A 126,349-nucleotide genomic window follows, 5' to 3' on the forward strand; every position below is an offset into this window, starting at 1 on the left:
AAATCGATAGGTACTTAAGTAAAAATGTCATAAAATAAGTACTTACCTAATAACTAAAGTGTTCTTTTCAATAAATTGAATTCATTTTAAAATAAGCTCATAGTTGTTGTTTACGTAAGCAGTTCATAGGAAATTAGTAATTTTTTTCAATCATTTTATTTATTATTTTAATAAGACAATAGTAGGTAGGCACTCTATATGAAATATTTTATTATTTTATTTTCTATGGATATTTTTAACTGCACCTTTGTACAAAGCTAAATATTATAATTATTTTTTCATTCGTTTTTAGATGGATTTGAAAGAAATTCTGAAAGCACTAAGACCCCCAAGCTTTCCCCCATTGATTTTCACCAATGTGCCTGGATTAAATAAGTTTCAAAATCTATTATTTTCGACAGTATTTTTAATCTCCTTGGACTTTAGTACATGATAGTGCTTTTAGTTAAAGTGTTGTTCAGTTGTGCATTTAAAACTGCGGTAATTATTTATATATATTACAGTTATACTTAATGTACAATGTACTTAACTCGCAACTTGTAAGAGTTATAGAATAGTTAGATACATTTAAATAACAAAGTATAGCATTGGCCACTAGGCGATTCGGTATTATAGTAGGTATATCACATATTATCATCTTAATATCTAAGACTAACATTGAATACACGTTCGATAATGTCGGATCCTCCCATTTTTCCTAAGCCCGTAGGGAGCATTGAAATATAATATATATAGGTTCCATGTATTTTAAATTAAACATATTGATGCGTTTTGATGTTTATAAATATATTATAATATAATATCATAATCATTCAACTTACTATATCTTGTAAATAATAAAAATATGTAATTAAATTATTTTTTGTATACGAAAAGATACATTAAATTCACTTTATGTCTTACATTATCATTTTTATATAAGTATCCATTTTATACTTCGATATAATATTTTATTTTCCTAAAAAGTCATACTATAAATGAGAAAAACGCACATGAAAGACAGATATTTTTAGATTACTTGCAATAAAATAATTCTAAGGATTTAGTATATTTATACAGACTTGGATGACATAAATTAGTTTTGAATGGATTCGAAAATAATATTCCTATTTAAAACTAGCTAAAAATTTCTAGTATAAATTTTAATCACACAATTAATTTTTCTCATATTTCATTATTTAATACAGCATAGATAATCTATAATCGATTTAAATGGTTAAATTTTCAATTTTGAAATTAAATTAAATTTTACATTTTGATCGCTGTATAATTTTAAATTAAATCATTTTTTTACAAGACGTTATATGTTTATTATTAAACTTCATATTCATTAGATGATAATGGATATAGCATTAAAAAATACCTAAAATAGTTGCACCTGAAAACTTTTTATTCATTAATTTATAAACGGAAAACTTTTATTTTATTTTATTTATTTTTACTAATCTTAATCCTACAATGATGACTTGGTCATTAGCACTGCATAAATTTACATTATTGTAATTATGTATTTATATTGTTAAGATTTTGTACGAACAATAAATTTAATTAAAAAAAAACAAACTTAATATTATGTACAAAATTAAATGTATTTAGTTAGAATAGTTAGTTAATGTTGTTATGGTCGTATTTCGATATAAGTGCATCACGATGATTTACAAAGCATGCTTTTTTCAAATTTTTCCTTAAATAATAAATATATTAAAATTCTGATTATTAATTTTTAAGTATACTAGTATACTAAAAAAGGATCATATTTTCAAACACTTTGATTTTTTTACTAATTTAAATTATGTTATAAGTAGGTAATTATACTTCCTAATACAATAATATTTATTATATCATTATAACAAATTTTACGTCCGAAATAATCTTTGTTATACACTGGTACTTTAATATGAAAGTGAATTATAGCCTATTATACAAATCGTTTTTTTTTTTTTTTTTTTAATTATTATAAAAACAACAACAATTTACAGTCTGTATTTATTTAACATGATGATTTAATAAGATGACAATACAATAAGCAATGTACCTACATAAAAAATAACATACGAACATAATAATATTATGATGATGAAAGTTATTCAGTGATGAAATCTTCAGATTATAAAATGTTAAGGCTAAATATTGTCCAGGTCCCCACGTAGACTTCTAATGATGTTTTAATTTTGAAGCATTCTGTAAACATATCAACATTTTTATATTTATTAATTGTTAGCAGTTTATTATCTTTTAAAATTAAAAATAAAATCATTTTTACTTTTTATGTTTATTTTAATTTATAATTTTTACACTATAGATAATTGATTAAACATTTTGACTTTTTTAGTACATATTTACTTCGTAAGTCTAAACTAAATGCATCACAATTCATAAAATGAGTAAAAATTATAAACTAGTAGGTCCTATCTAAACAGCTAATTATAGTTTTATGTTGTACCCCACCAAACCGAATAACCGTGTTAGACGTTAGTGCTGGTAGGTTTTACACGTTTAGTAAAAAGTAATGAATATTTTCTTTGAATAACATCTGTTTGCGTTTCTCTCAATGTTGATTGGGCGTAAAACATTGTGTACCTGGTACTTAACGTTAACGAGCTTTTCCATTAGAGGGAAAAATTTAATTATTTCACAATTATTTGCACAACGCTAACTGTCATTAACTTTGATTTATGAATTCTCTTTTGTGTCCACACTCTCGAAGGCGTAAGCACCGTTTACAAAACAACCTATCGACACTGTCATTGTATCGTGCATTATAATAAATATGAGTGATATGACCTGCTCAAACGTTTCATACTTACGATTATTATGATTATTTTTCATTTCGTTTTATTCGTAAATATCGATTATTGAAAATACTCTGTAACTGATTAGCATAATATTATATCATTAGTCATTACATTATAATGTACATTAATATTGCATTAAATATCACTAAAATTGCAATATCCAAACTTCATGTCTAGTTGATTCTATATAGTACATACATCATTGTACTCGTATGTAGTCCATTATATTTTGTTCTAAAATCCTTTGGTGTTATATTATACATATATGCTAATAGACTGAGTGTTTCATATCATTTACTATGATATTATTCTTTGTCTAAAACAACCTCGGGCAGCGATCGATGTTTGTCCAGTTCGGTAACACCACACCCCCTCGATAAATCGGTTTTTGTTGTCAGCTTTCGTTTCCGATGAACGGTCTCGGCCGAAAAATCAATTCGCCATGTTAATTTTAGCAAAATATAAGCTAGACCAGTGATGGCCAAACTACGGCCCGCGGGCCAACTCCGGCCCGCCATCATTTAATATCTGGCCCGAGAAAGAACTATAATATTTTATATTTATGTAAAAAAAAAATTTTTAATTTACGTAAAAAAAGGCCCGCGGTAAAAAAACTTTTTTTTTTATGGCCCGAGGTAAAAAAAGTTTGGCCCCCACTGAGCTAGACGGTTGTTGGGATAATGCCTATATGTATTACGTGTCAATTATAATGATTTTAGAAATATTATCGTTTTATAAATGTTGGAATGTAGTTAAGCAGCCAACAGGGCAAAACTATATAATAGTATTTGCACTCTTTTATCATAATTTATATAACTTAGATAGGTTACAAATTCATTTCGTGAACTTAATAATATTTTACCATGATTAATGACATTAATATTTCTCATAATTATATTTATTTAAAAACAGTACTTCCATGCCCATATTATCATATCTACATTCTATAGTCTATATTATACATACCACTAAAAATATTTTTATTGATTTGATATACTCATTGCCTAACTATGATGGGTTTTTATTTTTAAATTTTTATTGATGTAAAATAATATTACAATATTATATTTTGTATATATTTTTGAGCTATTCATATTTCAATATCATAATCAAAATGAGAAAAAAATGTCAAATTTTGATTTGGAATACTTACGAAATCAGGGTTTAGATTGTCGTTTGAAATATGAACATCTTATGACAATGAAAAAAAAAACCATGAAAGTTTATTGAATGTACAATAAGTGTCGATTATACCTCGACATAGGGTACATCACTGTAATAAATATGTTGAGTTCGAATTCATTGATTAATCAATGTATACGTAACGTGATTCCGAACAAAGATGGTCAGCCAATATTTTTAAGAATATATTATAATATATATTTATTGCTATTAGTAATACCGTAAGTTGAATTATTTTCACTTGAAACATTCCGTTTATTTTATTATAATCATATATATAGTATTTCAAAAATATATAATATAATTATTATTAAAAATTAAGTTATTATAATATAATCAGATAATATTATTTCAAGTCATATAATTTATCATTATTACCAATTATTAATATAATATGATCTAAATTACTATAATAATACCATATATATATATAATTATATTAGTGTGATATATGTTATTTCTATATAAATAAATTTCAGCACTTTTAAAAGTTTTAATTTAAGAAATTATGTAAATACATAGTAAATAATAATAGTCGAGATCAGAATATTTGTATTAGTATAATCAAATCTCTTTAATCCTTATTTAGCTATATAATACTAATATTATTGTACTTACACAAATAATAGGTGTATTACAGTTACTCTACTAATGCGTATATGATCGGATAAATAATATTTTTCGGGTTTAAGTTCCCGCAATTCAAATAATAATGATAATATCCCATGACAGTTTATTTGGGTGGGATACAATATTTTTGAAATATAATTCAGCTTAAAAAAATGTATTTTCCGAACACGATAAATAGAGTTTTAGAATGTTTAGCCATTGTATATGAACTAGTGTGCCCCGGGGACGTAGTTTACTAAAATGAATATAGATATGCGTTTCTTGCTTTCTTAAAACAACGTGAATACGTGATACACGACTATGGTCTGAAGGACGCGTGTTTTAAGCGAAAAACTATAAAATCCTATTTTTATGTTTTGTACGAAAACACAATCAAAAAAATCATAGGTATACCCATACGTACTATTCATGTAATCTATGTAACCTGTATGGTTTATAGGGCTATTATAGTTTATGTTACTCCTATTGATTCAATTTCCATTTATTAATTACATTAGGTTTTCAGAAGTATGTTATAACCTTATTACCGTAAATAAAAATATCATAAAATAGTATTAAAATGTATAATACTATTGCACGTAAGTACTATTTATAAATTTCATAATTGCATAATCACAGTAGAAAAAAATACCATGTTCTACTTAAGAATACAAATTAGAAAGAATTATGAACTGTCATTTTAAAAAGTAAAAATAAGCAACTCAATGATGAAAATGAAATTTTTTACAGAAATTTGTACTAGTTCTTTAAAATGTATTTAAATGTATTAAAAACATTAATTTGACTTTTATAATAAATAATCTGTTTTAAAAAAATCTCACCGCATATTATAATTGATATAAGAAAAAAACATTTTACATATCCCATTTAAAATTAAAAAGTTAACACATTTGTTTGATAATTAGAGTACTTAATTTAAATAAATGTTGAAAACTTTTATTAAAAAATTGTTTACAATAATTTATTGTTAGTGGTTATTATTATTATTATAATTATTTTTATTTTGGTGTCTGCTTCATCCATAATGGTTCACGTTATATTCAAGATTCACTGACAACATAATATAGTGATATTGTTTGTTATTTTTAACTGCATACTGTACATAATAATATATAATATATTATCTATGTACATGAGAATTGTACTATTTTTGGTGGATAAAATTGAAAAATATTATTTTTTAATATAATGCCAATATTTTTACTACTACGAAAATAATCTTCAACATAAAATAGTTTATTTATTAATATTTCAATATTTCACAAAATATAAGTATAACGAAAAAATAGCCCATCAATTCAAATAAAATTTGAAAAAAACCAGACATAATAGTGCCGTATAGTCAGTATAGAGGCGTGGTTATAATAATAAAAAATTATACTTAAAATAACTATCATGATGTTCAAAAATCATTATGAGCGGAACTCGGTAAAACTGTTTTAACTAATATATTTTCAAATGTAATGTTTACGATGGTCAGCAGCTCCCTTATGTCTAGCCGCCTAAGATAATAACTGACACATTTAAAAAATGTCTCTTCGATTTAATAATATCAATACTATTTATAATAAGGATGTGCGTAAATCCCCCTCTATCATTCGTAATGTCGATTTGTTTATTTTATGATAATTTTAAATAACTACCACAAATGGCACAAATAAATTATAATATTTAATTTAGCTATTTGTGGATATTGGAAAATAATAATTCATTGTACTTAATTATGTCAAGATATTATCTTACAGTTACACACGAAATTAACTTAAATAATATGCTTATATTTATGAGTATTATTGAGTAATTGTAATTTTCAATCTACCTTTAGAAAATCGAATGGGAGAACTCGATTTTTTTAAATACACCATTATTTATGAGTTTCATGATATACATTTTTAATATACATTATTATAGTTTCTTATATAACTATAATTTATAATACATTTATCTATATAAAACTCTTAAGTTTCCAATCGAGATTTCGTTAGATATTCGAATCAAATGTTTTCATATTATCGACGATAAAAAATAGTGTATTGTATTAAATATAATTAATTTTTTGATAATAATCCATTGAAAATAACATATACACATAGACATATAGATGTGTAACACCACTCCAGAGCACATTATTGTCGTTGATTTAATAAAATAAAAAATAACAATACTCTAGAAATACTTAGCATACAATGAAATACTGAAACTCGAAAGACAAAAGATTAAACAAGTGCAAATAGCTTTGTAAACTTTCCTTGTCATATAGTCTTGAAAAAATATTTTTTCAGACATTTATTAATTCTAGTAATTACGAGTATTTTAGTTTATAAAACCTTTTAATTATATTGTAAATCAAAACGTAGGTATACATATTATTCTGACCGCACAACTATGTATAGTCAATGAATTCGGGTTAGACATCTTCAAATTATAACTATTACTTATTAACAGTTAATACCTCTTAAAGTGTTTTGATTCTTGACTTTTCAATTATGAACATATTTAATATTTTTAACATTATCATACGTCATAATTCATAAACTAACAAAAATGGATAGATTGCTAGTTGTTTCTTTTAGTATACTTTTGAACGTACTATTCTTGATTATTTTTCACCTTAAAAAACTGTGATAATTTAGAAAAAAACCTTATAATGATAAAACAACGTCGGATAACGTCAAGCCGATTACTCAACTACATCATTAGCGAATATATTTTGTAAAAGTTTGTCATTTGAGATTTTTAAATTATTTGAACAATAAATTTCAATTTGGAATATATTACATTACAGCAGTTTACTATATTTCACATTACTAAATATGATATTAACAAACTTATTCTAAAATATACATAAAATCATATTATCATAAGATAAAGGAAATGTTTTTTTATTGATATATTGATGACCATGTATAAAGCTTTAATTAAGCGTGGTATGACTTTAACTAAGTTTTATTTATAAACTTTAAATCAATAATGTTTATATGTTTGTTGTTTTATTTTTTAACGAAAATATAATATTATAATTAATCAGTAGGTAGACACATATTTCTGCTAGAATTCCTCAAAGATCAACATATTTTAATATTTAGCATACTGTATGCTTTGTGGAGATATATAATAAGTTAATATAAATCTTGTGATATTATTTATTTTTCAATCGTAAATATTTGAAGTTATATACATTACATGTGAATATGATAATAACTAAAAATATTGTAGTTCATAGGAATATATATTTTTTAAAAGATTACAAAACTACGTATAATAGATACTTGTTGATTTTCTACAGAGCAATAATTAAAATTTAACAATACATCTCTCTTTTGGTTGTGATTAGTTAAATATTTCAGATGAGTATATTGGATAAATCTTGAAATTTTAGCATACTGATAAAATATGTAGTAAATTACAATTTATTACTAGCTTATTAAACCAGTTATTTATATTTCATCTATTTATTGAGCGATAAATTACATATTTATTTAAAATAACTCTTAAGAATAAAATCTTAAATTTAAAGTTCTGTTAATATGTAACTAGTTACAATTTAAATTATGTACCGACAATTATTGCGTACACTTAAATTTAATATCATGATCCAAGGAATCCCAGGATTTGGAAAGGAGTTCCCAACGGCCAATATATTTTGATATTCAAATTATATTATACAATATATACATTTAACCATTGCTATGATTGATAATCGACTATATTAAAATAACTGAATACAAAAATATTATGCTTATTCTGCCTAAAAATTAAAAATATGCTTTTCATTTAAAAGATTAAAAAATTGTTTCAAAATAAAAATTTGATGAATAAACTTTAAAACGTAATACATTTTAAATATTTCCAAATAAAATTGTTAAACAATAAATTATAAAATTGATTTGTATATAATGTACTCACGAAGTTTGTATCAAATAAATAAATTATAATAACTATTAACTATTTTGGGTTCTCAAAAATATTATATTAAAAAAAATTGAATATAAAGTATAATATGATAATTTTTAGACCATTGCAAAGTTATACTAAGTAAAAAGTTTTTTTTATAAATATAAAGGAATTATTCATTGAAAATTAATTTTATTTCAATACTGATTAAATAAAAGTTTAAAAAAAAGCGATTACGTAATTCATATAATTTAGTAATTACTATTAACATTGGTTCATTGGTTCATGGATAATAATTAATAAAAGTGCATCATAATTATATAATGATTAATAAATTATATTAATAATAATAGTATTATAAATTAATTAATTTAACATACCTAATTTAAAAAGTATTTCAAAGAGCTCTTGTATTGTGAAATAAATTTAAATAATTCAATGTGTAAAACAAATGATTTTCAAAATATGAATGAGCTTTTATTTTAATAATATGTACTTTAAAATGGGACATCCCATTTAGTTCTAAAGTCAGTTTATATTATACGAAAAGTTATCTATTAGATAGTTTCATTTTTATCATTTTAATTATTTTAAACATATTAAAAATAAATTTAAAAACGACCAGATAAATTAACAATCTAATAATATATATTGTCTAAGATTTGTTTTATCGCATTGTGTAATCTATAAAAACAATGAACAAATAAGTGATGGCTATTAATAAGCATAATTCATGATATTAAAGCAATAAATATTTAGATTATTTTAAATTTTCAACTTTGATTCACTTTACCAGCGTATTTACCAGATACCTATATATTATATGGCAAGTAATAAATAACAGTGGGTTACATTTCAATTTACTGATGTCCAGAATAATTTGAACAGATTTTGGTTTTTGTATTAGTTTCGACCGAGTGGCCTTTGAGAGATTGCCTGAAGTGAATTTAACCGGAACAAACTGTGCCAGACCAACAAGGTTTTCATTTTAAAGTTTTAAACCTTTTACAATGTCAAGTAGTATTGGTCAAAAAACAATTCGTGGACAAACATTTTCAAAGTAAAAACATTCCAAAGTATGAAAACGTTTATATAAAAAAATAATAATAATACGTGAGTAAATTCACATATTCATGTTTTTGGTTATGAACAGGCAATTTTCAGCAGTTTATTACACATATAATAAATTGCTGTATAACCTAGCAAGGTAAAACAGTATATTATAATATGTACGTCATAGACCCTTTTATTAGTTCTTTGTTTTATTCAGATATTTATCAAAAATAATGAGAGAACGACTATATCCACACAATCGTTTATTTCAAGTTGAAAAAGTAAATATAACTATAACTAATCGATGTGATATAAAAATAGAGCTATTATTTCAGATATAATTTATATTTTTGAAGTTTCATCAGTGTGAAAATATATTTACAAAAGTACAATGATGTAATTAAGTTTAAAAGCTATCTATGTAGTATATTGCGTAAGAACGAATTTTTTAAAACGTTTTAAATTAGATTGGAAAAAATATGTTTTTTGAAATAGGGAAGCAGGTTTATTAAAACTAAAAATGTTCTTCAAAAAGTCGTAAGCACAATATTATGAAAAGTATCTATCTATTTTTTTCCTCTGAACGTGGGAACATTCACCGATGCAATAGTAAAAAAAAAGTTCTAAATTGTTTAATGATTATCCATATAAATTCGTTAAAAAATAATTTAAATAATCCCTGTTTGTAAATGCATTTCTACAATCAGACTTTTAAATCTATTCGTGTTATATCATTGGTAGAGCTTCACGAATGTTTTAACATTATAGTATAATATATGATTAAGTATTTCGTAGTACTTAATACCTATTGTATGTATTATACAAATTAAGTAAATACATTATTTAATATCATGTTATTGGTAAATAACTTGCTAGAATTATTTAAGAAGTAGATACCGAATTCAATTATAAAAACGTTATTAACTATTAATTGTGTAATATGATTGTGTAAATAGTCTAATATTCAACAATTACTACGCGTGTAAGCTATATTTTGTATATTATGTAAATTTATACTTTATAAACTTTGCCCAAATTTATTCGCTGTATTAATCATATAATATTTTTGTTACAAAATATAATACGTTTTTTATCCGTTTTTTTTTTTTTTTGAAGAAATAATTTTATTTACAATCGCCTGAAGTCATAAAATGTTGGTAAATATTTTCACAAAACTGTTAAGATGATAACTTTTGTGTACTGCATTCATAATATTGCATAACGCACTATGGGCTAACAAATTTCAGTACTATATTGTTATTGTTCCAAAAATGTTTTCCTTATCGTTTTAGTTTTTACGAACATATATTTTATACTGTCAATTTGTTTAGATGTACGTAATAAAATTGCATATTATATGTTTTTGACGGAATGAAATAAACAATAAATTAATAAGCAATAAAACTATTAAATATATATATATACATCTGGACAAGATATGGTGATAGATTGTTATCATATACATTTAATGTAATGATATTTTTTTACATTCAAAAAAAAAATAATGCACTTGGTTAAGAACACGTGGTATTTATTAGAATAATTAGATAATTTAAATTCTTAATAAAAATAACTAATATAATTGTATATATCAAATCGATTAAAGTAATGAATATATAAATAAAATTGTAATATATCCACAATACGTGTATTGAGGAAAACTAATTGTAAAATCAAGAAATATTCTGCTTACAATATCACCTAAATACCTAAATAGAAAAATGCACATGCAATATAAGTAATCCCCTTTTTAACTTAAACTAAGTATATACATAATAATATATTCAAACAAGCATGATATTAATCATGACACCGCCTATATTCATGTTTATCGTACTAATTAGGGTTTTGAAAATATACATGTTTTACATTATACATCTTCTTTAAAACATTGTGATCTTATTGAATAAAAAAAAATATATTTAAATTTATAAATTAATATTCGTTTTTCGACATATATTATTTCCCGTTCACACGTGTAAATCCAATAACTACATTCAAAATTTTTTATACCTCATCATTATAGTTTAATATACTGAATGTATCGGCAGTATGTACGACAAAGTCTCTTCATCTACCCTTGTATAAAATATAGTATATAATAATATACAACAGCATACATTATGTGTTCTGAATAAAATTGTCGCATTCTAGTTTATAAACTTTAAAAAAAAAAAAAAAACAAACATACTTATTTTTTTTAATAATTTTATATTCCTGTCAATAACCGCAATACGTATACTATATATATCACACACAATATATAAATATGTATAGCTGGCGTATGTATTCATGTATTTTTCTTATATTATTTTTTTTCTTTATATTTTATATAATATCATTATTCTTTGAAGCGTAAACGATTCGCGCCTCTGCAGCGTTTTGAAGATATTGATATTATGATAATGTCATTCCGGCTTTTCTCCGATGTATTGGTTTCAATCCACGCGCAGCTCTCCCGGTTTACGTAAAGCATATATATTATATATATATATGTATATAAAAATAATATATATATATATAGTATATACCTACCTTAATTCGGTTTCGTGTTTCCAGACGTGTGGATTTGTTCCATAGTGGCAATATTCATTTATCTCGTTCAAGTACATTTACGTGATATGATTCAAAATATTCCCAACACATAAACAAAGCACACGCATGCTTATTGCTTATATATTCATACATACCGTTTACAATAAAATACTTGTTATCTCCGTCCGACGACTTGATGATGAGTTGTTATCTTAAACAACACGACGGGAACCTTGAAGTGTCCATCCGAATTGAATTCAAGCCAAACAGACATTAATTCGCTGTTCTTACATATTCCTTTGTTTTGCTTTTCTCCGCTCATTTAATTTTTGATGACGTGTCTGCAAGACTTTAACTTGACCGTAAGATAACTGAATAATGAATTCACTTTTATTTCGCATGCAAATAAACTCCTATAATAGATTTTTGAAAATAAAGTGAGTAAGTTTACGCACCTACTACAAGTACTACCTACTATTTTTGTTAATAAGTGTTATTGATAGTTGTGTAAATTGGAGATTGAATTATACCTATTTTACTTAAAAAACATTTGTTTATTTGACAATTCTTTGGAAGTACCTGTCTATTTATTTATTTATTTTTATTTTTTTTAATCAGTTAATTTTGAACTATATTTTTAAATAAAATAACTCAATATTTTTTTTATTATAAACTTCTTACGATCATTATGTATAAAATTATTTTACAAAGTTTTACATTCAATAAAAAATTTGATAGTTATATAGAAACTATTGCCACTTTGTGTAATGAATAAATCATTTTTTAATACTCATAGGGTATTGATCATTTCAGATTTGTTGTTGTTCTTTATCATATTTTTCATCAGGTTTTGTGGAACAACAACATTTTAAGCTATCTATTTTTGCATAAAAATAATAGTATTTTAGTCATCTGTAAAAATATTGATACATAAAAATGTATAATTATTAATACGCTGTCTATGGTTTTAAACCGTCAATAGATAGAAATGATTTAGTAAATTCGATTAAACGGTATGAATGTTTGAAAATATATTTTATTGAAAAATAATTGTAGCTCATAATAAGCGAATAGTAAGCAAACGCGACCTATAGCGAGTTGACACATTAATAACACATTTTTTGGAAATTTGTATTATTTATATAATATTTTCAACATAGTTGTGGTTCACTGCAATATTCCTTAAAAATTAATGGTAATATAGTACGTATTATTTATTAATTCCGCGAATTATATTGTTATAATAAAAAAATGTTTGAATTTCATTGCATATCAAAGTCAAAAGCTAATAACAATACACAATATGCTTAGTCTATATAGTGTGTACAATGTGCTCACATATTATTTATGTATATTTTGAGATTCAAACGAAATGTAAAATAACGAAATAATGATATGAATCAGATAATAAAAAGTCACCGTTGAGAATAGAAATATATAATATTATGTTATATGTATATGTATTCTTTACTTTGTGAAAAACTTATTACAGTAAAGTAACTATTACTATGTTTTAGTATTCATTCCGAAGAGTAAAAACTAATTTAAATGTACGTGTATAACATGCTTTGATCAATATAATATATGTTTATATATCATATATTTAAATAAACACGAAATGTTAATATTAAAGTGGTTTTATCATATTATTATACAAATACTATTACAGTAATGATAATTTTGCTGAGCCCAATGAAGTTAGTATCACAGTTCTGAAAGACCAAAGATGTAACAACGAGTGTCCAGTTTAACGAATATAAATACGATTAGTTTTTGATCTTTTGATGAAATTATAAAATTATAGATGTTTTTCAGATAAATCTTTCCAAAACAATAAATAATTAAATCAAAAAAAGTCTAATATATTATTTTATAGTGATATACTGCGTCTATTGACTATTTATGGTACTTTGTTATGTCATTAATAATTGTTGTTAAGACGATATACATGTAGTTATGTAGTACAATATCATGGAGATAATGATAATCACTGTGTAGTTCCTGCTCTGTAATTGACAGACTGTCGAGAAAATTATGTCCATTTATAACCGAGAAAAATCTGTTAAGGAAAAAGTTCCGGCAAACACACTAAAAGAAAAAAAAGAATAGCAAAAATGAAAAATAAATATGCGAAATTGAGGAAACGGCACCGGAACGTCACAAAAGTTACAACACTTGACGTTGTAGTTATCGAATGAGATTACCGATCTCATGCGTTGACATTGAAACTCGCGTGGCCGATTTCGGGTTGAAAGCGCAGTCGGTTTATCCAGAAGATCGGACGTTGACGCTGGCGCCTTCCACGGAGCATACGACAAAGGTACCCGAGCCCAAAATTGAGGACGATAATTAGGAAATGTCCGTTATTTTCCAACGCGGCGATGCCATATTTTGTCGCAGCATAACAAACGATGTCGATCCTCCGAAGTGGTCTCCGGGCGGTCTTCATCGGGATCACAATAATAATATGTTGCGGTTATGCGACGTCGTGCTACTGAAATCGAGATTAAATAAATAGCCGAATAGTAGTCAAGATTGACGGACGTTCAGATTGGCGGACAAAAAAAAAATGTAAAAAATGGGAAGGAGAGACCGAGAGTGCGCAATCGTTTAAGGTGGTTATGTTATCCATTTCACGTTGTCTACGGCAATAATTATATGGAGACTGTCCGACCGGGTGGTCGACTTATTCGGTCGCCGGCGCGACGGACGCGGAGATCGGACAGCTCCCCCTCTCCTCCCAACCGTGGAATACCTCATCTATACCCCGCGGATGACAGCAGTGGCGCAGATTCGAGTAAACGACGTCGGAACGGATGTCTGTGGCGGCATCGTATAGCGCAACGTTTCCGGGCGCATGGGCGGCCTAACCTGGCGGAGCGTATATGACGTTTCGGACATGAACCAATGCGGTGGTTCATCGAATTTTCGCGGAACATCCTGTCGGTGGAGCACGAGCGGTCGACCAGCGTCTGTTCCAGCCGTTTCACTCTACTGCACGTGCACTTCTACTCGCCCGAGCCTCCGCAGTCGTCACCCGCCACCGCCACTGCTGCTGCTGCTGCTGCTGCATAAGTTCACGACATCGCACTCGCTGGTCGCTCTCGCAGTCCGTCGCAGTGACGTGGACACGCTGTCAACACCAGTCGATCATGATCGTCGCATGCTCGCAACTCTATGGCCGACATTGCACTCGACCATCCCAGACCGGCTGCGGTAACATGACTATTATAGGTAACCAGTGGCCCGAATTGTTCAATTCTCGCGAACGCCACCGGTTTTCCTTTTAGTTTTTTGTCTTTTTTTTTTATTCATCTATCACAGTAGTTTTTAAATATTTTTATCATTGTGTTTTTGATTAATTTGTAACGTTTTTGGTTATTGATATGAAAATTATGAAAATTACTTTTGTTATATAATATTGTACCGTCTACAGTTGTCTCTTGTTAATCGCAACAATTTTCGTTTATTTTATGAACAAATTGTGAAAAATGCTCTAAAAACTAAGAAAATGCACTAAAATCGTCAGAAAATGCAAAAAAAAAAATTACTTTAAAATAATCAATATCACCCAAAACACATTTTATACTTACAGCCCAACATTTCAAAAGAGCAGAAAAAAAGATGCCTTTGCATTAAAGTCCCAGCTCTAGTTATATTAAAATACAATAAAAATTACATTTTTTGTGTACACAACTATACACTACTCTTGTTTTTCATGCAATAATTTATTATTCATACTGCATGTGCGTACATGTTGATACCTATGATTAAAAAAAACCTAATAAAAACACTTGGAGATCTTTAGTTCTACTGTACAGTAAGTTTTGATTGTAGTACATGACGGCTAGATGTCAAAATAGAAGTCACTGTAACGGAGGTGTTAAACTTGAATTCAAGTTATATTTTTCTATTGAGCTAGATCAGTATTCTTTATAATATATTATACTTTTATTATAAGTATTTAATTATTATAATAATATATTATTGTTAATTATTTTCCCCTATTATCAAGTTAATTGTAATTTTTCACTTTAAGTATTTTTACTACCCTAATAGGGTATGACAGACTGGAAAAACACATACATCATTATAAAATCAATACATTCATCCCTCCACTCAGAATCTAAAATTACATTATCTAAATTCAACATAATATTACTATTAAAGTTTTACCATGTTTGCATTCGCATACTTATATTATTACAGAATTTTATCATACAGAAATGACATGAATTATACGAAGAGTTCTGCTTCACATGCTTTGATGCAAGATGTAAGTACTAGGTGAGGCATTAGATTAATATTTGATATTTAAAATCAACTGAAAAAATATTATTTTATACAAAAAAAAATGATTAACAGCATTTAGTGTATATCGATTTACTATATTATACCTTTTTAAAAAGAAAGTAGTGCCAAAAAAAAAAATGGACAGGACATAGTAACTCGACGTGGGCATCGGTTTCGCTCTACTCACCCTAACAATACCTGTATGGCAGTATTACGTTATTATTTTAAAGTTGAAAGCAATGACAAATCATTTTGTTGAAAAAATAAAAATAAAACGATAGTGAGTGGGAGCTTGGTTTATGATTATAGTGTTTGTGCGACGTTTTTATAAGTTTAAGTGCCCATAAAACAATTTACGAGTAAAGATTTTCAAAATGTATTAAGCAAAGTGATGAATATTATATGAGAAACCTTGTGACGCAAAATAACGTTGTATATTATCATTTTATCAACAATATTTTGAATAATATAATAAAAAAAAATTTTCACTTTTCTAAAATGAAATATAGTACAAGTTCCTAAATCATACTGAGAAAAGTTAAAATCCAAACACTTTAATCATTAATACATTTCAAAAGACTACGAGTAATTACGTGTGGTAATTTGAACACTTTATTTTTATTTTATTCTAGAATACTATAAATATATTATACATTTCTTTTATATGCAATTTAATATATACCTATATATATAAATTGTCAAATACATGGAGTTGGGTAATTTTTTCGTAGTTATTATAATTGTTAGACAAATTAACCAGTTACTCATAACTTCAATTTCATTCAAATGTAGAAATTGATAAAAATATACTGTGACCAGTAATAAATAAGATTAAAATTTAAATAAAATGTATTCTGCTATCGTAAGTAAAAACGCCGTAGGTCGCCGTAGAATGATTTTGAGAAAAACGTGTTTTTGTATTCTGCATTTTCTTAAAATCAAATTAAATTTGATTTTTAATACTTGGATAACTTACTAATTAAATCATAGAGTTATTAAAAAATAAAAGCCGTTTACTACTGTTTTGTTACATTATTTATTTATTATCAGTAAGACGCTGTTTTAATTTTAATAATTTCTCATTTGAATATATATTGCATGGTTTTAAAATGTATTTTAAGCTATTATATATTTTAATGTAAATTATAACAATTCCGTAAATATTCTTTAATACCATTGAGTAACCGTTTGAAAAAAAAATAGTTTTGATACATGATATTGTCTTTACCTACTTAATTAAGTATTTTTTTTATGTAGTTGTAACTTAGAATAACAATATATAGGTAACTACTAACTAGAATATTAATATAATTGTATTTTATATTACTTCAGTATTAGCGCGATCTGATATCGAAAATTTTTTTCGTGAAATGAATTATTTTGTAAGAGCAACACATAAAACTTATTAAAGGATATATTAGAGTAAAAAACAAAAAAAATTATATAGAGTAGGTAGTCATAAATAAGTTTTTATTTAGTAAATAGTAAATGATATTAAAATAGTGATCAGACAAATTCTGTATACACTATACATAAATACATTTATTTGTATTTTTACATTAATAGTATTTTTATTGTTTTTTTTTATTTATAAAACATCATAATATTATAATCAATATCTTATTTATTATTATATCTTAAATTAATTTAGGAACCTATAACAATGTATAACAACTAAAAAATAAAAAAAAAACGAATATTTATGAATAGTATTAACAGTAAATTGTGTTGATTTGCATTATGTTTATTTTGTTTAGTAAAAATTCATAATCACACGGCTTTTTTATAATGTAAGAACGGCTATTCTGTTACACACCACAGTCGAGACACGATCTCGGTACCTTTAAGCTATCTCATTAATGTCATGTTATAATATCTATCCTCAATGTGAAACATATAACACAATTATTATAGTTATAAATATCAAGTTCAAATCATTTCAAAATTATTCAATTTTTAAATCTAAAATGTGCAGTGTCTTACGTCGTTATTGATATTTGTTATAACATAGTGGGTATGCTTTATATCAATAATATACTATATTATTAATTAGTGCTCATTATTTCACGTTTACACGCGTTCACGTGCGCTTAAGGTTCGATTTATAAGACCCGTCGCTAAACATTTTCTGTGAATTTATAATATTATTCACGTATTTATGCTTTAAACTACTTATAGTTCTCTAATTTTATTCATAAGAGAACGATAATCTTACTCATATCATAAATATAGATTGGATTATTTTTATAATAACAATAATACAAAGCCTAATAACTTTTAACTAGATTCAGTATTATTAAATATACCATTTCTCGTTAGAAGATATGTATATTTAATAATTAATAATAAAAAAAGTAAAAATTTTATAATTAAATACTTAAAATTACAAAGTATACACATTCAATTTGATTTTGATTAAACATATTGGCTATTCCAAATAATACAAATTTTTGAATTAAAATTGTACTTAATTTAATTTAATTTAATCTATTTAGATTAAACATTTCTACAGTATTATTATAATATATATCCTATAATATATACCATAACAAATATATAGAAATAAAATATACTTATAAAAAAAATATAAATATACTACAAACTTTCAAAGTATTGTATAGAAATCTTTTAACATGAAGTGTCCTAAATAAAACCTACATGAAAATCTAAACATACATTTTAAAACGAAGTAATGGTCTAGAAAATTCTCAATAACTAAGTAATTTAAATTTAAATGAAAAAGTTTAATAATTCTTTAGCAGACGTGTTATAAGTTTTTAAATGTATAGACTATAAATTATATTTGTTTATTATATACAGTTATATTAAAAATATTCAGGTTTTTATATTTCTCTATGCAATATTGTGTTTCGTACACTAAACGCTTATAATATATTATATCCTAGAACTTAATTAAAACAATTAAAATGTATACTTGTAGAATGTAGATTACCCGAGTTATTTTATATATTTTTCTTCCATTATCTATTTTGGTATTTTAATTTTATTATTATTAAAATGTATAAAGAAGTCGTTTGCCGTTACAAAGTTTACAGCTTTAGGTCGTAAAAACTGTCAAAGTCGAAGGTGGTTTATTCCATCTAAACATGCAGCCAGGGTTATACGTCATTACACCGTTCCATATAGTTGCATTTTTTCTTTTTATATTTTAAAATGACAACGGTAGTTTGTTGAAGTATAAAAGGAATTTAGAAGAATTATGTTATTATAATATTCTGTTGTTACTGAAGTTTAAAGGTTAAATTCCTGGCTGAGATTAATTTATAACTTTTTTTTATCCTTTCTTTACTCTGTATAATACTATAATGTATGTTATAAATCAACACTACGAGAAATTTTAAATTTGTATTGGTAAACAAATAAAATAAAAATAAGGTTTATTTATAATTTGTAACAGCTTTTCATTTATCAGTAATATTATATAATAAATTAAAATAATACAAAAAATTAATATACAAATTTTCCAGTTGTAAAATAATTTAGAAACCGTCCTGTATAATCTAATATATTTAAATGATTGAATATAAACCAACAAATATACTGAAAAAATTAGTTATACAAAACTGTACTTGTATATCTCTTACAAGTTCAACAACCTTTTGAATACAATTTACAATAAAAAATATTATATTAACTGAATTTTGTCAATATGAAGTACAAATAAGTCATACAATTAAGAAAAAAATTAAACTTCGAACAAGGTTACATATTATGAAGTCCCTAGCCCTAATCATAACTTATGATATACCATTTAGTATTTACGTAATAAGTATCGTTGCACAAGATTGTTGATACACTATCTGTCTGTGTATATATACATATATTGTATCATTGTGATTATTATTTGTTATTATTATCAACAACGAAAACCACATCATATAGTCATATTCATACGCCGCAGAGATCTCATTTCGTCCAAACTACTTCCAATGTAGATACACAATTTGACTGCAGAACAATCGCGAGTAATCTATAAAATATCTAGTTAAATTATGAACGACACGGTGTATTGTTTGTATTTGATTAGTGTACAATATAATAAAGCACAACCAGATATTTCGTGAAATAACACCATTTCATACTTAAACGCTAACACATATTATAGGTATTATGCACGTGTGCGGTTTGACTCGTCGACTTTCCATCACCGCTGAGAATACAAAACGGCGTCGCGTACGATGATATTAAATATACATATCATCGTCATGTCGTGTATAAGTACTATTAACACGACGGATATAATGTGTATCGCAATAATATTTTAAAGGCAACATAATATAGATAGCACCGCACATAGGGGCTTTTGTGCGAAATATTCCTTCGGGAGTTCACGGGCGGATTAGTGTACTCTAATAATATTATATATAATATACCTACAATATGTACATTGTATATATTATTATATTATATCATAACACGTATATACATATATTTTATTATGATATTATATATTATATATACATATAAATGCGGTCTGTGACCTAAATATTCTACACTACGGTTTGCCGTCGAGTGTTGACACGGCTTGCTTTGCACTATTTCGAGTTCGGTGAAAAAATATCGGCCACCGTGTGTGTGTGTGTGTGTGTGTGTGTGTGTATTATATAATAATATAATATTATATTATATGGGTACCGTATAGTATATGGTCGCCTGTTGAAAACGACGGGAAAATTCACGTTTGCCGCTGAAGTGGAGGGGAAAACCCAATGGGTCGCCGGGGGTTATTAATGACGTTCGTACTCGCATCGACCTTCATTTGTCAGGTCCGGTGCTGTGGACCCAAACGTTTTACTATTTTGGCGTTCCGGACCGTTCGTTTGGAAAACGTTTTGGCGCGCGTCAAACGCGCCACTGCTGTAGCAGCAGAATAACTATACGGCCATCGGCCGCCATGATAAACCTTTAAGAAACGGTTACTTCGATCATCATCGGGTATTTTCGGGACATCGGCTTGTGCTTTTGTCGGAATTAATGTCGTCCCTTCCTTAAAAAATAAAAATTGAATCCTCAAAAATATTTTAGAAAGGAATGAAAATATGAACAAATAAAAATATATTAAAAAAACAATTATGAAATACATATTTTACGCAATGAATTGTATCTTTCAAATACTACTTCTAAGACACCGATCAGTATCCCGAGAACTCACATCATACGCTTCAATGAGACGGGTGGATTTAATAATTTTTCATCCCCATGCTAAGTTAAATTTGCCCATCATTACTCTTAAAGAATTTCTGAAAAATATTCGTGTATAAAAATATTTCTTCGATATTTTGTATTTACTTTTTTTTATATTAACTAAATTTAAAAATAAACGGTCTGATTCAAATATGATTCAAATTTTAATCAAATAAAAATGAAAATTAACTTATATATAATATCACAAATGAAAAACATCTTAAGTAATTTTATTGTTACTCTTCATAGTATAATTTTTTTTTTTTTAATAATGATAATAAATTATTTTTTAATTTTCCTACCTATTTCTATATGTTATTTATTTTGTAAATTAAGAGTTTAAAGTGTTAAAAAATATATAAAATACATATTTTATATTAAAATATATATAATAATCTCCGGAGTTTGATAAAATTATTCTAACATAGGTTTTTATAATTCGGAAACTTGAGTCATAAGTACAATATGTATATACTATATAGGCTTACAACAAATTATTATGTGTTTTTAAACATTTCCTAATAATAATAGTACCTATGTGTTTTAATTTTCTACAAAAATCGTTAACATGTAATATTAAAACAATAATTAGTACAAAAAAAAATTCCTAGGTCCCTGTGATGTAGTGGTAAACCACTAAAGCCATTATGTTTTATATTTTTACCACTGATTTCTCACATAGGTTAGCTAATAATAATAATAATAATTTAGACGGATGACATTTTTAACACGTGCATCAATATTATATTGCGATATTATTATAATATTATAATAGTAGACTAATATGATGGTAAATAGTAATCCGACTATGTACCAGAGTAGTCAAATTCATAACACGATTAACACAACTGCAACGTTTATTATTTTAACATATTATAATATTCACAGGAGCTAAACTAATTTTATGTCTCGTCAATATGTCTTCAAAAAACGAACGTTAAATGTTTACACCTAACCTGACCTCACCATGCGATGTACGCACGCGTTTGTACACCTACATATTAATGGCGGAATAAAGATAAAAATAATTAAAACTTCTTGAAGCGATTTTCATTTCTTTTATTCACATCGTTTAATAATATGAAAAGAAACACTTTTTACGTTCATTATAACCGTAATTAAAACTAAATTAGTCCATCATTTTGACACTTGAATAATAATCCTTTAATTCCCTGTATACGTATTCCTCATCTTAAATGTTGTTCAACTATATCTATAAATATTTTTTTTCAAATAAAATTAAAAACAAAAGTTTCATCCGTCTTCTTTCTTGTGAGTTGTGGTGATCGTAAATTTCCATCATAAATTAATTATAAATAAACAATTAGTGTCTCGTTTCCGTCCAACCATTGCGAAAGCCATGTATAATGTATTATTATATAGACTCATAAAAAATATAACAGATTTATTAATGATTAGCGAGTAATCAACGTTTATATGATAATATAAGTATAACAATAAAACCGTTGGCAAATTAGCAAATCGTATAAACCAGTAAACACTGTACCAAGACCAACTACGTACTTATATTATAATTTTTAGGTTTATCGTTTAAATATGCGCATCAAAACAGTGTGATACGGTATCTGATACTAATACCTAATAAATATTAATAGTGAAAATACGCTTCAGTAAATTGCAATAATTTTCGATTTATAATTCAAATTAATGATACACCAACTGTCCGTTTAGGAATACGCGAAGCAAACTAATATTGGAAATATAAAAATCTTATTATAACAATTATTCATTTATTTGAAAATAATAAAACGGGAGAATTGAAACCGTTTAATAAAGTGTTCAAGTATTATGAATACTAAATAGTATATAATTATTATAACGTTTGTTCATTTTTTTATTGTTTAAATATATAGTGTTTACTTTTTCGATGTTAGCCTAATAATGGCAAAAGAAAAAAAACACTGTGGGCTAGTCTGTATACATTTTTTTTTATATAGTAAACTTAAAGTATATAGGTAAAAACCCTAATAAACTTGTATATTATACAATATACTATCTCACCATATTACCAGAAATATTTTCTAGTTGAGTAAATATTATTAAAATAAAATATGCATAACCATCGAAAAGACTTGTCATTTTAAGATCAATTTGAACAAAACATTCTCAACAGCCAAGATTTAGAAAAATACAGTTAATGGTCAATTAATAATTTTCCTCTATACTTAATTCGTTATATTACTATAGATCACGGTATATTGTATGCAATTTTTGTAGATATTGATTTCATTTACAAATCAATAAACATTTTGTTACAAGATGTATTCTGATTTCTACATTTCTGAATGTGGCTCATTATTATAATTTATAATGTCAACTATTCGAATTTTGAGTATTTTTCGAAATTGAATTGTGTTTTTATTTAGGTTTGGTTAGATATTTTGTGAATATATATATATTAAAGTCATATAATAATTTTGTTATACAACTAATGATATCTAATGTTGCATTAATATTTTTTAGAACATTTTGTGAAATTCAAAAGTTTACCTTGCTCGTTCAAAATACCAAAACAGAGATTTTATTTTTTGTATTATCAAGAAATTCAAAAACGTCAAAAGAACGTGACGAATTTTTAATTTACACAAATAAAATATACGTTTAAGATATTTACACTGAAATATTTTATAGATAATGTTATGAATTTATGATACGCACTATATATACATTGTATTTCAGGTGTTTTTCATAGTTGTGACAACGGCGTCAGAAATTTAAAAAAAAATCGATTGAAAAATATCATAATAGGAGTTTTTAGGTATGACAATTATTATTCTCGTGAAGTACTAACCTAACTATTTGCTACTGCAATAAGTTTGTAATGAAAAATCGGTTTCGGACTCCACTCACTGGCGTGTGATCATTAAACGGAACAACTTGAAACACCGTGTATAAAATATTCACTATGAAGTGTTATATTGTTATGTCTGTGCACAGTACGAAAACATCTCAAAATAATTACGAAAAACAGCAGTCCTCAAAAGTACAAATACTATGATAATATTTGTATGCTAGTAGGATATTATTACTTTTAGTTGTTGGGTTAATATAAAACACAGTATATGCGAACCCAAGATAAATCATAACGTAAACGCTTTATGTCCTCTCCCGTTTATTATGCATGAAATAGTTTTAATAAACGTTAATTCAGTGGTTTTCGCAAAGTTTTATCTGCTTACGGTTACAAAATTATCATTTTAAAAGAAGGGAAAAAAAAACTTGAGATTTCACGTGCTTCCGATTTTCCACAACGTTTTACGACTAATGAATGCGAATATAATTTTCGTTTTCCTAATTGAATCATTGTTATGGTTGCTGTCGGTATTAATAAATAAATTAGTGCAGTTTCAAAGTGATGTCTCTAACAACCCGCGATATGTATTAATATTAATAATATTATTATATTGTCACTACAGCGGTGGACCTGGTAACAGCTGTAGTCTCTTTTTAAACTATTTTGATGTCAACGTCGTTTTAGGATTTACTGGTCTTTTTGTTCGAATTGAATTTTCCAATTCACCTTGGATGAACGCGTATTTCTCGGGACAAATTATATAATATTAGGATTATACCTCATGAATATTTTATCACGTTGGAGTGCTGCAAATTTAAATCGGTCAAGACCGGTGCTAATGAAAATTATATGCAAATTGTACACTATTGTTAGAATAAACAAATTAGCAGTCCAGGCATAATATTCCATAATCACTGACACTTGATGCCGATACGTTTTGCAAACGTGTATTCAAAGGAACTCACGTATTGGTCGTGCATTACAAAAGCTGTATACACTCGCCAATACAATCGTAGGATTATATTATATTATTATTATTATTATTATTATTATTATTATTATAAAACTCAAGTAACAACTTTTAAATACCCAAAACTTTTCGGACAAACATTATTTACAGCTTTAAAATTAATCTGTAACCCATTGGAAACACATGGCATCACTATTTTTGAAGTTTGTTATTTATTTATATTCTTTTTGAAGTGTTATACATCAAATATGCTATTCCCACAAATTCTAAGCACTTTGTACCAAGCTATATAAATATTTTATTTTTGATTATAACAATAAATATGGTATAATTTCAAAAAAAAAAATAATTATAAAATAAAACGTTTGTAGATTACATTATTGAAGACTGAATTTATGCAAATTAAAATAAATTTATCAAGAAAAGTAAATTATTTCAAAGGAAAATATTACATTATACAAACAAGCGGTAGATAACAAAAATTATATTTAAATATTTGAATAAAACGCTATCTTGAATTATCTAAAGTCTTTTGGTCTATTCACAAGAAACATTCCCATACAAAAATATCAAAGACCTTACACACTCAAAAAAAAAAAAAGAAAAAAAGTAATGAATTTATAAGATATGTATAAATAATATATTACATTACAGTATTACAGTATTTCAAAAATGTTTGAATTAATATTTTACTTGTTTTTAATTATTTCTCTAAAAACAATATGCTTTATACAAATATATATAATATATATTGCAAATATAAGTATATATCGTAATTTTCAGAAGGCACTTTTTTAATACTGGTTTTGTTATCTTAAAAAGTGATTAACGCTGCCTCTTTAAATTTACTTAAGTCGTGTATAAATGTAGAATATACACGTCAACTTATTTTATATTTGAATGTGTTATTACTTATTAATTTATTCATGTCGGCTTTACTATAAATACCCAATTGGTATTTTTTTTAAACTCATCCATTAGTATATTATCTAAATAATATGTAATGGAAATTATAAGATTATTCATTGGGCTGGCATTACAAGGTTATTGCATTAAGATAAATACACCCCAGCTGTTTTTGATTTTTTTTTTAATGATACTTCTACTTAAATCTATGGAGGCGTATTAATTCAAAAATTATATAATAATAATAAATTACACTTTGTACTGTTTATTTATTATTAGCTATCAATTTATCATTTTAGTCACAGCCAACGAGAAGATAGGTACGCGGTGATATCGAGAGATCCGGTCAGTTATGTTAAACTCCTTTAATAATATTGTGACATGTAAGTTGTAACTGTGGGACGATACCTTTTCTAATTTCTTCCCTACCTTATACGTACTTAGAATAAACTACAATATATGTCCGTCCGTCGCGACTTTCGCCGACACGTAAGTTTTACGTAAAAGACATTATTTTAGACTCCTATAGGTATATAGAGGTGTCAATGTGTCATTCGATATCTTTTGTTTCCGTTCCATTTGATTAAATTATCTGATTAAACCTTGGCTGTTATATCGAACGACCATCTTTTGTTTTTTGTCTCACGATAGTAGTCCGATGGTTCGCATGATATTTATACGCTTGTACCGTTTCAGTACTTATATACTATAATATATAATGTCTGTTTCAATACACTTTGGATTTAATCAGGTAGTATTTCCGAAATTGTTGATTACATAAACTTAATTATATTAAAACATTTTAATTAAATCATTAATGCAAAACACACAATAATTTAATAAAATATTTCACAATTTTACTATTGATGCATTTACATACAATACGAGTATACTATGGTGCTTATAAATATTAAAACTTAAGAGAGGGATCGATAACTAAGAGTTCTAATTCTATACCAAAACGTATTGAATTGTTGTTAGTGTAAGCATTTTATTATATAAAAAAAAATAGTATATTATGTTTTTACTCTTACAATATTTTATTGACTTTGATTTGATGTCAACTATTACAGAACTATAATTAATTACATATAGTGTTAGATTTGATATTAGAAAATTTCATTGCAAAATATTTTAGATTTTGTTAGTTGTATATAAATACATTTTTAAGTAACGAACTTTTTAAAAAAAAATGTGATCTACATAATATCAACATAGCAATACTTTTATAATATCAATAAAATATTGAAAATTTATATTATCTTGAAAATAGACATTTAAAAAATATAATATTAAATTTTGCGTATTTACATAGTATAAAATGGTTACTAAAATAATATATTCTAAAATAACACTCAAGAAATAAATACCATTAAGAGTTTGAATTTTTACATACCTATGGTCATAAAAATACTACCATGTTTTAAAAAATAAATTCTCAGACATTTTTATTCATCAATTTGTTATTAGAAATAATAAAACGTCAAGTTTCTTGTCTGTATGTCAACATATTTGTGGTTTATTATTCTATTGCAACACAGACAGTCATAATTATTCCAAGTAGTACCTACCTTGCATCCTTACAGTATCCACAACCAAAAATGGTCTTTTACCTTTTAGAAATTGGAGAAGCACCGAGGAATAAGAAATAGTATAGTTTATTTTTTTGCTCTATTCCATTCCGAATGTTGTTTTTGGGGCATTTTGAAGGCGGTAACCATTTGGGAAATTAGAGGGAACTACGAAAATGTATACTCAGCATTATTTATGGTCACTGATGAACCGCAACAATGATTAACGCTTCCAGTTGGTTAGCCCGCAAGGAGAGAAATGGAAATTTATAAATTCTCTTGGTGTCGTTTTTTAAATTATTATTATTATGATTGTTATTATTTTAATGATGTTTTCTCGATAAAACTACGGTAAGCACATTTACTATTAAATTACGTAATAAGTGTATATCCATATATATATATTTATTTATTATTCAAGTTTAAAGGTATTTCCGTGCCACTAATATCATCAAATTTTATATTTATTATATTATTTCTGTGAAAAGTATATGTTCAGAGTGAAAAGTTTGATTGTTTAAATTAGTAATTTTATCTAGCTGCTTGATCAATATAGTAAAGAAAAAGGTTGTGGTTTTTATATTTTCAGAGGTAAGTACTTAAATAAATAATAATAAAAAAAAAAAAACATTAATTTTTGTTAAAAATATACAATTTTTACAAAACTGATAAAATACAATTATCAAAATATGAATCTTGTTTTTTTAATATTATTATAAAGACTGAACGTAAAATAACTGTTTATCAGAAATTATAATCTATAGAGTGTAAACTATACTTTGTAGATCAAAAAATGTTCTAATGTTTAAAAATTATTCAAATTATATTATATAATATGTAATATTAATATCATGTTGCAATTTCTGAACATGCTATAGGTACCTATTTGTTTTTATAACATTATAAATAATTTTGTAGCAATTCGAAAGTAGTATTATGTAAAATTCACTGTTTGTTACAGTTGATTACATTATTTGAAGCTTTGATTTTTAACAAATTATTTCCATTCTTAGTGTCCTACCAACCCTTTGTTACTTTACTAAAATGGTTACACGATGATAGCGTTATTTAGGCACAATGCGATTATATAACTACCAGCCGAGTTAAAAATGCATAGTTATTTATACTTATTATACTGTTATTTTCGCAATAATAAGAGATAAGCGGGAAAAGTTTTGAATAAAAGTTGATCGAAATCTTAAAATTAAGGACTCGAGTAGTACTAGTGAAACTCCGGTAGAAAGTAAGTTTTTTTTCTTTCCGTTAAATTATTTAACGAAGTTCTCCTGATTGTAAAACTAAAAAGCATGTTATATACTGATATCAATATTTAACGGAAAATGTATTTTTACTATTACGAAGACTATTCTCATTGCAACAATATCACGTCAATACCTTTAACTGTCTAACGCAAGAGTGGGTTTTGGGTGTTTGAGAGTGTTCAGATAAAAATACGTAGTTCGTATGAACACGATTTCAATAACCAATTTAAACGGGCTGTGTCGAGTAGTTGTCTTATTCAGGTACTTAGATAAATTCTACATCCCAAATGTCCGTGATTATTAAATGTTCGAATTAGTTTATATTCATAGCCTTTTATTTCCAGTACATTGTGTAAATATGCGAATGCATAAGGCGTAAAATTCGTTTATTACGTGTGGTTTAAACAAATCAATCGCCTTTACAAATTCTTTTATTCTTTTATCACATTATAAAAGTACAAAAATGAAGTATTTGGTAGTAATGCGAAAAATCATTTGATTAATGATGAATACGAGTTTTCATTAATTGGAACTTTTAAATAAATAATACTTTTTATTTACAAAAGTTTTATTTAGAAAATTAAAAATGCTTTTATAAATTAAACAGAAATTAATGAAGAAAATTATTCAATTATTATTTTTCAAAATCTTCATATTACCGCATTAGTTTTTACATTCACGTTCGAGTAGACAAAAAAATCAAATTCAGATAACTTATGGAAAGGTAAAAATGGCAATTCTGCTCAAATGGGCTACAAAAGTGTTCTCAAATGATCTATGGAAGTTTTAGTATAAAATGGTATCTGTTCTCAAACAAGCGACGCCATTACGAATATTATATCTAATATCATTGACTGAAATTACTGTCAATATTAATTAGTATAGTGTTTTGATATAACATATATTATTAACATCTGTTCTGTATGTTATGTACTAAAATATAGTAGAACGAAATATAACTTCAAACACGGTTTGGTGCTACTAAACATGATTTCTAAGTTATTTATAAATAAATTATAAAATGACAAAAGCGCATTGAAACATGAAATTAATACTGCAAACACAGGCGCTTCAACTAAGGGTTCAATTTCAATTATTAGAATAGTTTGTCGTGTTCACAGGACCGTAAATAATAATACGAGTTTAGCTATTATTACTAATATTGGTTTTAATGGATTAATTGTAATTCCTCTCTAAAATTTTATTATCTCAACAAATGTTACAATACGGTTTCGTGTAATAAAAATGTAACACAATTAACGGAAATAAGATATGCATGTTTTTAAGAAAAAATCTTTTGTATAAATTCATATTGAAACAAAGCAAAACACTTATATTATTATGATAATTGTAAAGAAAATTAAAAAAAAAAAAAAACATAAATAATGTTAAGTGAACAATCATGAACACCCGGAGGGAAGATAGAACATTTGCCACCCCCCCCTCTTGTACTAAAAAAATAAAATGTTGAAAATTTTAACTTTTATTATTGATTACATAAACGTTTCATTGCTATTTTGATTTAAGTGTAGATTTTTTTCAATGTGTGTTTTGCATTTGTTTTGTAGTTTACAAATTTTCTTTTTTTCTTTTAACGTACATTTGTATTTGATATAATCATGTCCCTCTCTGATAAATTTCCAATGAGTGCCAATGTGGACAATCACATTTGTGAATAATAAAAAAATTATATCAATTTAAAAGTATGATTTTAAAACGATTATTATCTCGTGGCGTTACTAATTTTTAACGAATTCTAAATTGAAATAGTTTTGAAAACTGAACTGTTTGAAACAAAATAAATAAAATTTGCTTCTATCTCACAATTAGTTTAACAGCGCATTTTAGAACACGGACGAATAAATCAAAATATCATTACCATAATGTGCCCACTATAGCGTTAATCCTCATCTGCATTTGGAGAATAACTTGACAACGATTTTCGTTTCCAAGTGTATGCTTTCCGTCATGTTCAAAGTAACATGTTCATTGGCTCAAGACAGACCTGCGCTATCCGCACTTTTGTGTCAATCATAATTTCACCATAGATGCGCAAAACCATTCAAATTATAATATCTCTCGTAGTTGAATTCATTACATTTTTAACATGAGATACAATACTATTGAATGCGACACTGTAGCTAAAATAACGATTTACGGTCAAAGTTATATCTTGGTCAAGTTGAATGTTCCAATTAAAATGTAAGTCATTACAATAAACAAACAATTTAATATGGCATAACGGACCAAATTGATCGATATTAATAATTAATAACATAAAAGCTAATATTACATAATATTATAGGTATTGTAAATATAATGTAATTATTAAGAGAACGTTGTGTTCACGGTTGGTTATAATCAATTTTAATAATATTTTTAGAAGATTTAAAATCGTAAACCTTATACATATATTTTAATAATATTCATTAAGAGCATTTTAAAAGTGGTGCCATGTCATTATAAACAATGGTTGTTGCGTGATTATGAGATTATAATATATATAAAAACGGTTTAGTATGGAAAAAACTTACGAGTACAATATTGACAGAATATTTACCATATTTTCACACTACATAAAAGAGGCCTTTATCCGTGTTGTAGCATTTTAATATTTAACAAACAAAATATGAAAGAGTAAAAAAAAATGTATGTTTAAAAATAGATGAACTGTATTGTGGTAAAGTTATAAAAAATAAAAAAATTTACGATTCAGGTAAAGGTTTTATCTGTGTATCATTGTGGACATTTGGTAAATTGACTGAAAACGACTTTTGTGGATAAATTATTATGAGTGGAGTCGCGTCTTTTTAATTGTGGAATGTTATAACATAGACATAGGTATATATATATATATTGGGTGTCAACCAGTAAATATAGGTAACGCAGCTACCAGGAAATCCTAATAATATTTTACGAGACACAGCTATATAATATACTATATACACTGCTTGCGAATTGTATTGAAATATGACTGGTTTACTAAAATATCTACACAATATACGTACCAAAAATGAAACGACTTTGCGGTTTAAATGCTTTACGTGTCTAATACAAATACTTGCTTAAGTCTTCCCAGTTCCTTTAACCCAATAACTTCCGGTACGGACGGTACGGTATATGTTTAAAATATATTACATATAAATTTATATTATGTATATTACCTATATTGGGTTGGTAAAATAATAAACATTAATGTGTAATAACGCGATTTCGCTTACCCGCAATCCACCGACAAACATCGCGACAGAGAGTATTTTGTCGTTGGCATAGATAACTATGGTATAATAAATGGCACGAATAACCAACTCGGCCGAATACGATTTCAAATTTAGAACATATTTTAACTATTAAAAAAATTAATATCGTTTCAAGTCTTACAAAACGTTATTATTATTCGTGTGCACTACTGTATTGGGTACAGAGTAGGTATTATATAGGTAAGCATATAAATATAATGTAAACAATTGTACACATTTATTTTTACCATACATTGTCTGTCCGTACGTTTGACAGTTTTGATTGGGCATTGGACCTATCGACACGCTTATACGACAGATATCGCTTGTACTCGCTTATACCGTATGTTACATCAATAATTACGCTTTATACTTAACAACACCGAACACGCTCGCTCTATAATAACGTCTACAACGCGAGATCACTATATTGTATTATACGACCTAGGTAATTTTGTAGATAGGTTTTAATGTACATCATGATTTTTAAGTAAAAGTACGCTAAGTTATTAACGATAAGTGTGTTTATATCGATTTGTCGTAAACTTTCGAATAATCGATGTAAGAGCTTTTAACCATTAAAATGACAAAAATGAAATAAGGCTAGTCTAATACCGACCGAGAACTCGACATAATCTCAAATAATTCTATTGATAGCTCGTGATTTTATTAATTTTTTTGATCTTCTTAAACATGCGCTCAAGTTTTATTAAATATTGAGATTCCGATTCAGCGAGTAGAACAAAATAATACGTCGTATGTCATATATTTTTACTGCATTTATTATGCACTGACGATGTTGACAGATCGACTGATATTATACAGGTATATATAGTAAAATAAATGCGATTCTATACTATAATTAATTGATGTTAATAACATACTAATTTAATATAATAAGAACAAATAATTGATTGGTGTGTTGGTTACTACATAAAATCGATTACTGTCAATCCGACTACCCGTTTGTTTTAGATTACCTAAAATAGTAACAATAGTTAACAATATATACGACAATAATTGTTTTAAAATTAATTATTATGTATATAATAATCGTTGGGTATAGTATATAAAATTTCATATACTTTTTTGTATATTATATTATGCACAACGGTCATATCATAAATTAATATAAATTCTCGATACAATAATTAATACAGCACGCGTTAATTTCAGCATATTTTTGATTTTTAGCTCGAATAAAAATCCAATTTTTTAATAAAAATTATTATTTATTTTTCACGTGTTATAATTAAAATAAATATATCCATTATATGTACTTGAATAAATTATAATAATTTATAGATTTAGTTGGTTGGGTATTTTCAATGTAAAAACATTTCTATTGAAAGTAAATCCAACATACAACTATAGAACGATATCGGTGTCGAAAATGTGTTAAAATATCGATATCATATCGAATTATCGATATCATTGCCCATCACTAGTATAGTAGTATAATTTAGAAAAAATTACCTGCCCTAAATCTAAACTACAAATTTTCAGACACGTTTCATTTAAAACAAATTGTTACTTGTATGTATATATTTTCCAGGATACGTTTGTATGTCTAGATGGTTATTAACGAAGTTTTTGAATCTCCAAAGTTCAAATTATGTTGACAACTTTTTAAATGAAATACACACTAAAAATTAATGTAGTAAAAAGCAATTCATTATAATTCTACAAATCTACAATATCATAAATTCCAATCAATTCCGACAGCTAACGTAACTCATGAACCACTATAGTTGTCAAGCAAATACATGAATATTGTATGGAGACATTGGAAACACAATATGCTGTTTTTTCTTTAAATATATATAATTTCAAATCTTGAAACTAATTTTAATCTTCTTGATGCAACATTATAATAATAATATTTATTTTGTGTCTCAGTGGTATATAATATACTACATAACGCGCACCATTCTTGCATACTAATGTATGTGTACAAATTATTTGATCTGTTTGAAAAGACAATAAATATTGAATTATTACCACATATATTATACATACATTATGGTCTGAACATTATTATATTTTACTAATGCGTGTTCAATCGCATAAGACACATCCAATTTCAAATTATAATACTTGAATATTGAGAATGATACTTATCAAAGTTATCGAATAAACAAAAATATATAGCACAGAAGTAATTTGTAGTTCGCTTAGAAATAAGTTTGATATTTTTTATTAGATGTATACAGTAATATTTTAAAACTTTTTACATCAAACCAATAATTTATGATTAGAAAACTAATTTTTAATTTCTTATATTTTCTTGCAGTAGAACTGAGTTTTTATAAAACTATTCATTACAACTTATTTTATGCAGTTACTTTTTGATTCTCGATTTTAAAATTAAAAGTTAAAAATTATTGTAAAAATACATTTATAATCAAATACCTATAGATTTTCATGGCAATAAACTGAATTTTAGTGTAATCTATTAAACTAACAACAATTTAAATTCTATGTCAACCGTCTAAAATGTCTACGAAAGTTATGAGTTTCTATACAGTTTGTGATCATTGCATATTTCCAAAAGAAATATGTTTTAAGAATGCATAATAATTAATATTATCTGAATAACCGGAAGATTCAAAAATAAACTTACTTCATTAAAATGTGATCCAAAATATATATTATATTTAAACCAAAATTGAAAACTAAGCAGTTACGAAATTGTTCTAGAATAATACAATGATCATAAGAATTGTTTTTCGTTATACATATTTTAAATATCAATCTACAATTTTTCTAAACATTACCACTTTTTAATTGCAAACTTACATTGAAACACTTAAAAAATATTTTTATAAGATATAAAATATAAATGATATGATAAAGCAAAATGCAATTTATGACTTAGAAAAGAAAAATGGTAATAAATATTGCTGACAAAATGATGATGCGCCATCAACATTTTACTCTTAATTAAAACTGTCTTAGTGTCCTTAATGTATAAGATAAGAAAAAGTCAACAATTTCTTTGTATCAAGTTTAATGAAACCTAATTTATACGATGTGTAATGTAGTGTACAATGTACCTACACTATATTATATTAAAAGGAATGCGACAGATTAATTAATTTAGCTTATTTAAATTAATACATTGTAATATTATAATTATGATAGTATTATAAATACAACCGTAAAAAATGTACAAAAATAAAAAATAAATGTCTTGTTTAATTATTTAGACATTAAAATAAATAAATGGCTTAAGTATTCGGTTAGGTACAAGCTCTAATATTTTTTCATTTCGTTGTTACGATTCAAGTATCGTTTTAAAGTTTTCTTGATTTTTTTATCGAAAAGCTCTCGCCGCCGCACGCCGTACAAGAACATGCCGACGGTACTGAGACAGGCTTGTTATACTGATAGCCATCCTTGCACTGCAATACCACGGACAATTTATCGTAACGGATTGGCTGACAACATTGACATTTCGAATCGTGTCTTATTGTTTCTGAAAATATAAAATACGATCGTTTCCGTGTTAATATTTCACCACGCTTATGACACTGAACAGTCATGGAATCAAATTCGGTTGACCATCGAGACCCTCACTTTTATTGAAGTACGTGTACGAATCGCAAAGACCCCGACACTCCGTGAATCCAACTATGCCTTCGGTATTCATGCACGTGTCATGGAATGGATTGTCTTCTGTTACCAGACCGACTGTTTGATTGATGGGTAAGCTCTCTGGAGCACAAAGGCTATGGCTCTCTTTTTCAATAGTCCCTGTGGTGTTGCACTGTTCGCAACATCCGTCGTAATAGATTCTGTTTTCCGGACAGTCGCCGATATTCGGGCACGCGTGGTACGCCGGTATGATATTAAACTGAAAATTGTATTTAATTTACGATATTATAATAAGTTTCGAATTCTTTTTTATATGATAAACTGAACGCTTACCTCGTTGAATTCAGACTTTGAACAAAAGAACGACGTACAATTGTCATACGACCATGTGTCATTATCTGAATAGGTCTTATTTTGCATCACACAAAACTGCTGTATGCACGTTCCACAACAACTGTTTGTTGAAGGTGTATACGTCCAACCCTAGACAATTCGCACATTAATCAGTTACATTAATTAATAAAATAATTCAATTATAATACGCATTATTTATCATTTATTTTTCTAACAGTCATAGAAGTTAATTTACCAGTGGACACTCGGTGTTGCAACTTTTTACGGATTCGGTGATAAACGCTTCGCCATTGTTATCTAGTTTACAGCTCATAGATACGCAGGGATCAAATGAAGACCATTCGCTTCCGACATTATAAACCGTCCCATTAAAAATACACGACTCTTTCTTGTAACTTGGGCAACACTGACCATATTTCGTGTGTGATACTATCACGTAGTCGGAGCTTATTAACGGAGCAGCGCATTCAATTTTGTTACAAGTTCCTCGCGTAGACGTCATATCGCAGTAACACGATCGGCAGGGACCGTCTTCCCAAGTATCGTCCAACTTGAAAACAAATTATTATAAATGTAATGTCTTTTACATTATTTTATATTAACAGAAAAATGTACCTGTTTTAAAACTACGGTTCTCTCGTTTTCAGAGCGTTTACGTTCTCCGCCATCCGTCGAGGCGATCCACTCGTATTCGTAAATACATGTATTATTCGGCAATTCTAATTACAAAAAAAGCATTTAATAGAGTTTAGAAAATTATTTATTATTATATTCCTAATTAATATTAATATAATATCAAGAATACAATAAATTCGCTTACCACACTTAAATTGTGGACAACAACTGTGATTATCAATAATAGATTGCTCGTAATACATAGGACATGGTTTTGGTGTAGGACAAGTTTCTGGCGCACAGATAGCTTGGAATGAAGGACAACACCCTTGATTATTCATAACATTAACCATACCGGGTAAAAGTTCCACATCTTTGTCAGGTAAACCCGAATAACATTCATCCTTAGGTTTGCATTCTAATAACGATTTGCATAATATACATTAATATAAATTAATGGCGATAAAAATAATACAATTATTACAGTCTATACTCGTACATAGTACATACCACAAATAAATCTCTTACAACCATTTGGAGTCAATTCCATTTTGACTACTTGATCTACTGCGCATACAGGCATCGCAATATCCGTACAGTTCTGAACGACATTTTCTTCTTGTACTAAACATAAACTCGTCTCGTTAAAAATAAAACTAAACGTTTATATAAGATTATCGATTTTACTTACCACATTTATATTGTACACAACATTCGTCTGAGTTATCTTCATCCTTTACTGATTTAAAACCAGTTTGACAAATTGTAAACGATGATTGAGTGCATTGTTTTTTTTCACAGTGTACAGTTTTGGAACTTTTTGAACACGTGCACGTAGTGCATTTGTCAGCTAACCACGTATCTCCAACAAAATGATTTTCATTGTCACAAGGTTCACAGCGATTTTCGTTTATACATATGCTATTATTAAAGACTTGACCAGTTGGACATGTACACATTTCTGTAGGCAGATTCTTACACAATGTTTCCCCGGACCTTAAAGCTTTATAGTTATCACAGGTTTCTTCACATCCAGACGAACAAGCCTTATAGAATAATCCTAATAAAATTCTCAATTAGACACCATAAATACATTAACTCTAATACCTAGGCCTTTTAAGTTACCTTTTGGACAAGAATAAGGGCATAGATTTGGAGATCTCCAGTCTAAACAAACGCCAAACGATTGGCATTCGCGAACGTAAGCTTCTAACGAATGACAAAATGATCCTTCGTGACCTTGACATAAAATGGAATGACATTTTTTCAAGTATATTTTAACATCGACAATAGCATGGCATTGGCCAAATAACTTAGAATCCATTAACTTAAGACATGGATCTACATCTGGATTAGGAATAGTACACGTTTCTTCTTTTTCTTTTACTTCAGTTATGATGGCTTCACACTGTTCAAATTCTAAATAAAAAATTAAAAAATCGCAATTTATTAGTTTAATTTTATATGATTAATTAATGAACTTAATTACTCGTTCCATTTTCCTTCCAGCTCGTTACGAACTCATCAGCGTTTATCGGAATATTTCCATCTGGAGCTGCCATATCATCTGTAGAATCTCCATTACAGCTACCACACAGACCTTCAGTTTTATCGTAGTATAAATGTGAAGGCATTTTTATTGAAAAACCTTGATTCATAGTCATAAATATAACTTCTAATTCAAGAATTGGAATACTAGCTGTCACAGATTTTCCAGGAGATTCTGTTATTGATAGCCATTTATTTGTAAATGGTATTTTACTGGCTTCATTCCCATCAACAATTGCTAATATCTATACTTGTTAAAAATATTTTTTTTAATTGTATACATTGACGTAATTAATTACAAAAATACCTTGGAAGCGTCCGCATTATAATATAGGTGCAATTCGTGAGCGGCATGGATGATAGTTAGATTTTGAACACAAACTCCATTTGAAAACAATGGATTAGAGCATTTTCCAGTAGTCTCTACAATCTAAAATATAAAATGTATATAAATCAAATAAAATTAATAAATTATTAAGTTTAAAAAAAAACATACTGTAAACCCAGGTTTTAATGAATCATTTTCTTTTGTAGTTTTTACTAAAACATGGGAACAATTTTGTTCGTGAGTAAAGTCAACCTTATCAAATGTTGTATAATGACTGGTACCCGATCCTTCACATACACCTAAAAAAATATTAAAAATTAATATATATAATTTATCAAATTGTATTCAATTTAGATATTTGTATAGTTACAATTTCTGCACTTAGATGGTTTTATACAAGACCCTAATTCTTTAATAAAACCTTCTGGACAATAACATCCCGGGAAACAAAAGCCAGGTAATTTTGGACATGGATCACTTTGAAGTAATGAATCACAAGTAGGCTCACACACTCTGTTGAAACATTCTTTGTACACCAGAGGAGCAGGACAATTTACAGCTAGAAACAATAATATAATAAGCTTAGTATAATATTTCTATAATTTAATAATTATGTATTTATAATTACGGCAATCGTGTAGTATACGCCAGTCAGAAAGTTCAACAGATGAATTTGTTACATAGCATTGAGTAACTAATCCTGAAATTGCTTTGCATCTACATTCGGAAAATTCATTTACCGTGTTTTCAGAACATGTGCAAATGCTTTCTACACATTTCATCACAAAATCTTCAATATGCTCATTTTCACCACACTGATTCAATGGTTCCGATCTAAAATAAATGATTGTGTTAATATATATTTTTTCTTTTATTTAATAATTTATTATACTATATTCATTGCATTTATATTATTCATTAACTAAGGATATACCAAACATATTTTGGCCAACTTATATCTTCTTATTAATATATTATAATTCGAATTAAATTATAATTTACCTAAATACATTACAAGCCTCGAGAGCCGCTTTTTGTATATGCAGTGGACATATTTTAGCTTCACATTGTACATTAGAATCAGCCCAAGAGTTTCCAAATTCTGGTGTAGTTGTAGCAATAACTCCATCACGCTTAAGCTTATCGTTTGCAGGGTTATTATCGAAAAATCCACAAAGACCGTCAACTCTTCCAGTATAATATGCATTCGCCTATAGAAAATATTTAATTATAAAAAATTCAAAATCAATATAATTAATAATGAATTGATATTGTGAAAAATATAAAATTATAATAAATATAAATAAAAGTAAGTGTAACATATAAAATATATTTGAATTAAAAAACACACCACAAGTTTAAACCTTCTGTATAGAAAAAAAATAGAATTTTTAATTAATTAAGTAGGTATACTCTAATATATTTAAATGTTATTTATTTTCTTTAACTCTGTAATATGAAAAATGTCAAAAAGCATCTGGTTCACTTCTTCACTTCATATTGATTATTAATCTACTGTACATATTTTAATACCTTTATTTTAACTTGTCCATTAACTTGCCAAATAATGTTAAAACCTAATGTACTGGCAAATATAATATAATCAGTTTGAACTTGTTTGACGGCGAATTGCGTAGCTTGACTTCCTATAACTTGAAGCTAAAATTATAAAAAAAAATAGTTTAGCTTATATTTTACAATACCTATACACTTTATCTACATATGAAATTAGATTTTACCTGATTAACAGTATAAGAATATCCATCATAAGTAGTTGTCATATTTGGGAAAAATTCAATAGTGTGATTCAAATGATCTATCCACAAAGATATTTGACAAGCACCAATGTATGGACAACGGCGGATTTCTACAACATAATTTAAATTATTACGATGAAAATTAATAATGCATAATAAACACATTATAAAAATATTTATAATTACGTTTTATCATCCATTTTTTATGCACTCGATCTCTGACAACAATATGATCACAAATTTCATATTTGTATGTAACTCCGTCGAAGGTTTTAAATACTCTGCCATCGATTTCACATTCACTTTCATCCAATGTATTCGAAACACATGTATAAACTGGGCAAATGTCGTTGTCATTTGGCGTTATTTGTAAGAAATATCCCTCTTGGCATGTAATTGAAGGTGTATTACACTTGAATTGTTCTACTTGTGCTTCACAAATCCATTGTTTACATATTGGTTGTTGATTATCGTTTTTCACACCTCCACTCTTAACACCAAAACTAATACCTCCTTTACGCCGAATAGTTGTTCCTTTAGTACTAAATAGTGGGTCTTGATGGTTTCTTTTCACTGATGCTGCTAAATTAGTCATAGGATTAAACGGTGATGGCCATGGATCGTCTTCAATAATTTCTGGACTTCTTGTTTTTCGAGCAAATTTGATTGAATTGGTTTTCACTGGTAATGAGTTTAAAATTTTTGCTATTTGTCCTTCTGGACATTTTATTTCAGGACATGGACCTTGCCCTCTTTTTTTTGGTGGAACAATTATTGGAATAGTTGTTTTAATTTCTTCTGTAACGGTTGGAGCTATAGTTGTTGTTGTTGTTGTTATTATTTCAGCTGGCGTGGTAGATTTTGTTGTTATTATTTTAGTTGGGGTGGTAGTAGTTGTTGTTGTAGTAGTTGTTAAGCAGTTAATTTCATCGTCAGGGCAATCTTGAATCCCGTTGCACCAAAGAGATTCTTCGAGACATACATTAGACGTCGGACATAATTTTGTGCCATTTGTACATGGTTTACATTCGCATTTGCAACTGGATGTTGCAGTATTGGAAACCTCACCCTAAACATACAATAAGTTAAGCCAGTCAAGGTACGAGATTAACTAAATTTAAATAATTGATGTAAGAGAACTTACTGGAGGACAAGGACCACACACTTTTGGTGCACAGTCAGGCAATCCACCAAGAGTACATGTGCACTGTTGACAGTTTTCTAAATCGTACACTGTACCGACTTGGTATGTCATAATTCCTAGAACACATGGACATTCGGAACGTAGTCCACAATTCTCGCCATTCCACCACGTTTCCGATTGACAAGTGCAGTCATTATTTGTTAAGCCGGGACAAATATTACAGTTCGTGAGATGAATAGCAGGTTTTATTGTTGTCTGAATAATTGTTTCTTCGGTGGCGTACGCTTCGAAGCATCCAAGAATTTCCAATCTCAATGCCGGCATATTGTACCATTTTTCCGGGTGAAGTCTGATATAACGAGTTCTTATTGGAGTTTTGAAAAATACCGTATTTGGACTGTTCCCGTCAAAATTAGCTGAATAAATCTAAAAACAAAAATAAAAAGTTCATCGTAATATTAAATAAAGTTAACGCTAAATTTCATTAAGACCTGTTCAACTGAGTTAGAATCCAATATTTTATTCCAATTTATTAAATCATTGCTATACACGATTTTGTATGCTTCAATCCACGCTTCACCTGTTTCGCTTTTTGATGAAATACCTTTAGTTATAATACCAGTTATAATTCTAGGTTCCGTAAAATCTACCTGTATAATTATATAGTTAACATTTAATTAATTTATGTTTTAATTAATTAGCCAAATTTATATCGAATTTACTTGAATCCATTGATTGGTTGAAGCTGTAAATGGTACCCATGCTGATTCACTCTTGAGTGACACATTGATAGCATTGAAATTTTCAAAAGTAGACGATGAAACCGATATCATATTGTTTAATAAGCCAGATTCGATTCCCATTGGATCGGAACAAATAGCTTTAAAAATTAATTATAAATAAATCAACTCAACATATTAGTCAGTGATGGCTGATAGTTTAAATAAATTTAAAATGTAATTACATTTGTTGGATGGCTTTATAGTTGATTGAATTTCATAACCAAGTGTAGTAGACGTAACTGGACATCCTAATAATGCAACTCGCATTGAAATATTATTGCGCCAAGTCATAGGTATAATTCGAACGTATTTTGCCTCAATAGGAGTAAAAAATATTTGTTTTTCTACTATATTATGCGAATAAGGACCTCGGAACACCTAAATTACGCAATATATATTATAAATATGATTAATATTTTATGAATAAAATTAAAAATTACTTCGGGTTGTCCATGATATGAAACGTGACTATAACTTATACCATCCAAGCTGTATGCTACATTGTAACTTGTTACGTATTCATCGGTTAGAGGACTACCAGATATCTCTACCCCATAAATCGTTTCCGGGTACCCTAAATAAATTTGTAAATATTCGTTTTCGGTTGGCTTAGACGGTTTCCAATAACCATTTGCTTGCGAATATAACTGGGCGTACTGAGGTGCAGTAGTTTCGTCAAACCATGAACTAGCATCGAATGACAGTGGCTCTAAAGTGGCAGTTATCGGTTTGATTCTATAAAATCATATTGCGTTATATTGAATTAATTCTTTATATAAATTAGTAGTATTATAATACAGTTTAAAATTAAATAAATATTTACCCATGTGAATCACAAATAACTATTGGAGGAGACACTGTAGAAGGTATAAAAATAATTTCTGTGGTTGTTGTTTTGTTATTTTTTACAGTGGATGATTCTTTTATCGGTAATGTAGTGGACTCAATCAAATAAGGACTAGTAGTACTAGTTTCAGGCCATTTAATTGTGCTTGTATACTCTGTTGTCGTTGTAGGCTTTTCAGTGGTATACTCATGCGAAACCGAAGTAGAATCATTATTAGTTGTTTTCGTGTATGACTTGGTGATTTCTTCAAGTACAGTAGTTTCATAATATTCTTGAGTTGTGAGCTCAATAGGTTCAGTAGATGGTTTATTTTGACAAGAAGAATCGTCACAGATATAAGCGTTGTTTATACATTGGCATACAGTGCACCGATCTTCTTTGAAAACGCCACCGGGCTTGAAATAAAATGTATCATTTTATTTACTGATTTTTACAATCATATTTTATTTTTAAATAAGAGATTATCTAACCTTCACTTGAGTACCATTTCTAGAAAAGCAAGTGCAGTCACCTTTAGACACGCACGTGTTATTGTCCCTCCACATGGACCCAACGGGACATGCTGTGTACTGTTCACTTTCTTTAACACAACCTCCAATACATGTTTGTGGATATACACACATATTTGTGTGTTTGAGTTGATTTTCAAATGAGTGGCACACTTGGTTACACATTACCTTGCAACCTTGCCATCTAAATCCGTCCAAACAAACTAAAAAGTGATAATAATTTTTAAAATAAACATTGGCCAATATTTTAAAAAAAGTTTAAAATAAATTTAACTATCTAACCTGTTTGAGTTTTATTGATTGTTCGATCCTCGTCAACAATAAGACCAAGATTTTCTTCTTCAGTGCCTTTAAATATAAAATAATTAAATACCTAACCATGTTTTAGATTTTACTAAAGTGAATATTTATATTTACTTGATTCCTTATTACATTTACAATGTACACGAATCTCATAGTCATTACATTTACCATCACACACAAGTCCTTTTTTTATGCCACAGTCGACATTATTATTGGTATTTTTAATGCCTTTTATCACCTTCGACGGTCTGCATTGGATATTATCCATTTTATCATGCACACACATTCCCAGTGTCTATAATATAATATTGTAATTTATAAATTATTAACGAAACTAGTACATTTAGCAATCTCATATTTTCATTATTTATTATTATGTTCTTACATTATTTTTTAAGCCCACTTTGCCATCGTGTTCTATAGAAATCAGATCTTCAAATGTGGGCATATATTCAAATTTAGTTAAACTTTTGCTTTTTAATTGATTCACTTTTATCCAAGCGCTCCAACCTTCAGTACATAATACTTCGATTGTTTTATTAATATTTTGGTCTGATATTGGTTTACTGGTTGTAGTAGTTGTAGTAGTTGAAGTGGTAGTAGTGGTAGTTATATCGGGGAATTTAGTGGTTGTTGTGATTATTGTGGCTGGGGTAGAACAGGGTTGACCTTTACATATTTTCTTATTTCTTGAACAAAAGCTAAAATTAAAACAAAGAATGATTTATTTTCCATTAACAGAAATATATTTTTATAAACATACCATGAGTGACAGTCATCTTCAAAAACAATGTCACCTTCGTTAAATAAACGGTCAGAGCCTTCAATTTTACAAGGAATTTTGCATTTGTTTTTAGAAACACATACATCAGATGTAGAATTAAGATAAACTTGACCAAATGGACAATGATCTTTAGCACAACCTAAATATTGAGATTTTAGAATTATATAATTTATTATATTTATTATAATTTATTATATAAAATATATAATCAAATTAATAAAATATTCATAGGTAAACTGATCAAAATATTTACCTTCAATGCAAAATTTGTCATCACATAATTCTGATGTTTGAGAAACATAGTCGTCACACGATTTTTTAGAACATCGTGGTATGCAAGAATCATAAGATGTACCATTTTCACATTGAATTGCTATACACAATATTATAATTTAGTATTTCTCTTAGAACTATTATATACCTATATATCGTATAAAGTATAAAGTATATCAATTATATTATTATATTTACGGCATAAGTCTTGAGATCTCCATTTTATATAAACACCACGAATACTACATTCTTGAGCGTATGCTTCTATTGCTGTACACAAACACTCACAATCGCCTCCCTGGTCACAAGCACAAGTGTCAAAAATACACCTTTCTATATAATTGTCTATAGAAACGTGTGAGTGACAAGGCTTGAATATAGAAGATTTAAGAACACTGCATTGATGAATTGCCCATTGTCTACGATGTGGATGTAACACACAAGCATCCTAAAAAGTTAAATAAATATTACAGTTAGAAATGTATTAATTACATACATTACAAGTAAATAAAAATATTATTAATTATAAATGAAAACTACAAAATCCATATTATAGTCTAAAACTGTGCGTATGTATTATCTTATGGAAAAGTTTGTTAAGTTGCGATTAAAACGTTTTGAAAAACACTCACTCGTATTTCAGACGGTTGAGTACAGTGAGGCTGTAGCTTCCATGAATCCCCAAACAATAATGCTGATACTTCAGGTATACCCCCATAAGGTGTTTGGAAATCATCCATTTGATTGTCATTATAATTTCCACATAACCCTTTAACCTAAAAAAAAAATATTCTTATTTCAATATTATAGTGAATAAACTTCTTTTATTGTGTTTATCTTACGTTAGTTTTCCATTTTTGGTCGAGTTGCAAATTAATTTTTGTACCTTTGTCCCAATATATTTGTATTCCCAAATCAGGAACTTCGACAACCACAAAATGTCCAACTTCTTTGACAATTATTCTAAAATATAAGATATATATTATAGATTAGATGAAATATTATTATTTATAATTATTTCAATTTACTTGTTACCTTTTAGTATTGGAAAGAGTTTGTTTATTTTTCAATTGTATAGATTCAACCTCATCGCCACTTCCAACCGTTAAAGTTATGGATTTTATACATGTTGCTCCTGTTGAACCACAAGGTACAACCTAAAAATATATTTTATTATAAACTACTAAAAAAAAAAAAAATGGTACTCATATAATGAAATAAAAACAAAACTAATAATAATAAGTTATATTTTATACACCATTATATTAAGTGTATTTTTAATTCTAAGTAAAACATGTAGATTTAAGAAAATAATAATATACAAATTTAATATTATAATTGTGTGTACAGTATATTTTTGATGTCAGAGGAACAACGGGGTCAATAGTGTTGGCAATTCCATCAAATATGTACCGTTCCCTTTTCCGATATAACAATGTATATACACATAAATATAATACATTTATTATATTTTATTTTTTTTAATTTTACAACAATATTTATTTTAGATTCAAAAAATACTTTATTTTTTTATTAACAATATTATACTGTATTAAGTTAACTTTTGATTTCGGAACGCGTAAAAAGTTCTTAATAATAATTATAATTATTCTGGCAGTATAAAAATAAAATTTTATTTATTGTAATAAATTATTATATTAATATTTTATGGTATACTGTGTTTATACCAATATACAAAATTCTATTTTTAATATTTTATTGAATTTTAAATCAATTTATTATATAATGGCTTTTAAACAAACATTATTGTAAAATTATAAAATATAATACATATTGTATTAATGTTATCGAAATGCTTTTGATGAAATCGATCAATATCTCATTTAGTGGAAACGGAAACAAACTATACTTTTGTTGGACTTAGAAAGGTACCTACACTTTTTGTGAAAATATGACATTGTATTGCCCAAGTTTTTAGTCGTTATATGAATATTCATGAGAAAGAGATAAATTCCCATCACGACAGTAGTGTAGTTAAAAATAGTTATTTTTTAAATTAATATAACAAAACATTTTATCATAAAACTGATTCTATACTATTAGTTTCTAAAAACAAATCATATTTATTATATTTTTATTTTAATTTCACAAATATTTAGATCATAATATTATTTCGTCAAAAATAAAGTAAATTATGAATATATAAATAAATAATATGTATATTATATCATAATACATTATACCAATTGGTATAAGCACCTAAAGCTATTGAAGATATTAGAAAGTTTGACCTAGAGATCACCGTACTGGTGAAGAATAAGATAATATTTTATTTTTTCAATTATAATAATCAACCAAATACATTAAAGTTACTAGGATATAATATCATGTATTATTATTTTATGTATGTCTAAAAATAAAAGCGGTTTACAAATAATAAATAAAAAATATTTTGAACTACTGATTTTAAACAGAGACCTATATTCATATTTTTTTAAACTTAGTACTGGAATCAAAATCTTTAAATGAAATAATTTATTATAACTGACTTAATTGAAACTTAAAAAATGTACTTATAATACTACAAGTAAAAATGTAATGTAACTGTAGGTATAATAGGTACTAGAAAAAAAAAAACAAAAATACAACTCACTTCTATGGATGTCACAAAAGATTCATAACTAGTAAATGTTCCTTTAGATAAAATATATTCACATGCACCTTGAAAGTCAAAATATCGAGAATCGAATGTTTGAAAATGTGAATCTCCCCAGACCGAACAAATTCCTGGACATTCGTTATTCGTACACTCCCATTTTCCCAAATTGCATTCGCTGTCAAATATTAATTATATTAATTAATAATATTTAACATTAAAAAATACATTTCTAATTTTATTTTTTAATTTGCCAATGAACATACCATGTATTGCAACCTTGATAAAATGTATCATTGTTATTATAACTTTTACCACCGTGATGACATGGACATTCGTTTGGTAATACACATTCTTTTGTAAACGAATCAAGAACATACGGTTTTTTACAAACGCATCCTGAATAACATATGGCTGGTGTTGATTGTGGAGGATCATGCATATTCTGTTACAGTCAAATATAAACAAGTTATTTAACTAGTTACGTCTTTTTTTATCCTTTTTTGTTAAGCAACTTTCAATTATTCAATATTTACCTAACGTTAATTTATTTAATAATAAATTAGTTATAATACTCGTATAAGTTAAATAAACAAGTTTTGTATAATAAGAAAGTTTCATTTAAATAAATCTATATACCATTTAACTTAATTTACTTTGAAGATTCATTAAATAAAACGACTCATAAATAACCTTGGGAAAGTGACTTATAATTAAATTATTGTAAAATCTTACACGGCAAGTTATTGGTTCTGAAGGTTCGCATTCAGTAAATATCAAATGTTTTCGTCGACTGCACGAACTTTCCGATGTATCTTTCCACTGTGCTATTTCATTTTTTTCAGCAGAACGACATTCCCATGCTGCACTTATGCACGTACAAAACTGTGGCCCTTTGCCAGTAGTTTCGATTCTTTTTTGACCAGATTTAAATGTTTGACCATTGTAATAACACGGGCATTTTGCAACGGGTATGCATTCACCGTAATCTGATAAGGTCAACCCCTTAGGACAATAACAGCCTTCAACGCAGTTGGACTTGCAAGTATTGATAGTGGAAATATCTTTACACGTTCGCTGGCAAGAATTACCACATGTATCATAATTTTGACCGGCTGGACATTGTACACCTTAAAATTTAGAATGATTAATTATTATTATTATTATATGATTATTAAAAACAATGTATTTGAGAGTACTCTATACGATGTGTGAAGTGATTGCGAATAATTTAGGCCATAATTCATATTATGTTCTGTACATAATACACATGTATAGAAAATTATTTTATATTATTTTTGAAAAAAGTTTATTACATTTAACAATGACTAAACAAACATTCTCCACAGGTAACTTTCACCTAAAATTATGCAATATTTATCATTTTTTAATATTATTCTCCAATGTTTAAATCATTAGAATTATTTATAAATTATTTTTAACTTTTTAAGTATACTTTAATAAATATACTCTCCACACACACCTTCAATTTCATTGATTAGTATAAAAATGCATTCGGTTTCAAAAATAAATGCATTTTATCCATTGTATAATTAATTAACATATTATTATGAAAAATGTTTCAAAATAATACCTACATAAAAATTGAAAACAAGATGAAAATTCACGTAAATCGAAAAAAATACACTAAAAACTTTTTTTATTTAAACTGTACTTTTCATGAAGTACGTTTATAGAATACATACTTAGCTATAAGACACAATGCTAAAAAGTTTCTAATACAAGTTCAAGCTCTATCAATTGGATTTCGTAATACTTCCTTTTAAAATTAACTATCGATGTAATAATTATGTATTTGCCTAGTGTTTTTATTTTGACATTTTATAAATTATACCTATATTATTCATATTATCGTTAATATATTTCATTTATTCATTAAATAATAAATATATAAATTTATGTATACTATTAATAACTTTTATCAACGCAATGAGATTAAAAAAAAAAAGGCTTATTAAATAATTTTCATTTTTGATACTAATTTACATGTATTTAAAAATTACATACTTAATTTTGTATTTTAATTTTTTTTTTTTTTTATTTCAAACAAGTTTAAACGCATCAATCAATTATTAGACTAGAATTATTACTATACCTACAAAATATACATTAAAAATTGATCTTCCCTATGAACAATTTTCTTCAGATAAATTCGCCGCAATATTAATATAATATGATGGATATAAAATATAAATTAATAGATACATACCACATTCTCTCACACCTCTTCTCCAATCTATGATCGTATTTTGGTGTGAACATTCAAGAGCATAAGAAGCTAATATTTGACAATAGCAACGTGAAAATTGACCAGGATGACAAGAACAAACATCGTAAAGACAATCATCGTAATAAGGAATTGGATCTACTTGAGTGTGACAATCTGAGAATAACTTTCCTGTGATATTGCTACAATAGCTTTCAGCTAAATGTTTATACTGTATATTTTCATCGCATGGATGAGCAGTTTTTATTACAGTTTCTAATTTGTTATTTGCACAACTCTCTTTTGTCTTCCACTTATTTGCAAAAGAAACAACATTTGTCTCGATGTCCCCTTCGGGAGTAAACATATCATCTTTCTGGTTACCGTTATATGTACCACATAAGCCCTGTGATTAAAAAAAAAAAAACCATAGTTGGTTAATATATAGAGTCATTGTTTAGAACTTTTTATTATACATGTATGGTCTATAAATTAAATATTTACAATAAAAATGTATGAAGTGGTATTTAATATTTTGATGAGTTTATATAGATATTTTTTAATATAGAACCTTATCAAAATTTAGCATCGTTTCATATTATTTATCTGCAAAATGTGTACCTTAGTTTTTCCTTCGAGTTCTGGATCAGCATAAATATATGCACGAGTATCTCCATCCCACCATACTTCAATGCCATTTGTAATTATAATTTGAAGGAAAAATGTTGACTGTTCTCTAATGTAAGCTCTACCTTGTACATTTATCGGTAATTTTTCTACAATCTCACCGTTAACGAAAACTATTTTTTCTTGGCCCAATTTAATAGTTGTGCTATTTCCGATTCGTATAGTAAGTGTTTTAGTGCAAGTTGCTTTTCCCGAAAAATTTGGTACTTCAAAACCATGTTCCAACGACATTGTACCGTCACACGGGATATTTTCTGCTTCAATCGAAAACTCGGGCAAAACGACGAGATAATATGAACAGGATCCCATGAAATTGAATTTCAGGCCGTCAAATGTTTTATAATGTGGATCTCCAATCGCATAACATTCTCCTCGGCATTTGGCACTGGTGCAACTCCACTCTCCGCCAATGCAAGTACTTAAAAATTAATTTAGTTAAGTAATACGACAATTGAAACTAAACGTACCAACTCACCATTTGTTGCAATCTTTAGTAATTTCTTCCCCGGGTAGGTATATTTTATTTCTTAACTTACATGGACACTTTTCTTTTACTATGCATATACCATCGTTTAGAACAGTTCCAAATGGACAAACGCATCCTTCCTCACAGTATGAGTTGACATTTTTTGTCTTTACTTCAGCTGCAATAGTGCATGTTTCTTGTACAACTGGCAAACACTGTGAATATACTTTTCCACTAGAACATCGGTAAGCTAAAGAAATTATAAACAGTATCGTAGTATTAATAAATAATAACTAAAATGTATTATTAGTTCGACTATTAGTAATTACTAACGACATATGTTATCATCTCTCCATGAAATCGTCGTTTCTTTTCCAAAACATTCCTCTGCAAAGATGACAATACTACTACATCCGCAATCAGTTCCATTTATCAGATGACATTGAATATAGTCCATTTTACATGCTTCGATATATGCTTTAACATTAATATTTTTACTAGCACAAACGTTAAACCTATCATTTTTAATAGTAAAACAAAATTGTGTAGCTTTTTGCATAATTTCATAAGAAACATTTATGGTTTCTGTAATAGGTGATTCACATATTTCGTTCAGCCCATTCACTAGCCACTTGTTCGCAAAACTTGTCACACTATTATATGACAAATCGTTTGCCGATGTACCGTCCATTTTTCCACAAAGACCATCAGTCGAATTCCATAACTCAACACCGGCGTCTATGATTAAAGCACCCTGAAATAAATGAAAACAAGTTATATTATAATATTATATAAATTATAGTTCACAAAATTAAATTGGTTAAACTTACATTAGATTTCCAGGTTATTTTTAAATTAGCAGTGCGTAAATTAATGAATACTGTTTGACCACTAATAATTTCAACACTTATATCTGATAACTCATTAGGTACGGCAAGTAGTTTACCATTATTTATCAACGAAACGACGTTATTGTCAGCTAAAATAAAAATGAATTGTTTATCGATACTATTATATTAAATATATTATCTTACCATTTTTTTTTATTTGATACAGATTATCAACAATATAAACATTGATATAACTAATGATTCCCTGATCAAAACGTGCTTGAATATGAAATAAGTTGGTTTTAATATCGCTAATTAGTGTATAGGTGCAATCACTTTGGAAACTATATATCTTTCCATCAAACGTCTTATAGTTTCCAAAACCCCAACGACTACAACTCCCCGGTCGACTTTTATGCGTATTAATTACTTCAACTTCGGTTTTAATAACATTTATTAATTTAGAAGGTTTCCCATCTGTATTAAAAATAAACACACACAACATAAATTATTATTAAATATGTTTTGAAATATAATAACGTTAACTTTCCAATTTCTATCGTACAGAAATTAACTTACCAAATAAACACTGAGGTATATGTTTTGGTTCATATTCTCCAGTTTTATACAGACAAGTATATTCGACTTCAGTTGTTTTAAATGGTTGAAGAACAGATCCTTGAGGGCATGAGAGTGTGCATACGTTTTTCTCCATATCATCAGAACATTTATAATTTCCATTGAAATTTAATTTTGTTACATCACACGAACTTTCCGCTATAAATAAATACACGTAGGTACAAATATACGAACACTGAACAGTAATTATTTATTATGCTGAATTTTAAATAAATCCAGCATATTATATGCAAAGTAATAACAATATATTATTTTGCTAAAGTAAGGTAACATATTATTTTTACAAATTGCTACCGTAAGTGCCATTGCAGTTATTTCACTTTTTGGAACATAGTAAAGAGCCATTAAGAAAGGGGCTGCAACATTCTTAGACGTGGTGAATCGTAATTATATAATAAATATTATTTAAGTTATATTAAATATCATATAATATTAAAAATATCTTACTCACGTAAAATATTTAAAAAAAAATGTATTTTAAACTTTCGTTTAAAAAAAATGTATGGGTACTGTGATATACATAAAAATATTTTATACATTTTATTATATTACAAAAATGTATTTATTATTTTTGTATTATTATTATATTCACTAAAAATACGAAAAAACTTACGGTATTGACATGTAGGGCCTCTAAAGTCAGTCGGACATTGACACTTCTGATATCCAATACAATTACCACCGTTTAAACAAGGTGGATCGCACACTGGTTTACAGTCTGGAACTGTCGACCATTCGACTTTCCCGGGTATCCAAGAGCCATTTTTACAAAATACGTTTGTCACACTAGATGAATCTGGGAACTGGTATCCATCAATACAGTTAATTGTACACGCACTGTATTGACGAACATTTTTAAAATTAGTTTCTAACTATACTCGTAAGCAGCTAAAATTTCTTAGCATTATCCTTACTCTGAATTGCATTTCTTTCTTGAATTCATTGGTGTGTTGGGATAACCGTGGCAGTACTTATGAACGATTAAATTTTGACACGTTGGGCCATCGTAATTTTTCGGACAACTGCACTTGTTGGGTTTCTCACAAGTACCTCCATTTTCACAATATGGATTACAAACAGCTAAGCAAGTACACAACCCATTTAATTTTATTTTCTTATAAGCAATATTCCAATCATATGAAAAGCAATAGTTAACTTACGGAGACATATTGGCATAGCGAAAGAATTTGATCCTTTGACTTTGTATCTGTTACCATCGCACACAAACGAAATTTTTGAAACGCCATTGAGAAATTTATAACCTTCTACACAAGTAGCCTGGCAAATTCTTATTAAATATATTACAATTAGTTGGTACGGTTATGCAATTAAATTACTATCTAAAACTTACTTAGTTGTTGTAGAACATACGGAAATAGAGTTTTCAGGTGATTTAAAAGTTGCAATGCATGCTTCTTGATTTTCTATAATTCAGATATAAAATAACAATTATTCCAAAACTTAAGCTTAGATATATACTTTGATTATAGTCATAAATAGTATTTAATAATAAAATCAATAAACACTGTTACCAATAAACTCGATAAACCGATCTCGGTATTAAAAAAACAAAGTACACAATATGATAAAATAATGTAAGATAAACATTAAACATACAGACAAAAAAAATACTATCAGCTAACACTATATGTTAAATTATTTTTAAAAACCACGTTTGTTTAAGCAAAGAACCCTAATATCTAAAATATTTTTTTTTGATTTAGTTTCAACTAAATCAAAAGTCATACCGTTCCACAGGTAACTTAATATTATGTTATTATTACAACGGTTGTATGTAAAATAACTGTAATGTATATATTATAGTTTATATCATTGATTTTTTTCCAAATTAAATAGCATAATTATTATAATTATGATACACTATGATTAATTATTAATGTTTAAATTTAAAATGAAAAATCATGATAACATAATAAAAAATTATATAAAAATAAAAAAGAATAAGTAAATTGTCTTGAGAATGGCCGTTTGTCTCATTCTACTTTTTTGATTCACGATTTATAGGTTGTTTTTTAATCAAATTTAAAAACCTTAAAATAAACATTGAAAATTTAAACTAAAATTCACTACGTCCCATTATATTTTAAAAATCTTAACTGAAACCCGCATTGTATTATTTTTTTCTTGGTATGATTAATGTGTATACATAATCATACTAAGCAAAAATACGTACACAATTATATTGTTTAAATATTTATATAACTATGGTGTTATCTCTCTCATTTCTTAATGGAAAAATAAAATAAACATAGGTACTATTAAGATTCGCATTACGCGTAGGTCGCTACTTATTTATGAACTCGGAAATGTGTATCGCTACACATTCGCATTTTATTAAACCATCTTAAGCCTACAATTGTTGTTTTGAATTTGTGAACTAATTACCATTACTTACTAGTCCTCGCGACCCATCTTACCGTATGGCCCTATTACAATATTACATTATATACTTAAATGTTTAGAGATACGATTTTTAATTAAATTTTATCATATATCATATATTATATTTGAATTTTTAAATAAAAACAAAATCTATACGAAAAGGCAAAAAGCCATGAAACATCGTGTTTCAGTATTTTATTTGATTAAAACCTTTATCCTTGAATTAGTTATGTACCTATATTGCCTATATATAACGCCGTACTACAAAAAATATTTACAAAACAATAGGAAAATAAGACTCATCTTCCTTTGTTCATCACCACAGCACAACGTAGGAATAATAGTGCATAAAGTTACTAAACATAAAAAAAATAATAAGTCGTTAAGATGAGCTAAGCTCCCTGTAGTATTTAGAACATTTTTAAAATATTATAACTCCGCATAAATGAAATAGACAAAGACCATTTAACACAAATTATTAAGTGCATAATGAATAGAATAAAAAAAACATTAATCTCTTATAAAATAAATATTTTTAAATTTGATAATCAAAAAGTAGATGTTTTTATATCAGTCTTTAAATAATTTGTCTCAAATATTTTACAAAACCTTAAAAATAAAAATATCTGTAAAAACGTTTTATACAAAATAATAAAATAACCATATTACTCGTATTATATTCATATACATAATAAAAATAACCTGATTTCTATTCGTTTTACGTCAAATTCATTACTAGTAAAACTATCACAAGACTCGTTATTATAACTAAAATTGTATTTTTATAACTGTATATTATATCATTTATTTTCAATTAAAAACTATAATTTATAAGTACTGACCCTGTGTTTTGAGATTCGTGTTTTTCGTTGATTTAGTTCCGTAACTTGAAAATCTGAAATAAAAAATATTCTGTTTGAAATTCATATTTACTAAAAATAACCTAACCAGAACTTACCTCGACTGAAACTCAGAAGGGTTATTGGGGTCATCGTTGACAAACGAGCTAGTTAACATAAAAATAGATAAAAGAATAAAATAAATATGTGTGTGTTTTTAATAATCTATGAGTATTTTTCGTGTAATGATAATTAAGTAACCAGAAAATTAAAAATTAAATAAAATATGACAACATTTTATAAATTCATATACATATTTTAAAACAACTTTTCATGGATATACATATAATTAACCATAAATTATTTAGTTTTTGTTTTAAGTTGGATCAAGTCTTATTACTCAACGAATAACTCCTCGTTTTTACACTAGGCTGAATCTTACACATTTCAAATGTGTAATGTGTATCATAGATTGTTTTTAGTAATACGTTCAAATATAACTCTTCATCTAAAAATGAAAGAATATTTTATACAACACTAAACAATCTTATCAAAAATCATAAACTAAAATTTGAATGAAAACTTTCTGGCGTTAACGGTATTGTATCGACCGTGTATACATATTTAAATATATAATATGTGCATCTATGTATATATATTACATTTATGGTGTACCATATTATAATATTACTAAATACGTTTTATCGATTAACGAATTACTAATTAATAACATATTATGGATAATTTCATGCTATGCATTTTCCAAACCCCTTCATTACTATGATTTTAATAGCATTATATACATGTAGTTACAAGCACTGTCCGACATAATATCATTGCATCGTGTTTAGTAAACAATACAATATGTCAACAATGAATTTATAACTGTCTGTTATAGTCTATAATAGACTTTACGACCTGTTGTCCAAGTATTATAAATGTTTTATAAAATACCTCTTAGTAATGTATATGCATTTTATCATGATTATCAAAACCCAGAATGTTTATGGTTTAATCATGTTTAGCCTATTTTATTTTATGTCTTCTATAAATATCAAACAATTTTATTAAATAAAGCTATGTATGTTAGTAGACTAATTGAAAATAATCATATAAGTGTTTAATTTTGAATTATTAATTATTCACACATTTATAACTTTCATGAATAAAAAAATAATTTAAATGTAAAAGATTTTAAAATAAAAATAGCTAAACGCAATTTTATTATCGAAACAACAAATTATGATCATATATGTATTTATAATTAGGCACTTGTAGTATTTGTGTTGAAAAAATCACTGTATAATATGTAATATAGATGTCACAGAGTCTTATTTTGTATCGAATTAACCTTTTTCTGTATATACCAGAAATGTTTCAAAGCAGACTATAACAGCTTTAATTATCGACATAATTTATATCATTCGTTTATTGTCTATGACTCTTCTAAATAGAAGGAAAAGTGAATACATTCTATACTTAAAGAATATATCATTTGACTTGTATATTTTTCTATAAAAATATTTTGCAACCTATGAATTATTATTAGATTAATGGTCAGGAACTAATGCTAAAATTCTAACAACTCCATAAAAGTGCACGTTTACAATTGTTTTACGGCATGCCTACGATCAATCGTGAATAAACACGTTTTGAATGAGAAAAATATATTTTTTTTGAAAACAATAAAATATGGCATCCCTGATATACTCACGTCGAGTCGGCGGTGTCATCGATCGAGTCGTCCAACAAATCGGTAGTGTACTTAACGCGACTGCTGCTGCTATCATCACCTTGGGGCGATGACGCTCGGACGACCGTGGTTAGCAACAGGTAGCCGACGACCAGCTGCTGCAAGAGCTGTCCGAAGTTGACAGCCATCACACGTGATGTTAACTGCAGATACTTTGGGCAACGATCGTCTTGATGTCGATTTGCGTTATAATGATAGTGATTGATACTATAGTAATTGAATTAAATGTCGATGTCTGTTATAGAAAACAACGATACGTCTACATGGAGGCGAGAACGAAACGACAATGATCCGTAACTACGTTATCGGGGTGTAATATATACGTCATAAGACCATCAATTGTATGATATTGTAATATTATAATCGTGTCAATAGTATGCATATTATCATTTATATTTGTCCGTATCGACGGACGCATTTGTGGGGGAAAAAACCCGATGACACGCGGGAGTGGCGACCGTTTACATTGCGATGTTTCACATAATATTGTTATTGCATTCATTGATTGGTCAGTACATCCATTTTTTTTTTCGCTAAAAGATATTATCCGATACGCCGAACGTAGGAAAGTCCGTTTGCGTGGGTTTTTCGCGAACCAAAAGCGATAAAACTACTGCCAGTGCGTCGGCCGTGAACTAGTTAATAATTTTAAATAATACATATCATGTAAAATTATTGCGCCGTTTTTAGGAGCATCTCGACGGATATTCGACATCCGGAGACATGACGGCCACGATTAACGCGCAAAAACGTTAATAACTATAAACGATTACGTGGTACAAAGTACGGTGGCGATAACCGCATCCAACGAATACTACCTATGTAATGCGCACCTATATACGTATATTATCATGTTGTTTTAATACGAGATCACTTGTATTCAAATTAATGTCACACGTAATATTATTATTATTTTTGAAAAAACCTCACATGCAAATATTATAATTGAAAACGGTTTTGTTAAAGCTCCCAACCTTTTATATTCTATACGCCTCTCTTGTAAATTTTCAAAAACCTCTCGCCTCCCTTAAATTAGTGTTTAGAAGATCTTTATTTTTGTTTTGTTGATACAAAATAAGTACCTATATAATTTTATACAACTAATGCCATTTCATTTTAAAAATAAAATATAAATCAACTTAAAAATTAATAATATTATTTTTATATAAAATATTATAAGTATGATATATTATAAATTATACTTGGAGTCCATTATCCGTTATCAGAGGCCAACAGATATAGCCATAGAATGAGGTCAGTTCGACCCGGTGATAAGAGTTCGTAATTCGTACAAATTAAACGTTATGTCTATCAATATTAGATTACCTGCAAAGAGGTCAATCAATATAAATTAATACTCCTACAATTCTTATCGGTGGGATTAATTTATAATTTTCAATCTTACTAATTTATAGTAAAATGACAACAAATTTTTTAGCAATAAAATGTTCATTATTTCATCATCATGACCTATATTTCTCCCATGCAGTATAAACTCCAACTGTTTTTCCGTTGAAAATTATTATTATTATTATAGTTGTATTGTACACAACCAAATCGCTAAAAATATGTCTATACCATCGCTAAGTCAGTCTGAGAAAAGCGCTGTCGTTGCTCGTGTACGCAGTGTTCTTCGGTTCTCAATTAAACGGCATTTTTTTGTCACAGCTCTTGAATTCGTAAAGATAAGATGTAATGTTGGTCAGTGTGACTACATATTTGCAAAACGTGTTTTTAAAATCGAATGTGTTTAATTTCTATCTCTATCACTATACCGATCCACCTAGTTCTAAATAAACTTACGAGGGTGTCACTACAATAACCTTAAGGCTTATTACTTGTTTGCCACCAACTGCATGTCGTATCTTGTATAATAAACGTGAGTAACCTTGTATTGCGTGATGTATTTAAAATAATAGTAACTACGGCATATGACCTTAGTATGGCCACCCACCTGTATTTTTAGGGGAAAGCGGGAAGGTTCTGGTTCAGAAAAAATTTAATTTACCATTACCCTGGGAACCAGTAATTATCTACCTATAAAAAATACAATTTTTATCATTTAGCATCGCCTTAACACTTATAAAGTTATATGTCCACTATGTTTAAACTTGATTATTTATACCTATATTATTACAATAGTACTTAATGTTATATTATTTCAATTTATAAACACATAAATTTGTCATTTTTCACATGCGGAGTCCTGAAGAATGATTTCATAATTATTGTTATTGATAACAAATTACAAAATGAACATATAGTTTGACGTTGAATGTAATAACATTACAATATGTAACATAATATTATAACTAATTCTTATTATTATTGGTTTTCATATTTTTCGAATAGTCTTGTATAATTTGTTTCATAGAGTTAAATTGTCTTAAGGTCATAATAATTAATATCAAATAGATGAGAGCAGTATATAAGTGGTATTAACCATTATAGGTAGGTATATTAGTATTTATGAGTACACGAATTCTTAAATAGGTATTTAGTTATTTTCGCTAACATCGACCTCACATAAATATAATTCTCAAGACATAATATAAAGATTAATAAGTTAATGAGAATTTTGTAATCCGATATTCAATCAAACGCAGTATTCAATATAATAGAGTTAATGATCCTTTGAAAGTTTGAAATCAGGCCATATAAACTATTTAAATTCCAACTCGACATAATTTTATTGTAAGTATTATTGATGAGATTGAAATGTATAATTAATACGAATTTTAAATTTTGCTAAATGCGAAGAATGGATTATTGGTTTTATAATAATGCAAAAAGAATTGCATTAATATTCTTTTATATATTTTTTTTTATATTTACTCAATAATTTGAAATTTCCTTAAAATTGAGTAAAAAATCACACAAAAATGTGTAGAAAGCAATAAATACAATATATTTTACCAATTATTGGTATATAACTTCTGTTTTTATTAATATTTTTAAAATATAGTTGTATACAATTATTTCTCTTTTATTATACTACCTAATACCTTTATGACACTTACTCAAAATAAAAAATTTAAGTAGTGGTTTCGTATTTTACAAAAAAATCTGAGTGTGCCATTTGATAGTCCTACGTATTCATGAAAACAGATACGGCAGGAAACCTCACGATTTATATACAGTCTTATATAAGTAATATACATATATTTTGTTATTATTATAGCTGGTAGTTTATTATATTGTGTACTTAATCGATCATTTGTGTAATCTTGAAATGTATAATTATATTTTATTTTCTGTAAGATACTAATTAATTATACTGGACAATTTATTAAACACATTAAAATATGAGTTTTCAGTTAAAAATAATAATATACCTATTTTGTACCTAAATATATTTTAAACAAAATTACACAGTATAATTTAATTACTATTTACTATATTATAAATAGGTTAAACACTAAAATATTTTTACGATATTAATAAATTATTGCATATTTTTTTAAATTTGTTTTTTCCTTTTTTTATCGATAAATTTAATTAGATTTTTAAATATATATAGTATAATAATATGTGATATGTGATATTGTATAATATTTGATATTTTTAAATAGTCACAGAATTTTTTTTTTTTATCGAATTCCACAGAAAATAAAAGAAGATAACGTTATTTTAATAACATTTGTAATCGGCAATTTTATGAATTGCTAAACCGGCGTTAAAATATTTATTAATTAATAATAATATAATATATTGTTTTTATGCAATAGGAAATCCATATCAGTAAAACATAATGTTAAATTACATACACATACATAATACATATATAATAGCGATCGACCCACATGACACAAATCTCTCGACAACCGTATTCGTAGTAGTGTATGTTATTATATACCGTTATCAATATTTGCAATAATAAAAAATCCCCGTACCAAATACTTTTCAGGCGAATAACGATTTTTATATATTTATCAAAATATTAAGGTTATAAAAACAATAATGTAACGCTTGTGTCCGTTCACGATAAATGATCAATAATACTTACAGATATTACCGAAAACGAACATTGTACATTTTAATACTAACAGACCACTAATACGTTTTATCGTTGATAAGTTTATTAGGACGGGAAAATAAAATTTTTCTGGGGGAGGCAATTGACAAAAGCTATAGCCAACTTCTAACTTTCTAATTTTTTGAATTTGTTAAAATATTGAATATAATCTTTTAATCCCATATCATACACATTACACACTTAAAATGCATGTATTTTCTAAAATAAATAAAAAGTGACCTGCTTAAATTCAGAAAAAACTCAAACTAATATTTTTACATGCCTTCCACAGTTCCACACATAATTGAAATGTATGTAACAAAAATATTCGCAGATGACATAATGTATAAGTTTAACCTCATCAATTCGTAAAAAAATATATGTAAAAATGTATAAAATATTATCGTTGGACAAAATATTGCGACACTCAAACTGCGACACATTTAAATATTTAAAAAAAATCTTAACTATGATGTATTTTTAAGCATTTTAACAGCAATTAAAAAAAATATCTGATTGAATTTTAACGATTTTACGTCGAATTATTGCAATTAGTTATTTCCGTTTAAAAAACACACATGCATGTTATATTGCTATATATTATACGAATGCACTATACGTCTACACCTATATTATATTATAATTTATATATATTATTATGTATGGGTCTCAAATTTTGAAGCAAAATAAATACTTTAAAAATTATATTTTAATTGTTTGAAAAAAATAATATCTCAATACAACAAATCTTAGACAAAAATGCAACTATATTAAAAATATTATATAATTTATATCTTATTAATTATTATTGTTATTATATAATAATTATTTATCCTTTATACATTTAAAAACGATCACTTTTATGAAAAAATGTACATTTAAATTGTGCTATAACACGCACTAATACTATTATAATATTAAAACAAAATTACATTTAATTTAAAAAAAGGAAAAAGTATAGATAACTACTTTGCTGTACAATAGATGCATTCGCACCTCATCATTGAAAATAAGTTACTCCAGTAAATGTATCTTTTGATACACGTGTTAAATTATTTAGAATATTAATACTTAATTATTTAGGTAATTAAAATTTATTTATTAATTTTTTATTTATTTAATAATTAAAAAAATATTGTACATTTTTTTACTTTCGGCCGTTAAAAGTACCAATAAAATTCACTTTTCTACCAGAAAAAATATTGAAATTTAAAATCCCGCTATTATTTTTAATGTTCCGAAAAGGTATGAGGAACATAATCACAGAAATAAAAAGCATTTACATATTCAAAAGCCAAGTAATATTGGTTTAATAAATCGCAATTAATACATATTAATTTATTATTATCTATAATTTTTATAACGGGTGATTTTACCCCAAGATTACCTACTCAAAAATATTAAAAAAAAAGATTTTGCGTAATTGTATTTTGTGTATGTGGTGAGTGAGCCAAAGAGAAAAACGAATAATGCAGTGACATCCTCTTAAACAAGACTCGGAAGGACAGGAACGCACCGTGGAACACAGTTCCGGTTCGTCACTCGTTTAAATAAAGCGTTCCACATCATTGAAAGTTTGATATTTCAAAAATTATACTTGGAAATATTATACACTTGAAAAACGGCAAATCGCACTTAATACTTATCAGTGATTGCCTATTGGCTATTATCAATATAGGTGATAAAATATTATTAATCGTTAATTCGCTCATGTCTCCGTATATAATATATTAATATAGGTATACCTAGTCGTAGTAGTTGGTTTAATCAAGGGCCTTAAATCATAACTCTTCTGAAAAATAAAATTATTGACAAAAATCAATTTTTAATACCGTAATATCGATCTTTTAAAATAACAAAACTCTATAATTTATATTATATTTTTAATACACCAGTTGAATTTTTGTTTGTTAATGTTACATTATAATATTATTTAATAACAATTTAAACTTTGTAACTTTTTTAGTATATTTGACTTAAATCATTTTTACGAACAATAATAAAAATCAGTGTACAATGTACATTATCGATTAAACAAAAATCAATGTTATGAAACAGTAAACACTGTACGAGTACTAAAAATGAAAAGGAAAAAAGTAAAAAAATCAAGTTTGTCAGGTGTGGGGTTCGAACCCACGCTCCCGTTTGGGAACCAGAGCTTAAATCTGGCGCCTTAGACCGCTCGGCCAACCTGACTGATGGAATATTGGTGGTTTTCATAATTACTTAAAAATGTTTATGCGATTTTTTTTAAATTAAAGGAAAAACAAATATAAAATAACTTTATTGATACAAAAAAAATAATACAGTGAGTACTATGCTTTAAAATTGAAATAAATAACATTTAAAACACAAATTTGAACACCGAACATCTTAGTTTACTTTATTATTGTATAAATGTATAATGTAATTACTGTGTTTAAATGTATTAAACTAGCGGTTCCCATTTTCCCAACCATTTTAGTTGTGTTGACTACCCAGTACCCAGACTACCAATTTTGTAAAAAAAATCTTTGAGGCACACTAATGAATAATACATATTTATATTAATATTTTAAATATATATGTTGATAATGTTAATATTATATGGTCCACGGCCCAGTTTTACTCTGCCCGTGGCCAATGGGTTGGGAACCATAGCATTTAACATTTTAAATTAAAAATAAATAAAATGCCTAAAAAGTATTCTAATAATCTATTATTTTTTGTGTTTATTTAAATTTTTTTCTGAGTAGCTTTTTTTAATAGCTCTTCTATTATATTTCACTCATAAATCAAATATTTCAAAGAATTAAACTAAAATATCAACCACATTTATTGAACTGTTTAATTTAAAACAATAATAAAATATCTGAATGTACGTACAATAGAAAGTAATTTAACTTAAGGTAAGGTTAATCAACTAAAATAAATTAAATAAATGATTTAACTTTAACTCAAATATATTTGTTCTCAGAAGTTTTTGGAATTAAAATACAAAACATTTAATCACTTATATTCTTAATTTGGAATAATAAACATAATTATCACAATTTTTCAATAATATATAATTAAAGTTGACATTGTTTTTTTTTATATACAGTGTAAGTAACTTAATTTAAATAAAAATATTTAAATATAATATGCAAAAAGGTAGTTAGGTAAAAGGACACTGATCAAAAAAATACAAAATTATTATGGACAATGATAACATAAGGAATACATAGTTGTATTCACCAAGAGATAAAATAAAATAAAGTATTATACAGTATTTACATATTAATATATTAATAAATTGAAAGTTGATTTTGTTTTTGAATACAAAAGCCAATAAGTTTAATTGGCTTTTGTATTATTGACAATCATTTACCAACACGCACAAATGCATCGTCAATGAGTTCTTCATCTGTAATAGAAGGTGATGCTGAATGTGGCGAAGGTACTAATAATGGTGATGGTACAGGAGATTTGAGAATATGTACAGATACAGAGGGTGTTGTCGCATATGTTGTCACAGGAGTAACAGGCTTTTGTTGATATACAGAGTTATTAGGTATTTCCTCTTTTTTTTGAGAATAGTCTTTACATTCTGACATTTCAACAGTTGTGTCAGCTTTTGGGGTATGGAAAGAGATTAAAGGCAAGTCAATTTTTAAACTACTCAAAGCAGATTCTTTTGGTTTAAGTCTTTCTTCAACTGTTGTAACTGTTATACCAGGTAATGAATTCAATCGCTCTGTTGTACTTTTTTTCTGACAAATATAATCGCCCTGATTATACTTTTTGTCCACATCACTCTTCTTGGCCAAATCCATGGGTTTAGAAGTATCGGCCTTTGTTTCAGTACATCTTTTTTCATCAGCATTAGCTCGAGCAGAAAGTTTTGGAATTTGAAACTTACTTGTATCTAATTTATGCTTAATAATGCTCTCAACAGGATTAACTACTTTTAAAGATTCTTCATCTTTAGATGTTGGACTAGATTTTCTCATCTCAGCTCTAGCAAAAATAGACTTTTCGCTTCTTATTTTACCCGACCCAGATTTAACTTTAGTTACAGTCAAATTTGACTTATTTTTTGGTACACTAAATGATTGTTTAGATTGAGAAGAACTTGGGCCAGGTTTTGGGATTGAATAGGTAGTCTTTTTACTATTTAATCCACTGAAACTTCCGGATTTTGGTCCAGGTTTAGGAGAACCAGCCACTGAACTTTTTTGTTTTGACTCCTTTGTTCTTGTTTTATTTATTGTTATCTTCATTCCATCAGAACTATGTTTTACCTGATAGGATTCAGGATTTTTCATATTTATATTTGTATTCAATGCTAATCCCTTATCAAAAGCTTTTGGAGTCGATTCTTTATTTTTAGGTACTTCAGAATCAACCGAATAATGTTGAGCAGTTTTGTCTTTGGACAAACGGTCTATCACAGCACTTAACTTCCGGCATTTCATTTGAGCCTTATTTGAGTCTGGAGGAATAGGAGTTCCAAGATCTTCAATATCACTTTTTTTAGAACTTGATTTTGAACTTTTAGGGCTTTGACTCAGTGAAGAATTACTAGAAGCATAACTTCGTTTTTCTTTGTCCTTTGAAAATTCTTTACTTTTTTGCTTTGATTCACTTTTTGGACTATGAACAGACATTTTTAAAGCAGACAAACTCGGTTTACCAGAGTTTGACTTAGGTGAAGTAACTGTATACTTATTAGAATTAGGCAACGATACACTACTAATAGATAAAGTAGGGGAAGTACTTTGTTTTAATTTTTGAGCTGTTCCCAGCTTCATCATCATAGTACTTGAAGGTAACTGATTTGAAGCATAATCACTTGGTGATGATGACCGACTGGAATCTGACATTTTAAGAGATCCGGAGTGTTTTTTTAATTTCTCAGGTACATTGGTTTCAGTCTCCAATTTTCTCTTCCTTTTCTTTTCTATTTTACCTTCAATGTCTTTTTTATTTTTTTTAGACTTCTCTTCAGCTATAGTCTTAGCAGAAATCGGAGTTATAGTTATAGAGCTAGGTACATTTGGTATAGGTATAACTTCAATATTTGGCCTTCTGTCAACAGTTACTTGTGGTAATATTTGCGGAGTAGGTATAGAACTTAAATCCACAGCTGTTATACTAACTGAAGGAGATTGGTGAATTTTATCTGGTTTAATGTCTTTTTTATCGTCATCTTTCATAGAAACTAATGCCACATCTTTAGCTGTCATTTTAATAAATTCTTGAACATCATTGAGATCATGAAGATCTGGACCATCATCATCAATTTCAAATAATGACTGGTTGGATTGTTCGACATCTTCATTAATAGCATCAAATTCCCCAGACACAGTGGAACTACTTTTTTCAACTGAATCATCACTGGATGTTTCTATTATCACTTGACCTGTGTCTGGAGGAGGTTTTTCGTCTTCGCCTTTTCCATTATCATCAGCTAATATGCTTATCAGTTCTTCGGTTTTAGTTGGAGAATTTTTTGGATCAGGTGGATCTTCTTGAAGGCTGGCATCCCTAAAAGACGACTGCTCTTTTTGTTCTTCTTGGTCTACATCCATTGGAAATTGATTAAAATCTATATCAGGCAAAAATGAAGGGTCTGAAATATATTGGTCCAAATCTCTTTGAATCATGGATGCTGGAAAACAATCAAGAGAACTAGCTCCATCCAAAGGCTCAAGTTTGACATCTAGATCAGATGAAAAATCAGGACCGGCTGAAGGATCAGCAAAGTGTTGATTTAAATCAGAGTTATCCCCTAAATTGGTTGATCCTCCAGTACCAGATAAATTATTTTTAATGTTAGTTTCAAGGCTTTGTTGGTTTTCTCGTTCCCAGGTTTGGATAAGACTCCGCATAGTTATTGGAATTGAAAAACACCTAAAACAATTAAAATCAGTGAATTGTTTTCAAAATGGGTTCATTTTTTAACTACTAACCTTTGTAGAACTCTACTCGCAAATTCAGGTGAAGTTAAAACTGATTCGCCATTTGTTTCTGATGAAGACGTGTAAACCTGACATAGCAGTCTAGATATATCAGATAGATCAAATTCAGCAGTTGCTAAACTTTCTTCAATTGGATGTTCAAATGAAACAACTAAATGTTGCCAAGACATTTCTTCATACGCAGCAATTTCAAATACTGTTGTATTGAACATTTCTAGAAATTAATTAACTATTAATTAAAATCATTTATATTAACAAATAGAGTAAAATGTTATAAAACTTACCCTGCTGACAATCGGGACGCACACATGAACGAATCAAACAATTGAACAATGCTTGTTGTCGAAGATAAGCTATAATTCTAGTTACTTGAGATGGATGAGTAAATTTTATGTTTTGTATGAATACACCTTTTAAATTGGAATCGGTCAAAAAATAGCAATGCTGTTGATCTGGTAATGTCTATTAGAAATAAAATAACAGTAATAAGTAATAGCAAATTTAAATATAATATTTAAATTTAAAAAAAAAATTATATATTTAATAAATTAATTTGTTTATAATAGAATAATAATAATCAATACACGTATTTGATAAATAATTTAACTAGTTCATGTTTATCTATTATATACCTATTTTAACAAAATATTATGTTAGGTAACAGGCACAAGTATGGAAAACAATATTTATTAAAGACATAAGTTTATAATTTTGTTGATAATTTCATTACTTTTTACTAATTAAAAGATTTTAATTTTCAATGGTATTTTTAGTTAGTAGATGACCTTTAAAAGGACAAGTAGTAAATAAGTTCTTATTTAGATACACGAGCAAAATATAAAGAGAGAATGAGGTGCTGTAGCAAACAATATTGTATTGTAAAATATTGAAATATTATATGTATAAATAAAATTTAAAAGTGAATTATATTTAGTCTATTTTAACTTACAACACTAAGAGGTTGTGAACTTGGTTCAATGATCATTCCCAGCAAAGATCTAGGTGGAGACATTTCTAAATCCATTTCAATTACAGATTTTATATTTTCAGCTAACTGAAGACAAATCGGCATTGGTTCATTTAATCTCAATACAAATACTGCAGGAAGAGTAATACTATTTTGAACAGTAAATGGTACAAATATTGGTGAACTAAAAAAAAAATATTTAAATATGATTATTAAATTTATGAATAATTAGTTGAAATAAATATATCAAAATACTTTATTCCAGTTGAACTTCTAGTAGCACTTAATAATGAAGTAGATTGAACATTAGTTGTGGTAGCTGCTTCAATACATACCGTGGCATAACAGCCAACATCAAGAGTTTCCTTGTCTAAATTCATCATAGTATTATTTTCTACATCCAATAAATCATATGGAGAAACAAAAAAAATTATTTTCATTGGGTGTCCTATAAAATTAAATTATAGTTATTAATTTTAATCAACTTAGTAATATATACTTTATTTGTGTTGATATTTATTATTTTATATAAATACCTCCTCTTCTAGGTTTAACTACTCCTAATGGAGTCTTATGTACCATTGATATTAAATCTTTATGGTAAGTGTAATGAACTTGGGCAAAGGTTTCTAAATCATCTTCTAGAGTTTGAAGAGCATTAAAAGCACGACACTTAACCATTTTATCTGCATTCAATTGATAAATAGATGCTAATCCTTCAAGTTGAGATGTAAAATCAGCAAAGTCACACTTAGCAAGACTTTTTATCAGATCAGCGCAACTCTATAATACAAAAATATTTATTAAAATATTATTAAATGCACATAATATATTATACATATTTATCAATATTAAAGGACATAACACAATATTTTTTCTCCTAAATTATTGTTATAAATAGATTAATTAAAACGATCTAAACATAATTGTATAAAAAAAAAATATTATTCTAAAAGATATTGAAAAATTTAAAACATGCGTGATGTTATCAGATTTTTTTGTTACTCAATTTAATGTATATTTTTGTGCTTTTTTAAGCACAAAAATATACATAAAATAAAATAATAATAAAATTAATATCACAATTTTAAAAAAATGTACAAGATAGACGATTGTATGGTGTCTAATGTAAATATGTAATCATGTCATATAGTATTTTATAATTCTCATAAACTGGCATAAACCAATAAATAATGTGAATAAAAATTAAAAACATAATTTCAATACCATTATTCTTATAATTTAAGTATTTTAAAACTAAAATGAATCATGTTTTGTGTTGTGTACTCTAATATTAAGACATAATAATCATGTAGTAAATATATTAAAGTTTAAATATTTATGTAGGCAGACTTCCATAATAGGTATTTGACTACAGAAAATAAACATAAAAAGTATGGTATATTAAGTATGGGATTTTAATATAAAATTTAAGGTTAAAAAGTTGATAGAAATTCATTAAGCAGTAGCAACCTTAAAATTTTAATTTAAAATTTAAATAATAGTTAATAATTACATAACCAAATGATAAAAGAGTATGCGTTGAATGTTTAATAAGAAAACAAACTGTATCATTTTTAAAATTTAATATTTGCAAAACTGCCAGTAATTTTTTTTTAAATGCTTTGTTCTTCACATCAAAATGTTAAGAATCAGAGTTTTATTATTTGTATCATTACATTTTACTTTAGTTCTACTAATTTAATATTGCATTCTACAAGAAACATAACAACTTTTAATAAATAAATATTTAACAGTAATTATATACTATTGAAGATGTACTAATGTCTAATAGTATCATAAATTGTACTTGTGGTTCTGATTTTCCATCGTGATGAATCTTTACATCTTTTACTCCTCCATTATCTTCTAATATAATTTCCAAATAAAACATATCTGAAGAAACAAATATGTCTTTACCAGAAGGTCCAACAGTGAACTTTAAACTAAAAAAAAATAATATATACATAATATTAAATTCATAAATCTCTTGACTAACAGAATATTAACAATAAAATATCATACAATATACGTGACAATAATAAACAGTTAAAGTTACCCTAAATGCCTGCTAACACTGTCCAAACGTTCAATCATGGTCTGCAAAGTAGTCACCTTGATATTTTGTTGTAGTAGATCCAAAGATTTTTGAACAAGGCATTTTTCATTTGGGTCTACATTAATACGTTTTTCCTATGTAAATAAGAAAAATAACATATATTAATTAGATTTCTAAATTTGTTCAGTGACAAAATAAGGTGTAAGCATAAATTTTATTTTAAGTACCGATTGGAAAATTAAATTACAAAATTATTAATCTAAAATACAATCATAACATAGTTAATTTTCAATAACCATTCACCATAGGTAACCATCAATAATAGGTAGGTACTTAATGAGTTATTAATTTTAGTTAAATGATTGACTATTAATTAAATACATTTATCATTTAAGATTTCAACAATTATTTAATTATTTTTAAAACAGGTACCTATTTACGTCATTTATATGGTTAAAATAAAAGATTAAATTATATAAATATTTCTACAATGCATAAATATCTCGTTACAAATGGCCACTAGAAAATTAAATTATATTATCAATTATTTATTTTAGTTTAAGTAAGTAATAGATTGCTTAAAAAAGAAATAGGTACTATGTTAAAAATAAATATAATTATTATAATATCAAATGAAACTTGCAGTTTAATAAATAGTTACAATAACTTTAATTAAGCGTGCATAGTTGTAATCACTCTTGAATAATAAGTATAATATTAGTGCAGTGTAATTTTTTTGGGTAATATAAATTTAAATAATCATCATTAATAAGAACTAAATATGTATAGAATAATTAAATGTACGAACTGTAAGAACCCTTAACACTTTTTTCATACAATATTATAATATAGCCAATATAGGATAAAAAGAATCATATTATACATATTGTATGTATGATACACTTAAAATCATATCTATTATTTGATAGTTTTTAAGTTAAGTTTAGATATCACTTGATAAAAATGTTCACCGGTAATAGGTCCCCAAATAAGATGTATTCTAGACCCCCGTTTCTATGAATCAGACCCTGATTCTAACACAAAAAGCATTGAATTTGTTTATAGACACGAAAACACTGTTAAGTAAATAAGTAAATACTTGATAACTATTTGTCAACTCACCAGTAAAGCCAGTTTGATGTTTTTAATAGAGTCCGTCAATGGTTTGTACTGGGACTGGAGCGCTTTGCTACGCAGCTTTTCCATCATCAACTGCATTTGAAGTTTTCTCGATTTATCCTCCGATAACCCATTGTGCAACAGGACTGTGGCCGACATGAACACCAAATGATATATTATTTAATATCTCAAAATTTCCATACGTTCGTTATCGTCGACTGGCGTCTAGGCCACCGAGGTAGCCGAAAAAATACTAACTAGAAATCTAGAATACGGTCTTACCTGCTGACTGTGTGGCGGCGTTCATGATCGTCGAAACTAGTTTCGAAGAGAAAGGGAATAGGTAATCGGCAAAATACTTCGACAGAGCGAAACTGGGACACGATTTTCAGCAGCTGATAGATGTACAATAATAATAAATAACGTATTCGTAGAAAGTAATAAAATCGTAAATGAATTATGACTTTATGAGCGTATAGTTAAACACTTCAACACTAGTCACTAGTAAAAATTAGTCTTGGACACTTGTACAGTTGTACCTCTTAATACTTGTATATAATATAAATATATATATAATATATTATGGATTATTTTTTTTTTTTATTTCTTTTCGATAATAATATGATCTTTTATATAACCTCAAACTCAATGTTTCTTACGGATGTAATTCTCCGGTACACCGAACCGAGCGCCCTCGTATGTAAACACTATTATCGCGTTTAGATTTATCAGTTTTTCGTTATCAATAATCCTAATAATAACGAATAAAATTATAAAAAAGGTAGGGGGTAAATTCGATCGGGTCAAACTGGAAGGAGTGCTTAGGACTTGAGAGTTGAGACTGAGACATCCTCAGCCACTTTAATTATTATTTATTTCTAATTTCTAGTTGATTATCCTAATCTCCAAATAATCTAAACTGAAAACTTACTGTCCTCGGCAATTTCAAGTGACGCCATTATTTAACGATAACATAATATTATCACTATAATAGTAACATACGCGTTTTTTTTTCGAATAACGAATTAATACGATTCACCGTGAATTGATATAATAATATAGTGTTATTATGACATTTGTTTACTAATATTAGACGGGTTACCATGGCGACCCATAATAATATGAACAACGATGATCTACGAAGTCTATTAGGTAAAGTAATATTACATTTTCTGTATGACTTAGTTCACGTATTTAACCATAATAGTGTTAAACAAAATAAAAGTTTTTTAAAGATAGATAGTATATTTAAATCTTTTATCGTACCTACCTATATGGCTAATATAATACATTTATAGGTACTGTAAATAATTCAAATTGAAACATATTGTTTTATTAATATAATTTTATTTTATTTATACTTCATTGTGTTTTTCGAGTAAGTAACTTGTTTTATTGACTTATTGTGTTTATTAATTTATAATATATTATTTCATTTCTTACAAACATTTGTAGCCACAGTGGCATCAATTAATTGTATATATTTAGTATTTACATAGTATACCTGTAGACCTAGTGTATAATATTATGCTGTATCTCAAATCAGAATTTTGATGTTTATATTTTTTTTAACTTAAAAAATATTTATTTCGGCTTTTAATTTTCAGCACTGATGTTTAAACCTTAAACATTTTAAAAATATTTTTTATGTTTATAAGTTAATTTATAATAATTTGTAATATAAGCACAAAAAAACTAATAAATTCTTAAAAATTCTTTAATGATTTTTTACCACGATGAGTCGATTAGCTGATGATACATTGATACCATACCTACTGGTCTTGCTAGTATACAACGACACAAAGTATACGCTTCTGGTGTCCCCCAATACCTACTAACTACTAAAATCAGTAAAATCTGAATATAATATGTAATATAATTTATAAATAAAACCAAAATATAACATATATATTTTATTAACTAATCATTATAAGTATAATACAGTAAAACCTCGATAAGACGGAATCCCTTGGAACCATTCAATTTTTTCGTGTTAACAGGGTTTCCGTTTTAACGGGGTTCAAAATTGAAATTTGAATAAAAGTACCAAAGAAATTTTCCGTATGACCAGGGTTTCCGTCTTATCGAGGTTTTACTGTAGTATATTAAATATTATTTGATTATCGACTATTCTAATTCGACTATATAAAATCAATTCACACATCGGCCATCGGCGCCATTTTAGAATTTTTTATGGATTACAAATCGCAATACAATTTACTTACAAATAGCTATTAACTAGCCATAATCAGAACTGTCCTCAAAATAGTTAGGTATTTTCAGATTTTCAAAATTATTATTTTTTTTATACGATTGTAATAATTTATAGTTTCAATAACAAATCTGTAAAATATAATTAGAGAATTTATGAGATACAAAGACTACATACTAGTTGCGGTCATGGATGATTTTTGAGATAAGCACATATAACAGTTGTAATCGCTGTAATTGTAGATAATGTCTAAGTTGCGGTCACAACATAGAATGAGCTTTTACACTGATAATAAAATGAGTTAAAAATTTAGAATTGAAATTTGAGCTGAATAATAGTAATGCAATCTGGAAATTTTGTTGGTATGTACAAGTTCCATGCTTTTATATTGGAGTTGACTTTAGAGCTATTAAATACCATTTGATGTAAGTTTATACTATATAATATACTGTATAGTAATCTTAAATTATTATTAACCGTCACCATAGTTTGTTAACTAAAGTCGATCACTGTTGTTTTTGAAATATAAAAATACTATACATTTAAGAAATATTTATATATTTTTGTGCTTACCACAGAATGTCACAAAACATTCCAAGCTAAATTTCGTCAAATGATACTCTCCATAAAGATTTCTTTATTCCAACAGTACAAATAAACATTCTACAATATTCCACATCTATATACTCCAATCTCTGCGACCCTAGCAACCACATGATCTCAGAACTGTATGCCCCACTATTCCTGGTGATCCCAGAAGGCGCCTAAAACGAACACATGGGTGTTATGACCTATTAATGGACCCTCCCCATTCCATGTCATCATGAAGTACCATTACTAGATGGCTCCTTCACTCAAGTCCTCAGTCTTTTTAAATTGTAGCTAATTTATTTTATATTAACCTTTTAAACATCATTTGTTCTTATTGTAAAATTATATTTACTTACAGATTATACAAATCCTAAATTAAAAAAAAAAAATTGAGAGTAAAAAATCTTTTTATTTGCTTATTATTAAATGCACTATTTTCGTGGTATTATAATGTATACATTTTCAACAATTTGTCAAAATATATAGCCTATTGTTACATAAAAGTTATACCTATTCATATAGCTATTAATTTTAGTGCTTCGCAAATAAGTATTTATTAGATAAAATAATATATTGGTCTACAGATATATCTATATCTTTTTGATATTGTTTAAGAGGACTCTCCGTCTTACAAACATTCAACATAGCAAATCTGCGTTCAATAAAACCAATTATATTATATTGATATTTTAATTTTTAAGTTATAGATATGAGCATTTTTAATTTGAAATATTTATAATACCTACTTATATCTTGCTTAAAAATTAAAATATTGAAAAAAGACAACGTCTGAGCACAGGTAATGTCACACCTATAATTTTGATCAAAAGACAATTTACTCTAATATTAAAGATAACGACATACGATTGATTTTATTAAACGCAAATTTTCTATGTTGTACGCTTGTTAGACGGAGACAACATAATATGTGGGTGTATAATAGTGTCCTCTTAACATTGATTTATTATTTTTAAAACAATGCAATTACGCACGGTATTATAGGTACATTTTAATATTTCATACAGACACGCCTCAATTTTATATAAACAGATGTTTTAGGCTTTAAAAGTTGTTCATATATAACTCATAATACAAACATACATGACACATGTTTACAGTATTAACTATATAATTTATAAACACTTCATGTCACAATATCGTGCGCATAATATGGTTTTTGTCAAAATTTTTATTATCGGTTCGGAAATGATAAAAGTGTATACGTATGTAGCAATATTAAAAACACGTTTTGTACATTACAATTTATTTTAAATATTATTTTAACATTTTTACTTTTTTATTAGATACATATTAAGAGAGATTTATTTTTGACAAAAAAAATTACTTATATAACTAGTTTTGTCGATTATAATATTATTTATACAGTAAAAAAAACCTTGTAATGTATTGTATAGATTAACTATTAAAGATCCAATAACTTCACGTATGTGGATTTTTCAATTTTTTTTTTTTTTAATTTTTTACCTTGAACTTGTAATCTTCCCAATAATTCGGGCAGCTGATTTTTCTATTTTTAAAATTTAAATGAATTTTATAATAATACTTAAAAAGTTAAAATACATTTTTAATAACATTTTGGAACACCTTTACTAGTAGACTTAACGGTGAATCAAACACAGGTTTTCAAAATCTTTATCACAGCACTGGATCAATCAACCACGGTAGGTAGGTATACTTTGAAATTATGATTTAAGTAAAAAAAAATAACAAAATATGTCTAGTTAAAGCAATTGGGTAATCTTCAATTTTTCATACCCACACATTTTTAGTAAATTTTATTAATATAATGTATTTATTATAGTAAACATGATTTAGAATTATCTTGCAAATTTTACCAAGAATAATTTTTTGGTAATAAGTACCTTGTATGAAATACGTTCTACATAAAAAAAGTTCTAAACATTTGTTTTGAGTCAATTTAAATTTGTTAGCCTAGCGCCCTGGCCGATATAGCACGATTAGCACGGCTATAGACACTAGTATCTATATTCGTGGCCTATAGTTGGCCAGACACCGTAAACATGTCTATAAATTGTGATAGTAGATAGTACATCATTCTATATAAAAGTCGTGACTGATATTGATCGCCAGTGGCGGCGATAGATATTTTTTCTGGTGGGGCATTTGATCATCCATTAATTTGTTTATACCATATATTCAGTAAAGTATTGCTAAAAATGTTTTGGGTACCTTGGTACCTATAATATGTTATATTTCTAAATAAATAATCAAATAATATACCTATCTACTATATATAGTATTATCACAGATGTACTACAGTAAAACTTCAAATTTTCTCTGGTTTCTTTTATTTGTATGTAACAACTAACATTACATAACTTTTTTATTTTTTAATGTATGAGATTTTAGAAAGTGTGCAGTTAGTATTAACTTTATTGAGTATTTTTATTTCTAAATGTTAAAAAAAGCATTTTTAATTTGACTATAACAATCATACTTAAAATAATATAACTTAAGTCTAAAAACTCTTTAAAGTAATTAATACTATTTTATATATTAATAATGATTTATATTTTCTTTATTTACTAATATATTTTTAACATTCAATTATATACGCTGGCAAAATTGTGCAAAATTGTGGGGTACTTGGCCACCCTTGACTCCGTGTAGCGCCCCTGTTGATCGCCAGAATACGATTAAAGTTTTAAATTTTTATTTTTTTAATTACTAAAAATAATTATCAATTATTTTTTGAAGTATAAATTGTTACGTCTATATTTATTTAAATAAAATATATAATTATTAACAAAAACAAAACAAAAACCCTCAGTGGACATGAACATTGTGTCATTAATTTATATAATGCATTATAACATAACATGTTATGAATTTGAATCCGTTTTGTTTCTTATATTTGTTGGGTAACAGTGTTTCTATCTTGTGGGCCTAGTATCACTAGTAAGCTCGGAATTATATTCTTATAAATTGATAACTTAATATTAAATCTTTAATGAGTATTAGTAGATTAACAGTAAATTATGTTGTTTCTACCTGCATATACATTAACCATTCTATATGTTAGTAACGTTTGTGTGCAAGTAGGATTATGATTTATAGAATCACATTTATTTAAATTTGTTTAAAATGATTGTAATAATTATAAGTTATAACTTGCCTTTAATACCTTTATAAATACTAATATAATAAATCTCATAATATAATATTTATAAAATATTATTCATGATGAGTCATTGATGACACAGAAAAATGTTAACCAATTTTTTTAATGAAAATTATTATTAAAAATGTAAATTATTTGAAATTGGTTTTCACAATTGTAAGTTCTATATCATCATTAGAATATTACATTATAACATTTTAATGAATTCGTTACTATATATGTATATTGTATATATATATATTTTCATTGCATCATTGTTTTCAACTATATTTCTTAATATCTTATTCTAACTATAGTAATTTAGTTTTAAAACACCAGCTTAAATTCGTAATTATAAATATATTATATTTCAAAATTAAAATAGTTGAGATAGAATTAAAATAATGTGTGTAATATTTTTATTTTTATCCTAGATTTTCTAATAAACTCTTGTAATTTATTGATATGAGAATCAAAATTATGCAAGTACAAAAATAAATTACTATATTCTATTATTATCACATAATATGTACATATTCGTGTTTTGATGTAAGTTACTGTTAATAATATGAGATAAATATATTACATATTATTATCAAAACAAAAATTTTAAATTTTGTAATTACTCTGTTGACGTCAAAGTATTACTATCAAGTGACATTGGGTTACAAGGTTTTACATTTATTTTACTATAAAATGAGATCTAAAACCAAAATATTCACATTGAATTTTATAAGATATGTTCTAAAATTAATTACGTGATCAACATTTTACTCGGAGATTAATATATGTCTAAGTGATTGATTTTTTTAAGGAAATAAATAATTAAACTTGCAAATATGTAAAGCAATAGTTATGTGCGTGTACTATTTTTGTACATAGTATTCCATTACATAACTATATTTATAAATAATATCACGATATTATTATTATATAAATTATTTAAAATAATCTAGGTCCAATGTATTTGTTTTACATATATATATTACTCTAAAATTAGTTTTACTTCAAATATAAAACTTATATGTATATAAAAATATACAATATACAATATATACAAATGTATATGTAGCAATTATATTCTTTATTTGTTATTTTTATACTTAAAATGTATTTTAAATGTAATCTCTTTCATATGATTTAAAATCGGTATAGCTGCTCCCAACTGTCAACTTCAAAATTCCACTAAAGTAATATTGGCTTAAAGATTATTAACAATTAGGTATTTGTATTTACATTTATGTTAAAATAAAAAAAATAAAAACGAATATTAAAAATTGTTAAAATCGTGATCATAGCAATTAAAAATGGTCGGAAACCACTATTCTAAAAGTTTATTTGGGGGTATGTATATCTTATTCAATAATAATTTTAAAAAAAATACATAGGTATTTTAGGTGTAATATATTTATTTAACCTCCATAACTATATACATTTTGAATATGATAAAAATGGACACATACATCTATGATGGATAAACACTAAACATGAATACCTACATGATGAATAAACGTAGGTACAAATACATATACAATTGATTTAATGTGTCATACAGCTATAAACTATGAACTATAGATGATTTTAATTAGCCCTACTACTTTAACTTATAACCTATTAAATTCTTTAAAACTGTTTCTGAATTATATTAAATCATATTTGAAAAATATTTTGGGTTTTTACTTTTTTAGTGCTGTTTATAGAAATATGAAATTTTCGTCTACACTATAAGTTGATACATTTTTATTTACAAATAATAAACATTGATCATTTAATGACTTTAATGTAAGGTTCTTCATATATTATATTTAATATTTATATCAATTTGAAAAAATATTGAAAATACATAATTTTTTTTTAGATATTTGAAGGTATAATTTTGACAAAATTAAATATTTAAAAATTACATGTCTCTAAAATTGTTTGTTGTTATGTATGTTGGAATTCAAAAAATATTAATCATAGGTACTTTAAAGTATTTGTCATTTGTTATTTTGTATACCTATTAGTCAATGAATTTTTTTTTATAATTTCCAAGATACATATTATTATATTACGAACCTTATCACCTCATTAAACAGTACGCAGTATAGCTTATGACTTATGAGTATAATTAGTAAAGAAAAATAGTAATATTTTATGAAATTGTATCATGGTATTACATATTATGTACGATTTGTTTTCAGTTAAAACTCAATTAAGCATTCAGTACTACTATAATTATTAGCAATCTGTATTGCTTAATATACTGATAAAACAATATTTTACCAACTTATAAATCAGTTTTTTTTTTAAGGTATTTAAAATACTTTTCAAGATAACAGGAATAGTTATATTTGTTGTGGTTGTTACCTTTAGATTGATCAAATGGATCAAATTAGGAAATTGACTCCAACATTAAAACTAAGAAAACTAAGCATAAACTGCTGTTCGTAAATTTGTGCTTATAACATTAAGTGCTTATAACAGTTGTAACACTTATACGAGTCAACGAATGCGATCGTTATATTTTCTTACGGTAATAAAATATTAAAAAATTAAAATACTACATAATTAGGTAAAATATTATAATTTATAATGTCAAAAATATTTTGATGGAAGACCGTAATCAAAACAAATTTTCAGTGAAGGGAAGGAAGTGACACTTAACATCCTCTGTTGATACGGCCTTATTCTGATGGCATATTATATTCTTTTCAAGTATTTTAAAATGACCAGCAAGGAATGGTAGGTAATAAGTATAGTTTACTCCTGTAAATATAGTTTTGACTATATTTATGTAAAGCCCCCTCCGAAAATAAATTCTTAATAGTCACGCCGCTTATATTACACACACGCATCTATATTTGTCTTTTTATAAGTAGCTGACAATTACGTACAAGTGTACAACGTTCCAGTGTGCCGTCATTACGTCTGGTTTTAAATATCATATAAATATAAACACACACCTTTACGTTTACGTAGTACCTAATTATAGATTCCCCGGAAATGTACAAGAAGAATACCTATTTATTTGCCATTTATATAATATTATTAGGTACCTATCTATTTCCTATTGTATTGGTTTCTGTGTTAAATGTTGTTTAGGTAATAAATACATTATTAGTAAATAGTAATAGATATCTACATTTCTTCTACATGTAAATTTTTAATATATAGGTGGATAAGGAGATTTATAGACATTGATAATTGATGTATTGAATAATTTGTTTTTGGTCTTTAGGGAAGCATAATATTGGATAAAACACGGTGAAACTAATGTATATAAAAATATATTATTGAGCCACAATGTCAACGTTTTGTGCTGATGGTCTTATTCCAGCAAGATTTTTATGTCTTGTTGCTCATTTTATAATGCTCATCATGGCTTTAAACCATAGGGTAAGACATTTAAAAAAACATATCATCGTATTAGAAAATAATTATAATTTGTAACTGTAGCGTTGACTTGATATCTTGATACCAAAATCCTTCGTTAACTATACATAAACACATTAATACTTCTACAATCGCTAAATTTTAGATATTTACCCATAATCTCATTAGTTTTATATGTTTCCAGTGTTTCCACAACGAATTATGATCAATCCAAAGTATAAACATACTATTTATTATATTATTATTATTATACGTAAATACTGAAACCTACCACGTTGTGCCCAACCACTGACGTGTAGTACACCTTAATGTATGACTGTTCTTCAACAGATATGTCTTCATATATCTGTAATCAGAGAAACTCGATTCGCGTAACTATTGACGTACATCGCAGCTCAGACAAAATAATTAAACTTTTTGTTCAAGGTCTGCAAAATTAAAAATCACGAACATGACGTCATAAACCATTTACACATTTTTTTTTGGATATCATAATTATATAACTTTTGAAATCTTGCTCTTTTGATTAGTAGTTTAAAATTTAATAATATGTATAGATATGTAATAATAGTGTAGTGTTTCGAAGTTATTTTATGTAACGACACACATGCTGTAGCTATTACCTCCAAGCCAATAGTTGAATTATATGTATGCAACCATTTTTTTATGAAAATATATTCGTATTATATTATACAGATTACAGACACTTATTTTTGCGTGTAGGTATGTGTTTTGGTGGCAATGCTTGAAACATTTTTAATTCAACACCGAAACATATTTAATAATCTGAAACCCATTCTCTAATCCGGTATAACGCAGGACTTCTCGTAGTTGTTTAGGTAATAATTTTGTCAACGTTACATTACTTGATTATAATTTGGCATCACGTATAAAATAGTAACGGTTTAATGTAATTATGCATGGTTACAATTACTTAGGAGCAAAACGTAAAGGCCTGTCTACCATATGATTATGACAACGATCTTTACATGGAACAAGACAAAAGGTAAATTCAAAAAACTTCTTGTACTTACCTAAAGGTTAAAAGAGAATATTTGTTGACAATGTAGTTTGTTAATCTTTGTGCTTATTGTGTTAATTAATGCACATTTTTGTATCGTATAATTTTTCACTATAAAGACATTAAAATATTTAATTTAATGCGTTTTCCACGGTATTAGATCACACCTCGTCATTATACTGTGCTAGTTTTATAAAATATTGAGCACAATTTATTATACATTAGGTAAAAAAATTATATACCTATGATTATATTGGAGCACCAGTAACAGAATTATACTGAAAAAACCATTAGCATGCACTTCAATTATGTTTTGCACATAAAAAGACCTTCAATTATAAATATATTTTAAAATTTATTGAAACATAATCAAGTTATTCATTTTACGTTTTTTAAGTTGTAAAAAATATCTAAACTGTAAGGAAATAACTATCGGTATTTTTTCATTATATAATACATTTAAAATACACAGTAGGGTTTAAATAATCTAAAGACAAACTGATCTAAAATATACGGTAATCCAAATAGACTTGAGAATAATTATCATGTCACTATTATACTTATACAGACATATTTTTCTGTAGACCCGATACAATAATATAATCATTATAATACATCATATGTGTACGTTCTAAGGATATATGATTGCATATTATGTTGATTACGTTTGTCAGTTATATGTCATACAACATAATATAATTATAATAATTAATTTAAAAATTATTTTTTAAGTTTAAATTTCAATAAAATTGGTTTTAATATAGTTGTATATAGTTCTAACTAATCGGTAATCTGAAAAGGAGTTTGTATAATTTGCACCACCAACAAAATTAGAATCTATGTATCTATTCAATTTTTTTCGATACCCTTGTTGATGGTTTTACGGTAAACGAGTCTCGATGACTTGAATGATATTATTAATTTTTATAAAATATTATCAAATTATTTAGTGCGCACTTTTTTTTTCTTATTAAATGTCACTAACTTTACTTAAAACACGTTATATATTGAGTATAATAATGATTAAATAAAATGTTTGATTTTCTATGTTTTGATTCTTTACATCCATAGGTTGATGATTGGTTACACACTTTCAATTGGTTTCATTGGTATCGAAATGTTTGGATTTATGAGTGGTATAACGATGTTTTCTCCGACAAACGGTTTTATTTGTATCCTTTTCTTTATATTTTGTGTATATTTTTAAATCGATAATACTCTTAAAATCTGTTTTTTCTTAACTTATCCGATCACAGCTATGATTTGTCATGGCGTAGCTACCGTGATGATGTTTTATTTTCTTCAAGACTTATGGAGTTGTGAGATGTTTTGGTCGGTATTTTTTTTATGCAGTATATTGCCGTGTTTGATCGAACTAATTATGATAAGCTATTCATTTATAATGAAAAAATGACGACATATTTATATATATTGTATTTAAGTTATTAATGTTTAATAATATGTAATTTTTTATATGAAACGTGTTAATTAAAATATGACTTATTTAAATTATTATTACTTTAGAAATATTATAGATATTCTATTAATAATATCTTAATGTAAGTTTATTTTTATTTTATTTTATTATTAATTTATAATATTAATTATTTAGTACATGATGAAAAATTTGTCTAAACCATAATATTTTGTTTTTAATGCATCATTTTTTATATTAAGTACAAGTGTAAGACTTCTTGGATTCTTGGAATTATTTCAATTTAGAATAATGAAATATTATTATTATTATTATTATTGTAATCATTCTTTCATTGTTAGGAATTAAAATTCATAGTCGGACGAATGATTTATCATGGTTGATTTATTGAATTGCGCACAGCATTTGTACTTGGTAGGTAATTAAGACATTTTGAAATAATCTAAAGAGTAGTTCACTTATTTAAATTATGATTTCGTTCTTTTACAAGTATATCTGTGTGTAATTCATTGGAAACAAAATGGTTGTATAATAAAATATTTTTGAAATTATTTCAGTTATAATAATTAAGCAGATAACATTTTCGTTAAAATCGGTAACAACTAACAATTATTACCTATTTTGTATTAAATTCATCAATTCACGGGTTAGTTAATAAATAAATAAATTGTAATATGAAATATATTAATTATGGATTAGTACTTATTCGAGGCCATGACCAAGAAATAAAACGTTGTATTAAATTATTTATTAATTAAATCATTATTTCTGTCATTATTTAATCTACTTCAATTGGCGTTCTTAAACAATAAGCATTAATCATTTCACGAAGACAGTAGTGCCCAATTCGTTGTCTTTTAAATAGATACCTACTTTGTAACTGAATAATTATTATATACTATATAGTTATCTGATTATTGACAACCACTGTTTCTTTACCAACATTTTTCTCAAATACCAAATAACTAGTTACTCTGATAATTGAATGTACGCTGTTATATCAACTTCAAGTCACATGTAAGTGCGAATGTTACTGTAAATAAATTATTTATTTATAACAACGTAAATTTTGATAACTATTGTATTATGATATTTTTTTTTATCGCTTTGTTATAAACTACAACTACATAATATTATAATACATAAATATTCTATTGTCTTACTTATGGTATTAGTATACCCAACGGCTAACTTAATAAGTACCTAAAAGATACAAATTAAGTTTTAAAATTATTGTCCCAAATTTTTATAAATATACGTGTTTAGTGGTTACAAATCATTGGAGTATTTAGAATATCTTTGAAAGGGGAGATATGGCTAAAATTGTAGAAGCCAAACGTCCCAGCATTTTATTATCAACTGATAAAGTGATAAATGGAAAAACACAATTATTACCATATAAATATAAGATTAAAAAAAGGGATCAAATGGGGCGATATATCTCTAATCCCCGTAAATATGCCACTGATGCAAAGTTAGAAGCTAATGAATCTTTCCTAAACAAATGTATTTTTGTTTATGCATTACATTTAGAGAAAATCTCCGCTAACTTCCTTGTAACTTATAGTTTATACCTTATCATTTAACAATAAGATTAGGTTAGTGAACTAGCCAGTGAAGTAAGTATATCGAACGTTTTATTAATATTTTCACTATTAACGATGAGTTATTCAATTTTAAATAATTTCCATTTTCAATTCTTTTTTATATAGTAACCCTGTGTGCAATGTGTTTACAATGATATCTCATAGACGTCTGTGTATCATCTCAAAGCTAACGTCTACGTTTTTCATCTCTGATATGTCAATCAGATGATTGTAAAATTATAAAAATTACTTCACAAAATCAATACATCTTTGATAGGTATGTCTTTAAACTAGTTTAAGTAGGTATTTGGTACATTTCTTAAATAATTTTTTATATTTTAAAAAGATACGAGGATGATTGAATTTAATGAGCAATTTCATATTGTATAGAAATAGGTAATTTTTAATATAAATTATCTAATGAAAATACAGTTAATAATTTTATTTTCTAATTGGTCATTGGTCTACTTTTTAGTTACCACTTATTATAACATAAAATATAAATCATCTATAATTATGATGTATTTTGTTCATAAACGTTTGTTTTCAGTATAATTTCTACCTTATCCATAATTTATCATACAAAATGTTAAGGGTATTATAAATGTATCATAAAATTTTAAAAAAAGATCAATAAAAATTGTTATATTTTGACAAAATTGGAAATCTATTTTGATCACGTAAGAAGAGTGAGTTTTTGACCTATTTTAAGGTCTCAAAATGAATGCTATCAATTATTTTATATTTTACACTTCTACAGGTTTCACTTATTTAAGTTAAAAAAAGAAGAACATCTCGTAAAATTATTACGTTAATTGATACAATATAATTAGTGAGCCACGAGTCTTGTATAATAGATAATTCACGCGAAATGTCAAATGTGAATACAGATATTTCACATTTTAAACTTATTTTTACAATTGATCCTACCATACCATCAATTTTAACGGCTTATAGGTACATAGATACATTTGCATGTATTTATATATTAAAATGTATATTATCAACTTACAGAGTTAATTGGTGTCTATAAATGTAAAAATATAAACACCTATTTTTCTTCATTATGTATTCCAATATATTATTTGTATAAATAAACAATGTATAATGTACTAATATATTATTAATAAATTTGTAGAAAGGTATATATATATTTAGGTTATAGGTAATGGCGTACTGCTATGTGAATAATACGTACAATTTTACATTTAATAAAGTACTTGATAATTTTGGAAATATAAATAAATACTTATAAGTTTCTATTTTTGTTTTATTTTTTACTTGATGGTTATTACTTAAATAATTGACATTTATTTAAGACAAAAACTATGACGCGTTATACGTATGTAATGCTTGAAAGCATTTTTATAAAAAATGTGCATATTACCTGTATCAATGTTTATACTATAATGTAAATCTACTCTACTAGCTAATGGCACAATATAAGATAGATGAGTGTTGACTATGTACTTACGTCTTAAACTAACCTACGCCGTATAAGCGTATTTCAACTTCAATGAGTTACGAGTGTGATCCTACAACCCAATGACGCACAGACGGGTTACCAAGTAATGCAATTTCAGCATCAGTTCTCGAAGGGGGTGGGAGTAAATTACTAGTATCTCATGGAAGTCTACGTAAATAATAATAATTAATTTATGTGAACTTTCATCTATCAACACGATTTAATGATTTATTTAAATATTTAATCACAAAGACATAGAGTGTAAGCCATTTATACTATGTTACACATTTTTAATATAATTGGTAGGAACTTATAATATCTGCTATATTGTTTATTATTGCAAGCCAGAAAAAACTGACCATCTAACTGTTTAAAGTCTAGGGAGGTACTCAATATTTTATAAAATTTAATTTAAAATGTGTAAATAAATGTCATTTGAATATATTATATATTGAACGCAGCTAAGTTTTTTTACATATACAAAAATGGGTGATCGGGTAGTTGAATATTTTTGTTAGTATATTTTTAAGTTCAACCAGTGTAATTTTTATAATCGATGTCCATATAATAATTAATTTCAATATTATAGCTATTCATATTACATTTGCACTTAATGAATTTCCGTTTCAGTAAATTTGGTTCATTAAAACTAATACAATTAAAAAAAAAATGAAAACGCTATAATATTTATAAATGGATAATTTATTATAACATGTTCACGAAGAATTTAATATTATTATTATTATAAATTATATTTGATTATTTAGTAATTTTAGTTACATTATTCATTGCTTAATTTAAAAAAAATAACTTTAAATAACACCAATTTTAAAAATATACACAATAGTAAGTAAAAATATTATAAAATTAAATTAAATACTTTTGAAAAGTAAAAACATTTCTTGGAACTATAATGTGTAAAAACTGAATATACATATGAATAAATCTATTAAAAATTACATAGGTATAATATATTGGTATGTATATTATAACGATAAGTGCTTGCCCAATATTTATTTATTTTAACACTATTAAATAGACAATAGTCCAGTATACTTATTAAACTATTTATGAAAAAAAATCATGTATTAAACTACTTTTTAGGCACGTCTAATATGAAAAACAAAATGGTAACAGACACAGATGACTATAATCAAAAAAAAGAAGTAGATCCAAATTGTTTATTAGATGATCGAGAACATATTAACAAAGTAAATAAATATTTAATAATTGATAATTTACTTTTGTATGTGTGTGTGTGTGTGTGTGTGTGACGTTTGTACTCATTTTTTTTTGTTTTAGACAACTAAAATATCATGGATTCTAGTCGTAACAACAATAAGTACTAGTTTAGGCTGTTCAATTCCCGCCGGATACAATACCGGAGTTGTAAATTCCCCTGCAGAAGTTAGTATTCAAGTTTAATTGTACTTTTTAACATTTTTATTTTAGTTCTTATGTTCAATATTAAATTAGGCATGACAAAAATTATCAAACTATAATAACAAAAAAATTGAAACTTATAGATATTGAAACAATGGTGCAACGAAACTATCATGGATCGCTATGCTGTACAATTTTCATCTGCTCAACTTGATGGTCTTTGGTCTATACTGGTTTCCGTATTCTTGATTGGTGGTATAATCGGTGGTGTAGCTGGTGGTAAATTAGCAAATGCATTAGGCAGGTAAGTTATTTTAAATACCGCATTTTTATAGTTGTGTAATATTACTCGGCCAATTAATTTTTATCCTGCTGTGGAGGTACGGATTTTCCAACTATAGGTGAAAGCATTATACTAGCACCATAACATCCTACCATGTTAACTACGTAATCTTCAAAGTTACTCTCTAATTTCCACAGTACACCATTGTTGTCAACATCTATGTGTGTTATTGTACGGCAGTCTACACTTTTTTTTACCTAAAAATTAAAATTAATATTATCTTAGATACTAACAGTGATATTGCTATGATTGACTATTATAAATAATGTAAATCACGACTGGTATAAATTTACTATTTTCATGTTTTCTTCTAAGAAACTTTCTTTTGTGTCCCAACTATATAAATGGTTTAATCCTTTTATTCGGAAATACATTACTGAGCCATATGCAGAGCCTAAAACTACCATTTTGCAAGGTTTCCGTCCAACGTCGATTATACATTTAGGATTGATCCGTTTTTGTAAGTCCTTGGTACGTACTTTAAACATATCTGAGCTCGACAAATAAGTGAAATATATGTAATTGGAATTAAAATTTTCGATCAACACTAGGTAAAACACATCTTCTGTAGAAAAATCTGTGCATGTTGTAGTAGAAGAATATGGCAATTTTACTCTGTAGCCTTCGTTAGTTTGTACGTTCCACACAATAATTGAACGGGTACCTCCGTCTCCGATATAAATTATTGGTTTATCATTGTTTACATTATCATATTCGACAACTAGGTATTGTAGTCGACTGCGCATTCGACATATTAACGGTCTGAGTGGTATTCTATGTACTATCTATAATAATTATCATTTTTTAAGCTTTGAGATTAAACTAAAAACTTGACTTGTAATATTACGTAAAAATGGCTTTATAACATTTTTTTTAGACATTTCGATAAGCAAATATTTAACATTCGAATAAGAGTGCAGTATAGGCACAATAGGTGTAATACGTTTACATAACATTACAAAACATATATTTTCTTTACGTAAAAAATATATCTATAGATAGTAATAATGAAAGCAAACCGCATTGTATTGGTACTTAACGCTGATGTCATAGTATGTTGACATAAACAAAGAAAATAAATATGAGTGTAAAAATTGAAAGTGATATTTTTTATGAATAAGGTGTAAAAAATTATAGTTGGTTATTCGTTATGCTCTATATTTGTGTAAAATTTAAATAATAATTATGAACTTGAGTAAAATTATAATCATACAACATATTTTTAATATTGATTAAGATTGTATTATATAGCCTACGATAAATTAAAATACATTAATTTTTTTCCAACCCTCAGATAAACCTAGATACATGATATAGGTTTTTTAAACATACTTTAATTAAACATTAACTAATCAAACAGTAACATGTTTTAATTTAATAATTAATTGTAATCATATAGATATTAAAATAATATAGGTAAACATTTCGATACTTAGTGGATTATTACAGAATAATGTAGTGTTATTGAGGCTCTTTATAATTACTAAAACCAATAACTTCAAAAAATTAAATCCCTGAAATAAGTTATCTTTTGAAACATTATGAACAGCGGGAGACCTATCAATAATATATTTAATATCTATAATAGAATAGTTAAATATTAGTTTATGTTATTTTGCGACCTACACGTCCATCTCCATAGTCAATCCCTAATATTTTAGCTTCGGATTCTCTCTTTGGGGTTTCTTCTAAGGTATTTACAATTCCTATATCCAACACCCAAACTATACCATTTTGACCCATGTATATGTCTATGGCATTTACAATGGATTTATTTTCGTCTGTGGTGCTCTTCTCTAAACTAGGAAACGGTCGCACATAGTTGAAACATTGATCTTTATCGTATAGCGTTAATTGACTTAACGTGAATGGTACACCTTCCCTAAATCAATAGACTTTATAATTTATTTCAATATTAACATATCCTGCACAATTTTCAGTTTTTTCAATAGCTTATTCAAAATATGTGAAAAATAAGTTTTACTTGTAACGTGGTGAAACCAAAATCACTTGATTTCCACAGATTTGAAACCTGGTAAAAATGATATTTTTTGGTATACATCGTTTTTCGTGTAAATAATTGGCTTCCACTTTTTTATTTGGCCATTCAATATAATGTCCATTCAACATGTGTGGCTTAAAAATAGTTGTAACATTATGTACAATATTTTGAGAAAAAACATAGATATTGACATAACACATTATGTATAAACCAAAATAAAGTCTCATAATATTATCATTAATTTCAATATAAAATACATGCTAATTGAACACATCGTATTTTGTATATTTTGAAAAATATAATTATATATATTTTGATTACTTGGTGTTGCTTTGGTTACAAATCAGATTATATTAGTCTGCAGATTAACTAACTTTTCAATTCTATATAGTATATATAATCATTAGAATCCTAGAATCCTATATACATACTATATAATAATTATGGTACCTATTATAGGCACCTTATTATAATACATATAGGTATTCTATATGATATATATGGTATTTTATATTCTGATATAAAAATTAGTTTTTTGTAACGTTAATTGATAATAACAAACTACAGTAAACATAATATAATTTGTTATTTTTTTTTCCAGGAAAGGAACTTTACAAATTATATATTTAATGCCCTCCCCCATCTGTTATTCTCGATATGTAAATACTTCATCTCAATTACTTATTGTACCAAACTGTTGTATAGATTGTAATTATATTTTAAATAAAAAAAAAAAAAAAAAAAAAAAAAAAAATATCTGATTAATTTAGTATCTAGTATCATCTTTTTTAGCTCTAAATCATTAGTTCGTGTAGAATTATTTTTCATTGCAAGACTTTTATCTGGTCTATCTGCTGGTAAGAATTATGATTAGTTGTTTTTAATATTATTTCGCATATTATATCAATATAATTTTAAATTGATTATAATACTTAAATTTCAACTAAAATATTAAATATTTGTTTTAGGCCTCACAATGGCAATGGTACCAATGTACTTATTAGAGTTATCGCCTTCCGATAAAAGTGGTGTATTTGGTGTGATGTTTACAGTAGGTTTGAACTTTGGTGTGGTATTGTCTCAGTTTTTAGGCCTGGGAAATATTTTAGGTTGGTAAATATTTTGAATATTAATAGATAATAAATTCAATGATATTATTTTATATTTTCTTGTAATGTATTTAGATTGCAATTAAAATATTAAAAAAATTAATAGACATATATACATATTATGTTTTTTAGGAAATGAATCGTCATGGCATTATTTATTTAGTCTATATGGATGTTTAGTATTATTAGCACTTCCTACTTTAAAATTTGTTCCCGAGAGTCCTAAATACTTATATACTGTACGCAATGAACACAACAAAGCATTATCAGGTACTACTTATCATTTAAACGTTAACAGAGCTATAAATATATTTAATAATTTAAGTTGTAAAATACAAAATATTTATTTTTAAAACGTGATTTCATATATTGTTCTTGATTTTTAGAATTAAGCAATTTAAGAGGAATGCCAATATCTGACATAAGTTGGGAATTAGAAAATTTGATCGTTTCTCCCGAAAGGTGGACGTTAAGAAGGGTTATCAATGAACCTACTAGCCGTAAAGCCATTATAATAACCTGTATAATAATGTTGGGACAACAACTTTCTGGAATAAACGCAGTAATAATTTAATATTATATAAATATTAGTTCGACCAAGAGGAGAAGGATCTTGGTTCATTAATTCCCTTTCAGTGTTACAAAAATTTTCATTTTTCATTGCATAGTGACCTGCATATTTTTAACCTAACTTTCCTTCAGATTCCCCTTACTTAGAACTTCAAAAGTCAAGTTGTGCTAATAATTATTTAACATTTTAATATTTCTGTACTAAATGATATACTAACGTTGCCTGTGGTAAATTAAATGTTTGTGGAATTGCCCCTTTTTAAACATCTTTAAATGTAAACGGCATAGATATTTTAACACATCAGTTATTTGTTTTGACCAAATATAAAATACAAATCTGAAATTATAATCCTATCATAATGACTATTTTACTTTCTGCAATTAATTGCAACAATAAATATAAAAAAAATCATAGTTGTATAATGAGTCAATTATCTTTAACATATATACTATATATATATATGTTATATATATGTGTGTGTGTGTGTGTGTGTTGAAAAGTAAAAAGTAGACTCTTTTTGGTTTTTTTTTTTATTAAATTTAAAATATTGGTTTAAAATGATATTCAATTATAATAACTAGTTATTACATACCTATTTAATTTTCTGTAATGAATGAAAACCTTATTAAGTTATAAATAATCAAAATAATATTCATTTTTTGTGAGCCAACAAATCCCTATGCGTAAAGCCCCTTTTTAAAATGCAAAATTTAAAAAAATAACTGAGATGCTCATTCTCAGGTAAGGATCAACTATATACCAAATTTTAGAAACATGAGTGTGATCGACTTGCCTGTTGATCTCTTACACTCACACACACAAACATTATTTTTTTATTAATACATAATATTGCATAATAACTGTATTTAAATAATTGTATAGGTGTTTTATTATTCTACGTCAATATTCAGAAATGCAGGCATGAGCACAGCTGATGCTCAGTATGGAAATTTAGGCGCAGGAGTAATAAACTTTATTGTAACTATTCTATCAGCTACATTTATCGACAATTTTGGACGCAAAACATTGCTACTATTTAGCAGTGCCGTTTGTGTATTTATGCTCACAGCGTTAATGATTTCAATGCTTTTATCATCTATTGTAAGAAGTTAAATTATACAAGTTATTGGCTTGATTATTCAATATTATATAATATTAATGTTTAAAATAAATTTGTTTAGGGTTCAATACCTGGAATATCTTATTTTTTGATAGTATTCGTAATTGGTTATGTTTTATTCTATGGGTTTGGATTAGGACCAATACCATTCTTTATTGGATCTGGTAAGTTATATATAATATTTTATTCAAATTTAAATATTACGAATAATAACCCGATTACTTCTTTTTAGAATTAACCGATGTTGGACCCAGACCTATCATAATGTCAGCAATGAGTGTTGCTAATTGGTCTGGAAATTTTTTAGTTGGACTTACATTTCCTTTCGTCAACCTTATTCTCAAACAATACTCTTTTCTTCCATTCATCATGTTCACCATATGTTTAATTATATTTACATGGTTAGTATTTAAAATTAATTTATATATATTATATTAAATGTATCAAGTATTGATTAAAAAAAATTATACATGTATTCATATTATACATATAATATGTTATAATAATATTATGTATAATTTACATAATCTGTACAGGAAAGTGGTTCCAGAAACCAAGCCATCTTTAGATCAACAGAATATTGACAATGAATAAAACTAATAAAAGCCGAGATTTTATTAATAATGCTTAAATATTATATTAAAAGTTATTATTGACTGTGATTATTTATTATCTATAGAACGTATACAAAATAGAATCGAATTTAACTGATGAAATTTGTTATGTTAATTTATTAAATGTTAGATTTATTTATTTAAGTTTAGACAGTTTAGTACATATACTATATAGTTTCATATATAATTATTAAAAATATAATTACTAAGTACTATAATATGATGGATAATGATTATTTTAATAAATCTCCTTGAGCGGGCTAGGAACGTACAATAATAATACGCGCGTCTGTACTCTGTACGCCAAACTTACACTTTTTTAAATTACTTTAAAACCCACCTTTAAAGTATTGGTTTTTGAAAAAATGTAATTAATGAATACCAGAGTCAATAAAGTGTTCATTTAAATTTCCCCTAGAATTTTATGGTTTGAAAATAAAAGACATCTACTAATATAAAAGTCAAAAGATAAATTTTTTTCGAACTTCGCAGTAGTTTCTAGTAATTTTTAAAAACAAAATCAAGGATCATAATTGTTTGCTTATAACTGATATAGTAGGTAAAGATAATTAACAGTTTTTAATGTTTTATAAATTGCATTTATATTTTAGTTGTCAATTATTGTCTAGCTTTAGATTATCATCTGAACGTATTATACTCATTAGTCATTATTTCATTTTTTATGGGATTAATTTATAAGAAGTACGTTAATACGTATATTATCATTAATATCTACCCACTATAGTTTTCATAATTTAATTATGCATTGAATTTATATATCTATTTTAAGGATTTAGAGATCTGACAAATAGTAATAAAAATTAAGAATTAACTTCATTGCCTTCAAACAAAATACTACAAGAATAATATACTTAAATAATAAAAGTATTTTTGTTTATATTTCTATTACACATAGTCTGTTTATATAATATATAAATATTAAATATTTTTTATTTATGTTCATTTATAAATTAATTATATTTATTTATATGAATATAATAATTCAAGTTCCTTAAATATATAACATCAAGAAGACGCCACGCCTGGATATGTCGTCTCCATCTTACAAACGTACAACATAGCAAAAACATTTTTACTAAAAACCGTTTCACGCAAACACAAATACAAAAAAAAGTTTTTATTTTTTCAAAATCCATTATTTTCGTGTTTTTGAAACTTGAATAACTTTTTTGTAGTTCTGTTATCGGAAAAATAAAACGATGTCGCACAGTCTAAAATCTCCTCTTTTTAGTGTAAGAATTTGGTTGCTTATTAGAGGCTACAGCCGGACAGCCCTTGCCCGCGTGAAATGGTTTTTATTATGTTGTACGTTTGTGAGACGGAGACCACGGGTTAAGTGTCCTCTTAACCCATTTAATTTTATAATTATTTCCATGTAATTTTGAAACTATACTTATTCAATATATTAATACTTTGTCATTGGAACTTTTAATATTATGTAATTAATGAATTATAATAAAATATTATACTATTTAAAAAAATGTTGTTAGTTAGTTATTATTTATTGATTTTATAATAATGTGTATCACCTTTTGGCGAAGTAAATATGCTTAATTTTGAAGGTGGTTTCTGTTTTCAAATTTGATTTAATTAGTAATTTTAGGTTAAAATAATTCCTAGTCATTTAGAAAATAATTGAGAAAAAATATTATAAAACAACGCTGCAAAATTTTTCACAAAAGCAATTCTCGATAAAATCGATTTTATTCCTTTCTTGTATTATTTAACTATATGAACAATAGTAGAGACTCAAAATGTTTGCCAAATATTTATATTATAATTATTTGTGCTATTTATATTTTATATACTTGAAATATTTAGGTTTTTTTTTATTTATGTATATTATGTTAATCAGTAAAAAGCTTGACCCAAATTAGTTGTCCTTATAAAGTTATAACTATTTAAAAACATTGAAAAAAAATATTCACAATTTTTTTTTTTAATAATTATTTGTAAGTACATTACATTTTGACAAGATCATCAGAATTACGAAAAATTGCAATCTATATTGTAGCTAAAAATAAAGCTTGAAAATGTAACGGTTCATAAACTATACACATATTATACGGCTTATAGTATATACACATACTTATACACTAAATTTGTAGATATTTTTATAGATATTTGAAGTTAGAATTTCGACGAAATTTAATATTTTAATATTTAAACGAAAGGAATATTTTGTTATTTTTTATCTCATTATGATTTATATATAACATATTTACTATGAGATATTAATCACAAAATTAATATATTTCTGAAAAATTTTTAAGACCTTTCCTTGCATAAATGCATTTTCTATAAAAAATTATTTATCTATAATTTACTGTATAATGTTTACACAAATTATTTAAATTTGATTTCATAACAATCCTTTTAAAAATCGTTAAGTATAGTCAAAAATTGATCAATACCTCTCGAGTAGTTAAATGTATTATAAATGTAATTGTAAATTAATTAAATAATTATCAACCAATGACCATTACCAAAATATTAGTACTCGCGTGAATATTTATGTGCATGTGAAGAAATTTTTTTATAAAAATAGTTACCTTACAATATGTAAATATAGCCGTATAGTATATATTATGAACGTATGAAATTTACCAGTTAACAAAATAATTTCTTTTTTTGAGGGTACCTATCTAGCTTTCTAGTAATTCTATCTATAAAATTAATATAATAAATTAATATTTCCTATATTAAAAACCTATATTATTATGAAGTAAGTTTAATAGTTACAATAGTGTCAACGCATGTTGAGCAAAATGTCTATAATGTAAAGCAAATGATATAAAACAATATCAAATGTTAAACGGGTTATGGAACATGATGGTATACAACAGTTTAGGAACATTGTAAAGTCGGAGGAACAAATTATACTGTTTAAGTACTGTGTTTGTAATATGTACACCATATCTATTTGCATGTAGTCGGTTGGACGCACAGCAGTGGCCACCATAATTCTATTATAATTATAATCATAATATATAGGTCGATTTACTTGACGGCACCCTGGCATGTACTGAACACTAAACAGTAATATTAATTTACCCTTGAAAATTTTGTTGTACTACTGTATATATACTATATATACATGCGGACATGATACATAATATGTATTTAGTCTAAAAAAATTAGGATATAAAATATACACGGAAATAATATATTTTTTTTTAAAACCTAACGTCTTATTTAATGTCCTCACTTCTTATTTAATGCCCTCACGACTTATATAATGCCTTATATGATATATATATAGATGCATAGAAAATATATGATCCAAAACGATAAAAATAAAAAAATCATTAACAAAATGTAAGCACACTTTGTACCTACTTGGATACCTTACGTAAAACAGGGGTCTGTTATATTACTATTATATTAATACGGTTTAAGTTTAAAAAAATAGCTTAAAGTTAATCTAAATATGTCAAAAATATCATTACTCATATTAAAATATTAAAATATACGTAAAAATGTCAAATCCCCGCAAATGTATTTCCAACAAAACAATTAAAATCGTTGTTATTATTGGTTTAATATCAAATGTCATCATAATTTAAACTTCATACGCTTTTAGAAGCTGTTTTTATGTATGTTTTTTTTTTTAAACAGCATGTTAAATTTTATATTTTCAAGTTTTCTAGTTTTATCACTTAAAAAAAAAAAAACTAAAAAAAAATTCTCAATATCTATAATTTGCTTAAAATTAGTCTACGTTAAAGATTTTATTGAATATTGAAAATAATAATTTAAATAATATTATAATTTTTCAAGTTTCAACGATCAAGCGGCTTAGGTATTGCTTTGAACTAGGTGTATTAAAATTAAAAAAACTTACTGTTTGATAAAAAATGATGATTTACACGTGAATAATATCCAAGTTCAATAAAATTTAAACTTCAATCACTCATAAAAATATTTTTGGTATTACATTTGGTTTTTTTTTTATAATTCTATTAAGTATATAACTTATGTGGAACTAACACAAGTATTTTCAAACCTTAGGTATGCATGTATGTATATTGAACTATAATAAGGTATAAAAAAAATTTTTATTATTTTTTTATTAACAATACATCAAACATTATACAACTGCATAAAAAATTCAAAAGATACTATAATATTATCTTAAATTTATCATTATTTTCGTTATTTTATTATTAATAATTAACACACTTCAAACTATTTTACAATACGCGTGTTTTCCGATTTAGGTGCATTGTTCAAATACGTACGTTCCGATGACATACTAGTCATAATAATAATATAGTTAAACGCGTCATCACTCATCAGTCATATTAGAAGAATTACCATGGTAGGTGTATCTTGCGATAAGGTTCGCATTTTTCGGAGATAGCAATACCTACATGGCTATATTTCATTGAGTTTATATTCCTTGATTATATTTAAAATAAATAAATGTATCTAGCCATCTAGGTACTTAAATAATTAAATTTATTACAAATAAAAAAAGTTTCATTAAATAAAAGGTTTTAGTGAATATATTAGCTAGTGTATATTTGTATGTTTTTTTTAAAGATTAAACTCTCTCAGAGGCTCAGGAGTTACTAAAATGAACCTTTAAGGAGTCGAAATACTTAGCATTCAGCACCCCCAAGTACTTTGCTATAATAACTGTGCCAATGCACAGTAGAATTATATTGGAATATATTAAGCATAAATGCATAATAATGAGTTATACCTGTTATCTAAAATTATTCAAGTAATATCATGTCTACGGTTGTCAGACGTTACTGCAATCGTGGGTCGTTGTTATAGGCATATTCGTTTGCTTTATTGAATTAGTAAAATTGTTTAAATGCAGTTAACCTTAATATACAATACCCTGTCTAACGGCTATCCTGACCTTGAGTTGGCTTCATATTCCATGGTCATAATAATATCAGGTACCTACCTATTTAGTATTTTTAGATAATAATATTATTCCACGCTGTGGTGACATACTGACATCTCAGACAAATTATATATATATTAAAATAAATAGTAAATACAAGTTATTACTACTCCCTACTCTTTTTCCGTAAACAATGTGATATATTTTCAATTTTGTAATATCAGTTCGACTGGTTCGTAATCTGCAGATCTTTGACATATTATAGTATTCGAAGACGATATTCCAAAGTATTTTGTTTCCTTTTACTTTTTAGATGTTAGTCCAGTGATCAGCAACCTTTTTGGACTCTTGGGCCACATTCATGAATTAAAAACAGTTCGCGGGCCGGACAAAAATAAAAAATTTTTATTCTTACATTATTTACTATAAAAAAAAAATACTGTCGAAGACTTTTTAAAATAATAAAATGATTAAAATAAATAAAAAAAATTTTTTTGTTCTAAAATTTAAAGCGGGCCGCATCTATACAATAGAGACGCGGACCACCGGTTGCCGACCTCTGTGTTAGTTCAATAGGTATCGTTTAATTCTATTTTTGCGATATTGACACTTATTTTCTATCGCATTTTATCAATTAGCTTACATATCGTAGGATGACTAGGATGCCAATACGTAAATCACCAGCATTACAATGCACTACATCTAAGCATGATGGATTCTTTAAATCTGTATATTATATTAATATATTTTATACATAATATATTTATAAATTAATTACAAAATGTCATTATAAATATATTTACCTCTTGTTGGTAGTTAATGTACCAGAACATTTTTTCGATGTCTTCTGATTTCCATCTGATGCTATTTGTTAGTTTAAAGTAGATTGTATATGCAAATCCATCATAAATTATTTTTTTATTCATTTTTTCTATTCATTTTCATTATATAATAAAGTATTACTTTTAACACTGCTATTGTTTATGGCACGCTTTACAACAGTATTATTATGCTATATCGTATTAGGTACTAAATATTAGATAAGTACTAATGTTACTAATGTTAGTCTAATGTTATTATTTGTTAGTTTTATATGGAAATATCCTTAATTGAGATTTGAGATATCATTGCAGACTGCAGTGTATAAGCATTAAGCATATGTCTATAGTTTAAAACATAGTTAGAGCTATTAAAACATATTATTTGAAAAAATAACTATTTAATAATAAAACATATTTGTTTAATAATTAACTAATTTTATTTTAATTTATTAATAATTAATATATATTTAAAAAAATTTTTCCAGACTTTTTTTCCTAATATCATTTGTTATAATACGTAGGTATTTATTACACTAATATAGTAATTTATACGCTATTATAGTATATTTTATATAAAAAAATATTATAAATACCCAAATCCTCTACATATACTAGCTGTACATTGTACATAACAAGATAATATTATTATATTAGGTGGATTACCCTTTACCCTCAACCCTGATACTTCAGTGTTCGATTTTTTTTTTTTATATAACCATTAACTGTAGGTACTATAATTTGTACCAACAATTTCAGAATTTGTACCTAAATATTTCCCACTGAAAAATCAATTTTTTGGCTAGGGCGCAAGGTAACGTTATCCCAGCATACCACCATATATATAACTAAATAATGCATTTTATAAATTTTTTTCTTTTTCATTAATTATACTATAATTTGTAGATAACATTACTTTGTACTAAACACTATTGCACATATTTTGCACAATTATATTATATTATATTTTGTGGTGGACTATGGTACAAATATAAATCACCGAGTGGTCGAATATTATTATCGCGAAGTAACGACACACATTAGCAACGTGGTAGTAATATTATAATGTATAATAACTCTATGCCCCATAGTGGCATAGTATATCAATATCAATTGTATGTAAATATTTAAATATTATGTAATTATTTGTTTCCAAGTTTGCATATATTATATAATTATATTACACGTAGATACTTTTATTAAACATATCATAATGGTTGTACTTAGAGGTGCTTATGAAATAAACAATTTTTTTTTTAATAGATAAAATACTTAGCTATACAAAAATATCATGCATTCATGCCCCTCCCCCCACGCATAACCAAATAATTACGCCACTGAATGCTTAGTACACTGCACGGATATAGATACTAGTGCAGGACGTCAGGACATTCACTGACTCACTATATAATAATCATAATTCATAATATATGCTCGTGACTCACAACTCATTTCCGAATCCTGGGTACCAATACTGATACGTCGTATTTGACTGTAAGTTCACTAAGTTCTCTACTAGATTGGTCACCGAATATCAATCAACCAACAAGGATCAACGATGAAAAACGAATTAGGATTTAGGAATTTATTAGGTATACCTATATTATTATTTCAACGTTGACAACATTTTATCATCAATCATCGACAATAATATTATATTAATATCACAATAATAATAATAATATTAATAATTATAGTTATAATATTATAATATAATATGTATAGGTATTTACCTACTATTTAAATATTTTAAATTTATTCACATATCATTTAGACCACTGATGCACTAATCAGACATTTCTCATCTTATCACTTATAGGAGTTATCAGTCGTTTTTTATTCTTTAATCATTATTGTTCAATATTGTTGTCATGATAAAGTGTAAGGTCTACTATACGGTCTACGAGTAAAGTCCTAACTCTATCAACAGCTTTATTATTGTGAATTATGATTGATATGATTGTTATTGAATGCTGATTTTATTTTCCTTACAACACAATTAGCAATAATTGAATAACGAGTAATATTAAGTAATAACAATAATAAATAAATAATAATTCCGGATTGCGTCCACGGTCTGCGAAACACACTTAACGTCTTGTATTAACGTTTTTCTCCTTTTCTCCTATTTAATAGCATTTATTATACCACACGGTCGGTGTCCGTGTGCTACCCCACTCCTCTAGAAACCTTTTTGACGCACATGAAACGGTTTATTATCGGCGGCCACGGCGGCGGTTTCCGGTTCACCTTGTGATTATTGTTGTAACAATAATAATGCAGTTTCGCCGTTTCGTGTACATACCTACCTACTAGTATATTAAATATATTTTTTCCCCGTAGCTTTCCATTCGACGGTGTCCTTTCCCTCTGCTATCCACCGTCGGTCGTGGCGGTCGCGGACAACGGCCAAACGCTCGTCACTTCGTAGTTCGTCAGTACCTACACAAACGTCTCGTCGTGTTCTCCGTCGCTCGTTACGTTCGCGTCCGCTTTCGCATTTCATCATCGTGAAATAGTTTCTTTTTTTTATTCTGTTCAATCCGCTTCTTCGTTGTATTATGCGAGTGTATCACAGTCACCGTCACCAATCTTTCGAGTGAACATAATTTTTTTTACTTTTTTTTTTTATTAAGTTGATCACAACTGAACAAAACATGAACAAATTCGTTTTGCCGGCGCTATTCGTCTGTTTGGGTGAGTGTTCCGAATTCGCGTCTTTGTGCCTTACTATCATGAACTTATCTGTATAATATTATAATAATGTGCCTACTCGCTTTCCAATATTCCCGTTGTAATATGCCCTGTACCGTTTGTGTTTTTCAGTTATTGGCAACAACGTTAACTGGGGTGTCAGTGGAATCGAAGGGGACACAGATTTAAATGATTTACAAGACACTGTGAAAAAGAAGTTTGGCTCACTTGCTCCTGGTTTACCCAGTTTGGATCAGTTTAATGAGTCCATACCGGCCTTAGACGAAGGTGAAAGAGTGTTGAAAGAAAAATGTTTAAAAAATAGCAAGTCCAACGACTCTTATGAAATGACTGTGGTAAGCCTTTAATATTGTTATTTTTTTACTTTTAATTCTTAAAATATCTACTGTTATTGGAAATATAGAAGTGAATGAGTTGGGTATGAGTTATATGCTTTGTACTAAAATATTTTGCTGTGTTAACTCTTACTGAAAATATTCATCGTTTATTATAAAACTATTAAAAATATGTTTTACTAGTTTTTTTTTATTAATTTTATGAAGATTGTAAATGCCACAAACTAGATTATCTTACTTGCATTAGGTTATAATTTAAAAGTTGATAACCCCTATAATCTATATAGGTACCTGAATTAATGATTTAATGCACCTTAATAAAAGATTCTTCATTTAATTTATAAACATTTTTAACATTTTTTAATTTAAATTTATTCTTATTTTTTTTTTTTTTAAATACAATAAAGTTAAATGTGTTTGGACCCCCTGTATAATGACCTTATAACCTATTGCATATATTATGTAATATATGTACCTATGTAAATTTTTAAAAAAGTAACCTAACTGCTTATTAAGTGTATAAATAAATAAAATACTAACATATTTACAATATGGGTACCTTCTAAAAAGTAAAATAAAATAGTTGGATTTGATAAGACTTAAAATTTAGGTAGTTACTTAATTTTTTAACTAAATATTTTTAAATATCTCATCAGTGGTCATTGAGTAAGTTACTGTCATGTATGAGTTTAAGTTTGTACTCTATCATTGCATTTTATAAACAATTCTGAACGAAAGTATGTTTGTTAACCTATAAACTATTTATTAAGTATATACTATAACACTTTATGATATGACTTATATTTATAATTTATATTAATATTAGATATAGTTATTTTTTTAATATTAATGATATAGCATGTTGAATTAATTTTGGCCAAAAGCATTGCATTTAAAAATATTAAAAATAAAATATAATAATATAGGTACCTACATAAAAATTTCAAGTCCTCACAGTTAATATTTTTGAATTCTAATGAAATAAGAAAAAATTGTATTTTCTATTTAAATATCTAATTTTGTCTTTTAAACTTGTTATGTCTATATAAAAAATGTTCTTCTATATATTTTTAATTTTTTTGAATTTCAGAACTTTTGACAAATCTTGTATTACATTTTTAAACTTTTTTATTGAATGAAAAATGTTTAATCCATAGTTATATAACAAGATATGATAACATTTGAAAATTTGCTATTGGAAACCATGCTCAAAGTTTAAAATCAAAGCATTTTTATTGTTCCAAGTGGTGATGACATACTAAGAAAAAACTCATTGTAAAATACTAAAAATCAATATAATATTAATTGCCTAGAATCTAAAATATGTTTATTAAAACAACTTCTACGTGTGTATAGCTATAAATTAAAATACATTTATTAGTAAATATTAAATAATTATTTATATATATGTATATATAGGTATACTAGATGTAGTTTATTTTATTTAAATTTTTAATATTAAGATAGCACCATATATTATGATACAAAATTCCTAGGTTTTGCTTTTTATGTACTAGTTGCTCAATTATTTCATTAAATAAAATCTAATAAATATGTAATCCATCAGAAGTTGAGCTATAAGTTTCATAATTTGTTGGTTAATATCTGATAGTCAATATTAATGTAGATAAGTACCTCTACAAAGATATACTATTTTATAAAATAATCAATAAATCTGTGTTGAATACTCAATTTTTATGAGAATCATTGCAATTTAATTTGCTTAATCCTCCGATAATTAATCAAAATTAATAAATTTATTTTATTCATATATTCATAAATTATTAATAATTATAATTAGTCTTGTTTAGCCTATTGTCTATTAAGTGCTCAACACATTTTTTTAAGATCAGATTTAATTAAAAATGAAATATTCAAGAAATAATAAATTAGGTATGAACCTATTTATATCTAAACATAGAAAAATTGTCAAAAATAAAAATTCAAATGAAGTTTAATTATAAAGTTAACATAGTAGGTATCCTAGGATGATAAGTCCTTAATGACTCATTAATTCTGAGATTATGTATAAACATATGATAGGTTACTGTAGATACTTTGTTATATTAGGCACCTTTTACTGACAAACACCTATATTATAATATTTTTATCATATATTTTGAATTAGATTTTTCAATGCATTTAATGTTACATAAAAATGTTTAATCTAAGTACCTATAGATTAATTAAAATAATATTACTTAATTGTTTCTATAGGCATATTTGTCATTATTTGGTTAGTTAGTACTCAGAATGCCCACAGAAATCAAAAAAAATAATGATTTACCACGATAATGCACTTATTTAAAATTATGGCTTGATATAATCTATATCCCATATTACTTAGAATTAAAAAATAAATTCTCAATGAACTTTATGTCAAGCTAATGTAAACAAAAAAATAATATATTTTAATAAATTATTGGTACCTACGTAGGTAGTGTTTAACAGAAAAACATTTATTTGTCTATCAGAATATAGTTTAACCGCACTTTGTACTTCACGGTTTGTGACCTACAGTGTAGATCCTATACCATTTAAACTAAAATTAAAGCAACATTACTTATTCTAAAAAATAATGATGAATACAATGTTCTATGTCATAAAAATTTAGATTATTTATTTAGAATTAATTTTAAAATATTTAAAAAAATTAATTTATAGCTTTTTTACTGTTGCTTCATATAAATCTTAAGTATTTAGTGATTTCAAGTCCAAAGTTAAAAATTTTGCTATCTAAGTATTAATCAGGTATAAATATGAATAAATGTTTTGTAAATGGATTATGAAATGTACCTGGATGTACTTATAATATATTCTACATTTAATTTTCCTTAACTAGTTCAACTATTTCCCATTCCTCCTTTAAATTATATTTATTGCTGTTGTTACTGTTTGTTATGTACTTTCTGAATACAGATATATAAAATAAACTTGTATACATTTATTTGTATTACTCTTAGTAATACCTATGATAGGTTGAACTAATTTTTACCAAGAATATTTCATACCTATATCATATATTATTGTATTTAAGTAACTTATAAGTCAATACCATGAGTAACATGAGTACTATAGAACTGTATAAGTATAAAAGATTGCGGTGTAAATAATTTAGAATTAGTCCAATATTTTAAAAATGTATCTGGGAATAGAAAAATATTTGATAATAATTAGTCAATAAATTGTTTTTAATAATAATTTTTAAATTACAACAATAACTAAAATCATTATTTTCACTTTTTTGTAAAATCAATACATTCATTACTTTGCTCATTGCTCAGAATCTAAAATGACAATGTTATATTTTGCATACATATTATAAAGATTGGTAATACATTCTATAATAACCTTGATGATTTTCAGCAATTTTTACTCAAATTATTATTTGTGGCCTTCATTTTAACAACATAAAAACATATAAATTGTCTGCTAGTGTAGACACTTAATATAGTTATCACTGATCATGCTGTTACCAAATTACCTATTACTGTAGGATTAGATTTTAGACACAATAGTCTGTGGTACTTGAGAATACTTTTATGCAATTCCATTCCTTATTGCTTCAAAACATATTTTGCGTTATATTTTATCATAGTTGTAAAGTACACAACTCAGCAGGTAATGTGTTTATTAATAGGTAGCTCTTTATTATATGTGATGTGTTTGTTTATATATCAACATTGGTCATTGAATAATAAATAAATTCTTTGATTTAACACACATAGTAAATTATAAACAGCAAGAACAAAAAATATTATTCTACACAATTTTTTTTTCTTAACTAATATTATTATGATCTACATATTTTTTTTATTGTGTAATATGCATATTTTGTTATTGTTTGTCTTTAGCAACACTTTCATCAGTGACGATTGATTTTTTTTTACTGTTGTAAGTTATGGCACCAATTACTTTTGAGTTTTGAGACTACAGAGAGCATTTTTAGTTTTATTAGCTAATAATATGTACAAACAGATTTTGGTATTTTAGAAGTCAGGAACGATATATATAGTCTGATGGCTTTATTTCCTTTGGTTTACAAATAAAGATCAAAATGGATAGGTTTTAGATATTATAAAGAGTAGATGATTTGGGTATTAGATTATGGAACAAGCATTTTTTATTATTTAGTGATATTCTTTTTCGTTTATAGTGGGGTCTAAGTAAAACGTGTATCGAATGTTATTCATAAATATTTACTTTTTTGTAGATTGAATATTTATATACTATTTAAGGTTTCATTGGAACATTTTCATTCCTTAATAAAAATGTAATTTACATTGATTAGGTTTCATTAACTTTGAAATACTTTTTTGTGTATCAATTGGCTAGGCAATATAAACGTGCCTGTAGGTTAATGATAACCTATAACTAAGTATTTAATAGCTTAAAGAAAAAAAAATAAGCATTTTTGGTAATGCATTATGTATAGATTTCAATTAAGTAATTTAATATACTTTATGATTATGGTTAAAACTAGCATGTATTATAATATATTGTTACATACATTATGTATATGATCTAGTTACTAAGTTCAAAGTATATTGTACCATAGATTAAATATAATTATTAAATCTTAAAATCTATGATTATACATTGGTCTGTTTATAACATTTTGTTTAATTGCATAATTATTATACACATATATTTTAATGAGATAGGTTAATTATATTTACACATCCTTAAGATTTCTGTATTTATGTAATTTTGTATTATGCAATTTAATAGAATGTTTGTCATAACTGTGCAACATTATAATTTACAATAATACAAATATAATATATTTTTAAAAATATTTTAGCACATCTCTTAGTTCTATTAAAATTACCTATAGCTTATAAATACAAATAACTAAATGATAAACACATGAAGGTTATACTGTTACAATATTAAGTTAAATAAACCATATTTATTTTGTGTTAAATTTGATTATAGACCTTCAATTCTCTTAATTGGACTGGATAAATTAAACATACAATTTTATAATACCATTATCAATGCCATATTATTATATTGGATGAACATTTCATGATTTATATTTTTTTTAATATTATAAATATATGTAATATACCATGTTTTATGTTAATTTTTCAAATACTATAATAACATTGAAAATGTAAATGTCAATAACATGGATAATAAAATACCAATTTAGTTTTGATTAAATATTGTTTAATATATATTTAATCAGTTGGTGTATGTACATGTTACTTATAAATTTTTTTTTTTTCTATAAAAAAAAAATAAAAACAACATTTTTAATAATAACAATTTATTGAAATTCTCATGAGTTTATGATATAAACTAAACATGCTTAACTTATTAAATATAGGAAACTATTGTTACTGTTACAACAATGTTTTAACAATATATATATATATATAATACATACTTACATAATAATTAGATATCTTCAAATTTTTCTATTAAATTCTTTTATATTCAAAGAAATATATATTGTTCAATTAATAAATGTTTATAATATTCTTAAACAAGTTTACTTCAAGATGATTAAAGTAGCATTGAATCACTCTGGATTCTATTATATTTTAACTAGAATTATAACTTATTTGTAGTCCAATTACAAAGTATAACATTTATTAAATTCAATTAAGCTTTGAATATATATATATATTTAACATCCTGGTTTAATTTAAAGTGCTATTCATTATTTTTGATTTTTTTTACATATTTTGGTAAATATAGATTAAATTATTAATACTACTACTAACTACTATAAATAATAAAATTGAGTTTTTATCAACTAAAAAATGAAATAATTTTTTTCTTATATAAATTTTACTGTTAATCTCTTTCTTTTTTTGATTTGTTTATCATCAAAGTCAGATTTTTCAGAAAATAAGGTTAGTTGTTAATTTTTAAAAAGATTTTTTTACCATCTATCAAATAAAGTTTACAGAATAAAAATCAAATGTATTATACTTATACTGATGTAATATGTGAATATTGATTAAATGTTTTGCTTATTATTTTGTATTTTTAATAGGTAATTTATACATTATATTTCCAAATACTTAAACACATTTTTCATATTAAGGTTATCAATAAATACATAAAATTACAAATACTATTTGTCTGACTTAAATTCCAACTTTGAACTTTTAAATTATTACTAATAATACCTCAAATAATACTTATAACAAAACTAAAATACCTACTAATAATTTATTGTATATAATATATTAATATATTAATATAAGTATATAAGATTTTATTTTTTTTTATAAATACTTATTCTTAAAATCATATAATTATAACTTTTTAAGTGAACAATAAACCTTTTTATAACTTTTATATTATTATTGGTTTATAGACATAGAAAATATTATTTATATTGGATAAAAAAAAATCACTATTGTATTTATATATAAATATATATGATTACAATATGATAAACAACAAATTGATATTTTATTGTTCCTTTTGTGGTTAATAAAATATTTCAGAAATCATTATGGTAGACAGTGGACAAAATAATAATAATAATTAAACATTCGCTGATTTAAATATTATAATTTTATTCTCTTTATTATTATAGTCATTGTTATTCATTTATTTTTCTATTATTATTTAATAGTTGTAACTTTTCATAATATTTACACATTAATATTTGAATAATTTAATTTTTGTTTTTAGGAGGCAAAGAAAGATTTTGAAGTTTGTGTAAAATCTTTAATTGATATTGCAGAAATAAAAAAAGAGATTAATGACGCCAAACCTAAAGGTGATCTTGATATGGTATTTAAGAAATACTGCAAGTGAGTGAAACATAATAGATTAAAAGATAATACAAGTTTATAAATTAATATTTATATTTTAGAAAGTCACCAGATTTTAAGGAGTGTGTTTTAAACTTTACATCTACTATTGATGCATGCTTGGACGAAGGTGAAAAAGATAGCAAAACAATTCTTCAGAATGTCACTGAATCTTTATTATCATTTGTGTGCCATGATGAGGGTGATCGTATAGCATGTAAGATATAGTTATTGATATATGTTTTTAAAAACTTGAATTTACTTTTTATATACTAAATTAATTATTTCTTAAATTCATAAATGAATAGTAGTAGTTATTTTAATTTAAATAATAATGTGTTTTATTTAGTATTTTATTCAGAAGGCGGTCCAGATTGTTTAATGGATAAAAAGGAAGCTATACAACACTGTCTAAATACATCATTTAGTAAGTATATGCCCAATGGCGAACCAAGCTTATCTAGCTTGCCAGCATTCAAATTTGAAGAAGATCAATGCAAGTATGTATCTTAATTAATATAATTTGTGATTAATTATTAACTAATGGTAATTTTATTTCATAGGAGTATGTCTGAGTTACAAGTGTGTGTAATTTCTGAATTAGAAAAATGTGGTGAACCAACACCTGCTAACATCATCGAATCATTGTTCGAGTATGTACGTCGAACAACACCATGCTCAAAATTTCAGAGTGCTCAAATGCGTAAAAAATCTTCAGGTGTTTCGTTACATGCAACGATCTCTATTACAGCATTATGTAGTTTAACAATCCTGTTAGGTCGAATTGGATTCTACTAGTATGTTGGTAGTACTTACAGAATAATATAACAATTTTAAGTAAGGCTTAGAATCAAAATCCTTAATACATATATATTGAGATCTATGTTGAACTAAACTAAATTTATTTATTATTTATAAATATTAGACAGTAATATTTTTATTTTTGAATATTTGATTAATGAAGAATTAAGATGAATTATTGAAGAATACTCGGGCCCCCCTTTTTTTACATATTTAATCTAAGAATAGTTAACGTGTACAAATCAATTTAAATAGTATACAAATTTTGTTTAGTCAATGTATTTTTTTCAAAACTTTAAATATAATTTAAAATTGTTCAAATTGTATTGTTACATACTATATTGTTTTTAGTTGTCAATCAATATTTTTTACATATTTAAATAGTATCAGAAAATATTAAATACATGTAATTATGCCAATATAAAATACTATATTTTTTTAATGAAAACAATGTTAAATTATTTTGTAACATTATTTAGTTTTCAAAACCATGGATTAGTTATTCTTAATTATTTAGGTGGTTGTAATGGCCTACTACTTTTATCTAAAACTGTTTGGTGTAATTAATGGTCAATAAGTTTTGGTGTATAGAATAAAAATATAACTTATTTTGTACACACTAACATAAGTGTGTATAAGAATTTTTTTTAATTGTAATTTATGTTTTTTTATGTTTACTATTTATTTTATATGTATAATCCAAAATAAAAAAATCATCTACTGTTTAGTATTACCGATATGATATACTGCTTTGTTACCAACCTAAGTATATAATATATTCAAAATATTCCTATTAAATACATTTTGAGTTAAATTAAGTTGTGAGATACAATCAATATTATTGTTATATGTATTTTATTACAAATTATTAATCTCAAATATATATTGTTATGACAATATAATATCGAGGTCTTTAGAGGATGTCTTACTGTTATGGTATTGTCTCTATTTTACAAACATGTAATAAACAAAAATTTTTATTCATAATAATCTATTTAACTGTTATGAGCATTTTAAAAATGTAAGTTTTTGAAAATTTTAAAGTTCTCATTACTTTTTTCATTATTGAAATAATAGAAAAAAGCATAGGCACTAGATAATATTCTTACTTATGAATTTGGTTATAAGTCAATTCACTGTTGAAAATAAATTATTTTTAAATAAAAGTTTTGTATGTTATATATTAGTAAAGCAAAGATAACTGATGCTGGTGCAACATTCTCTTGATATTTTAATCCCTTTGTTTGGCTAATTGAGCAATAAAAATAAATTACGTATCACTAAAGCCTGACAAAACTTTAATGTTAATAACATTGGTCCTAATAATAATGACGATGAATTCTAACAAGCATATCAACACAATGATTTGTTTGTACTTTAGTGAGGTTAAATTTCTTTTACTTTACTTTATAATTGCAAAAACAAACAAAATTTTAAGGTAATAAGGGTATTTTTACACTAAATTAATAGGTTTTTGACTAAATTGATTTATTTATTTTGTTTTAGTTCAAAAACAATAATAATTAATAACTACAAATATTTTAATTTTCACTAAGTGTTTATAGTGTTTATACTATAATTTTATATAGATAGGTACAGTATTGTCAGTATGTCCCTTTATCCCTTTACCTATTTCAGCTTGATAATACTTATATATATGACATATTCATATATCTATTTAAAGTTTATATTTCTTGATTTTATTTTAACTTCACGTTAATTATACCTAATACTTAAAAAATAGGTAAGTAATTAGTTTCGCTGTTCAGCTTACCTAACGATTAAACACATCTAATGTATGTAGTATTGTTGTTACTTATTTCTATATCAAGAAGGGCATCTCGTGAAACGTAACTCGCCTGAAACAACGTTAATATATGAGTGACAAGGCAATTATACAAGTAATAACATCAAATTATAAAGCCTCCATTCCGGTTGTCTTAGACTAGAGCATCGTCTAAAAAGTTCCAAAAAACAAAAAAAAATGCAAAATGCATCAACTTCCAAGCCCTAGTTATATCTATTTACTATAAATAAATTATAATAATACTTTGATTGTTAAATATTTGGTGTTATTTATTATTATCGTGTGTTGGCCACAAACATAATATAAAACAACATATATTATTGATTTTATTTTTTGAATTTCGTTCAAAAACATTTAAATAATAAACATCAGTTTTTATATTCATAAATAATATATGTTTTTATTTCACTTATATTTGTAATTTCTAAAAGTTTTCTGAAACTCTTTTTAACTTTCATTGTTTCTTTATTTTATTCAAAAAGAATGTTTTTTTTTGTTCTAAATATAAATCATTACATTGTTTTAACTCCATAGATATATTCATAAACAATTAATGCCATTCTAAATTGACAACGGTGCCTATTCTTCAGAAAACAGATCTGGAAAAGTTTTATGTACCAACCTTAATGTTACATAACAGTTAAACGTACATTATAGAAAAGTCGTGACATGGCTGGATTGGCTCGACGATATACCGAGTAAAACTCGGGCCGCGATAACTGTGAGCAGTCAATCATGAGATGTTGATCAAAAATTGGTCAAGAGTTAAAAGTTGAAGAAATGGAGACTTCATTTTGGACTTGCACAGATCATAGTAGGTACATATGGTTGCAGGTAATTGATATTAAGACTTGAGTGGACTGAGTTTATTCAAGCCGGCCCTAAGTTTTGGTCAGCACAGCTAAATTAGGTACTTAATTCAAGTAAAATAATTTGATGTATTTTGTAATTATATCATATCATATGTATAAGTACAGGTATATAGACTTATTAACTATTTTTAGTATTTATTGTAGTTGTAATTTAGTATATTAGTATATAATATTATATAATAAGTATTTTAATTTTTTTACACTTATTTTAGGTATACATTTACGAATAAATGATCATCTGCAGTGCTTGGGGTACCTAGATGATATAATTCAGTGACTAGAGAATTTCGGCGATTTAATAGATTTGAATAAAAATTATTCGTTTTGCACCATGCCCGTATTATTCGTACAGCGTAGGTACTTATAATATTATTCTTATTTTATTATTTTATTTAGTCGTTGTCCCCTTTGCGTAGCGGCACTCGCCATATTTAGGTAACCATCAAACACATTTAGGTACACATAGACTACCGCCGGCCGGCAACACACACACGTACATTCGTACGAATGACACCTGCGTCATTCGATATTTTATATGCAGTATTATAGTGTTGAAGTTCGTAAAAAAGCTCAAATAGTATTTTTATTTTTATTGAGTTAAATATATATCGTATTATTTGTATATGGTTTAAATTGTTGTGTATTTATAAAATATTCATATTTTACGTGTGGATTTATTGTATTTTTACAAGGTGTATCCAATTATTACTTACCATATTTGTAAAATAACTATTATAATATGTATATTATTTTGTATTTTTGTGTGTGTTTTAAAAAAAATATTATATAGCTATATAGCCATATATATGTAGGATCATGCATATCAGCTGTATACATAAATCTGGTGAGTAATATTTAGTTATTTAAGTTCTTGTACTATTATAATGACTAAAAATCTTGGAATATTATTATTATAATAGTTCAGCTCCATTTGTTTAATCTAATATTTACAATATAATATTGTTTCTTTATTACAGATAGTTATATTTATTAATAATTTATAGGTATATTAAGAATAGTTTTAGAATTAGAATTAGAAAAGTGTTGAATTTAAATAATAATAAAGATAGGTAATACTTATTTTATGTAACATAATTAAACGTAATTATTTAAAAAAAAAAAAATTTTTGTTCAATAAATTTTATTCCACGCACACAATAATTTGCGGTGTATGCATTTAAATTAGTTAACTATGATAATTTATGATATTTAAAATGGCTGTTATTATTTTATATAATTATATAATTTATAACTTCTATATTCTAGTTCCGTTAAATTGTAATTTCAGGGAGTAAAAACGGACAACCCGCAAAAAATTACCCTATTCCATGTTTGAACCCCATTTACACAGCACCTTACACATTCTACTCACAAATTTTACCCGGTTTTGAACGCAAAACCTATAAACAATTACATCCGGTTTTGAATGCAAAACACCAAAACCCGTAAATCCCACATTTTTTTACCCGGTTTTGAACGCAAAATCCATAACCTGTAAACGATTTGTCCCACTTTTATACCTTACATCCCTACCCTCTAAACAATTTTTACCCATTACAAACACAAAACTCACAAACAATTGCATCCGGTTTTGAACACAAAACCCGTAACCTATAACATTTTTACCCGGTTTTTAATATAAAATCCGATAAGTAGGTACCCAAATAAACTTTAACCCATTTTGACTCTCTGAATTATAATTAGATGTGACTAATATTCTCTCATCAGCACCTATAACCTCACTTATTTCTTTACAATCAAAGAAACGTATTTGAATTCAACACTAGTAAGCTGGAAATAGGCGAATGCCGTGCTACGACAAAACCAAGATTATACATTTTTATAAATTAACACCTGTAATGATTGAGAAAATGTTTATAAGTTAGTTGAGGACTATTATATTATATCTCTAAATCATTACTTGTTAAACAATAGTTTGGTAATATTACCTCTCTAATCCTTGTAGCGACTTGCTTGTTGAAATCGATGTTCGCGTTCAAGATGTAATATGAGGTGATCGATTTATTTCTTAAAATAATTAAGTACACATTTTTTCTTTGAACCACTATAATAATTTTATTTAACTTTTAATACACTTTTTAGTACACGAATTTTAATTAATTACAGACGTTTATAAAATTATAACTGAATTATTATTACGTATTTTTGCCTGAACGATCTGCGTAGTCTCTTACACTCGCCTTTGACCGTCCTTACAAACATTTTCCTATTGAACATGAAACTGGAATCCTTATATAATATAATATTGTCTGTGTGTGTGTATGTGTGTGTGTGTACACATGTTTTTGTAATATCATATCATTAATAGCTAACAATTATTATAATTATTTTATTGAATATTTAACATTTAAAAAAAGATATGATGCTTATGCGTACATCATTACATGGCGCCCAACGTTGGGCATTAAATGTATAATTCGATATTTATTTTGTTTATATTACCTCTATATTATGTATTACTTATATTAGTGTATAAGATGCTTAGATGCATAATATACGTGAGAATATGCAATTACTAATCTGATTAACTTTATCAATTATAATAGTCGTCGATCGACGTTCGCGCGTTTTCGCTTACGATGTGGATTAGGCCTACTGGGGATACCACAATAAAAAAAACGCGCCTCGTGTAATACCTCATAAAAAACACAGACACAATGTAATTGTATGTCGTTTAAAAATAAAGGTGGTGAGGAAAATTACACAACACTGTCATCTTTGTATGTTACATTGTTACATAAAGTATTTATTAAATAACATTTAAATAATAATTTATACAAAGAGATGAGATTTATTGGCATTTTAAAAGTATGACAATACTAATAATACTATAGTATTGAAAAATAATATATCTTAATTTGTTATATAAAACCTCCTAGTAGTTGTTATATTAGTCCATATTTTACTATCAACGACACAAACTAAAGCGGGTCCCATTTAATATTTTTAGAAATATTGTATGTATATAATATAATAATCGATGATTCAACATATATTTTATATATTTTTTTATTATGTATTTAGGTATACTTTTATTTTTATTCCATGTAAATTTGAAACTTCATATTTTACTCCTTTACTGGATCTCGTTAGTTACGTATTTGTGTCAACATAATCAATTAAAAATGTTTGCACGTAATTGTATACCTAGATTTTGATAAACATAGGGTTGAGCGTACAATACTTCATAAACCGTCTTCTATTAAAAATTATCGGTAATCTGAATGACCTCTGGTAGTTGATAGATGTGCTAGTGCTAACATTAAAAGCGTGGTTATCAATATTTTCATTTTAAAAATAAAATCATTAAGTTTAACTCATTAGTCATTTCTCATTACTACCGTACGCAACACATTAAACATTTACAGCATTGGTTTTCAATAGATCCTATAAATTAAATTTTTTTTGGTGACATGCAATATCTTACAGTTGACTGGATAGTATAATGAATAATGAGGTTCACATAGGTTAAACTTATAAGTAACAATATCATTTAAAAGTAATAATAAGAAATATATTAAATAATAAAATATAATAATAATATAATTATTAAATGATAATCTTATATATAAAATTCTCGTGTCACAATGTTAGTTACCATACTCCTCCGAAACGGTTTGACCGATTTTTATGAAATTTTATATGCATATTCAGTAGGTTTGAGAATAGGTTTCTATCTAAGTTTTTATGCTGAGCGATAATTGATTCCGGAGTTATGGCCTCTTAAGTGTTATCAGTTGAGGTACGCGGCAGCGGTATACTCGACAGGCGCGGTACGAGTTCATGATATTTATTTATTATTGTTGTTATTGTCAGATCTGTTATCGTGATGCATGCACGACAATAATTACATCAACAGTTGTATTTGACGTGGTGCACATGACCGGTGACGAGTGATGACGAAGTGCCTCCACCGAGTAGTTTTCCCGTTTATTTTTACATTTACGAGTTTTTTCCTTTATTTAACTCCGGTCGACTCTTCGTTATTATTCGTGTTCACGTCTCCACGTTGACGACGTTAAATGAAATAGAAGCGTGTCTATGGCATTCAAAGTTACATTTTACGACAAATGTTTTTTTGTTTTCCCTTATTAAAGCTCTAACTTCCACAGTTTTTTTTTTCACATCTCTAACAATATATTTAAGAAAAAATAATATTTATTGCTTTCGTAAAACAGTCTAATATTTAAATGTATATGTATATGTATGTGTATACAATCAAAGATTAAATACATTATCACTATAGATATTCAATTAATCCTATTTATGTGTGTTTTGCACATATTTCAATGCCAACAAAACGCAAAGAGGCTAATTTGAGCCGTACAAGTAGATCCAGTAGCATAAGAAATACAAGAGCCTCTTTCACTCATTTACCACATCCTTACACACTTCAGTAAGTTAGTAATATTTTTTCTACACTATAAATTTTCTAGAAATAATTTACATGGCAAAAATACCTTTGCCGGGTCCGCTAGTAGTATTATAAATCAAATGTTTTTGGTACAAATGAAATCAACCTATCATATTGCGAATACTTAGTAAAATAAATACTACCCTATAAATATACATCAATGTGTTATATATTCATAGAACAATACTATGTAATTAAAAGTTATATTAATTGAACAGAAATTACGATTAATATAATATAATTTTTAATGAAATGAATCTAATTATATTATTGTTTATGGATTAACACTTAAATTATAATGATGTTTTAGAAATAATATTGATGATAATATATGACCTATTATAAATGTGAGTTACATAATTAAATCGCTTTTGTATCTAGTTTAGGACACGTTGTAAAATCACATTTTTGCCATCCATCAATGATTAAATTTGTTACAGGAAATTTTTTACAACCACAGTTGCACAGAAAATCATCTGCATCCAGATTTTCTATAAATATTCCGCTGTAGAACTGTGCTACATAAGCTCCCTGAAAAAAAAAATAATACAATTTTTTAAATAATAATTTATAATAAAAATAACCAAACATTATATATATCCTATAGTTAAAACTATATGGACAACTCTGACATGGTGATACAATTTCAGAATAATATTTGTATAGGTTTCTTAGTTCCATTTTATTTATTAATTATATTATATTATTATAATATATTTACTTGATCATATGAAAGTTTTGAAGGGTTCCCACACAATCGAGATGAATCCTCTTGATCGTCACAATACTGTAATTAAAACGAAAATGTCATTTTCAGATAAATTCCACAAACGTGTATAATTTAAAAAGATAATGATATACAAAACACTATGATCTAAATACTATTTGTACGTCATAATTTGAAAACTTTTAAAGTATCTTATAAGTGGAATGAATTGGAACAAAAGTACCTCATAAAATATTTATTTACTTTATACTCATCTAAACTTTAAAAAACACATCATAATAACGAATCAACTATTCTTTCTTCACTCTAAAATCAAGGGAAAAAAATAAAAAAATTATGATTGTACATAAAATAATAAATTAATGTACATTTTGTAAGTAGCTTAGTTAGTTTATAATTTGGAAGATAAAGTAATAAAAATCCAAACATTTATTTCAAAATAATTGGAATACTAATAAATAAATAAATATATCTGAGAAAATCTGGGAATTTTACATAAATACAATTTAAATCCAGAATAAGAATTTAAAAAAAATTGATTACTTTTAGCTTTATGTAGATATTTTAATTATAGTTTTTTATTAATTTAATTTTTAATAATAAACATTAATTATAAAATGTATTAATTTATTTTCATAATTAACCCGGGAAAATATAATATCAGGTTTTTCATATAGTTAGTTTCTCTGTTGTTGAGTTGATTTCCGAAATTTACTTTATGTATTTGGTGATTGTCTGGCAATTAAAAGGTATGTGCGAGTTGATTCCCCTATACAATTTTGAAATCACATTTTAGTAGCACTAGGAAAAAATTTAAAACACATTGATTTTAAAAACTTCTTAAGTATTGTGTTCATCATTTTTCTGGTAAAATCTTCATTTTTTCGAAGTTTTTGAATTTTCCAATACATAGCATATTGTTTCTGCATTTCATCTTTTCCGATTGCACTCCTCACAGCTCATTTATAAATTGATAAATATTTAAATTTCCACTACAAAAACAACCGTTGATTGATAACTCTTTTAACTATTCGTTGTTCTGTTTGTAGTAGTGGAGATCTGAGCCCATGTACTTGGTGGAAAACTTGCTTTTGGGGAAATACGAATTTCATATTCAAAAATTGACGCTACGAAAAGTAAATATCTATATCTACCTTCCTGTCTAAATTATAGTTTGAGAACCATATAGAGTTACTCAGTTGTTTATCAATTCATACATACTTTTCAATAGACAAGGAATAAATTCAATGGTATCGGTACAGGTAATCATAGGTACCTAGGAATCAACTCATATGCAGCTGTTATTTCCATTTATTCAGAAAAAAATTAATGTAAAAAAAAAGTAGGTAAGTACAGTGGCGTCATTTCAGTTTTTGTTTGACTAGGGCAACTACTCACTGATTTGCCGACTCAAAATTTTTTCCATGCATAGGATAGTGCCATAGTAGGCGAGGGAAGGGATACATTTTCGGGTATATGAACATCACACACAGGATTTTGAAATTTTATATATAAACAATTTTGTCAAATATTTATTAGACTTAGAAAGTCAAATAGAATAATTTAATGTGTAAATAAATAATAAATAGGTAATAGGTATATCTTTTAATACTGATTTACAAGTAATTAGCAGTATTTACAGTCACATAATGTAAATACTAAACATCTTGATTAATAATATAATATACTCGTTAAAAAAATACAACAAAAATTAACAATAAATAAAATATCAATATTCAATATTATGATTTATGACAATGATTTTAGTAGTTAAAAATAAGACTTCTTATAATTTTTTAATGAGCTGACTTAAGGTTGATGTAAATGTTAGACTAGGGCAAATGGCCAAGTTGCTCCCTCCCAAATGACGCCACTGGGTAAGCGGGTACCACTATATTGAATATTAGGTGTCAAGTGGGTCACTGTTATAGGTCTTTTAAATTTGAATTTAATGATATATTAATTGTAAATGAAAAACAATAATTAGACGATTTTGATGAATTTGTCAAAATTTTAACTTTAAATGCATATAAAAAAAATGTGTGCCTATATACTTTTATATTTTTATACAGAAATCTATTTTGTGTGATATTGTATTAAATTTTCAAGCATTTTAAAATACCTTATGTCCAAAAATAAAAAAATATTTGAAATTTTGAAAATTTTATCGTAAATATAAAACGATAATATAAACATTTGGATAATATTTCAAGTATCTATGGAAAATCGAAGCATTTTATCGATAACTTATTGTATATATATATATATATATGTGTGTGTGTGTGTGTGTGTGTATATTCAAAAAAATACATCATGGTAAAATAAATACATTCATTAGTTCATTCAGAATCTAAAATGTATAATTTTATCTAAATTTATTAATTTTCCATATTTTGAGAAAGAAATGCAATATGTTGCATGAAGTATTTCTGTTCAATTATAATATTGTAAATGGTGAATAATTATATGAATATAGTATATGAAAATAATTATATTTTATACACGCAATAACATTTTCAACTTTTTATTCATTTAAATTAACTTATAACTAATTTTCAATAAATTACTATAATAGCTATACTTATATAGTGCTATCAAACCATCTTCGCCGACAAAAGTTTTTCTGTATTTTAAGAATTATCATTGAATTCAAATTTAACACAAATATTATAATGGCTTACTGCTCAATGACGAGGTTCATTTGACACCTACAATGTAGTCACTACAGTCTAGAGTAAAGCGGTTATCTGTCTCCCCTTTTTTAAACATGACCATATAATTATTTATTGAGATATAGGATATATCATACTTTTGAATACGTTGTGATGGTCAAATCTTCATTTACAACTAGATCTTTTGGCAATGTAACAGATACTTGTATCTTAGCAAACAATTTTGATTGATCCACAGCTGAATTAGATACAATACATTTAATAGTATCCTGAATAATTATTAGTGATTATTTTATTCTTTTCAAGTTTGCAAATATTACCTATATCTAAATATAAGTACGTACTATGGATAACATAGTTTCACTAGTTATTGGATTCACCCCGTTTTTTTTTGAATTTTCATCACAATCGTTTAAATATGTAAAATCAATGACAAAATGATCTATTACTTCATTTATCAATGTAAAATCAATACCTTAAAGAATGTTATTGTTGTAATTAGAATATTAAAAAAATAATTTACGAAACATAAAAATATCCAATAAAAGTTTTATATTACTTACGGGATATATTTGAAATCTGATCGGATGCACAAAAATCTAAACCAACTTTTAATCCATCTACTTCATTTTTGATCGAAGTTACAAAATCATTTAGTTTTTGAGACACATTTGGTATGTCACCCTAAAAAAAAAGATATTATAATATTTATAATTAATCAAAATAAATGATAATATATTCCTTTTTGTAGAAAAAAATTTATTTTAATTTTGCATAGATTTTATTCTTTTAATCATGAGTTTTAATGAGACGTTTAAGTATAATAACAAGTATTATATATAACGTCATTGTATATAAATCACGTACTTAAACTTGGTCCAACCTCAGATATAATTAAAAAAATTACGGGTGCAAATCAACACAAGTGTTAGTCGGTTGTTAATTGAATTTCGCACGTCATATTCCAAAAGAAGAAACATGTTTTTAATAATACCGATAATGATAAGTTGCAAAATTACTTTATTCTTTTCAATGTATTATATTATATTCTTAAAAATAGCCTATGGAAGAAATTATAAAGTTTTGATTGTTGTAATTTAACATGGTAAAAATTAACCACATTATATACAATTTATATTAAAACTTTTAAATACGTACAATTTTATGCGAAATTGATTATGTCTTATCTTACTTACATTTAATAAATCTGGAAACCATATAAAAAGACCATGAATGTTGTGTTTTTTTAAAAAATCGACTAATGGATCAATTTGTTGAGTCTTAACTACATTTGCATCCTCTGGACAAAGTATTGAGTACCAATCTTGACGATATACGAATCCAAGGCTCAGGTAAACAATTTTATTAGCTTCTATTAAGCTTATCATTGCACCTATATTTATTAAAATATAATTATTATTAGATAGAGTATTTAATATACAGTTTTTATTAGTTAAAAACTCACTTAATTTACATTCAAAAATAGGTACCTACCCAAACTTATTTGGTCACCGTCACTGTCTAATAACTATAATAACTAATAACTGTGATATAAAATTATTCTATATTTTATTAATTTTACTAAGTTGATTTTTATTATTTTGTATTGTGTTTGTAATCAGTCATCACCTAGATTGAGAATTAGATCTACTATTTCAGGTAGGTATTGAATAATTGATTATTTTTATATTGTCATTATAAAAATAATAATGGTTTCAAAACTTAAAATAATGTCATACAACTCCTTATATTGGCTTGAACCTCGAAATATTTTTGAAAATATTTGTTTATATAATGATACATACTAAATTTATCATTATCACTGTTGTCTGTTAAAATAGACTATCCTATATGTATTACAAGTAGTCATTTGTTCATCCCAAATAACATAAGAAAAGCGTGATCTACAATCAACCATATATATGTGTGTTTAAAATGTTTATAATCATTATAATTACTTTCATCTTCTTTAAATAATCTGCTTTTATCATCAAGGTCAAGAGGAAATTGACCTACTAAATATATATTACAACGTTCTGGCAATTCATTTACGTTGAATACATAACCTGTATTCCGACTATTCCATATTTCTCCAGCTAAAAAGCAAAGTACTGGTTTTGCATTTTCATCTTAAACAGACGGATACAATTAATAATAAAGCAAAATAAAAAACATTTGTTTTAATAATTTAAATAATTCGATTTATTAAATTGAGATCAACAAAAATATTCTTACAGATGTACGTAATAACTATAAGCGGTTCTATAACTTTATAAATGTTTATAAAAAAAAAATTATTATAATAATAATAATAAAAAAAAAAATTTAAGTACCTTGTGTTGTGATTAATGGGTAATAATAAAATAGGCTCAAAATAATCACTAGTATAATTTTCATTTTAATAAATTTATAAATAAAATGTATGAGGTGTATGGGATTTTCTTCATAAGATATAAAATCGTTTACTGTAGACTAACAGTTTATTGTAAAAACAATTTTTAAATGGATTGTCAACTTAATATATTATTTATAATTTTCTATTTACTAATAATTTTCATAATAATACCTAATATTAGAACATCTGCGATATAAATTCATTAAATTAATATTGTACAGTATGATTTTAAATTATAATTTATGCGAGTAAATAATACACTATAAAATAATGATCATTTAAATTTTAGATAAAATATTCTATTATTTATTAATTGTGTTCTAAGAATTAATGAAAATGCGTTGGGTTTTAATATTATAATTTGTTGCATCTAAAATGTAACTATAATCTATAATTAAATAGTTATATATCAGCAATTAATTTAAATAATAAAATAAAATCTAGTATATTGCAGATGGTTTTTAAAAATTGTTGAACAATTATTTCTTTTGAAGCTATATTATTTAGCTCTTCTGGTTTTAAAATACTACTTAATAAACAATTTTATTATTATTTATGACAATTGTTACCTGCGCGTTGCATTGGTTAATTTTTCTACTTTATTATGTTCAATAATTATTTATTTTGAAACTTTGCTAAATTCTTTTTTTTCCCAATCGGTTTTTAGTTTTCACTGATTATTTCTAATAATCCATTAGAAACTTGATTGTATAATGTATAAATAATTAAATAATACCTAAAATAAAAACATCTGTGGTAAAAATTCATTAAATTAAAATTGTACATTATGGTATTGAATTATAATATATCATATTTATGAGTAAATAAAACTCTACAAAATAATGATCATTTAAATTTTATATAAAATGTTCTATTGTTTACATTTCGGTCTCGTTATTAGAATGGATATTAAATTATAAATGAAAGTGCTGTGTGTTTTAATTTATTTTTTGTTACTTCAAAAACGTAACTATAATCAGCAGTTAATTTGGTCTTTACATAATAAAATAAAATGTCTTTTGAAAATTTTTGGGCTATTTACAGGAATAAAAATATTTAGATTTTTAGATTCTGAGCGATTTATTTTTTATGTTTGTGTACATGATATGTATTTGATAAAATTCTTAGATTTATAACTGTGAGTTGTTTTATCGATTGAAAATAGATTTATAGTTTGTACTTAAGTGAGGTTAAGATTTCTTGTACTTTGCTTTACCAAAACATTAAAATTAAAACATGTAATATTTGTATTCCTTGTTCCAGTGAATCTTATTATAAAACCAAAATTATGATATCTCCATTATTTCAGGAGATATTGCAATTGGTAAATCTTCACGGGACACTGTATATCTATCAATGTTTAAGCAGAAACGGTCTTTTAGCCTTTACACTAAACATATGTTTAATGATGAATGTTTTTCTGATAAATCTATTAAAGATATTTATTTTACTTTTAATTTTACGGTAGGTTGATATAATTTTTAGTTATATCTATTTTTAGTCATAGTACACATAAAAATATCTTAAAATAAATCAAAAATTTCATTGTGTATACTTAAGTTCATAGTGATATAATATAAACGTAAGAGGTTTAAGTTCCCACGAATAATGTTTTTGATTTATAACGAAATAATTAATATCGTTATTCATTGTTAAAAAACGTAATTTTGTTCAAATTTGATCTTCTACAAAATTTCTATAAAAAATAACAATATTTGTATATTTTTTAGATTTACTAGTTATTATACAGGCAAATATCCACCGTCGTAAAAAAGTAAACAATTCAAATCGTCTATAAATAGCTCAAAAAGAGTCAAAATAATTTGAAAATGTTACCATAATATTAAAAAAATTATAATATAAATACTTATTAAAAAAGTTATAAAATATTATAAAAAGTTTTAAGTTTCTACGGTTTTTCATTTTTGAATTATGACAAAATAACTGTCGAAACCTGGTTAGCGCCAAAAGATATAACTATATCTTACGAACATTATGATACTAAAAATTTTAAATTTTTTTGTGCTTTTATCGAACTGTAAACCGGCCACGGTGGTAATTAAAACAATATACACGAGTACAACACCAATACAAACAGTATTATATTACGCTTGATATAATATTTGAGCACAAATTACGTATGTTAATAGATGTATACATACATCAATTACCAGGTGTTTAATAAGTTTGGAAACTCTGAAGCAACGATAGATAACACTGCTGTACATTAATCATGATGTGTAAAAGATTTAATTGTTATAATTATTATTAATTATAATATCTTATAATATTTATATCATATACTATAAATGTTTATCAGTCAACATTATTGAGCATTTAATCGTTTTTCAATGCATTACCCCGATAAGGTGTTAACTTATAGTAATAAATAAAAAATGATGAATAACAAAAACTTAACAAATATTAATGAATAAAAAAGTAGTCACATCATAACACGCAAGTGCGTTTAATCTGTGCGCATTACGACTGTGAGCGATAGCGACCGCCGATCGGACAATTGATGACGCTTATGCGAATTGCGAGTAAAGCGTTGTGCAATCGTCCGTAGACATCGCTGCGGCCTGACTCGGACGCCGCGATGGCAAGGCGTAAAAGTGAAGGTCAGCTGATACGCCCCGTCGGTGATGTCTGTATGCATCCGGTGACCGCCGATGTGGCGGACATCCATCGTAACCGGAAATTTGTTGTGTCCTCGCTGATGACGGCTTTATTCCTAGCAACTCGCCCAGCCGTCGTATAGTGATCATCCCCAAGGGCCACGTCGTTGATCGCGTGCGTACCATTCGCTACCGTACCAGTGTACCACTGTGGCGTTGTCACCAGTCCCGCCAATACCGCGGTAACCATAATAATATAATATAATATACATAGGTGTATATATACTTCAGTGGCGTAGCCAGGATTCTTTTCAGGGGTGGGGAGGGCTGATTAATTTTTGTAAAATACAATTTAAGATTTTTGTCGCGATTTTCATAGACCATTAAAACTTAAAATAATTTTTAAATTATCTTGATATTTCGTTTGGGGGGGGGGGCTGCAGCCCCCTCAGTCATCCCCCTAGATACGCCACTGATATACTTGCAGTGGTTTCTTCTGCGATTAAATGATATGATACGAGATTATTATAAACTTACGATTGCTCCCAAAGTATAGTATAGACTTAAATCTATACACTGCTAGATATGCATCACCAACCACTAACCAGTTAGGTATAGATTGAAATCTATTGAAATACGCTAAATCATATATTTAATGACAAATATAGTCACGCGTACAACAAACGACTTTAACAGATGATATAGCAATAATCGTCATATTATGTGTATAACAAATCCTTTTTCTCAGAGTATGCAAGTAGACCATT

At 26.3% G+C, this 126,349-nt stretch overlaps 5 protein-coding genes and 1 non-coding gene across 11 annotated transcripts; 2 read left to right on the forward strand and 4 right to left on the reverse strand.

Annotated features, from left to right (window-relative positions):
• Positions 1 to 35,528: 35,528 nt before the first annotated feature.
• On the reverse strand, positions 35,529 to 57,968 carry LOC132917392 (hemocytin-like). The gene is made up of 51 exons (XM_060978111.1): positions 57,614 to 57,968; positions 56,019 to 56,066; positions 55,903 to 55,955; positions 54,009 to 54,081; positions 53,818 to 53,945; positions 53,572 to 53,737; positions 53,271 to 53,494; positions 52,598 to 52,795; positions 52,223 to 52,495; positions 52,019 to 52,167; positions 51,522 to 51,942; positions 51,198 to 51,438; positions 50,657 to 51,140; positions 50,039 to 50,441; positions 48,544 to 48,938; positions 48,075 to 48,253; positions 47,806 to 47,986; positions 46,227 to 46,348; positions 46,034 to 46,154; positions 45,824 to 45,967; positions 45,390 to 45,639; positions 45,172 to 45,291; positions 44,898 to 45,057; positions 44,520 to 44,835; positions 44,249 to 44,429; positions 44,114 to 44,179; positions 43,793 to 44,034; positions 43,299 to 43,717; positions 42,916 to 43,210; positions 42,658 to 42,853; positions 42,416 to 42,573; positions 42,185 to 42,343; positions 41,694 to 42,119; positions 40,736 to 41,618; positions 40,532 to 40,659; positions 40,326 to 40,451; positions 39,795 to 40,003; positions 39,421 to 39,626; positions 39,163 to 39,351; positions 38,961 to 39,091; positions 38,772 to 38,894; positions 38,406 to 38,709; positions 38,042 to 38,335; positions 37,608 to 37,976; positions 37,427 to 37,540; positions 37,122 to 37,334; positions 36,917 to 37,020; positions 36,537 to 36,851; positions 36,281 to 36,430; positions 35,930 to 36,206; positions 35,529 to 35,828 (listed from the first exon to the last, which is right to left on the reverse strand). Exons 1-51 carry the CDS (start codon positions 57,778 to 57,780, stop codon positions 35,647 to 35,649), a joined length of 11,475 nt encoding a protein of 3,824 aa, XP_060834094.1. The 5' UTR covers positions 57,781 to 57,968; the 3' UTR covers positions 35,529 to 35,646.
• Positions 57,969 to 63,779: 5,811 nt separating this feature from the next.
• Trnal-uaa (transfer RNA leucine (anticodon UAA)) lies at positions 63,780 to 63,863 on the reverse strand. The gene has a single exon. It is a non-coding gene; the product is annotated as a tRNA-Leu (tRNA).
• Positions 63,864 to 64,591: 728 nt separating this feature from the next.
• LOC132916945 (mediator of RNA polymerase II transcription subunit 1) lies at positions 64,592 to 72,352 on the reverse strand. The gene is made up of 10 exons (XM_060977420.1): positions 72,037 to 72,352; positions 71,758 to 71,900; positions 70,636 to 70,769; positions 70,387 to 70,522; positions 69,113 to 69,359; positions 68,832 to 69,024; positions 68,559 to 68,760; positions 67,894 to 68,071; positions 67,601 to 67,823; positions 64,592 to 67,541 (listed from the first exon to the last, which is right to left on the reverse strand). Exons 1-10 carry the CDS (start codon positions 72,059 to 72,061, stop codon positions 65,009 to 65,011), a joined length of 4,014 nt encoding a protein of 1,337 aa, XP_060833403.1. The 5' UTR covers positions 72,062 to 72,352; the 3' UTR covers positions 64,592 to 65,008.
• A 205-nt stretch (positions 72,353 to 72,557) lies between these two features.
• Positions 72,558 to 94,243, forward strand: LOC132916954 (solute carrier family 2, facilitated glucose transporter member 1-like). Of its 6 annotated transcripts, XM_060977431.1 has the most exons (14): positions 75,749 to 75,780; positions 76,172 to 76,239; positions 87,686 to 87,792; positions 87,884 to 87,988; positions 88,108 to 88,268; positions 90,911 to 90,931; positions 91,063 to 91,166; positions 91,278 to 91,418; positions 91,551 to 91,688; positions 91,805 to 91,980; positions 92,872 to 93,090; positions 93,171 to 93,273; positions 93,342 to 93,510; positions 93,646 to 94,243. In XM_060977431.1, exons 1-14 carry the CDS (start codon positions 75,764 to 75,766, stop codon positions 93,701 to 93,703), a joined length of 1,587 nt encoding a protein of 528 aa, XP_060833414.1. In that variant the 5' UTR covers positions 75,749 to 75,763; the 3' UTR covers positions 93,704 to 94,243. The 6 variants fall into 6 exon arrangements, with proteins under 6 accessions (XP_060833422.1, XP_060833447.1, XP_060833414.1 ...); XM_060977439.1 differs by lacking the exons at positions 75,749 to 75,780; positions 76,172 to 76,239 and adding an exon at positions 72,558 to 72,906; XM_060977464.1 differs by lacking the exons at positions 75,749 to 75,780; positions 76,172 to 76,239 and adding an exon at positions 72,927 to 73,132.
• Positions 87,892 to 90,808, reverse strand: LOC132916988 (uncharacterized). Its single transcript, XM_060977484.1, has 4 exons — positions 90,292 to 90,808; positions 89,934 to 90,189; positions 88,601 to 89,092; positions 87,892 to 88,504 (listed from the first exon to the last, which is right to left on the reverse strand). The coding sequence occupies exons 1-4, from the start codon at positions 90,534 to 90,536 to the stop codon at positions 88,322 to 88,324; spliced, it is 1,176 nt and encodes a 391-aa protein (XP_060833467.1). The 5' UTR covers positions 90,537 to 90,808; the 3' UTR covers positions 87,892 to 88,321.
• A 7,087-nt stretch (positions 94,244 to 101,330) lies between the features above and the next one.
• Positions 101,331 to 110,793, forward strand: LOC132932148 (27 kDa hemolymph protein-like). The gene is made up of 6 exons (XM_060998385.1): positions 101,331 to 102,120; positions 102,250 to 102,473; positions 109,134 to 109,255; positions 109,318 to 109,472; positions 109,605 to 109,755; positions 109,819 to 110,793. Exons 1-6 carry the CDS (start codon positions 102,081 to 102,083, stop codon positions 110,051 to 110,053), a joined length of 927 nt encoding a protein of 308 aa, XP_060854368.1. The 5' UTR covers positions 101,331 to 102,080; the 3' UTR covers positions 110,054 to 110,793.
• Positions 110,794 to 126,349: the final 15,556 nt, after the last annotated feature.

This window comes from Rhopalosiphum padi, chromosome 1, assembly GCF_020882245.1.
Source record: "Rhopalosiphum padi isolate XX-2018 chromosome 1, ASM2088224v1, whole genome shotgun sequence".
NCBI lineage: Eukaryota > Metazoa > Arthropoda > Insecta > Hemiptera > Aphididae > Rhopalosiphum > Rhopalosiphum padi.

Coding starts and splice junctions, on each gene's coding strand:
- LOC132917392 (XM_060978111.1), bottom strand. CDS start 57,780: ATGGCTGTCAACTTCGGACAGCTCTTGCAGCAGCTGGTCGTCGGCTAC. Junction 47,987..48,074: donor TATCAAGGTTGCAATACATG/GTATGTTCATTG, acceptor AATATTTGACAG/CGAATGCAATTTGGGAAAAT. Junction 41,619..41,693: donor TGTGTGGTCCTTGTCCTCCA/GTAAGTTCTCTT, acceptor TTGTATGTTTAG/GGTGAGGTTTCCAATACTGC.
- LOC132916988 (XM_060977484.1), bottom strand. CDS start 90,536: ATGAGACTTTATTTTGGTTTATACATAATGTGTTATGTCAATATCTAT. Junction 90,190..90,291: donor TTGGTTTCACCACGTTACAA/GTAAAACTTATT, acceptor CTATTGATTTAG/GGAAGGTGTACCATTCACGT. Junction 89,093..89,933: donor TTGACTATGGAGATGGACGT/GTAGGTCGCAAA, acceptor TAATTATTATAG/ATAGTACATAGAATACCACT.
- LOC132916954 (XM_060977431.1), top strand. Junction 91,167..91,277: donor TTTATCTGGTCTATCTGCTG/GTAAGAATTATG, acceptor TATTTGTTTTAG/GCCTCACAATGGCAATGGTA. Junction 93,274..93,341: donor ACCATTCTTTATTGGATCTG/GTAAGTTATATA, acceptor ACTTCTTTTTAG/AATTAACCGATGTTGGACCC.
- LOC132916945 (XM_060977420.1), bottom strand. CDS start 72,061: ATGAACGCCGCCACACAGTCAGCAG. Junction 70,770..71,757: donor ACATCAAACTGGCTTTACTG/GTGAGTTGACAA, acceptor TTATTTACATAG/GAAAAACGTATTAATGTAGA. Junction 69,025..69,112: donor AGTTAAACCTAGAAGAGGAG/GTATTTATATAA, acceptor TTAATTTTATAG/GACACCCAATGAAAATAATT.
- LOC132932148 (XM_060998385.1), top strand. CDS start 102,081: ATGAACAAATTCGTTTTGCCGGCGCTATTCGTCTGTTTGG. Junction 102,121..102,249: donor GGCGCTATTCGTCTGTTTGG/GTGAGTGTTCCG, acceptor TGTGTTTTTCAG/TTATTGGCAACAACGTTAAC. Junction 109,256..109,317: donor GTATTTAAGAAATACTGCAA/GTGAGTGAAACA, acceptor TTTATATTTTAG/AAAGTCACCAGATTTTAAGG.